At 35.3% G+C, this 110,091-nt stretch overlaps 3 protein-coding genes across 3 annotated transcripts; all 3 read left to right on the forward strand.

The window, feature by feature from the left end:
* The first annotated feature begins 2,333 nt into the window (after positions 1 to 2,333).
* LOC138697177 (uncharacterized) lies at positions 2,334 to 26,836 on the forward strand. Its single transcript, XM_069822745.1, has 9 exons — positions 2,334 to 2,418; positions 7,704 to 7,852; positions 15,322 to 15,403; positions 16,971 to 17,005; positions 18,983 to 19,018; positions 19,122 to 19,245; positions 19,593 to 19,660; positions 25,331 to 25,358; positions 26,642 to 26,836. Exons 1-9 carry the CDS (start codon positions 2,340 to 2,342, stop codon positions 26,659 to 26,661), a joined length of 621 nt encoding a protein of 206 aa, XP_069678846.1. The 5' UTR covers positions 2,334 to 2,339; the 3' UTR covers positions 26,662 to 26,836.
* Positions 26,837 to 38,311: 11,475 nt separating this feature from the next.
* Positions 38,312 to 65,095, forward strand: LOC138696969 (uncharacterized). The gene is made up of 9 exons (XM_069822510.1): positions 38,312 to 38,502; positions 43,475 to 43,626; positions 46,416 to 46,497; positions 49,938 to 49,963; positions 52,612 to 52,647; positions 55,786 to 55,921; positions 60,457 to 60,542; positions 60,895 to 60,922; positions 63,747 to 65,095. Exons 1-9 carry the CDS (start codon positions 38,421 to 38,423, stop codon positions 63,806 to 63,808), a joined length of 690 nt encoding a protein of 229 aa, XP_069678611.1. The 5' UTR covers positions 38,312 to 38,420; the 3' UTR covers positions 63,809 to 65,095.
* Positions 65,096 to 75,014: 9,919 nt separating this feature from the next.
* Positions 75,015 to 106,225, forward strand: LOC138697178 (uncharacterized). Its single transcript, XM_069822746.1, has 9 exons — positions 75,015 to 75,138; positions 84,238 to 84,371; positions 90,335 to 90,416; positions 90,501 to 90,547; positions 92,521 to 92,556; positions 97,279 to 97,414; positions 101,022 to 101,104; positions 102,787 to 102,814; positions 106,076 to 106,225. The coding sequence occupies exons 1-9, from the start codon at positions 75,024 to 75,026 to the stop codon at positions 106,105 to 106,107; spliced, it is 693 nt and encodes a 230-aa protein (XP_069678847.1). The 5' UTR covers positions 75,015 to 75,023; the 3' UTR covers positions 106,108 to 106,225.
* Positions 106,226 to 110,091: the final 3,866 nt, after the last annotated feature.

Genomic DNA, 110,091 nt, shown 5'->3' on the forward strand with positions numbered 1-110,091 from the left:
ACCATACAGAACAACCGGTAACATAACTGTTTTATAAATTCTAACTTTCCGATTTTTTGACAGCAGACTAGGTGACAAAAGCTTCTCAACCGAATAATAAGAGGCATTCCCATATTTATTCTGCGTTTAATTTTCTCCCGAGTGTCATTTATATTTGTCACTGTTGCTCCAAGATATTTGAATTTTTGTCCACACCTATGGAGTAACGGTTAGCGCGTCTATCCGCGAAACCAGGTGGCCCGGGTTTGATTCCCGGTCGGGACAAGTTACCTGGTTCAGGTTTTTCCGGGGTTTTCCCTCAACCCAATATGAGCAAATGCTGGGTAACTTTCGGTGCTGGACTCCGGACTCACTTCACCGGCATTATCACCTTCATCTCATTGAGACGCTAAATAGCCTAAGATGTTGATAAAGATTCGTAAAATAACCTACTAAAATAAAATAAACATATTTGAATTTTTCCACCTTTTCGAAGGATACAACTCCAATTTTTATATTTCCATTTCGTACAATATTATGGTCACGAAATATAATCATATTTCCCTGTCAGTCGGAAATTCGTGGAATGATATTCCTCTTCACTCTTTTTTTCTATTCGAAGTACACAATAGTACACAACAATACGTCATTTTGAATCATATCACAATAAACTCAAATACCAGTAGAAATAAGCGCAATATTGCTAATTATAATCGTACAAGAAACCATACACACATTCCTCAGTGGACCTTGGGAGTCAGTGCCATCTGGCGGGAATTTCATATTTTCTCGATTACAGCTTTAACACAGGATCAAAATGAATTGTCAAGGCCGGTAAACGAGAAGCGAAGCGAGCACATCAAGTCGGCCGTGATTCAATAAAATTAGTTCTCAAAACTGACAACAGATGGATTTTGGAAAATAGGAAAATTATGTAGGAAAACTGACATTTCACTGAAAACTACTACTTTTCCGAAAAACTTTGGATGCCAGGCATGAAAATGAGGGGTCACTCATTAAAATCCGTTCAGCCGTTTTGCCGTAATTTCCATTACCAGTTCAAATTATTCAAATAAATATTACAAATGATTAAGGAGAAATTAGGCCTATTTGAATATTGTGCCATTCATTTAAGGTAACATTATTTTATTTCATTACCATACTATTTAACTATTTCAGGGAGTATCATAGGATTTTTATTCAGTAAATACGGATGACGTGAATATGTTAGGAGAAAATTCACAAACGATTAGGGAAAATACGGGAATTTTACTTGAAGGAAGTAAAGAAATAAGTTTGGAAGTAAATCCCGAAAAGACAAAGTATATGATTATGTCTCGTGACTAGAATATTGTACGAAATGTAAATATAAAAATTGAAAATTTATCCTTTGAGTGTTAGTTGGGAGGCCGGAGGGAAAAAGACCTTTGGGGAGGCCGAGATCTTCCAACTAACATTTTATATGCATTTCTGGATTCACCCATACGTTCTACATGCCCTGCCCATCTCAAACGTCTGGATTTAATGTTCCTAATTATGTCAGGTGAAGAATACAATGCGTGCAGTTCTGCGTTGTGTAACTTTCTCCGTTCTCCTGTAATTTCATCCCCCTCAGACCTAAATATTTTCCTAAGTACCTTATTCTCGAACGCCCTTAACGTCTGTTTCTTTCTGAAAATGAGCGTCCAAGTTTCACAATCATACAGAACAATCGGTAATATAACTGTTTTATAAAATATCTGTCCCTGAAATTCAGAATAAATGAATTTTGTCTGACGTTCAAGTCGTTAATGCAGACAAATTTTAATGATACGTTTTTGTAGGAACATTAGTGGAGTAAGAATAGTCTTTGCAATTCCATCACAACCTAAAGAAAGATTGAAACAAATCTAAATAAACAGCTCAAATTCTGATTCAAGAAACACGAATTATTAATAGGAATAATCTGACTTTATTTTGGGGCAAGGCAAACATCAGTGTTTCACCTGTACTTAAAGCAATTTATGAATTCACCACACAATGCGTTTCCTGGGTCTGAAATTTTTGCTAGTCCAAGGGCACTTATAGTACGCTCATTAGGCACACCGCTAGCGGAAGGTAATTTTGCAAGTAGTACACATTTTTGTAAAGTCTGCAATGATGTAATGCTCATTCACACGGCATGTATGAAGTCAATTGTGGTTTGAATTTGAATAGTGAATAAAAAGAAGCCAGATCACATGTTTTCATAGCTGACATGTCTTTCCATTCTAATGTCTTTCGCGTTTATGGCAGGCAGTAATGATTAATTGTGTATCATGTGACAGACAACTCTCTGCTATATAAAGGGCGGTTGTACGTAGTTCTGACCATCAGCAGCCATGGGTCCAATCGTCGCAGCCCTCCTCTCAGTCATCTGTGTGGCCGTCAGTGGATTCGCGGTGGACAACCCTCAAGAACGTAAGTATAATATCCGCGTTCAATTAATACCCAGCCGCTGTAAAAGCGGACGCTTTGCTTTGACGAGATAAGATAATACCACAGTCTACTATATACAGTCGCGAAGCTCAATATGTAGTAAAAATGCAAACATCGGTAGTTGCCCACCACTAGGATCGCTACTATCGCCTCATCACCGCAGATCTCTCTCCTAGTAGACGACAAAATATGTTAAACTTTCGTTGTGTTCTTTCGGAAGTATCAACACCTTCCTTCCATTATTGAAATATTAAATGCATAAAGTTAATTTATTATTTTAATGAAGTATATTAAATTCCACCAGAATACCTGCAAGAAATAGGTTGATATTAGTTTTGTTTGTGCAAAACGAACTGAAATTTACTATAATCGCTTCACTCGTTCAAGATTATAGCGATAATTAACTATGAAACCAATAAATATTAATTTGCATTTCCCTTTACAACAATAATAATGGAAATATGAATTAATGGCGTAACTTACGTGTATCGGTACTTGTAGTGTAGGCTTACGTAGTTAACAAAGTGGGATGAGGTTAAGCAATAATAATCACACCAGAATTGGAAATAAAACGTGATCAATAAATTTTATTGTAACAGACTTTTTCTACGTCTCTAGTAAAGTAACAAATAAAAATAACAACAAAATTAACAGCTATAACTAAAAACATATCCTTTGAAAAAAAAAGTAGGCCTAAGCAATAATAATCCCACCAGAATTGAAAATAAAACGTGATCAATAAATTTCATTAAAACAAACTTAATTTTTCTATGTCTCTAGTAAAATATTATTATTCCAATTATTGTATTTTAGCCATTAACATTTTCATTACAACCAATAACGAACATTTCACAAGCATCAATGTGAAATTTGCAACGAGCTAGCACTCGATGGAAATACGACACAGTCCAAAGTCGACCATGGACAGTCTATTGTTTCTAGTTGCTAATCGCTTGGAGCGCTTTACCACGAGATTTGCAAAAAATCACCTCAAACTTCGCGACTGTATACAGTAGACCGTGATAACACTTTGTTTATTGATTAGGGCTTTTCTGATGCCACTCCAATCACAAGAAGCAGTAACATATTATGTCTACCGATGATGCGTTAGCAATAGAAATGTCTTGCTTATGTCGATTCCACGTGGAGTTTAAAATAACATTGTCATACTTCGACTTTATTGTTGACAACAAAATTATTATATCTGGAAAAGAAAAGACATTATGAACCCTGCTTTCCTTATCTGGAAGAGAAATACCACATACCCGTTTGTCGCTGGGGAGTAATTGGCTTGCTCTTTGGTGCAAGGGGCACTATATCAAGATTTTGTATCAATTTCTTTCATCATTTCCATATCGATCTTTTGGAACTTCAAGATATAGCCATTAATTTTTAAGACATTCCTTGTTAATTGTAAATAACCATCTGTACAGCTCTATATATGAAAAAAAATTCATGTCGAGGATAGCTGCCCCCCAAAAATAAATTAAAATTAAATAAAAATAAAATTTAAATTTAAAATAGAATATTGTTGATCTACAATTAATTTAGGTGCTGTTACCTCTCGGTACCCCTTTTTCAAGGGCAGCGATCCTTTTTGGATTCTTCTCTCTATTTTAATTTCAATTTTAATTAAAAATCACCTTATAGTTTTAATTTGAAGATCATATTGAGGTTTGATTTCAGATAAGTTGGAATTGTATATAAAATACTGTGTTATGTAATTATTTCAATCTACAACTTATCGAACTTTATATAAATGCAGAATTAATTTTCTGTCATGTCATGTTACAATATTATTACCACGAATATTTTAGACTTTTACAAAGTCATCATCAGGTGGAAAGCACATTTATATATAGTATATAATGTATAATATATATTATATATAAAACAAATTGAACACAGATGATATACAATGCAAAAACGAGCATCTGTAGCATATATATATATATATATATATATATATATATATATATATATATATATATATATATTGTAAATTTATTTCCACTCAACAATAGAATTTTATTCTTCCAACAATAATTCCTTTCTACAATTCACCTTAAACGCTTTCGTCAACAATTGGATCTTCACTCAACACAGTATTCGTTATAGCACTCCACCGACGACAATGACAATTTACTTGGACTATTACGCACAACAATGAACTGTTAATCTTAACTAATATTTACAAAGCACTATTTACAAATCAGAACTACCAGTTCTCAGTTCACAGTTCTTCTATTTCAGTCACTCGAGTTCACAGTATCTCGAACCACAGACCTTCAGAGACAGTTCACTGTACTCGAACTCGGGTCCCTCCAACTGCGGTCCAATGCACTCGAACTCAGGTCCCTCCAACTGCGGTCCACTGCACTCGAACTCAGGCCTTCGGCTGCTGACGCAGTTGCGGACGCACACTCGAGTCGAACTCCGGTGCACAAGACTGGCTTCCTTGCTCTGGCTTTCTCACTGACTGAATAACTGAAAAACTCTCTCTAGTTCGCTGGCGCTTCTTCTTTTATAACAAAATCATAGTTGCGAGAAATTTCTACAGTTGTGTAGAGAATTATCTGGATATATCCACTTCGACGGACTTCTCGAAGAGTCGGGAAGGTCCGTTCCCCATTCACTGCGTACGCAGCAGTTGCGCGCGCACTCTCGCTCCACTCTCTCGCCGCGTTGGCCCTTTCCCCTCTCCGCCGCGCGCCATTCCTCCGTGCTCCGCGCGATCTGCTTTCTTGCGGGACGCTGGTCGTGAGTTCGAATCTCACGTCGCTGTCACAATATATATATACTGTATATATAATTTAAAAGATGTATAAAACCATTGTAGAGTTATTGTGAACTAGTGTAGTTCTGAGCCGTTTTTAACATGTAATAAAATAACATGTAATAAACTTGTGATGTAATAAAATAATCTTGTAATAGAATAACACACAATTAGTGCACTTCAATAGCAATATATAATTTCTATTTTTCGTAATCGGTGGTGCACAACTCTACTATTCCTTCCCATTATTTCATATGACTATTCAATGTTGAATACCTTGTCGAATCTCAAGAAGTCCATTTTCGTAGACATTTTTCACAGAAGAAAAACTATTAGGTCTCGGCACTGTATGCCAATATACTGCGTACTATTGGTTAGTATATCGTCATTTTGTTTGTTTCTTTGTTATTTATTTCTCTGAAACGATTACATTGAACATATTCGTACTTTTTTTATTATCCACTTTAATAAACCCTATTTCACCCTGAGGTATATTAGGGTTATAGTTGGCATCAAAATACATATTTTATAACCAATAAACAATAGTAAAATTATAATATAAAATAGTGGTCACAGTTACAATTCACATGAATTATGTAGAAGCATGCACCTTAATGAAAGAATGGATCCTGTTAAAGATTAATGAGATGTTTGAGGAATAATCAATTGAAAGGTATACAAGAATGTCTAACCGTTTCAGAGTAAATACACGACCTAAAAAGATAATCAATAGTATATTAATATTACAAATTTTGACTTCCACTTTCAAATTAATACTTAATTCATGAACAATGGAACAGTTAAGAGTAATAAAAGGATATTACAAGCAATGATTTACGGTTACAAGTTACATACGTGATTCAGGAACAAGTACAATAATTAAAATAATAAGACAAGTAATGACTTACAACTAACGAATAACGAAATTCTTGAAGGGCCATATATAATAGTAGGGGCAATACAAAAGATTTAAAAACAAATGTAAACAGTAAAGGAATAGTAGAAAAATTGACTTAAAATTACAAGTTAGACACATTCTTTTTAAAGCAATAGGTAACATACTCGTACTTACAACTGATTTACCTTCATATAATCGTTCTTCAATTTCACTATCTTTATCTATGTGTTATCCGATTCCATAATTTCTATGTCTAATTTTGATATAAACCAATGTAATCTATACTAATAATAAATCTGTAGCCGAAATTTTTCTGGTAATTTTCGATTTTCCAAAAATGATTGGTCCTAACATATATAATTGACCACCCTGAAACCGAAAATCGCTTTTTTGAAATTTTTGTTTGTATGTCTGTCTGTCTGTCTGTCTATATGTTTGTTACCTTTTCACGCGATAATGGCTGAACGGATATCGATGAAAAGTGGAATATGAATTAAGTTCGTTGTAACTTACATTTTAGGCTATATGGCATTCAAAATACTTTATTTAAAAGGGGGGTTATAAGGGGGCCTGAATTAAATAAATCGAAATATCTCGCTTATTATTGATTTTTGTGAAAAATGTTACATAACAAACGTTCCTTTAAAAATAATTTGCGATAAGTTTTATTCCTTGAAACATTTTGATAGGACTGATATTTAATGAGATAAATGAGTTTTAAAATTAAAATAACTGCCATCTAAGGCCGTGTAATGAATAAAAAACAAATGAATTCGTCTATAAGGGGCCTTGCACAGCAACAACTATGAAAGCTATGAAAGATAGCCTACAGATAGTGTTTCTGTGTTTGTATGAAGTAATAACGGATGTTAAATTAACCGACTTGTATAATTAATTGTTATTTCACCATTGGAAAGTGTAGTTTCTCTAGATGGACAAAATGCTATAATGTTATTACAGTAACTTGTGAGTGAATCGAGGACAGGTAAGATTAAAATAACTTCTTATACACAGAAAACTTAATAGGCTATTTTGTACATTCATTAAACTATGGTTGCATGTAATAACAAATAAGAAAGATAAAGGAATTGTCATTGCATCAAATGAGTGCTCTCTGGAAGAAAATGATCCCATTTTAATAATTTAAATACAATTTAAATTAAGTAACGTATTAAACAATTTATCCTTCTATTAAACACGAATATTCCCTGGATCAAACGTCCTATTTTAATTATGTAATTATTTTATATTTATTTCTAACGGGTGCAGCGGAGAGCACGGGTACGGCTAGTGAGTAATATTAGTGTTCAGTGTTTTAACATTAATTTCAACTTATACAACTGCATGATTTTGATATTAAATAAATAGTTAGCTGGTACGGTCCCTAACCTAAATTTTAGTTCTAGATCATATTCAACAAAGTACTTTAAATCCCGGTTATAAAAAGTAACATTTATGATGAGAAATATCTGCGTGGACATCACAATATTCTCCAGTTGTTCTACATAAATCGACAGCGAAACGGAAAGAATCACATTGCAACATGACGTGTCGTCTGACGATGTGGACCTTAGTTCAAGCCTCTGGTTTCAGTGCAAGCCATCATGTCAGCAATGAGCAACCACCAAGACGCGGGCCTGGAGGAAGAGATGGGTCTCACGCCTTCCCTCACAGAACAGCTGGACAGCTACTTGGACTCCTCTACTCTGTCCAGAGTGGCCAGGGGCGCTGGACATTTCAAGGTATGCCGTCTAAAAAACTGATTGTAGAAAGGAGACACATTCTTTTCACGTATTTCACAACAATCCATCTCCTTCATCAGATTGCTAATTATATTACTGCTCATAGATTCCCTAACTATTCAAAATAAATATTAGTTTCTGGAATGTAGGCTATATGAAATGCACATGTAGTACACGTTCACAGCACAATCTGTTGCTATCAATACCACGTCATCAGACATCTCTGTACTCAAGTTCTTTCTCAATAGCCATGGCCCGCTCATGGAATTCGCTGCCGCTGGAAATTAGGGGTAGTCTTAGTCCTCAGTTGTTTAAAATTAGGTTGTTTAGAAATATTTTAAATGCACAGAATTAGTTTTTTAGGTACAATTTTTATTTATTTATTTATTTATTTATTTATTATTATTATTATTATTATTATTATTATTATTATTATTATAAACGATTAGGGCAAACACGGAAATTTTACTTGAAGCAAGTAAAGTGATCGGTTTGGAAGTAAATCCCGAAAAGACAAAGTATATGATTATGTCTCGTGAACAGAATATTGTACGAAATGGAAATATAAAAATTGGAGATTTATCCTTCGAAGGGGTGGAAAAATTCAAATATCTTGGAGCAACAGTACCAAATATAAATGATACTCGGGAGGAAATTAAACACAGAATAAATATGGGAAATGCGTGTTATTATTCGGTTGAGAAGCTTTTATCATCTAGTCTGCTGTCAAAAAATCTGAAAGTTAGAATTTATAAAACAGTTATATTACCGGTTGTTCTGTATGGTTGTGAAACTTGGACTCTCACTCTGAGAGAGGAACATAGGTTAAGGGTGTTTGAGAATAAGGCGCTTAGGAAAAGATTTGGGGCTAAGAGGGATGAAGTTACAGGAGAATGGAGAAAGTTACACAACGCAGAACTGCATGCATTGTATTCTTCACCTGACATAATTAGGAACATTAAATCCAGACGTTTGCGATGGGCAGGACATGTAGCACGTATGGGGGAATCCAGGAATGCATATAGATTGTTGGTCGGGAGGCCGGAGGGAAAAAGACCTTTGGGGAGGCAGAGACGTAGATGGGAGAATAATATTAAAATGGATTTGAGGGATATGATGATAGGGGCTGGATTAATCTTGCACAGGATAGGGACCGATGGCGGGCTTATGTGAGGGCGGCAATGAACCTTCGGGTTCCTTAAAAGCCAATTGTAAGTAATTATTATTATTATTATTATTATTATTATTATTATTATTATTATTATTATTATTATTATTATTATTATATACTTACGTTATATTATGCTTTAGTAAGGTCTAAATTAGAATATGCATCTGTTGCGTGGAACTCTATTACTTCTACTGATTCAGCTAAACTAGAAAATATCCAAAGAAAATTCATTTCTCTTTGTGCATTCAGATTTGTACCCAACTCCTTTTCTTTAAATTATGAGCTATGTAGTAAATATTTTAACTGCACCAGTCTGTATTCGAGACGTCAGGATATTGATTACACTTTCTTTAATAATGCTATTAATGGTGTCATTGATTGTGATTCTTTTATACCCGTACACAACACCTACCTTAGAATTCCTGTGAAAGGTTTTCGTGGGCAAAGAATTTTCTTCACTAAATTATTTAAATCCCTTTCTCCAATAGTCAGGTGTATTAAAAGTGCTAATTGACAAGAACTGATTTGATTTTACTTATGCATGATATATCCTTACTTGTTATTTAAAATCTTTTATTATTTGTTAGATATTGCCATTTATTTTGCTGCATTTGGTGAATGGTTAATGTTGACCATTATATTGATTGTATTTCATCTCACTGCCATTTTCTGTCATTCATTCTCATCATCATTTGTTCTGTTTTGTTTTGTTTTTTATTTTGTGCTAAACTGTAATTGGCCTTGTGCTGTTGTTTTGCACATTAATATTCTAAATAAATAAAATAAATAAATTATTATTATTTTACACAGTCATTACTTTATTTTTCAATTAACACTATTATCTATGTAATTGTCATTGTCTCAATGTAACACGTGCTGTACTGATCATACTAATTGTCCTATTCCTTTAGTTGTGAGATTATATTCATATGTATTAATTCTTTTTTTAAAGTTAATAATTGTATATTAGAATGTATTTTCCTGTTTGTGATTATGTATTCAGTCTCTCTTTTTATTATATATTACTATTATTATTATTATTATTATTATTATTATTATTATTATTATTATTATTTTAAAGTTAATACTGATTGTGTATATATGTATTCAATCTCTCTTTTTTACTTTATTATGTTTATTATTATTTTAAAGTTAATATTTGTATACCGGTATGTATTTTTCTATATGTGATTTGATCCTCATTGAGTGGAAGAGAAGGCCTGATGGCCTTAACTCTGCCAGGGGAAATAAAACTATTATTATTACGAAAGACAATGTCTACACTCAAAAATTAAGACATTTCACTTCATTTATAAATTGTACATTTCAATCAGATACATGTAATTACTATTTCACAGTTTTATATGGAACATTTCTGTGGTAGACACAGATTTTACTAAAAAAAAAGTTTTATTTTTCCAGATAAATCGGTCCAGAAAATATGCATCTTTCATATCCCTCTTCTTCATGCTGGCCCTTACTCCATCAGACCTTGTAGATTTTGATCTTCTTCCAGGTGGCTTCCTTTACTTACTTCAGCGTGTTCATGCCATTCGAACTACAGTTCTTGTGTTCCTTGAAGTTAATATATTGTAACTCATTTTTTCTCACCTGATAATATTTATCACTTTATGCCTTATCGAAATTCTTGTAGAATGTCTTAGAAAGCCCATCTCAATGATACCCTACTTTTGTGTTTTCGTTTCAGTGAACATGCATCGGCACCAAAATTTATTTTTTATATAGCGTTGTGTAATAAAATTTTTATCTTTTGCTCCATAAAACACAATTAAGCTAAGTAAACTAATAGCTTCATTTATCTGAATGATTCTTCCTTCCACACGTAAATCACTGTCACTTTCTTTCAATAAGTGATGCAACACAATTAAAAATAATCTTCTATGTTTGAACTGTTTTTCCAATAATCTGCAAGCCATCCGTTCTCATATAGCCTACTTCCTTTTATAGTTAATTTGAAGTTTATATTTTGTATACGAATGGGATTAAAACTGAGAAATAATAATAATAATAATAATAATAATAATAATAATAATAATAATAATAATAATAATAATAATTACATAACATATTCTTCGCTCTCTATTACATACTGTCTTTAACCAGATTGTATAACATACTGTCTCTGACCAGAGATTATAACATACTCGTATTCTCTGCATCATATCATTTATCGTTGAAATCTTACGTAAGCCACTCAATCGAGTTTGAGTAAATTGCAATTTTGTGTTCATTATTTAAATGTATAAGAATTGTTTATAAATTATGAGGAGCAAACTTTCAAAACCTAACATACTCATTTTCAGAAAACACTACAAACATGTGTCTCTGTAATAAACGAAAATTGTTTTATTGTGAAATTTTACATGAATCTATAGTAAAAAAAATTCTCTTTAATACTTCACCACAGAAAATATTTTGTTCATTGCAGATATATACCTTTTTGCATCTGAATGTAGTTCTGAAAATGAACATGTCAAAATTTCAAAGTTTGCTCATCATATTCAATATACAACTCTCGCCAGAGAACTTATTTGTTTGCACTGGTTATGACTAAAGTTTGTTAAAGAGTTTAGAAGAAATTAACAGAGGACATGGCAAAAACAGCTCTATCGAAATCAGTAATGATGGAACCTCGTACTTCGGCGAAAATTTCAGAATATATTTACATTTGTAGCATTACAGCAATATCTCTTTGTACTTCCTGTAATAATAAATACTAACCCATACATAACTGCTTAATATATGTATCACTTTCGAAAGAAATATCAAGGTGTGTGTACAGGCAGGACGACACTGATATTGAACTTTCTTATCCTCGATATTGAGAGTCGATGTTACATTCCAGCAAACTTTGGTAAAGAGGAAAATATGTTATGGGAAATTCTGTGGATGCAAGTTCCGTTCTTAAATGTGAGAACGTCTTATGTCCCTAGAAAAGGAGATATATAAATTATAATCAGCCTATAAAATTCCATAAGGGCAAAGACATCCTGCATTTTTGTAGGGTGAGTTCTATCAATACTCACTGTGTGAACTAATCTTAGTAAAGCTGTTAGTGCTATCAAGTGATCCTACTCTGCAGGAGGTGCTAAAGTGAAATATGAACTGCAAACGCTTTAATGTCAGACTTCACTGCCATATAATTGCGCTCGTAGAGTCATAATGTTTTCGGTATACACTTAATCTTGAATTTTTTAATACTACAAGTTTTGATTTATATATGTAAAATTTATATACATACACACTGTATTAACCTAAAATAATTCATAATTTGCATATTGGAAACCTTAGATTTGTTCTGAAGAAATATATATATTTTAATTTTCTTTGAATATTCTCTAACTTAGGATATAATTCATTTGCAAATGTACACAAAATTTGTCAAAATAACCGAGATACGACGATTTTCCCACTTAAATATTTCAAAGCGTGTTTACCTTCATAAAGGTGATATAAAAGTTACAACCAAATTAATAATGCGTTTGCGGATACAAAAACGCTCCCAAAAATAATATACACTTATGAAAAAAAAAATTATTTGATTAACAATATTTTCACCGTTACAATTACACATATATGAAAACTAAATATAAACATTTACATAGAGATAATAAATTTTACAGGAGAAAAAGTTCGTCCAAAGGGCTGGACTCTGGAAGAGTACCCAAAACGCTCATTGCATTTCCGCGTTGAATAGCAATACTTAAGCGTTGACGCAAATAAGTAGTGCAACGGCGATCACCAGTAATGGAGATCAACATTTGGCCGATTTGAGATACCAAACTTTAGCGTCATGACTCCAAGGACTAGTATATGAGTTTAAAACTGTGAGTCTTATCCAGTCAGTTCTCTTTCAAAACTCAAACTAGAATATTATGATCTATGTGACTGGTTCTCAGTCAATAAATTGGTATTAAATTGCAACAAAACCAACATAATTCAATTTAAATCCTGTGAAAATTCAACCTCGCAAATTTCTAGCGCAATCATTAACAACAGATCCCTATTAGAAACAACGACAACCAAATTTCTTGCCTTGAAAATCGATAATGTGTTAAATTGGAAAAATCATATTAAAGAAATTACTCCCAAACTAAATTCAGCTTGTTTTGCTATTAGATCTATGCAAAAGATAGTAAATATCAATACCTTAAAAAAATATACTTTGCATACTTCCACTCGGTAATGAGTTCTGGAATAATATTCTGGGGAAATTCCACAGATAGTAACAATATATTTCTATTACAAAAAAAGAGTAATTAGAATAATAGTAGGTGCCAAATCTAGGGAATCTTGTAGGACTATTTTCAAAAAACTACAAATAATGCCCATGACTTGTCAGTACATCTTTTCATTAATAATCTTCCTCGTATGTAATCGTGAAAACTTTGTAACTAATTCAACAGTTCATAGCATAAATACACGTCAAAAAATGACTTTCATACTCCATCGGCAAGTCTATCGTGCTATCAAAAAGGAGTGCGTTATATGGCAGTAAAATTTTTAATAGCCTCCCTATCGATATAAAAAATGAAACTCAAAACATAAGATTATTTAGGGCCAAATTAAAGAAGTACCTAATTTCTCACGCCTTCTATTCTGTGGGTGAATTCATGACATTCAATAACACTTCATGAAATTGATACTAAAACTTTGTGTTGTACTAGTAGACTGGATTGTAAATCTCGTCTGTATATATATTTCATCTAGACTGTGACTATAAATTAAGACTTTATAATAGTATTAAGTTTTTTGACTTGTTCCATATTCTAGCTGTAAAGCAATGTATGAATACCATGGAATGTTAATAAATACAATACAATACAATACAATTCAATATCGATCCCTCATTTAAAACAGGGGTTTTTTCCCTATTTAATTACAGCTAGTATATGCAATGTCATCATAAATTGAATAATAAACGTAATAAGTAAAATCTATTTAAACTCTGCTGTAACTCTAATGAACCTGAAAGTGTAAAAGTATAAGATAACTATCTATGTCTCCTCCATTCCACCCTGTTCTTTGAAATCGGTGATTCATAGTTCAAGACTCCAAGACGAAAAACATTCCAGCTTGAATGACTACACCCGCGAAAATTCTTCCTTTCGTCTAAAGGCTGGTTCACAATAAACCGGGAACGAGAACCAGAGTGAAAACGAGAAGCAGAGGACGTGAATATGAAAATTTTTGATTCACAATAAACCGAGAACGTAGACGACTATGCATATCGATATGCATGTCAATAACGATATGTAAAGTCGATATTACTCATTCTGATGTTATTTGTGTATAATCGACCAATGGCGTTCTCTCATGAGTACAAGGCAGCCAACATAAACACAGGTTAACCAACTTCAAAATTTTAACGGTACTATAAATATGCCCATGCATCTTTATTATCACAACCTATTTTAAGTCTACCATAACGTAAAATAATTAGAGAAGAAACATTTGTAATAGAACAAAAATTGACACAACAGTAGTTATTGAATTGAAGCGTGAATATGTAGTGTGTAATACAACCAATACAGTAACAAAATATGATTCACTTACGATCGGTGTTCAAAGATGCAGCTATTGAAAGCCATGTATTGTCCTTCATTTTCTCATCTTTATACGAGGCGCGCCGCTTATCGTAAACGTGAGGATTTTCCTCAACACTCAATATTAGAATCTCATCAAATAAAACTTGCTCCATGAGGCACAGCACAGAACAAATTAATGCATAGGTTATGTCACGGTCTTCTTGCTACAAAATATACGACGACAATAGATGGCAATAGAATGAATCTAGTGGGCTGTGATCGGAAACGTGAACGCCAAAGTTGAAACTTGGCCAACTCTCCGTTCCCGATCCCGGGCTCCGGCAAGCTTTTCGTTAATTGTGAATGCTCATGTTTAAATGTACACATTTTAACAATTTTACCGTTTTTGTTTTCGTTCCGATTCTCGTTTCCGGTTTATTGTGAACCAGCCTTTAGTCTTCTGTGGGCCATGAACCATCATCATCAAATGGTATGAATGGAAAAACACTCCAATTCTATTTATTTCGTTCCAAAACCTGCTACTGCACGACGTTAACAATATACACTGTAGACCATAGTAGCAGGCCGTGGACAGAAGTGCCACTTTTCTCAAATGTCTCTCGCATTACGCATTTGCTATACATTTGTTTGTTTGCAACATTGTCCTAATGTTATATCATAAATGATGAATTTCCCGCTGATTATTCACAGGAACTGCTAGTGTATTTCAACCTCTTTGTATTCCACAGCTCTGCTGTGGCACACTGAATGAAACAGTTTTGAAGATGGCTAAGGAACACATGGAGGCGTGCAAGCAAGAAATGAAAAAAAGTAAGTACCCAATTGTTTCACTCATCTCGTGTGTGTGTGTTGGTGCATAAGTGATTTCTTTAAAAAAAAATGTAGAACTGTACAATAGACAGCAAGTGAATCACTTCAACAGTTCCTGTCGTTCATTTGCCTACGTCGTATCCCGGTTTCCTCCACCAGCTTTTATTCGCCAGCTAGTGGCTGGGCTGTCTTAGCTCTTTTCTGAAAACATTAATTTCTGTTAGGAATTGGACGTTTACGTAATATTATACAACTGTTAAAAATAACTTAAACAAAAGGGCCTTGTTAAGTAATTAACTGTCACGTGATTTCCTCCCTTTCTACGACCCTACGACATAACCACTTGGACGGACAGTAAATAGTATGTCTGAGTAATTTTATCTTTTCGGATCGGGCAGAACTGAAGATTGAATTTACAGTACTTAAGGTACCCTTTTGTAGAGTAGGTACAGAATTATTTCAACACGAGTTACTAGTACGAAGGACGAAACTGGCAATTGAGATTACGTACAATAGTCTATAGTCAATTTAACTTCATTCTCTATATTGTACGCTAATGTCCTGTAGACAGTATAATATACACTGCACAATGAGTACGTCCACATGGACAGCTCAGTTCGTGAGTAAAAACACTCATTGTTAATACTGTACTGTATTTTGATTAAACAAAAACCTAATGAAAATGATCAAGCTCAAAAGCGCAATATTTCATAGTTTACGTAAATGGATGAACTACTTTTCTTCCCTCCTATACCTAGTGAAATGATTTGTTTGTATATTACGCCAGTATCATCGAACTCCAGTCGTGGAAGGGGGTAGCAAACGGCGTTGATCCAGAGGTATAGGCAAGTTAATATTAAAAATGTTAGTAAAAATAAAATAATGTCCCTGTAGAAGGTGAAATAAATGCCTTCGCATCCTCTCATCTTATATAAAATTTCGTTTAGTGATATCTTTAAAAAAATGTGGAACAGTACAATGAAGAGGGTTTCATCGATAAGTTTAATACTTTGTACCATAATATTCACAAAGTAAGCTGAATAGAAAGCCTCTTACCAATTTAACTCTTATTTCTAAAAATCTCCTTATAACAATACATACCGGTATCTTTATAAAAATGCCTTTCTTTGTTCCTCTAAATATCGCTATAGATAGATTTGACTGTATTGTTTCGTTTCAAATGAAGAAAGGATGCGGAACTTCTTTTCATATTTAGTACAGTAGGCCTATGCAATATTACCAAATTAAAAAAAAATTATAACACATGTGTTAAGAATTGAACGCACAATTGGGCCAAGCTAGAAAATTGGCATATTGAGCTTATCCTCATATTGTTCTCTTCAAATTTTAAATCGGTCTAATCTTCATTCCCAGTTTTTCCATGAGATTTCAGCACAGGTTTCGTTAGTGTATCGCATTTCGCGCACTGTTACAAACAGGTAAAGTGGAAATATGATTTTGAGAGTTGGGCCATTTGTGCGGTGAGCGCCTCAAATATGTAAATAGAACAATATTGTCTACGTAGAAGTAGAACTATTCGCTAAAGCTCTACGTTCTGATATTTCAGGCTCCAAGGAAGGCGGGAAAGAAGATAAAATATGCGTAAGTAAGCAATTAACCAACTCAAACAAAGTTAGCCCAGAATATTCAGCAAAAATCACACACAGAATGTTATGTATCAATAAGAATCTATATATATATATATATATATATATATATATATACATATATAAAATTTTAACTCGTAATGGAAATTACGGGAAAACGGCTGAACGGATTTTAATAAATGGCCCCTCATTTTGAAGCTTGGAACCCAAAGTTTTTCGGAAAAATAGTAGTTTTCAGTGAAATGTCAATTTTCCTACATAATTTTCCTAGTTTCCAAAATCCATCTGTCGTCAGTTTTGAGAACTAGCTAATTGCACTAAGGAGAAGCGAAGCGAGCATCAAGTCGGCCGTGTTGCATTTCAGAATAAAACAAAACACACACTACAGTAAACAATATTACACGAAGGCCATGATCTGCAAGAATGCTGACATATTTAGAGCTCAAATTAAATTGGTTATTAAAAACTTAACTTACTAAAAATAATTTACAGGTTCGATTCTGTGGTGTGTAATTTTCTGGGTACAGCTGTGTATTGGATATTAAAAACTACAAAACTTGAGGTGGTTTGATGTCATTATTACCATTAGAAATGAAATATTATTGTAGTTAATGCCATGATGTGACTATTTTTCATTAATTATACATATTAATGCTATATTGATGATATGAAAGTGAAACGTATGGGGTTATATTAGTAGATGTAGAGAATAACTTAAATTAGATTTTGATTTCTATATTTTACTGAGTGGCGGCTATATAGTAGGGGAGAGTCGGGTAGTATCGGACAGTGCGTTTCTTTCATCTACCACCATATGGAAGTACCTGAATGACATGGTTACGTTTCTCTATGCGACGTCACAAAAATGTAACCATATCAATCAGGTACTATTATCGTGTGGTAGATGAAAGAATCTCACTATCCGATATTACCCGATGTCCGATACTACCCGACTCTCCCCTATATATAGTATATGTTACTGAAAGCTATAATACTTACGTAAGATAATAATATTATTAAAAATAAAATATTTTTATAGTTATTAATCGAGTAGGGTTGGGTCTTTTTCATATATTTAATGGCGGTGTGGTGTAGATATTTATATGCGAGGTTCTCTTCAGTATTGGCTCGAGAGAGAGTATCTTTCATTACTATGGAAGCAAATACCTTTCAGAATGTCTGGTATTCTTCATTGAAAATAAATCTGAAAAATGTTTATTTGAACGTCTAATGAACTTAGTTTGCAGCATTTGCTGCACAAGCCACTAGTGGTATATAAATATGTGTATAAAGTACACCGAAATGTTATAGAATATAAATTAAAACTCATTTGTAACTAATGTGGCATACTTATATCATTCTCTAGCAAAAGTAATGACCAGGCCGTGTCTTCGTCCTCTAAGGCATTCTGCCTAGGACCCACACGAATGAATCCGCGCTGGTTCGAATTCCCATGCGGTAAGATATTTTCTAATGAAATTTCGGCCAGTGTAAGGGACCGGTACCCACCCAGCAACGTGAAGCACTTGGGCAAATTCGATTATGAAAATCAGCTACAACGGCTGGGGGATCATCATGCTAACCACACGATACCTCAATTCTAGTTGGATGATCGTCCACCTCTGCTTTGTCATGTGGGCTGAAGCCAGCAGCCGGCTGTGTCGGTCTGGGTCCTTAAAAGACGCAAGCGCCAGGGATTATTATAATCATCATGATTATTATCATTATCATTATCATCATTATAATAATAATAATAATAATAATTATTATTATTATTATTATTATCAATATTATTATTATTATTATCATAGTAAAAAAATATAGTTTTATAGAAGAATTTGCGAAAAAATAAGTTGTTAATGTTTAGGTTTTCATGAGAATGTTAATTTCTCGGATACCTGCAATTCACGTATTTTAAAAAATCACTAATTAAATGCAATCATTTTAATATTTCCTTTTTTCTTATTTTCAGGGCGGGATGCAATGTCTAGTAAAACAATCGGGACTGGTAAGTTTATATATTTACACTTACAAAGAATAAAATTGCATGAATACCTGAATGTAAATCAGTTTGCTAATTGTGTACTTACAATCACATAAATGAATTTTAGGCCGACGAAAAAGGCGAGGTGTCTGATGAAAAACTTGCCGAGTCCATGTCACAATGCTACAAAGAGAAAGAAGTGAGGGATTTGGTCAATGAATTGGCTAAAGACTGTTTTAAAAAAAGTGAGGGTAAGTACACCAACTATCAATACGATATAACACCACCCCGTCTTTTCTAAGGTACAAATTCACTGTTAGATGTTTGGAATGCGTAAGTTTGTACGTATAAAACGACTTCTTGGAATCTTATTTCTTATCACGAAATGCTTAAATTAAATTTCAATGCTAGTACATTAAGTTAGACATACAGCGAAAGGTCTTAAATTTTTCGGGAACTATCCCGAATTATGGATGTATTTATTTAGACTGTTTATTCAAAGTAACGTAATCTTTCATCACCTACCATTTCACAAATACATTTTGAATCACTGCACAGACTTACAATATTCATTTGTTAATGGTTTCATCTTTCACAGGATCAAGTGACTGCATGGGAAAGAGAATGTTTCTCTGTACGAAGAGTGTAATGGGGGAACTGAAGAAAGTAAGTTAAACAGTCATTACGTATTCAATGTCCACTTGTCATTGCTGAGGATTTTGATGTTAGGGACGAAAAATATATATTCAAACGGCTAATAGCTACGAGATTAGTCCCGAACAAGTTCATGTCATTTTGTAAAATTTTCAGAAGAAAAAAAAGTTTGTTCTTGTCACGTATCAGGCCTTGTGGCCTGTTACTGCATTGTTTCAACGGACGGCCCGAAGATCTTTATCCTAAAGGACGGTGGTTTATTATTTGGCGTGGTATTCTTGCAGGTGTGTATATAAGAAATGTAAGAAATGTATATAAGGAACGACCACTCATATAAATTGATGGAAAGAAGACAGGACGGACACTGGAAAGTTTTCTTTTCTCAATCGTACTATCAGGGACTGGAATGCTTTACCTGCAGACTTACTAAAGGCTTTACCAATAATCAAAAACGTATTTAAAAATAGGCTTAAGGACTTTACTAATAGACGGTAATTACACACAGTATTTAAAGGGTGTAAATGATATTTTGTTATTGAAGTGTTGTATCAGTGAAGAATTATATTGTGTCAGTGAAGGGTGTTGTGTCAGTGAAGTGTGTTGTGTCAGTGAAACATGTTCATGTCGGTGAAGCTTTATAGTTTATAGTGGCAGTGCAATGTATTTGAACAGTGAAATGTTTTTTGAAGTGTTAGTGAAATCAGGATAGAATCAGTGAAATGTGTCGTAGTTCAAGTGCAGTGAGTGAGTTGACAGAGAAATGAGTGTAGTGTTGAAAGGTACTTGTGCAGATATGAACAGATCATACTCGTGGGTTTTAGTTCGAACTTAGGGTTAAGATACAAATTAGATTTATTTTGAATGTTATTTTAAGTGATGGCGCTTCATTTAATTTAGGATATTCCCCTGTTATTATTATTATTATTATTATTATTATTATTATTATTATTATTATTATTAATTATTGTTAGTACGGTATTAATTATTAGTATTATTATTAATTGTATTTTTAATTAATAAGTTTATTATTGTCATTATTGAGTGTAATTAGTTAAAACTGCCACCGGGTATATACTCATTGCAGTATGTCTGTAATTTTGAATTTTCACTAGAACAGGATCCATTTTCAATTTTTCCAACATGTCTACGCGTGTGTTTTCTTCTTGTCTAACTTAGCATAGTCCCCTCTTCTTCTTGGAAATTCCTTTTCACAGGCAGTGATTCAGTGCTGGTCACACGCATTGTCCTAGCTTGACTTCCATACACGAGAACTGGTCTCGCCAATATTTTATAGGTTTTCAATCTTGTATGCTTTTGGGGAAGAGAAGGTTCGAAGATGTTATTAATTACATTCACTGTGTACTTTTAAAACAATTCAATTTTGTGGAAATAAATTTTTCCAGTTCATGATTATATAGCAAACCAAATATTTAAAATTTTACATCTGTTATACAGTTTATTATAAACGCAGATTATGTTGCGGATATTACTTTTTCCGTCGAAGCCAATTAGATTAGTATTATCAACTGAACTCTCCATCTCATATACCACAGAAATGAGTTGTGTTCGAAACACAGAACGTTGAAGGTCGTCTCCAGAAGCTGTCAATAATAGACTATCACATCATCTGCAAACAGTAGCATACTAAGTTTGGATAAAAAGTAATGGCAACAGTTCGATATTTCTGACATGGCTTTATTCACAGGGGTATAACATTCACGTACCTTCTATATAGTTGCCCCCCCCCTTGTTTATTACCTTTTGCCAAATATTTGGAATGCGTCGTACACCATCAGCGCGTCCATCTTTGTTGATATTCCATATTGACCGCCCTAAAGCACGGATAAGTTCATCTCCGGTAGGTATTGTACTGGGTGGTTCTTTCACTTTGGTGAAAAGATCGTAATCGCATGGATCATATCGGTGAGTACGGTGGATGTTCCAGTAGTCCGCGTTTTCCGTCTGCCTTGGGGTACAGCGTGGTGCAGTATTACCCCATCAATGTCATACGCCATAATGAACATTACTTTCACAGCACTTTGTGTAGGGTGCACTTTCTTCGGACGAGAAGAACCTGGATGCTTCCATTCATTTGATTGATGTTTCAAGTTTGGTTGGTTCGTATGGGCGAGCCCAGGTTTCGTCCATAGCGGCGATTCGTCCAAGAAAGTCGTCATCTTTCCTTTGATACCGGTCCAACAAGGCCTGTGCGACTGCATAGCGGTGCCATTGTTAAACCTCGGTAACCCAGAATGTCTTGCAGAATGTGGAGCACAGTTTTGTGACATACTCAGACTTCCGCTGCTAACTCACGCGCAGTCCATCGGCGATCAGCATCCAACAGGGAAGCAAGGAGTTGAACTGTGTTGTCCTCCACGCGGGGTCGTCCTGTACGGAGATTGTCCTGAACGCCATCCCTGCCTTCCCGGAACGCTTTAACCCATCGTGCCACTGTGCGATATGGCAACGCTGCCTCGGCATATGCTTCATGAAGCCCCTGAAAACATTCTTGTGCACTACGACCTCGTGTCACTTCAATTTTGATCCAGGAACGTTGCTCTAGTTTTGTAAACGTGGTCTTAGGGCGCTCGCACTATCCCTATGAAAGTCAGCGTTCTACGCACTGCAGTAGATTGACAGAGTACTGTCGCCGCTGGCTGCACTAGCTCTTCTAACAGTCCTTGTTCATGTCCACACAGCTGGCAAATCTCGAACGCACCATCGTCACGTGAAAGCAGTGATGCCATTACTTTTTATCCAACCTATGCATCTAACTTTAAATTTTGCTTGATACTGAAAGTGTAATGTTCCGTTATTTTCCATTTACTTATCATATGATCCATTCGTCCGGAGTATTAAATAGTAATGAGGATAGACTATAGTTTCAGTGAACACATTAATTCATTTCCACTGATTTTGTTTCATTCACATGTTGAATTATATTTTTCACAGCATTAATTATCAAATATATTTATTATATTTAATCTATTTATTAATGATATTGATTTGGAACACCGATTTGTATTAGGATTTGAAATGATTTTCCTGACTATCACACTTTTACTACGTCAGACTACTTTTGACCAATAAAACGGTACGAAAGGACGTCTTTCAACCAATCATGGCTGCTTATCGCACAATTTTATCGCGTCCCTAGCATTTGTTTAATTTTATCGCGTCCCTAACATTTGTTTATTTTTATCACTACCCTAGCATTTGTTTCTTTGTTTGCCAACATTTCAAACTGCACTGGTCTGGACGTCAAACAACAGAAAATGACAAACCACTCCAGTCGATGCACATCACTTTCAAATATGACTCGCATTTTGGCATTCAAGAACAAGAATTAATAAAGATCACTGTCATATATGAAGAGCACCATTCGGAAATCCTGAATAAGTTGAGGGATACACCATGTACATCAACGAGTTCACTTCTTTTACGCACACGTCCAATATAACATCAACTGAACCACCAACCACTAAAACATTCGAATTTGAAAATTGTATTTTCAACAATTGTTTCTTTTAAAATTATTCATGTTTATTTTTTATGTCATGATCGTTAATTAAAACGTTTCTTGTTTATTTCATCATCTCTAATTAAAACTTTTCTAACACTTGATTATATTACTTAGGTTATGTTTGTTATAGCTTCTGCCTTATGATATTATGGATAGTCACGTATCAGAGATTGTTTAATACTAAGATTTATTGAAAATCATCTGTCTAGTGACGTTGATTACTGGGACCCGGATGATTGAAGTGGAATGCAAATGTTTTAATAAAAATGAAACCAAATCAACAAAGCCTTCTTGACTAGTAACCGACCACAGAGTTCAATGAAGATTCCATAGTTGGCACAACTGATAACAGGAATACAGCTAATCATAACACACTACTGCCATCTAGCGTAATGTTGAGATGATACAATAATACATTTGAAGACAGTTGTATTTTCGTAAGCCAATTAATATTTTATTGTATTGGAGTACTTCGTTACTTCTAATCTTTATATACTTTCTTCTCATCATATAATAGTCAATTAAATCCCACTCGAGTTTTGATTTTCTCTAGATAAATCAAAATCTCTAGTGAGATTACTCTTGATAACTTTGTCAAACGCCTTATCGAAATTGATAAACGCCAAATGTGTCTCTTTATTAAACTCTCTCTGTTTTTCTAACATAATTTTTTCAGTATAGTGTTCATGAGTACGTGATCTTCCTATGCGAAGTTCTTAACTGAAAGAAGAATGTTACTTTCTGAAATGTAATTTTCGGTCGTTCTTAGCAGTGCACATGTCTCCTAACATTATATAAACTGGATGTATATTATTGAAGCAGTCAACCACAACCCGTTGAGTCCGTAGACTGAACATGATTTTTCACAAATTTCTATGAATCATTGCTAACAGCTCTAAAATATTAATTATTGTACATACTACTGTATTTCTTGTACCGCGATCCGTGTCCATACAAACTGAACATAATATTGTAGTAAGTGAAAGTAAAGACAGTGGTCTTTCATATTAGATGACACAGCAATTATTCGAAATTCTCAAAATCTTCCTCGACATTCCCTTAAGCTTGTCACTTGAAATATGTCTATAAAAATCCTTTGATCCCATTTGCTTCTGTGCATTTATTGCTTTCTAAGAGACGGTCTATTATTGAAACAGAGCTTCCGGGCTAAGATGCCGTGGTCTACTGGTGCTGACGTTACCAGACGTTTCGTCTACTTCTACGGCAGACATCTTCAGTGGTTAGGTATCCTCGGTCGAAGTCTTCTGCTCGGGATACCTGTAGCAACTGTACAGGTATCCCGAGCAGAAGACTTCGACCGAGGATACCTAACCACTGAAGATGTCTGCCGTAGAAGTAGACGAAACGTCTGGTAACGTCAGCACCAGTAGACCACGGCATCTTAGCCCGGAAGCTCTGTTTCAACTAGACACCGGCCGTGAAAGCCTGCATGCTAAGGTCTATTATTCATTCAGTAATACATATTTATCTTTCTCCATGTCTTTATCACTCTTTTTGGAACTTAAGGGAGAAGTGTACACCTTTTAATGGTGGCCGGGTAGCTCAGCTGGCTACGGACTGGAAGGTCCGGGTTTCGATCCCGAGTGGTGACAGGATTTTTTCTCGTTGCCAAACTTTCAGAACGGCTCCGAGGTTCACTCATCCTCCTATAAAATTGAGTACCGGGTCTTTCCCGGGGGTAAAAGGCGGTCAGAGCGTGGTGCCGACCACACCACCTCATTCTAGTGCCGAGGTCACGGAAAGCATGGGGCTCTACCTCCATGTCCCCCAAGTGTCTTCATGGCATGTTACGGGGATACCTTTACCTTTTTTTTATTTTACCTTTTTACAACTTTTAATGGTACCATTTTACTATACTGTATTTCAAATTTTTCTTCTCAAAATTTGTAGGTAGGCCTACTGTGGAAATCAAAATGAGAAATTTTAATGTTATTTAAAGCCTAATAAGGTAGTTATTTTTTTAATTACGAAAATTTGTGAAGTACTTAGTTCAACAGGATAGCTTTTAAATGATATCCTCGGTTGCGAGTTACTTATGAAATTTCAAGTTCTTTTATATCCCCTTATTTTATATTATAATTTTTATATTAAAATATAATTACGAGTTTCGTACTGTACACATTTTTCTCTGATTTCAGAAATGTCCAGAACAATACCGTGTAAAAAGTAAGTATTAGAACGATTTATTTCAATATAAACCAATGAGAAGTTTTGTGTTCCTGCTTTTGTGCATTAAGTTAGTAATAGAGCGCTATTTAATATGTCTCGGAATACAGAGTGTTTATTAATTTTTGTTTCTAGAGTTATAGTCTTTTTCTGACTTCTATATCATCCCAATGAATTTCGTTTTCGAGTTTCTTTGCCCATGTTACCTTTTCCTTCCGTTCCTTCACCAGATGTTCATCGTATTAGTATTAGTATTAGTATTTATTTATTTAACCTGGTAGAGATAAGGCCGTCAGGCCTTCTCTGCCCCTCTACCAGGAGATTCCAACTACAATATCAACAATCAACTGTGTCGACTTCCTCTTTAATCGTATTCCCATCTCAGAATGATGTGTCGGTATTGGACCCACACCCCATTGCAGCCGTTCCAAAGTGCCATAGCCTAGTTCAGGCCCTGGTTCACGATTCATATGATTACGATGACATAAACGTTGATCTATTAAAGTTTTTGTAATTTCATGCTCTTCAAATTTAATACCAATCTGGTGATTGGCTCTGCGCGTGGACGTTCGGTACTTATAAAAACTTGCAAGCCAGCGATACTTGAAACAGTGATTTCCGTTAAAAAAATATCTTTCAATATCCTGGGAGGTGACAATATTCATGAAAGCAACAAAATTAATTCTAATTAGCATGGACCCTAAAATTAAGTTTTGTACGAAACAAGGGCTTTGAAACTGGTATTGTAAAAACAGCATATATTCTAATGTAAGCTCTTTGCTTGTTTCTTATTGGGTATAGAGTTTAATATCGGAAATACAGGAAAGAAAAAGGTAACAAGATGTGAGCCCCTAAGACGTAGGACGGAAGGACGGGTTACAATGAATGGAAAGCACTTTTAATATCACCTATGATATTGAGAAACATTAATTTTACGACCCGTGATTGTTATGACTTTTGTTTCTTGTTTTTTTATTAATAGGCCTACTATCATCTCAAAAAATATTGAATTAACAGTCTGTATATTTATTCGTTTATGTACAGGGCAAGGCTCAAATTATAATATGCAGTTAAAAATTATAGTTACTTGTGCGATAAAAAGGAAAAATGCTACAAAATCTTGAAAAAAAAAGGTAAATACAGATATAAGATGCAGATATGAATAGGCTCAATTTGTCTATGTCAATCCTCCAGAGTATTATAGTGTTGCTTTTAATGTACCTCCTGAGCTGAACATATTTTCCTACACAGTATTCACAAAGTAAATTTCCAATTACTTTCAGCTGAAGAATGTGCGGCCTAGAAGAAACAGCAGTGTAAATATGCCGACAGCTTTGAAATATGTCTACATACACAATTTTACAGAGGTTGAATGTGTATAGTCACATGAATGTAACAGTTGTTACAGCATATCTACACTTGAAGAATATGTTATCAAATGTAACAATACTGTACGTAATTAAATAGTATGTTATTGATATTGTGTATAATTCATTTCTGCACCTCTACCGTACTCATTCTGTAGTAATACGAAATCCCGAGGAGTACCATGAGTTTGCCATCCGATGTGAATACCTACAGTACACTGTCACGTGGCATGCGAGATAACCTTGTACACTCCATGGACTACGCCGGCTAAGTAAGCAGTACCTCATTAGGACTGGGGCTATTCAATCATCTATAATTTTTATATAAGCTGCAATTTTTCATTATTACAGTTAGTTCATTTCATTCATTTAGTGTTCTGCCCAAGGCCAGGTCTTTCACTGCAAACCCAGCTTCCTCCAGTCTTTCCTATTTTCTGTCTTCCTCTTTGTTTCCTCATATGATCCATATATCCTAATGTCGTCTATCATCTGATATCTTCTTCTGCCCCGAATTCTTTTCTCGTTCACCATTCCTTCCAGTGCATCTTTCAGTAGGCAGTTTCTTCTCAACCAGTCACCCAACCAATTCCTGTTCCTCTTCCTGGATCAATTTCAGTATCATTCTTTCTTCACCTACTCTTCTTCTGTCTGTCCACTTTACACGCTCCATTCTTCTCTATATCCATATTTCAAATGATTCTATTCGCTTCTCCTCACTTCGTCGTAATGTCCATGTTTCTGCACCATACAATGCCACACTTCATACAAAGCACTTCACTAGTCTCTTTCAGAGGTCCGCAGAAGATGCTCCTTTTTCTATTAAAAGCTTCCTTCGCATAAATTAGTATGGGTAAATATTTTTTTTGTATTGATCTAGTCTATATGTAAAGGGATCTGACAATGTTCGTAGTTTGAGGGGGGGAGGGGAATTCTATTCAACATGTCTTTCTATTACATCTATGCAAGAAATATAAATATTGTGACAGCGACGTGAGATTCGAACTCACGACCAGCGTCCCGCAAGAGAGAAGATCGCGCGGAGCACTTGGGATGGCGCGCGGCGGAGAGGGGAAAAGGGCCAACGCGGCGAGAGAGTGGAACGGGAGTGCGCGCGCATCTGGTGCTGGTAGAGAGGAGAGGGCTCGGGATTTTTCTGGAGTGCCATCTCTAGAGACGCGTGGAACCTTCGAGGCTACGTCGCTGTTGCTATAAATTACGGACGCGAAGGAACGACAGCAGTTTTCCAGTTTGCAGTTTTCAGTTATTAAGTCAGTGAGTAAGCCAGAGCAAGCAAGCCAGACTTGTGTGCCGGAGTTCGACTCGAGTGTGCGTCCGCATCTGCGCCAGCATCCGAAGGCCTGAGTTCGAGTGCAGTGGACCGCAGTTGGAGGGACCTGAGTTCGAGTGCAGTGGACCGCAGTTGGAGGGACCCGAGTTCGAGTACAGTGAACTGTATCTGAAGGTCTGTGGTTCGAGATACTGTGAACTCGAGTGACTGAGATAGAAGAACTGTGAACTGAGAACTGGTAGTTCTGATTTGTAAATAGTGCTTTGTAAATATTAGTTAAGATTAACAGTACATTGTTGTTACTAATAAAATTCACATTGGTGTCAGAACCGGGACATTATGGACAATGGAGAACCTACAGCAGATCCTGCAAGCCATCGCGGAAATGAAAGCAGAAATGAAAGACGAAATGAACAAGCACATCAGTGAGTTGAAGAACGATATAAGTGAAGTGAAAACGGAGATGAAAAGTGACATAAGTGAAGTGAAGGGCGACATAAGTGAAGTGAAAGGCGACATAAGTGAAGTGAAAACGGAGATGAAAAGTGACATAAGCGGAGTGAAAGGCGACATAAGCGGAGTGAAAGATGACGTCACTACGCAAATTGAAAGCGTTTCAGCCCACGTAGATGGAATTGTCGCCATCGTGAAAGACGAACTCAAAGCCGACCTTGACAACCTAAACAAGAATTTTACAACTATAAACGAGACAGTAACCGAATTGAGACAGGAGGTAGACCATTTCGACGGCAAAATCCGCGATCTCGAGCGTCGTCAAGAGCAGACGAGCGAGTTGCTGGACAAGACGAGTGAGGTGATGGAAAAACACGCCGAGGAAAACAAGCACATACTCACGTTGATGGACCGACATGCTGAAGAAAACAAGCACATCCTCGCGTTGGTGGATCGCCAGGCTAGAGAACAGAAACAGATAGTTGCCGAGGAGGTTCGACGTGCCATGCAAGAAACGGCCACAGAGTTGAGGACTCCATATAGTGGCCCTGCGGAATCATCGCCTTCAGCCAGACATCACAACGTCAAGACGCCGAAGTTCGACGGTACGACGTCTTGGGCGATATTCCGTCGCCAGTTCGAGGCCACCGCAGCACATAATGGGTGGACCCCAGCGGAGAAGACTACTCAGCTGCTGACCGCGCTTCAGGGACAGGCGTCGGAGATTCTTCACAGCGTTCCAGAAGATGGGACAGCCGCTGAGATAATGGCGGCCTTGGAGGGACGTTATGGTGACCATCAACTTGCTGCAGCATTCAGGACCCAACTAAAAACGAGGGTCCAACAGTCAGGCGAGTCCCTGCAAGAATTCGCGATGGCGGTGGAACAACTGGCCCATAAGGCGCTCAGGGGCCTACCTAATGACTTCATCGCTGGGGAGGCGGCCTACACCTTCGGCAGCGGAGTTCGAGACCCGGAAATAAAGCAACAGCTACTCTTGGCAGAGCATCGCACCATCAATGCAGCTCTGGCGGCGGCCCTCAGGATGGAGGCAGCCAAGTTGACGGCGAACGTCTCGGCATCGCACCGGATTAGGAGCGTCGCGGCGGCCGACGTCGAGGAACGTCAACCGAAATCACCCGAGCGACGAAGACGAGGAGTGCCCACCTGCTGGTCCTGCGGCGAGCCTGGACACCTGAGGAGGGACTGTGACCGATCTGGTCACAAACAGGAAAACTAAAAGGGGCCGATGCGATGAGGGGCACATCGGCGCCGTCATCACCATCCCCTCGGCTGATCTTGAAGACGGTTAACAGAAGATGCGACGATGGGCTGATTGCTGACGGATGGATAAGAGGCCGCCCATGCAGAGTACTGGTAGACACCGGGGCGTCGCTCACTATCGCCAGACCAGAAGTCGTGCGTGGACTACCTGGGAGGACACCGCTGCGCCGGTATGAGCTACGTACTGCCTCAGGCGAGAACCTGCCCATCCAAAAGGAGGTTTTCCTGGATCTGACATTGGGAAAGAGGAGACTGGAGATGTGGGTGTTCGTCGCCAACATCACTGAAGACGTCATCCTGGGACTCGACGCCATGCGGATTTTCGATGCAACGGTGGACGTCCGGCGCCGTATCCTGCGTTTTGGTCAGGATGAAGTGTTCCTGAGAGACGTCGAAGACCAACCCATGGCCAGCAGACTCACTTTGGAGAATCAAGTGACAATCCCAGCAGGCTGCGAGATGATGGTGACGGCAAGACTGGACGGAAAACCTAAGAGAAACCTGCTCCTCGATTCGCAAACAACTCCGATAGATGGGGTTTATGTGGCCAGATCCTTACTCCCGAATCAGAAGGTGGTACCGGTGAGGGTCCTGAATGTCACCAATCGGGACAAGGAGGTGCCTAGTGGAACTGTACTAGGTAACGTCGAGCCGGTGGTGTCTGTGACGTCTCTGGCAGAAAACGAGGAGTGTCACCGACCACGTCCAGATCTAGACCCATCACTGAAAGAGCTGGCTCGAGAATTGCCGGCGAATTTAAGCAAAAGAGAAAGAAGACAAGTCCACGATCTACTGACAGAATTTCAGGACGTGTTCAGTCTGTCTGAAAATGACTACGGGAGAACGGAGAAAGTTCAGCACCGCATCGACACCGGAAATGCTCGCCCAATCAGACAACCTCCTCGACGCGTCCCTCTAGCTAAACAGAGGGAGATTGACAACCAACTGGAGGACATGAAAGCAAGAGGGGTCATCGAGGAATCCGACAGCCCTTGGTCATCACCTGTGGTGCTGGTGAAGAAGAAGAATGGGGACCTGCGCTTCTGCGTGGACTACAGAAGACTGAATGACGTCACCAAGAAGGACTGCTTTCCCCTTCCACGAATTGACGACACCTTGGACACCCTGGCCGGAGGAGAGTGGTTCTCGACGTTGGATCTCAAGTCAGGATACTGGCAGGTGGCGCTACATCCGGAGGATAAGGAGAAAACGGCATTCTCTACAGGCCAGGGACTATGGCAGTTCACCGTTATGCCGTTCGGCCTCTGCAACGCCCCGGCTACATTCCAGAGACTAATGGAGTCCGTAATGAGAGGCCTGACATATAACACCTGTTTGCTGTACCTTGATGACGTCATCGTGGTGGGCAAGACTTTCGGCGAACAGCTGTTGAACCTGAGGAAAGTGTTCGAGAGACTGCGACAAGCCAGACTGAAGTTGAACCCGAAGAAATGTAATCTATTCCAGAAGAAGGTCAACTACTTGGGACACGTAGTAGGGACCAACGGAGTGGCCACGGACCCGGAGAAGCTACAAGCCGTCAGAGGATGGCCGAGACCGAGGGACAAGCAGGAGCTGCGCCGCTTTCTCGGCCTCTGCACTTATTACAGAAATTCGTAGCTGGGTACGCCAACATCGCTAAGCCTCTAACCCAGCTGACCGAGGAGAAACGACAATTCCAGTGGACAGACGAGGCGGAGTCATCCTTCCAGTCGCTGAAAGAGGCGCTCTGCACTGCTCCTGTACTGGGATATCCCATCCCTGGAAGGAAGTTCACGCTCGACACGGACGCTAGCAACGTAGGCATCGGCGGAGTACTCTCTCAGGAACAGGACGGGCAAGAGAGGGTGATTGCCTACTTCAGCCGAACACTATCCAAGGCTGAGAGAAACTACTGTGTGACGCGTAGAGAACTTCTTGCCATTGTGGAAGCCCTTAAGCACTTCCACAAATATTTGTATGGCCAGGAATTCCATCTAAGGACAGACCATTCTGCACTCACCTGGCTATTGGGCTTCAAGAATCTGGAGGGGCAGACCGCCCGTTGGGTTCAACGTCTGCAGGAGTACAACTTCACCTCTGAACACCGACAAGGGAAGAAACATTCCAACGCTGATGCCCTGTCACGACGTCCGTGCCCGGATGGCTGCAAACACTGCCTGAAAGTAGAAGAGCGGGATGGCACCCACGCAGTAAGAGCAATTGCCGCCCAGCCGAGCCCAGGATGGGATAACGCCGCCATAAGGAGGGAGCAGCTGGAGGACCCAAACATTGGACAGCTACTGCGTGATGTGGAGTCCGGCCAGAGACCAGTATGGGCCGATATCGCCAACCGTAGCACCACTTACAAGAGCTACTGGGCCCAGTGGGAATCCTTCACTGTCAAGGACGGTATCCTGAAGAGGATTTGGGAGTCGGCCGATGGAAGGACCCGCATAGAACAACTTGTCCTGCCCAGGAGCAAGGTGAAGGAAGTGCTGGAGGAGACTCATGCTGGAGTGACTGGAGGCCACCTGGGAGCCAACAGGACGCTGGACAAGTTAAGGCAGAGGTTCTATTGGTTGCATCAGAGAACCGACACGGAACAATGGTGCCGAAGATGCGACACCTGTGCAGCCAGTCGCGGACCAAGGACACGCAGCAGGGGAGCCATGCAGCAGTACAACGTGGGAGATCCTTTTGAGAGGATCGCCATCGACGTTGCTGGACCGTTCCCGGTCACGGATCGCGGGAACCGCTACCTGCTAGTCGCCATGGATTACTTCACAAAATGGCCAGAGGTGTACGCGATTCCCAACCAAGAGGCTTCGACGGTGGCCGACGCGCTGCTTGACAACTTCATCTGCCGATTAGGGGTGCCCCGGGAATTGCATAGCGATCAGGGGCGCAACTTCGAATCCAACCTGATGGGAGAATTGTTCGAGCGTCTGGGGGTGCATAAAACCAGGACCACTCCCCTCCACCCACAGTCCGATGGTATGGTGGAACGCTACATCAAAACCTTGGAAGAGCATCTGCGGAAGGTGGTGTCCAACCATCAACGAGACTGGGATGCCAGAGTCCCACTGTTCCTCTTGGCCTACAGAGCTTCGGTCCACGATACAACAGGGATGACACCGGCAAACATGGTCTTCGGGAGAGACCTGCGCCTGCCCTGTGATCTGCTGTTTGGCACGCCACCCAGCGCCGACCAGCCAGCAACTGACTATGTGGCAGAACTCACCGAGAAGTTGAATGGAGTTCACCAACTGGCCAGAGAGCACCTCAAGATGGCCAGCGACAGGATGAAGGTGCGCTACGACAGATTAGTCAACTCTGCAGGATTCCAGGAGGGCGACCTAGTGTGGCTGTATCGACCTACCAGGACCAAAGGGAAATCACCAAAGCTGCAGCGTGCCTGGAATGGACCATACCGCGTGGTGACCCGGATCAACGACGTGGTGTACCGCATCCAGCGACAACCTCGAGGGAAGATGATGGTGGTGCATCTGGACCGATTAGCAGCCTACCAAGGGACTGCCCGGGACGAGCAGTCCTAAGGAGGGAGCAATGTGACAGCGACGTGAGATTCGAACTCACGACCAGCGTCCCGCAAGAGAGAAGATCGCGCGGAGCACTTGGGATGGCGCGCGGCGGAGAGGGGAAAAGGGCCAACGCGGCGAGAGAGTGGAGCGGGAGTGCGCGCGCATCTGGTGCTGGTAGAGAGGAGAGGGCTCGGGATTTTTCTGGAGTGCCATCTCTAGAGACGCGTGGAGCCTTCGAGGCTACGTCGCTGTTGCTATAAATTACGGACGCGAAGGAACGACAGCAGTTTTCCAGTTTGCAGTTTTCAGTTATTAAGTCAGTGAGTAAGCCAGAGCAAGCAAGCCAGACTTGTGTGCCGGAGTTCGACTCGAGTGTGCGTCCGCATCTGCGCCAGCATCCGAAGGCCTGAGTTCGAGTGCAGTGGACCGCAGTTGGAGGGACCTGAGTTCGAGTGCAGTGGACCGCAGTTGGAGGGACCCGAGTTCGAGTACAGTGAACAGTATCTGAAGGTCTGTGGTTCGAGATACTGTGAACTCGAGTGACTGAGATAGAAGAACTGTGAACTGAGAACTGGTAGTTCTGATTTGTAAATAGTGCTTTGTAAATATTAGTTAAGATTAACAGTACAATGTTGTTACTAATAAAATTCACAATATCAATACCTTAAAAACAATATACTTTGCATACTTCCACTCAGTAATGAGTTTTGGAACTATATTCTGGGAAAATTCTACAGATAGTAACAGTATATTCCTACTACAAAAAGAGTAATTAGAATAATATTAGCTGCCAAATCTAGGGAATCGTGTAGATAATTTTCAAAAAACTACAAATAATGCCCATGGCTTGTCAGTATATTTTTTCATTAATAATCTTCCTCGTATGTAATCGTGAAAACTTTGTAACTAATTCAACAGTTCATAGCATAAATACGCGTCAAAAATGACTTTCATACTCCATCAGCAAGTCTATCGTGCTATCAAAAAGGAGTGCGTTATATGGCAGTAAAATGTTTAATAGCCTCCTTGTGGGTATAAAAAATCAAACTCAAAATATAAGATTATTTAGGGCCAAATTAAAGAAGTACCTAATTTCTCACGCCTTCTATTCTGTAGGTGAGTGTATGACATTCAACAACGCTTCATGAATATTTCTGTCTTGTATTAAGTATCGATACTAATTCCTTGTATTCTAAACCCTTCTGTATACATTCAACTAGACTGTGACTATAATTAAGAATTTATAGTATTATTAAGATTTTTTTGATATGTTACATATTCTAGCTTGAAGTGATGTACGAATACCATGGAATGTAAATAAATACAATTCAATACAGTGACCGCATTACATGAACACTTGCAGTATAGGACGGTCTCATCATGTGATCGAGAACCGAGAAATCCGGCCGTGGTCGAATTCAACGAGGTGAGGTAAAATGAAATGAATATACCGCGAACTAAGAGAAATGGAAGTCTGTGTATATAGCAAATAGAATTTATAGGTACTAAAAGGTAAGAATTATGACTATGACAGAAAACCAATAAATAAATAACGTGATTAGTAATGTAAGAACGAAAGAAAGTGAAAAGTCAGCCCGTGGACTAAATGACAGAAATATGAACACATCTAGCTTAAGACCGCCTCAACACGTCATCTCGGGGCATGGACGTATTCTACAAGCTGAGGTTTGGTTCCCAAAAAATGAAAAGAATATAGGCCTAGCAAGAGCTAAGAGGTATGGAAATCTAGTCATACGGGTCGGATAAATTTCATAACACGAATTCCTTCCTTTCCCTCTTACTTCAAAATTCCAGCCATGTGCACGCAAAAGTAAATTATTGGCACTGAAAAGTGCCTTTTCGTAAACATGATGATGCGCATTCGACAAACGCAGACAAATCTGCTCTTTTTAGTATTTTCAGATATAATTCTTGGTGAGGAATCCGTATACTGAAATTTTCCCAAAGGAATAAAACAATACTAATATTCATCGGGTCCAGAGAAGTGCAAATTAATGCAAACCGTTCTTCACCACTTTTCCGAAAACATTACTCCTAACATCTGTTTTTCTCAATTGTACTTTTCTTCCAATCCCTTTTTCCCGAAACTAACTTTCCGAAACGATTATTCCAAAAAGTAGCATTTTTCCAAAATAAGTTTTATATTTTTAATCACTATTTTCGGATGAGAATTCATGAATGTGAAACTCTAACAGTACTTTGCAATGTCAAGAGAACCGTCCCAGGTCATGGTGCTTGAATTTAATGAAAATTAATATTTAAGCTAATTTTCGTTCGTTAAGAAACATGCTGATAGTCATTTGTTCCTCTTTTTCCTCATTTACGAAATATACTGACTTGAAAATCGTTGCTATGTACTTCTACTCGGATCCTCAAGCTTCCGCGATACCTCAGAAGTAAGTGAATTGTGTCACACTGCTACAATGTTTTTCAATAAAATGTATTTTGTCTCCTCTTATGTCTATGTGGAACTCTTTACAAAACATGATATTTTTCTTCTTTTTCATAAATTATTCCTTACCAAATTTCTCTGTAATACTGCATGTGTAGAACGCTTTTCACTCCAGGTTTTTCGACATGATCGCTTGGTAAGCAGGAATTCCAATCGACAGGTTAATGTATGCACAACGTATTTAACAGATTGTAAAAAGAGATGTGTTTAGATACTACACGGCAGTCAGCAATACTACCAGGTAACGCTCCCCGACTAGGCCGGTTGTCCGCTTTGAGTCTCGTAAGGACAGCCAGAGGAGGTGGACTCCGAGAAGAAGAGCATTATGAGCCTACTACCAAGTATTGCAGAACCAAATACAAGCTAGAACAGGCCTACACAAACAGCGCTCATTGAGCTCGCCGGAAAGGTACGTCGGAATGACGTATGCCTGCTCTAGGTAGAGGATAGTCCACGCAGATATCTGGTGTAGTGTGTATTATCAGTAGCTATTTCACTTTGCTCTCTCTACGGCTACATAATGGAGGAATCTAAAAGACGGAAAAGTGACATCAGGCAAATTCTTTTAATATTACATGGGAGAATGCTTATTATTTCTCAGCAGCTGGAGTCAATACTTATCTGCCACAAGAGTTTGAAAGAAGAGGAAAACATAATATAATGCGTCATTACTAGTCCATACATAGAGATACAATGGTTTTGTTGGTGAAGATCGCAGTAAAAAGGTTCAGGAGTTGAAAGTTGCATTATTACATGAGGTAGGGTACGTTATAATTTATTAATCTTCAACAATTTATAAATATCTCTCTTCAGGGAAAAGGTCAGCTCATTGTTGATGTGTTGAATAAATTAAGGGATTTCAGTCGTAAACTTACACTTTTCGTAAGTCATTTTCGGGAAGGTAATATGGCTCACTTTCGAACGATAGAAACTGCTCGTGATGAAGCCATGTTAAACGATTGTGTGCAAATATTAATTGAAATTCAAAATGAATTTAATTCTAGGTTCAAAGATCTTGTCTTAAATTGGAAAGAAGTTTAAAGTTATAATAAATTCCTTCAAACAGTGTCATACATATCATTTAAGTGTACTTAAATGCGACAGGCTCAAAATTCCGGCACACTGAGGACGCTCATATAACCTCGGCAGTTGCGAGCGTCGTTAAATAAAACATAACATTTAACATTTAACGATTTACAGCTCGAACTTATTGATCTTCAATGTGACCTAAGGGCTAAAGATCGTTTGAATAATACTACTAGCCTGGTTGAGTTTTACAAGACTAAACATTAGCAATAATATCCACGACTACACAGGCTGGCTGTGAAAATGATTGCTATGTTTGGCTCAACATTTATATTTGTGAGCAACTGTTTTCTATAATCAACTTTAATAAAGGCAGACGTCGAACATCTGTAACTGATGTTTCATTACGATCAGTAGGCTACTGTTCCTTTCAGCTGCCAACAGCATAAAACCTCATTCTGATGTACTGATAAATAAAAACATAACAAAATGATATTGTACATTTAAGTAGCTACAGAATTTCTATTATTTCTGTAAAATAAAAATTTCTTTATTATTTAATAATAGTCCAAGACAGTTTTGTTTACACTGAACGGGAATTCATTTCATGAACACCTTGTGTATATTTTGTACGAGATCACCCCTTCTTCCAGTCCACCCTTATACAGAGCGCAGCTAATACCTGCATTCCGCTCAGGAGCTGTGAGCCGGCTCGGAGAGCGCAAACCTTGTGCAGGCCTGACCTAGACAATATAAACGTTGTTGGGTTAATGGCTGAGGCACAAAGAACTACTCCGTATACCCAAGTTTTGGTGAAGTTTTGGACTTCACAAGAACTACAAAAATCATATCTCTTAGATATTGCGATTGCTGAGCTTAAAGGGTCTATTTCCATGTTAAGAAATAATTTCTTTATCAGTAGTTACAAATTTTAATATTTTTGTGTGAAAGTAAATCATACTCTTTCATTAATGTTACTTTTTGTTGATTCTTTTATTAGAACTACAGTTGTTCCATTTTTATATTTCCATTTCGTATTATGTTCTGGTCATTAGACACAATCATATACTTTGTCTTTTCGGTATTTACTTCCAAACCTATCTCCTTAATTGCTTTAATTAAAATTCTCGTGTTCTTCCTAGTAGTTTGTGGATTTTCTCCTAACATATTCATGGCATCCGCATAGACAAGCAGCTGATGTAACCCGATTAATTCCAAACCTATTTTATCCTGACCCGATTAGCAGTAGCACTTCATTTATGTATCCGACCGAACTCAGATATTGCAAGTGTTCGTTTTAGTCACCGAAATGGAGTAATGCAGTTACTTCAGCATTACCCTACTCACACCTCCCGTACTGAACACAAAGGGATCACGCGGAATGCCAGAAAAGTGTCATGTAATGACCAACAGCCGATGGTTTGCCGGTCCGTTGATCTTGACGTAAACAGAATTCATGTAGTGGAACGCACGCAAATGTGATATGTGACAAAAAATACCCCTCTTGTCTGAAGTGCAGTCATTTTCATACCAGTTTAGTAACTGCTATCAGTCTTTGCAGTTGTGACAACAACTTAGGTGACACAGTGACATAAAGATAGTTTAGGAGGATATCTCTGATTACTGAACTCTAGCGGAGCATTAAATATGAATTCATGCAATTCATTTGTAATTCTTCTCGTGTTAATATTTGAACCACAGATTAAAGGACTTCAAGATCCATTTCTCTGTAAGTAAAGTATTTATAGAGTATTTCTAGTCAAATATATAAAAATTTACATGTTACTACTCATTTTAGACATTATCACATGCATGATAACAGGGTTCACGTAAGGAAGAATGTTTTGCGATGTGAATTCTTAGCTACTCAGTTCACAGCACTGTGTAGTTTACAACTCTTTTACAGTTAATCATTCGAAATAAATTTCCTAAACCTAATACTACTATATCTCTATGGGAATCTTACACCTGTTTAACTAACAAATGTTCTCTCTTTCTTGGTACTGTGGTAAAATAGACGAATAACCTACATCGCTTTTTTGGTTAATAACGAATAAAAATTCGCTACGGCGCCGGAGAACGAACCCAGGACCTCCCAGTGTTTTTTTCCTTTGTGACCTTACTCCACGTTCGTCATTATATTACGTCATCCTACAAGGAGCGCACTCATAGCCTACATGTAACTGACTTGTGCGACCGGGACCCTACAGTTAGACAAGTAATGGGTTCGATACCCGGCGCCGAAGCGAATTTTTCTCCGTTATTAATCAATAATAACCATAACAGATAATTCTGTAGGACGCAAAATTAATAATCTTTACATATATCGCTTTTCTTTAAATGGAGTTAGTTGCTAAGCTACGCGAAAGTGTGATTATATAATTACATTTTACTTTTCCATAGCTTGGGTACTAATGCTAACAAGTACAAGATTTTTTATTGTTTATTATATTCTATTTCTACTCTTAAATTGTGTCCTAGACGTTGTAAAACATTCCTGTAATTGTTGAAAGAAAATCACATAAACCTTAAAAGTACTAGACGGCATTTTGCCAAAAAGAGTAGGGTTCCTTTATATATTATGATCCTGGATAATATTTCAATATTTTAATAATTTATGTCATAATGAAATATAGTTCAGAATAGTTATAGTAGGCTATTTTTCAATAAACCTCGTAAGATAGCATTATTGTACATTTTGTAAGATATACTTATGAAATTTACAGGCTAACTCAAATAGACTGTTTGCAAAGTGTACTAAAAACTTGGGAAAATATAGGTTTCGAAAAAATAATTTAAAATTAAACTTATATTATGCTGTTGGTCATTATTGCCCTACGATTTGAATAAGCACATTTACTGAATATTCTCAGAAAATTATTATAGCGGGTGATTCACGAAAATTTACGGTCACTTACGGAGCTTATTTCCGAGTTACACTAATTTGAAATTGTTGTAAAATGCCATTTTTCTTTAGTTTTAAGGGGAAAAGAAAATTACAAATAGAGAATGAACTATTCAGAAGTATCATTACTTTAATTGGCTAGTGTTCTGAAGCTAAAAATGTGTTGGTAATTGCTTCTACAGATTTTGTTTTTGAAATTTTAACTAAAATTTACATCATTCTTACGCACTTATCATAAAAATTGTTACAAAACATACATATGACTTTAGGCACTTGATTCTTTACAGTTTAATTATGCATCCTAACGTACAGTCTTAAAGAATTTACAAGAGTGGCGTGATTTGTAACAAATGCGTAAGAAAATGTAATTTTGTAGTTTCTATATAAAGCAACTGTGGAATTCACAATATATTCATATCTTCAGAATATTAACTAATTAAAGAAATCATACTCCTGAATATTTCATTCTTTATCTGCAATATTCTTTTACCCTTAATACTCAAGAATAATGGGCGGCCGGGTAGCTCAGTTGGTAGAGCAGCTGGCTACGGACTGGAAGGTCCGGGGTTCGATCCCAGGTGGTGACAGGATTTTTTCTCGTTACCAAACTTTCAGAACGGCCCCGAGGTTCACTCAGCCTCCTATAAAATTGAGTACCGGGTCTTTCCCGGGGGTAAATGGCGGTCAGAGCGTGGTGCCGACCACACCACCTCATTCTAGTGCCGAGGTCGTGGAAAGCATGGGGCTCTACCTCCATGCCCCCCAAGTGCCTTCATGGCATGTTACGGGGATACCTTTACCTTTTACCTTTTTACTCAAGAATAATGGTATTCTACAAACAACTTCAAATTACTGTAATTCTGAAAATATTGAGATTATGAAAAATGTTTATATGACATTCTTTTGCTTAGAATGTCTTCGGAATTAAGCTCCGTAAGGGACTGTAAATCCTCGTGAATCACCCTGTATATTTTGTATAATTATTTACAAAAGAAAGCTATGTATTTATATAAACAAATAAAAAAGCATAAAATTGCAATATTACACTCTGTACATAACCACAGTGTCTTAATCTTGTAGGCTAAGTTGATATTCATATGTAAGATATAATAATAAGCTTATATTATGAAACAAATTTATAATGTTACACTTTATTGCACGACTTATAAATTGTTTAGGAAAGGAGCGAAGCAAAACTGTACGTATAGCATTACAAACGTGTTTCATATGTTATTTCTGTACGACAGCATTAATAATGAAATAACATCAGATTTGTGGTGATAGATAGTTTGATATCATGGTCTATGAAGAATGAGGTTTCTATGGCAACAATGATGTATTAAATACTATAGCACGGCAAATCGTTTCATAAAATTAACTCTATGGTACAAGTTATGCCGTCATGATAGAATACATGACATTTTAGTTGTCATGGTAATATTTTACGGCTCTGGTACACATTATGTAGTTTCACTAACGATATAAACTGTTTATGCTCGACCATGCTGAAATGTAGTAATTATACACCTGGTAGCAGCCCTTTAATGGACCTCATTAAATACACCTATTCATTAAAGTTCAGGAGTTCCACCAATCAGAAAATACCATTGTGGCAATATGCAAGCGGAAGTATCGATTATCCTCGGATATGCAATCGAAAGACAACTAGCGCGAGATTAGATTAATAATTAGCGTTAATTGTAAATAATATTCAAATAAATTCAATTTGTCATCTCGTTTTTCAAAGTCTAATAAAATTTCAATGTTATATCAAGATTAATGTTTACTTTACTCTCTAGATTATATCAAGGTCAATGTAGACATTTGTTTCTCGGAAAAAAATCAATACTTCCGCGTCTGCGCACTTCTCACAATTTACGAGGTATTGCACAATGTCAGTTCCGCTCCTCAGTCAGACAAGAATAACATGAATACTTATGAATAATTTCAAGTTAGAAATATGGTCGAGCATAAAAAGTCGTATGAAACTTGACTATAATGGTTATTAAGGCGCTCGTATGAAAATTATGAAACTCGCTTGCGCCTTAATTACTACCATTATAGGCTCGTTGCATAATGTACTATTATAATGCTGGAATACAAAAATGTATTGAACATTACACGCTTGTGACTTTATCTTGATATGCATGCTTTTCAGAAACTGAAGTTAGGTAGTCAATATATAAGCTGAAGTAAGTTCAGTGTTAAATCACTTAAAACTTGAACTGTTTTATCTTTTTATGCAGTTGCTATTCGTAAGTGTGAGAAAACTATTCTCCTGAGTTTAATATATCATCTGCGAGATAACATCCAGTCAGAAATAAAAACAAATCGGTGAAGTGGAGAGAGTGAATAAAAATATATTTGCGGCATATTCCACTTGTGTGAGACTACAGAATCGACATTTTCAAGCATCCATTATAGGCTAAGTGTGTTGTGGTTTAAATGCGCTATTATGGTGCTAATTATAGCTCAGAATAAGAGTGAATGTAGACATTTGTTACCTATGAAGACTGGCAAGTTACACCAACGAAAGACTTTTTTATCCTAGAATATAACATTTGGTCATATGTGAACAATAACAAAATTTAACATTGTGCTCATCAAGCATTGTTGGGTCCACACCTGTGGAGTAACGGTCAGCGCGTCTGGCCGCGAAACCAGGTGGCCCGGGTTCGAATCCAGGTCGGGGCAAGTTACCTGGTTGAGATTTTTTCCGGGGTTTTCCCTCAACCCAATAGGAGCAAATGCTGGGTAACTTTCGGTGCTGGACCCCGACTCATTTCACCGGCATTATCACCGTCATATCATTCAGACGCTAAATAACCTAGATGTTGATACAGCGTCGTAAAATAACCCAATAAAATAACAAAAAATAAAAGCATTGTTGGTTGTGTTTCCTTGCCAACTGGAATACATTTTGTGCTCAACATGGATTTCATCTTTCGCTGATGAAACTACAATGGTACCTTATCATCACATAGTGCCACTAAGATAATCTCGTATTTAAAAACGATTGTATCACGTTATAGAATTGCAGGTCTCTGCCTAACAGTTTGAAATAATCAACTCAAACACGTGACCCGTACATAACTTGAGGTGCATTAATTCCCTACGTTTTAAATTGTGGTTCGTTAAAAGACAGAAATAGTACATTGTACCTTACAAAACTAAAGAGATAAGCAAATGCCTATCTTGACAATGATAAATTATGTCTTACATAAGGAATTTTATCTCAAAAACAGTTGAAGGTAGACAGCTGATTATTTTACAGCTTATGGACACATAACGTGACTTTATGCTGAAACAGTAGGTTTCCTTTAATTTATTACCTTACTGAGAAATAATTGTTTCCCAATTTGTATATTTTATTAACGATTTTCAGTATATCACCTCTTGTAACACCTCCATAATTTAACACATTTAAAAACATTTTTTCTGTACATGTAAAACATTCAAATCGTGATAGTTTATTCAGCTTTCTAGAATGAATAGAAGATTATTTTGCATACAAAAACTAAAATTAGGAAAAATAAATATCAAATAAAACATACTGTATATATATGGGCATTTTTCTTCTAGAATATTGAACTTTCTCACTGCACACTCATTTAATTATAGAGTCATATATAATGCACCATTTTAAAGAGGAAAATCAAATAAAATATTGGACAAATAAAAAATAAATCAATACTTTCACTCATAACCCAACTCCGTTGCCCCTTAAAGGTGCGAGTTCCTGAACCCAGGACTATTTCATATTCTGGTAACATATTTAAACTTGAACGTGTTCTAGCTCTCTGGAGTCGAAGTCCAGTTAACGGAGACGGTGCAGATTCCTTTGTGCCACCTGGGTACGAAAACGGGAATGGTATTTTGGAGTCTCATCCCGAGGTCTCATCAGTGAGAGCTAAAAGAGACACTAGCGAAGCGAGACGAACTTCTGAGGTATGAAATACATTCAAGTGTAATGTCACATTATGCGTGTACCGGTATATGAATACATGAGACACAAATGCAGACAATTTCATATTCATAACAATTAAGTATAAAATATATTTTGAAGACAATTACTTACTTACTTACTTACAAATGGCTTTTAAGGAACCCGGAGGTTCATTGCCGCCCTCACATAAGCCCGCCATTGGTCCCTATCCTGAGCAAGATTAATCCATTCTCTATCATCATATCCCACCTCCCTCAAATCCATTTTAATATTATCTTCCCATCTACGTCTCGGCCTCCCTAAAGGTCTTTTTTTCCTTCCGGCCTCCCAACTAACACTCTATATGCATTTCTGGATTCGCCCATACGTGCTACATGCCCTGCCCATCTCAAACGTCTGGATTTAATGTTCCTAATTATGTCAGGTGAAGAATACAATGCGTGCAGTTCTGTATTGTGTAACTTTCTCCATTCTCCTGTAACTTCATCTCTCTTAGTCCCAAATATTTTCCTAAGCACCTTATTCTCAAACACCCTTAACCTATGTTCCTCTGTCAAAGTGAGAGTCCAAGTTTCACAACCATAAAGCACAACCAGTAATATAACTGTTTTATAAATTCTAACTTTCACATTTTTTGACAGCAGACTGGATGATAAAAGCTTCTCAACCAAATAATAACAGGCATTTCCCATATTTATTCTGTGTTTAATTTCCTACCGAGTGTCATTTATATTTGTTACTGTTGCTCCCAGGTATTTGAATTTTTCCACCTCTTCAAAAGATAAATTTCCAATTTTTATATTTCCATTTCGTACAATATTCTCGTCACGAGACATAATCATATACTTAGTCTTTTCGGGATTTACTTCCAAACCTATCACTTTACTTGTTTCAAGTAAAATTCCCGTGTTTTCCCTAATCGTTTGTGGATTATTATTTAATATAATTCACATAGAATTTGTTTACATTGAAAATTGTGCTTGAAGTTTCTAGGTTAAAGAAGTTAATTGTGTATGCAATAATACTTTTCTAAGACATCAAATTTTTGCAAAACATACTTTCCATGCCATGAGTTTATGTCATGTAAGTAAAACAGAATAACTTTGAAGGTGAATTTTCATATCTGTTACGTTTCTTAAACACAATCTCTTAATTATTTCGTATTTATCACCATATTTAATGGGCACAGTTATCGACGCGTGAACCGAGGATACGAAACATGAACAATCCGCTATACTAAAAAAATATAACTTATAGTACAGTGTGTGAATTACAGCGAAGAAGTGAAACATCTGTTAAATACATTAACCCAATAACTAGGGCTAGGATTTTGATGAAACTGCATCTTTTTTCTAGTAAGCCAGAAACATAGCTGCTATAGTATTTATATGTTATATGATAAACTGAGTGTTTTAAGACATATTTGTAAGGGCATTTTTTTTGCATTTTTTTGCCTGTATCAACATCTTTTGTTTTATTCGGTCATTTTTTAGCCATTTTCATTTAATTTTGGCCATAAATCCCCATTATTAATGTAAAATAATGTCTATTTCCTTTTATATTTTCTTTACATATTTTGTCCATTAATACCCATTATTTTGTATAATATTTTATGCTCGACCATACCGAAATGTAGTAATTATTCACCTGGTAGTAGCTCTTTAATGCACCTCATTAAAATACACCTATTCATTAAAGTTCAGGTGTTCAGCCAATGACAAGTCACCTTTGTACCGTTATAAAACAGCAAGTATCGATTATTCTCGGATATGCAATCGAAAGACAATTAGCGAAAAGTCACGGAGGCTGGAAATCCAATACTGTCGCAGAAGGTTATGTTCTGTTACTATAATAATTAGCGTTAATTGTAAATAATATTCAAATAAATTCAATTTGTCATCTCGTTTTTCAATTCTAAATCAATTTCCAGGTTATATCAGGCTAATGTTCATCTTATTCTCTATCAAGGTCAATGACATTCGGCCTCGGAAAAAATCAATACTTTCGCGTCTGCGCACATCTCACAATTCAGGTCAGTTCGCACATAACCATAACGTGACCTAATTTTGAATAATTTCAAGTTAGATATATGGTCGAGCATAAAAAATCATATGAAACTTGCCTATAATGGTAATTAAGACGCTCGTATGAAAATTATGAAAAGAGCGCAAGCGAGTTTCTTAAATAAACATACTTGCGTCTTAATTACTATCATTATAGGCTCGTTGCATAATGTACTATTAATCGTTTTTCTACACAAAAATATTGCCATTTTAACGTAGTACATCCCACCTAATGAATCAGTCCAACCGCCCCTTCAATATAGACTCCTCTATACCTGCTAATTCCGGATAAGAGTGGTCTTGTGGTAGACTACACAGAAACTAAAAGTAAAGTAAATCCATGGTGCTACAGCCCATGAAGGGCCAAGACCGATCAGCCGACTGCTGACCTCACGTCCACATGCCGACGCAGAGGTGAACGATCATACATGGAAACTACATCAAATAAAATAATTAAAGTGTACTACTTAGAAAAAATTATGTAAAATTTAATTTAATTACTAGTCTAAATATTAAGTAGTACAAAACCTCTTTTCCTACTAAGGCAATTATGTAAGACCAATTCTTAGGGCATTTTAAGGGCATTTTTTAAAGATTTTTAGGTCATAAATGCATTGCTTTTAGGACATTTTTTCATGATTTATAGGTCATCAAAATCATAGCCCTACTTATTACATTGAAATATATAGTGTAATGTTTTAGTAAGATCGACTCTTTCTCTTTAACAGCCATGCTGTGCAACTCATATGACGTCATTAACGGAGAAACAAAACAGAATTTTACAGGAATGTTACGAAGAGCATATACAAGGTAACACAAAACTGTCACATGCAATACAAGCTTGCTAAATGTCATTTCTGTTTATTCACCTTTTATAATTTTATTTTTACTTCAATTTTTATTGCACCTGAGTCTTTGGATGTACTTCACTCCCACTCCTTCTACTAATGAACTTCCAACTGTCCTCCACATTGAACCAAGGCTGCATATAGTAAACGGCACTGAGTTAGTGAGTATAGTACGTTCCAGAAATATGTTCGCGTTTTCCAGTGACAAAAGAGCTTTCAATATTGAATCATATTCTCGCACAGGTACTGTCCGTTTGCCTACGTCGCATCCCGATTTCCCCCACCTGCTTCTGCTCGTCCCTCTGTAAAAGCTGGGCTGTCTTAGCTCTTTTCTGAAAACATTAATTTCTGTTAGGAATTGGACGTTTACGTAATATTATGCAACTGTTTAAAATAACTTAAATAAAAGGACCTCGTTAAGTAATTAACTATCACGTGATTTCTCCCCTTTCTTCGATCCTGCGACATAACCACTTGGACGGACAGTAGATAGCATGTCTGAGTAATTTTATCTGTGCGGGTCGGGCAAAAATGAAGATTGAATTTACAGTACGTAAGGTACTCTTTTATAGAGTAGGTGCAGAATTATTTCAACATGAGTTACTAGTACGAAGGACGAAACTGGCAATTGGAATTAGATGCAATAGTCTATAGTGCGATAATATGCACAAAGAACTGAATCCTGTATCGAAATGAACGGCCATCATTTTCAAAAATTTGTTTAAATATCCATATTATGATTATTTTTCAATTTAACTTCATTCTCTATATTGTACGCTAATGTGCTGTAGACAGTATAATATACACTGCATAATGAATACGTCCACATGGACAGCTCAGTTCGTGAGTAAAAACACTTATTCTTAATATAGTACTGTATTTTGATTAAACAAAAACCTAATGAAAATTATCGAACTCAAAATCGCGATTTTCTTCCCTCCTATACCTAGTAAAGTGATTTCTTTGTGTTTTACGCCAGTATCATCGAACTCCAGTCGTGGAAGGGGGTAGCAAACTGTGTTTCTGGGTCTCTAAAGGTATATCCAGGTTAATATTAAAAATGTAAGTAAAAATAAAATGATCTCCCTGTACATATCATTATTATCAGCATCAATGACTGCATAGAATAATAAGTCCTGTTCAGACATCTGGAAATAGATCATTGCATGTATGAATTAGAGGCCTATTTAGGTACTGTCCTACTTCATATAGCTATCAGCTCTTCATCTATTCTTATCGACATTCTGGATTTCGATTTATTATGGTTCATTCCCATTAAATCCTAGAAGAATTGTTGGATCTAAGGTTATCATGTCGGTTTATATACCTACAGTATGATATTTTCTGTATTATTCTGCTTCCCTTCCATTGTTGATTACATTTAGTTAAAATAACAGGAATGTATTTGCAATTCATCAATTATGTTTTTAGAAATCATGTCGAAAGATGCGGTATGATGGCAAACCTGATGAATACGCTTCAAAGCATCAATCATAATAAAATGCCTTCAAACTTCCTAGTTCTACTGGCAAAATCACTGACAGTCAATTGATATTAAAAGGAACCACTCCCCATGTTAAAAGATTAAAGAACAAAATTATTTATTAAACTATGTTACACGATCTTACAGCTTTTCTTTCAACCAGCCATTTCATTAAATAACGCAGTACTGAAATATTTATTTATTTATTCTGGTGTAGTTAAGGCCATCAGGCCTTCTCTTCCACACCACCAGAAATACAAATACAATAACAGAAATAAAAAGGAAAAAAACACTATAAACAAAGTAAATTCACACAAAAATAATCTCTTCACACGCACGGAAAATAGCCGCATACTAGCCATACCAACACATAAGACTTCATCGTATTCATCATCATACACAATCTCGCTCTCGCGCTTGTGGAATACCCTACCCAGTGACATCAGAGACTGTCGGAATTTAGTAGCGTTCAAAAGCAAACTTCTTAAGCATTTTCTTACTGCGTAGAATAGGTTTAATTTTTATTTCGTTAATAAAAAAAATTTTCTCTCTTCTTAATTTTTACAATGACCTGTCTAGCTTTTATTAGTCTGTTAATTCTTTTAGTACTTTGATTTTTATTGTATTTGTAAATTCAATATTAATTGTAATTATAATTGCAATTGTATTCTTTATATTGTAGTTGTAATCCCCTGGTAGAGGGGAAGAGAAGGCCTGATGGCCTTATCTCTACCAGGTTAAATAAATAAATAAAATAAAAAATATACACAGGTTGCAGTCACACACACTTATCGATATGTTCAGAATTCAGTTTTGTTAAGTGTGAAGAGAATGTAAATTTCGTAATCAATGAACCTTGTCTTCCATACCTCAGTGAAAAATATGGCATTTCGCTTTACAACTGGGATGTTGCAGGCTTACTATTTGGAGCGAGGGGTTTTTTACGAAAATTTATATGTATAAACTTAAATCCTTTAAATTTCCCTTTTATGAGGTTCAGAAGATTGTAATGGAAATTCTGAAGGCCTCTCTTCAAATTTTACACTATCATCTATATGTTAGCACGTAAATTTTCGTTTTAATGTACAAATCGAATCAGTATTTGCTCGTTTCATTTCCTTTATCTTTTATGTTTGTTAATTCCGGATCCCAGTGGTCAACCTCACTTGAGGACGGATGATTTGAAATCTTAGTAGTTTGTTCGGTTTCTCCATCCTAACTGCGTATAGGAAAGGGTTCACCTACTTATATATGAGGAAATGCTCAGAAAGATTATCATCACTCTAATAACCTCTAATAAAAATACTTTTATTCTTTTTTTTTTTGTTTTATACAAAATTATCAACAATAATCTCACTAGAGATTTTGATTTTTCTAGAAAAAATCAAAACTTGAGTGGGATTTAATTGACTATTGCACAATTAGAAGAAAGTATATAAAGATTAGAAGAAATAAAGTGCTCTAATGCAATAAAATATTAATTGACTTACTAAACTTCTATTTCACTACTGTTGCCTTCACCAAAATGTTTGAATGGAGCCGCCAATTTCAGTCGACTATCAATGCGGAAAAAAATTACGATCGCAAAGCATGTTTTATATTACCATAAAGAATAAATTTGCATTTTGAAAAGTTGGCAAACAAAGAAACAAATGCTAAGGTAGTGATAAAAATAAACAAATGCTAGGGAAGCGATAAAATTAAACAAATGCTACGGAAGCTATAAAATTGTGCGATAACCAGCCATGATTGGTACCGTTTTATTGGTCAAAACTAGTATGACGTAGTAAAAGTGTAATAGTTAATTATAGATTGTGATTATTTTACAAACCCAGCACAGTTGTGACTATCTGTTTTACTGAATGTGGGTTTGCCTCTATTTTAATTTTAGTAAATCCTTCTTGCTATTCCTGTTTCAGATATGCACGATGAGAGTAGTGCTTTGGTGAGTAGACTATAATGAAATAAATACAAAATGAGCTTTAAAATTCATATAGTAAGTGAAAATAACATTTCTACACGTCCACATTGACTGAAATTACTATTTGTTTATTTACGTAACGTGTTTTTGTGTATAACGATACGTCAATAATAATAATAATAATAATAATAATAATAATAATAATAATAATAATAATAATAATAATAATAACAATAATAATAATAGTAGTAATAATAGTAGTAATAATAATAATAGTAATAATAATAATAGTAATAATAATAGTAGTAATAATAATAATAGTAATAATAATAATATAATGCGAAATTTATACCTTTCTTTGAATGCAAGTATTTCCCTCACATTATCCCATCCTTCCAAACTCTAAACTGGCTACGGCTTAACGAACGTAGAAATTTATATTCCCTTGTTCTCCTTTTCTAAGTCCTTCACACCTCTACACCTACCTACCTTGCCTCCCGTTTCAGTTACCTGTCATCATATCATAATCTCTTCACACGCACGCAAAATAGCCGCATACTAGCCATACCAACACATAAGACATCATCGTATTCATCATCATACACAATCTCGCTCTCGCGCTTGTGGAATACCCTACCCAGTGACATCAGAGACTGTCGGAATTTAGTAGCGTTCAAAAGCAAACTTATTAAGCATTTTCTTACTGCGTACAGTAGGTTTAATTTTTACTTAGTTAATAAAAAAACTCTCTCTTCTTAAATTTTACAATAAACTGTCTAGCTTTTATTAGTCAGTTAATCATTTAGTTTTTTGATTTTTATTATATTTGTAAATTTAATATTAATTGTAATTATAATCGTAATTTTATTCTTAATTTTGCAGTTGTAATCCCCTGGTAGAGGGGAAGAGAAGGCCTGATAGCCTTATCTCTACCAGGTTAAATAAATAAATAAATAAATAAATAAATAAATAAATAAATAAATAAATAAATAAATAAATAAATAAATAAATAAATAAATAAAATGAAATAAAAACATGAACTTTGTAGTACGAAAGTCAGTTGAAAATAAATAGGACCGGAAAGTGTTGGAGCAGATATGGACATTCTTTTCCAAAAAACTAGATACATAAAAAAACACCAAATATTAGTAAATCACGTGTTCTTACTTCAACTCGGTATTTTATTCCCCTCAAAAGGTATAACAGGAAACATCCAGTGCTGAGCTACTCTCGACAAAATGCCAGGTGTGCGATCACCGAACGAAACTCTATTAGTGACTTCTCCCGGGTTAATATTTGAAAACTTAGAATCTTTGAAGCTCTGAATGCTAGCCTCCTGTGAGCTACAATGACGTATAACAGCATAGTGTTTATCTTATACAATATTCCAGTGATGTCAAAGCAAGCACATTTTTCTGACCTTGACTTCGTGCGCCGGCATCAAGCGCTAAGTATGGAAAGAGGAAGGGTTGTGTATATGAATAAGCAACCTGTTGGATTAAGAAAACAGTGGTGCACAAACTTCAAACGGAACGTGAAATTTTATGTCTTTATTTTTATATGGCTTCTTTCTGTTTAATATTATCTATATTGTCTGTAAAACAAAAGTACTAACACTGATTTCTTAATATTGCACTTGTGTTTTAAATCTTAATAACATAATAGAGAGTTAAGAAGGAATATTCACTTAGATTCCATAGTAGTATAATATTATACTGTATTAAGTGGATGAAACACATCATTCATAAAGAAAGTGTTATTCCAAAGAAAGAGATTGAGTATGACATGATAAGTTGGAATTTATATTGATGGTATCTTTAGCCTTACAAAAGTAATCAATAAATAAATCAAAACAATATTACAGTACAAAGCAAAGTTACCTAGGTACTGTATCTATTTTAAGTGTAACTAATATTACATAACAAAACCCTTATCGCATTATGCTTTTAAGGTGATATTTGTGAGCAACTTCCTATCATCAGAATATTAAATTATTTTCTCGAAATGTGCTGAAGCTATAGAGCTGAAATTTTTACAACACATGGGCACGTATCTTTTGCTTATGATGTAACAGTAGTTGCTTTGTTAATTCATTTCCTTACAAACAATTCCCATACGGATATTTTCAAAATTTTCAATACACTATCTTCAGTAATACGTATATACGGTATATTAGATTTACGAAAACATTCTGTAAGGCTACTAAATAAACAGGCCTATATCTGAAAATTTCACTTTTCTATACGAAAGATCGAGAAAATATTTCTTTTGAATAAAAAAATCAAACTTGTGAAAAATGAGCATTAATATTTAAACTTACATTCTTATAATGCACTTATACTTCTCAGGCAAATCTAAGAAATTAACATGGATACAGTTTTAATAAGTTCTCTTCCCTTTATCTATTCAATCAGTGCTGGCCATCACTGAATATAGCTCGACCAAGCGGCATATACCACTTCTTTCGTCTGTCTCTTTCCTTTCCGCTGTAAAGCGCTCAGGCTCTCCTGGGCTCTAAAGCGCGCCCTTGCTCCTGTGGGCATCAATTGACATGCCTGCAGTATTCTAATAATCTTGTAATGGTGAGAATCTATACTACGATTAATTGATCACACAAGCTATCTGTTCAATACATGACGACGTACTAATTCATATATTTCTTCTTTTTTCAGTGTTCCCTTCAATGCTTGGGGGAGAAGGAGAACATGGTGAGATGATACAACGCTGTGTGAACACTTCCTTCCTTCTATGCTTATACCAATCCGAATCGGGCAAAACGTGTGCGTAAATAGAATTTTATTACTGCCTCAGGTGAAGGAAGGCGTCACGGAGACTCCAAAGAAATGTGATAATTTAGAGAGAACCACAAAACTGTAGTGAATTCTGCTAGGTCATCAAATATCAATCACAACTGTAGGTGAACTACTCACCATTTCTGGCTGCCTGGAGTTCACCTCCTGCTATCTGCACAGTAGGCCTACCGAAAGAAAAGACACCGTGATTGAGCGACAAGATTGTAGTATACCTTGATTTTATATTAACAGAATTATTTGAATTTTGTTGACAGAGAAGTGCTCTTTATTTTAAGGGGAGAGGAGGGTATTTTTTATTTTTTTTTCCCCATTTCTTGTAAAATATTAATATGTTTTACGTAGAGAGCTCATTTCTATAGAAACTCAACCAATATTTTGAAAAAAAAAGTATTTGGTGGCCACAGCTGAAAAAAAAAAGTCCCCATTGCAAGATTTTACTAACACCGATATATCTTAGCCATTCTTAAAGATAAATGGAAACAGTTTGTTACAATTTACTTGCAAAAGCATGCTCTACAAACTGGCTGTAACAGAATTTTGATATTAGTCCTTACATTTGTAAAATAAACAATTAAAATTTAATAACACTTTTTTATTTTCTTTCTTGCAAACAGACAGGCATATTTTTTAAGTGAATTCAATTAGGAAACTTCTGTTACAGAGAAAAGTTTCCTAAAGTCTAGAGAATGTGTGTTCTAAATTTTAATGCATGTATCTTTAATAGTTCAGAAATTATTCGATTTTTGTCTGGCAACGTAGCAAAAAAAAAATGAAGTTACTGGAAACCGATAAAAGCGGGCGTGTGATTTAAAAATTCATAGCGCAGGAAGTTTAAAAATGGCATCTCAACATCCGATAAGGGCACAAACACCCACAAAATGTTATAGAAGGTATTCCACACATATCATAGAGTATTTTGAAGAATTTATTTTTTTAAATTTACCCATTTTTCACCTAAAAATACCGTCCTCTCCCCTTAATGCCGACCTTAATTCAACAAAGTTTAAGAAATTTTAAACATGTCCTGAGCTTGTCCATGAGAAGATATACAAAATATTTACACTTAATCCAAAAATGCTGCTCTAATTGAACTTAATTTAATTGCGATAATATAGATTAATATTTGTACAAAAGAATTTTCAAATTATTTGTAATGTTGGTAACCATAATATTTAAAAAAAGAATCACCAAAATCGCACTACTGACACTTTTGGTAGGTCATCCTGTTCAAATACTTGCATATTTTCAAAAAGTGATTATTATTCAGTGGAGTAGGAAAACAAATAATACTTCATTATATCGATGGCTGAGGTCCAGACTGTTCTAAGTCCAACTTTTTGTAACAAAGAAATCTGTGTTTCGTTGTGTTCCAGTTCTTGTCTGCATATATGAATCGAACAAAATTGTAAATATTCCTCTCCATAAGGTTGCTGTGAAGCTATTCCAAATTGTTTCATGAAGCTTTGAATGTCAGGAGCTTAAAATAGCTCTGCTGAAAAAAAATAGTAAAATGGACTTGGAACAGTCTGGTTCGGAGCCATTGATATATTAATCTAGTTTACTATATTTAAGAGACATGGTGAGGACCCATAAGCTAATACATTGAATTAGGGATGAGCAGGGTCCGTCTATGCTTATCTACTTAACAATTATTAAATATTAAAATACTTGTCACATTGTATTAGCTTGAACGTTTTCGGCTTGAATAATCCATCTTCAGAAAATTATGCCTGAGAATACATATGATTGGTACATGCGTGTTATGTAGTACAATGTAAACAATGAGTTAATTTGAGCCTCTACCATAAACAGTTGTGGACTGAAATTAATTAAAATATGGTTAAAATTATATATATATATATATATATATATATATATATATATATATATATATATATATATATATATATATATAAGCTGTGGTCAATAAAATATTAAAATGTTAAAATAAGGTTTGTCACAGATGGTTCAGCAAATTGCAACTCATGACAACATTTTATATTTTAACATTTTAATTTTTTTTGATCACAGCTTATATAGCTTTTTGTTTTAACCATATTTTAATTAATTTCAGTCCACAAGTGTTTATGGTAGAGGCTCATAATTAACTCATTTTTCACGTTGTACTACATAACACGCATGTACCAATCATATGTATTCTCAGGCATAATTTTCTGAAGATGGCTTATTCAAGCCGAAAACGTTGAAACTAATAAAATGTGACAATTATTTTAATATTTAATAATTTTTAAGTAGATAAGCACATACGGACCCTGCTCATCCCAAATTCAATAGTTTACTATACATTTCCTGATTCAGGAACACCCTTAAGTGTTATCATATGACGAAATGAAATTATTTTCTTATATTTCCTAATAAATACAATGGGTAATATTATTTAAAAAATGTTTTGTTCGGAGGAAATGGCATAATCTAAAAAAACTGACCCTAATGATGTTGTCCAGCCACAACTTCCTCTTATTCTATTCATAACTGGAATATGAAAAACCAAATTACAAAGCCTCTGTTATGCTACCGCCATATTGCAACGTGCACCAGTGTTAAGCCTTGCGAGGGATGCGGTCTGGATAGAGCAATGAAAATGAAATTCTCTTTCTTTTCGTCTTCCTTTCTCTTTATATCTTCTTTCTTTCCTCCTTTCTGCATCCATATGTGTTTCATTATAACTCTGTAATCTTCTTCACTCACACACCTCGCTGACCATTTTACTCTTTACTTCATTATTATCATTTAATTTCTACCGTTACATTCGAGACTCAATTTTTCATTTAATTATAATGTAGGCTAGCCTCAAATAGGATTTTCTTGATTTTCGAAACAAAGAAGGATATTAAAAATTCATATATTTTTATTATTTAATAACAGTTGTTCAATTTATCTTTGAAAATGTATTACATTTATTTTCAAATGTGTTTTCAAGAATAAAATAACTAAGACGTAATATATTGACAGCAGGAAGATCTAGCAAATCTAAGTAATAACAATTAGCATTAATTTAATTAATCACTTCAGACTGACCGCGAGGGATACATTGTTGACGAGGGATTCATTCCTGGAGTTCAAGATTTATACCCCGAGCAGACTATCAAAGCCGCTGTTCAAACACTTGCACCGCCCTGCACGGGACGAGCTAATGAACTTGCAAAAGGTAAAAAAATTATTATAATTTTTATTATTATTATGAGGTGTATCACACAAGACAGAGACAGAGGTAAGACAGCTGGTGTGCAGTTCAATATCGCCTACGACTATAACATATCACTGAAAAGGAAACGGAAAAGAAGTGACAATCATTATAGTGTTCAACATGGAGACAGTGTTCACTGTTTACGGGGTAAACTGAGGAACATTTGTATGAAGAAATTAATAAATATATGAAGAAATATAGCATTCAGTAAAAAAAAAAAGAAATATTAATGGCTGAATAATTAATGATTCTAAGACTATTACTATACATTACAGAATGGTTGGTTGTTGAGTGATTGAATTACTGAATGGTTGGCTGTTGAATGATTGAATTACTGAATGGTTGGCTGTTGAGTGATTGAATTACTGAATGGTTGGCTGTTGAGTGACTTAATTGCTGAATGGTTGGCTGTTCAGCGATTGAAATACTGAATGGTTGGCTGTTGAGTGATTGAATTACTGAATGGTTGGCTGTTGAGTGATTGAATTACTGAATGGTTGGCTATTGAGTGATTGAATTGCTGAATGGTTGGCTGTTGAGTGATTGAATTGCTGAATGGTTGGCTGTTGAGTGATTGAATTACTGAATGGTTGGCTGTTGAGTGATTGAATTACTGAATGGTTGGCTGTTGAGTGATTGAATTACTGAATGGTTGGCTGTTGAGTGATTGAATTACTGAATGGAAGGCTGTCGAGTGATTGAATTACTGAATGGAAGGCTGTTGAGTGATTGAATTACTGAATGGTTGGCTGGTGAGTGATTGAATTACTGAATGGTTGGATGTTGAGTGATTGAATTACTGAATGGTTGGCTGTTGAGTGATTGAATTACTGAATGGTTGGCTGTTGAGTGATTGAATTACTGAATGGTTGGCTGTTCAGTGATTGAATTACTGAATGGAAGGCTGTTGAATGATAGAATTACTGAATGGAAGGCTGTTGAGTGATTGAATTACTGAATGGAAGGCTGTTGAGTGATTGAATTACTGAATGGAAGGCTGTAGAGTGATTGAATTACTGAATGGTTGGCTGTTGAGTGATTGAATTACTGAATGGTTGGCTGTTGAGTGATTGAATTACTGAATGGTTGGCTGGTCAGTGATTGAATTACTGAATGGTTGGCTGTTGACCGATTGAATTACTGAAGGGTTGGCTGGTCAGTGATTGAATTACTGAATGGTTGGCTGTTGACTGATTGAATTACTGAATGGTTGGCTGTTGAGTGATTGAATTACTGAATGGTTGGCTGTTGAATGATTTAATTACTGAATGGTTGGCTGTTGACTGATTGAATTACTGAATGGTTGGCTGTTGAGTGATTGAATTACTGAATGGTTAGCTTTTGAGTGATTGAATTACTGAATGGTTGGCTGTGGAGTGATTGAATTACTGAATGGTTGGCTGTTGAGTGATTGAATTACTAAATGGTTGGCTGGTCAGTGATTGAATTACTAAATGGTTGGCTGTTGAGTGATTGAATTACTGAATGGTTGGCTGGTCAGTGATTGAATTACTGAATGGTTGGCTGTTGAGTGATTGAATTACTGAATGGAAGGCTGTTGAGTGATTGAATTACTGAATGGCTGGCTGGTCAGTGATTAAATTACTGAATGATTGGCTGTTGAGTGATTGAATTACTGAATGGTTGGCTGTTGAGTGATTGAATTACTGAATGGTTGGCTGTTGACTGATTGAATTACTGAATGGTTGGCTGTTGAGTGATTGAATTACTGAATGGTTGGCTGTTGAATGATTTAATTACTGAATGGTTGGCTGTTGACTGATTGAATTACTGAATGGTTGGCTGTTGAGTGATTGAATTACTGAATGGTTAGCTTTTGAGTGATTGAATTACTGAATGGTTGGCTGTGGAGTGATTGAATTACTGAATGGTTGGCTGTTGAGTGATTGAATTACTAAATGGTTGGCTGGTCAGTGATTGAATTACTAAATGGTTGGCTGTTGAGTGATTGAATTACTGAATGGTTGGCTGGTCAGTGATTGAATTACTGAATGGTTGGCTGTTGAGTGATTGAATTACTGAATGGAAGGCTGTTGAGTGATTGAATTACTGAATGGCTGGCTGGTCAGTGATTAAATTACTGAATGATTGGCTGTTGAGTGATTGAATTACTGAATGGTTGGCTGTTGAGTGATTGAATTACTGAATGGTTGGCTGTTGAGTGGTTGAATTACTGAATGTTTGGCTGTTGAGTGATTGAATTACTGAATGGTTGGCTGTTGAGTGATGGAATTACTGAATGGTTGGCTGTTGAGTGATTGAATTACTGAATGGTTGGGTGTTGAGTGATTGAATTACTGAATTGTCGGCTGTTGAGTGATTGAATTACTGAATGGTTGGCTGTTGAGTGGTTGAATTAATGAATGGTTGGCTGTTGAGTGGTTGAATTACTGAATGGTTGGCTGTTGAGTAATTGAATTACTGAATGGTTGGCTGTTAAGTGATTGAATTACTGAATGGTTGGCTGTTGAGTGGTTGAATTAATGAATGGTTGGCTGTTGAGTGGTTGAATTAATGAATGGTTGGCTGTTGAGTGGTTGAATTACTGAATGGTTGGCTGTTGAGTGATTGAGTTACTGAATGGTTGGCTGTTGAGTGATTGAATTACTGAATGGATGGCTGTTGAGTGGTTGAATTAATGAATGGTCGGCTGTTGAGTGATTGAATTACTGAATGGTTGGCTGTTGAGTGGTAGAATTAATGAATGGTTGGCTGTTGAGTGGTTGAATTACTGAATGGTTGGCTGTTGAGTAATTGAATTACTGAATGGTTGGCTGTTAAGTGATTGAATTACTGAATGGTTGGCTGTTGAGTGGTTGAATTAGTGAATGGTTGGCTGTTGAGTGGTTGAATTAATGAATGGTTGGCTGTTGAGTGGTTGAATTAATGAATGGTTGGCTGTTGAGTGATTGGATTACTGAATGGTTGTCTGTTAAGTGATTGAATTACTGAATGGTTGGCTGTTGAGTGGTTGAATTAATGAATGATTGGCTGTTGAGTGGTTGAATTAATGAATGGTTGGCTGTTGAGTGGTTGAATTACTGAATGGTTGGCCGTTGAGTGATTGAATTACTGAATGGTTGGCTGTTGAGAGATTGAATTACTGAATGGATGGCTGTTGAGTGGTTGAATTAATGAATGGTCGGCTGTTGAGTGATTGAATTACTGAATGGTAGGCTGTTGAGTGGTTGAATTAATGAATGGTTGGCTGTTGAGTGGTTGAATTACTGAATGGTTGGCTGTTGAGTAATTGAATTACTGAATGGTTGGCTGTCAAGTGATTGAATTACTGAATGGTTGGCTGTTGAGTGGTTGAATTAATGAATGGTTGGCTGTTGAGTGGTTGAATTAATGAATGGTTGGCTGTTGAGTGGTTGAATTAATGAATGGTTGGCTGTTGAGTGATTGAATTACTGAATGGTTGGCTGTTAAGTGATTGGATTACTGAATGGTTGGCTGTTGAGTGGTTGAATTAATGAATGATTGGCTGTTGAGTGGTTGAATTAATGAATGGTTGGCTGTTGAGTGGTTGAATTACTGAATGGTTGGCTGTTGAGTGATTGAATTACTGAATGGTTGGCTGGTGAGTGACTGAATTACTGAATGGATGGCTGTTGAGTGGTTGAATTAATGAATAGTCGGCTGTTGAGTGATTGAATTACTGAATGGTTGGCTGTTGAGTAGTTGAATTAATGAATGGTTGGCTGTTGAGTGGTTGAATTACTGAATGGTTGGCTGTTGAGTAATTGAATTACTGAATGGTTGGCTGTTAAGTGATTGAATTACTGAATGGTTGGCTGTTGAGTGATTGAATTACTGAATGGTTGGCTGTTGAGTGATTGAATTACTGAATGGTTGGCTGTTGAGTGATTGAATTACTGAATGATTAGCTGTTGAGTGGTTGAATTAATGAATGGTTGGCTGTTGAGTGATTGAATTACTGAATGGTTGGCTGTGGAGTGATTGAATTACTGAATGGTTGGCTGTTGAGTGGTTGAATTACTAAATGGTTGGCTGGTCAGTGATTGAATTACTGAATGGAAGGCTGTTGAGTGATTGAATTACTGAATGGTTGGCTGTTGAGAGATTGAATTACTGAATGATTGGCTGTTGAGTGGTTGAATTAATGAATGGTTGGCTGTTGAGTGGTTGAATTACTGAATGGTTGGCTGTTGAGTGATTGAATTACTGAATGGTCGGCTGTTGAGTGATTGAATTACTGAATGGTTGGCTGTTGAGTGGTTGAATTAATGAATGGTTGGCTGTTGAGTGGTTGAATTACTTAATGGAAGGCTGTGGAGTGATTGAATTACTGAATGTTTGGCTGTTGAGTGATTTAATTACTGAATGGAAGGCTGTTCACTGAATTACATTGTAATTTTTTAACAGCTTTATTATCCAATTGTCCGTCTGTGATCTGCATCTTGAATAACACAGTTGTAGCATTATCATCACAACGTTTATATCTGATTTAGGTATGATGGCCAAAGACCCCGAGAAGTACAAGTGCAACCCTGCGCTCTATTATGCCATATTGTGCATTCTGGTGGACGTTGAGGAAGTAAGTAAATACATTATTTGAAACCTACAAGATGTGCAATATATAACTTTTGTAATATTTTTTATTTTTCGCAACGGATCAATTTCATGTTCTATGCTACATATTATAACATCATTTTCAATGATTCAGATGTACCAATATTAATACCAGATTTCATAATTTCACTAGAGAAATTAAGATCATTATTCCATTCGTAGTAGAGGATGAATAAAATCTATACTTAAAACAATCAGAAAATAAATCAATTTTCAATATCATTACAGTTAGAGAATTACATATATCTGACAACGTATTGTTTTCTACGACTGAATTTTCAAGAACGTGTTAACAGTAAACTATTTTTTTTTTTCAGAATTGTCCAAAAAGCTTAAGGCGTGAAAGTGAGTATCATTAAAGATGTAAGAAATAATTAATGTTGTTGCTATAAATATTATTAAAAGAGTATGCATTCTCTAAACCCATTCAGAAACTTTCTCCCGCCAGATTTAAAACAAATTCTAGTGCAAACCCTCGTACTACCACTGTTTGACTGTTGCGACGTAATACTTACAGACTTGACAACTGACCTTTCGAACAAGCTGCAGCGTGTGCACAATATGAGTGTCAGATTCATCAGCAATGCTCACAAATTTGACCACATTACACCCTCGTTCAAATCTTTATCCTGGCTGCAACTTAGTAACCGTAGAACACTTCATTCGCTCTCTCTTCTGTTTCGAGTTCACCACACTTCTACTCCAAATTATCTTCGTTCCCGGTTTAACTACTTATCCTCCAATCACAATCTAAACACCAGGTCACAGGAGAGTCAAATCCTAGCAATTCCTGCCCACAGAACATCGCATTATTCATCCTCTTTTACTGTCTCAATACCCCGTGAATGGAAGTCTCTACCTCAGAAGATTAGGGGCTGCCAGACAATAACCACTTTCAAGAAAAGACTAAACGTTTTCTTAAGGGCGCAGTCAAATTGAAGTTATAATTGTGATCAAGTTTAATAATTTAATTAAATTTAGGTATGATTATTATTATTATTGTTATTACTATTATTATTATTATTATTATTATTATTATTATTATTATTTCTTTGTACTTTTAGTGTAAATTATTGCTAATGTTTTTGTTATATTGTTTGTGCTGAACTGTAATTGGCCTCTGGCTGTTGTACAGCACATTAAATATAAGTAAATAAATAAATAAATAAATAAATAATTTTATTGTTATGAAGATAAAAAGAATTGTCATTGTATTATATTAATTATGTTTTATTATTGTATTGTGTTGCTTTGTATTGTATTGTATTCTTAAATTTATATATTTTCTCACCATTCGTGAGCTGCCACAAGGGACAAAAAGTAGGCCTACTAACAATAGAAATTTTTACAAGTTCATGAAAAACCATTAATTTTGTTTTAACTATGAAATTCTTACAAGTACATAGCTGCAAATAATTTTTTTTTGAGATTAGTGGAAATATATATATTCACAGCATTGTAGTAATTTCCTATAATACTGGTTGAGTGGAAGAGAAGGCCGAATGGCCTTAACTCTGCCAGTTAAAATAAACCATTATTATTATTATTATTATTATTATTATTATTATTATTATTATTACTATTATTTACTTACTTACTTACAAATGGCTTTTAAGGAACCCGAAGGTTTATTGCCGCCCTCAAATAAGCCCGCCATCGGTCCCTATCCTGAGCAAGATTAATCCAGTCTCTATCATCATATCCCACCTCCCTCAAATCCATTTTAATATTATCCTCCCATCTACGTCTCGGCATCCCCAAAGGTCTTTTTCCCTCCGGTCTCCCAACTAACACTCTATATGCATTTCTGGATTTGCCCATACGTGCTACATGCCCTGCCCATCTCAAACGTCTGGATTTAATGTTCCTAATTATGTCAGGTGAAGAATACAATGCGTGCAGTTCTACGTTGTGTAACTTTCTCCATTCTCCTGTAACTTCATCCCGCTTAGCCCCAAATATTTTCTTAAGAACCTTATTCTCAAACACCCTTAACCTATGTTCCTCTCTCAGAGTGAGAGTCCAAGTTTCACAACCATAAAGAACAACCGGTAATATAACTGTTTTATAAATTCTAACTTTCAGATTTTTTGACAGCAGACTATGATAAAAGCTTCTCAACCGAATAATAACACGCATTTCCCATATTTATTCTGCGTTTAATTCCCTCCCGAGTGTCATTTATATTTGTTACTGTTGCTCCAAGATATTTGAATTTTTCCACCTCTTCGAAGGATAAATCTCCAATTTTTATATTTCCATTTCGTACAATATTCTCGTCATGAGACATAATCATATACTTTGTCTTTGCGGGATTACTTCCAAACCGATCGCTTTACTTGCTTCCAGTAGAATTCCCGTGTTTTCCCTAATCGCTTGTGGATTTTCTCCTAACATATTCACGTCATCCGCATAGACAAGCAGCTGATGTAACCCGCCCAATTCCAAACCCTGCCTGTTATCCTGAACTTTCCTAATGGCATATTGTAAAGCGAAGTTAAAAAGTAAAGGTGATAGTGCATCTCCCTGCTTTACCCCGCAGTGAATTGGAAAAGCATCAGATAGAAACTGACCTATACGGACTCTGCTGTATGTTTCACTGAGACACATTTTAATTAATCGAACTAGTTTCTTGGGAATACCAAATTCAATAAGAATATCATATAATACTTCTCTTTTAACCGAGTCATATGCCTTTTTAAATTATTATTATTATTATTATTATTATTATTATTATTATTATTATTATTATTATTATTATTATTATTATTATTGTTGTTGTTATTGTTCTTATGAAGATGAAAAGAATTGTCATTGTATTATATTAATTATGTATTATATTGTATTGTAGTATTGTATTGCTTTGTATATTATTGTACTTATTACGTTATATTCATAGCAATGTAGTGATTTTCTATCATACTGGTTGAGTGGAAGAGAAGGCCGAATGGCCTTCACTCTGCCAGTTAAAATAAATCTTTATTATTATTATCATTATTATTATTATTATTATTATTATTATTATTATTATTATTATTAAATTCTTGTCTTCATTCTTGACAGAATCAGTGTTTTCTTATAGAATTTGTGATGTGTTTACGTACCTTCCGACGCGGTACTACTGTTATAGCATGTATCATTGCTCATTAATGTGTGTTTCTCTTCACAGGTGATTATTGCACAGAATATCGACGCAGAATGCTCAACATCAAACTAAACATGCAGCTGTGACCCTCACTTTTACAAGAATGAAGTGTTGAATTTTGCATTTATTTGTCTTGCCTGATGATACATCATTTACTTGAGCTTGATATAAACTGTCACGTCTTTCGTTGACTAATTTCACTGCATAGGAGCACTCCCTTCCTTTTACTGTCATGCTATACGGAATATAAAGAATATATTTTCTGAAGCTACAAGAAATACATTTCGGAATATTGACCAAATGTAGGGTTTCACTAGCGAATAGGGATTATAAAGAATGGACACTTCGCGTCGGTACCTTTGATGTAGCCGGACTGATTTCAATGACCTTCAAGCCAGCTAAAGCGTCAGATTCTGCTTTCTCCCTAGAGTTGGCGCTGACATCACACCAGCTAGCAGTTGACACAGCGGAAATATAGCACATACAATTACTACATCTAGGTACATTATGTACTCAAATAAAATAAATTGGATCCATAAAATAATAAATCCTTCATTAACTGTAATGTCTAGACTCTTGATTTCCTTTATAATGAGAGTTGAGACGTTGACCCCAACAACAATTAAAATATGTAATGATTTGATAGCACTGAAAATGGAAAAACAAAACTCTTATGAGAAGTAAAACCATATACCTATATTAAATGATATACAAATATTAAACGAATGCGATACTTAATTTTATAATGTATTATATTGTTTTATAATATAATTTATTATATCTGAAATATAAAATATTATTATTACAACTAGTTCGTCACTGAGAATTAAGGAAAAGCTGTTAACTTGAATTTATTTGAAGCAAAGCGTTACTGGATTATGCAACAAGGTAGGCGATGTTTGGATCCTGTGTCTCAACTGTATTCTCAATATTATTATCTCAGCGTATGCTCGATTACACTAACCTCTAGCGCTTGAAAGTGGAACTAAACGCTGGCGCACAGTGAAACAAAACACAGGAAAATTCGCTCAGTGTCCATTCTTTATAATCCGTATTCGCTGGTTTCACCGTGCCTAACAGCGCAAAAGTGATTCCATGCAATCTGCATCTCTTCATAACGACTTTTCTTAAACTATTGAATATATGTTATTCACATTTAGTATACTGATATGAGTCAATTATAGGGGAATGACACAATTTGAACATTATTAGAAGTGGTGATTTTTAACAATTTGAAATAAGAAATTTAGAATTTTGATTTTTACACTTAGCAATTTTGTGGCATTTATAGATTCGTCATTTAGTGTTTTCAAGGGAAAAAAATGACCCACCCTAGGAAAAGGGACGTCAATTCGGAATTCGTAATTATACAGGAGAACGAAAAAACGACCTGGGTGTAAATATTGATTTCTCGATCTTAGCGCCATCTGTTTGATCGAACTTTGAACTACGTGACGACTTCACTGCCATCGATGTGGAAGCAGTTTGCAATACAACGGAAATTTTATTTTTATAAAGGTCTGCACTTAACTTTAAAGTTATTTTTGCAGAACTAACAATTTCATAATATTACCTTGGAGTCAGAGGCTTCTGTTGAGACTTGAAAGCAATCATGAAACCTTCACACACAAGAATAGGCTTGTATAAAACCTTAGCACAGTCAGTATTAAGCTATGGTAGCGAAGCGTGGACTGTGAAGAATAAAGATGTCAGTAGAATAACAGCAAGTGAGATGAGGTTTATGAGACGAACAGCTGGATATACTCGCTGGGATCATAAAAAGAAATGGTCCACATCTGTGAAGTAACGGTCAGCGCGTCTGGCCGCGAAACCAGGTGGCCCGGGTTCGAATCCCGGTCGGGGCAAGTTACCTGGTTGAGGTTTTTTCAGGAGTTTTCCCTCAACCCAATACGAGCAAATGCTGGGTAACTTTCGGTGCTGGACCCCGGACTCATTTCACCGGCATTATCACCTTCATATCATTCAGACGCTAAAATAACCTAGATGTTGATACAGCGTCGTAAAATAACCCAATCTATTTAAAAAATGAGGACATAATGCAAGAACTTCAAGTAGAACCCATTATGCAGTTCATCAGCAAATATCAACTTCAGTGGAAGGGTCATCTCGAACGAATGAATCGATGCAGAATTCCGAAAGCACTGTTTCATTACCATCCGTATACCAAAAGATCTCTAGGCCGTCCAAAGAAGAGATGGACTGAAAATTCTAGTTTGAGACCGTAACAGGCTACCTGGCCTAATACATGTTAGGAAGACGACGACGACCTCGGAGTCAATATAAAATCTTGAAATTTTTACTTTCACCAAATTTTTTCTAAATGTTCCAAATTTAATTGTGAACTAGAATAAAACAAAAAAAGAAAAAAAAAATTTTTTTCCGAATTAAGGGTCCATTTCCTAGACACTGTCACATATATAGCAAGATATGAAAACAAAAATGTGGAGTTGTAATTAAACTTACATAGATATATTAATTACTGTTTTATTACAATGTTAACCATGTTCATGTACAAGTGACACCATTAAAAGGAATCATAAAACACACCTGTAAATTTTGTTCTGTCATTCTTCTCTCCTATCACAATTATTGTACCTACTGAGAAAATTTTAGTATCTATTCTGTTGGTAGGATCCCAAAGAAATTGCAGGGCTGTTTGGGCAAATTCTGCATATTTCGATGGTGTTTAGGTGAAGGGAGGTAAGTTAGAAAAATAAATGTTTGGGTGAGGGGTTTGGACTTTTTCCATTGCTGGTTGTCACAATCAAAAAATTAAGACACAACGTTTCGAAGGGTGGTTCTCCCTTCGTCTTCAGGTGGAAGGAAGGAGAGAAAGGAAAAAACATACTGTTGGGATCGTTACGTACAGCTATTCTGTATGACTGATGTTGTACGTAACGATCCCAACAGTAGGTTTTTTCCTTTCTCTCCTTCCTTCCACCTGAAGACGAAGGGAGAACCACCCTTCGAAACGTTGTCTTAATTTTTTTATTGTGACAACCAGCAATGGAAAAAGGCCAAACCCCTCACCCAAACATTAATGATCCGCCATTGCTTTCCAACCCCTCATTTAGAAAAATAAAGTTTGAGATAAGTGAAAACTGAACTTCGAACTACTTTTTTAAATAATTTTCTAAACAAATAAAACACATCAAATACTAGTATTCTTTTGTTTTTTACACACCCAGTTGTAGAATAAAACTTGTGTATTCTCCTGAAGAACAAAACTCAATTTGCACAAAAATGACAAATCATTTCGCCAGAATACCATCGATTTAAAAGCCAACAACATTTTCACGCAGCTCACATTTTTATTGTTCTCAATATTTTGACCAATTTAAGTACGAAACTATTCACGTCCCTCAACAAAGCCATGCATGTTAATATCCCGGGAAAATTTTATCATTGATTTGTTATGTTTTTTTTCATTGGGTTATTTTACGACGCTGTATCAACATCTAGGTTATTTAGCGTATATGAATGATATGAAGGTGGTAATGCCGGTGAAATGAGTCCGGGGTCCAACACCGAAAGTTACCCAGCATTTGCTCGTATTGGGTTGAAGGAAAACCCCGGAAAAAACCTCAACCAGGTAACTTGCCCCGACCGGGATTCGAACCCGGGCCACCTGGTTTCGCGGCCAGACGCGCTGACCGTTACTCCACAGGTGTGGACGATTTGTTCTCATAAAACCTTCCAAATTAACTAATAATACCTGGTTTGGTAAGAAAGTTTTATAATCTGTTAGGAAAAAAAATATATTTATGCAATTGCTTTCAACTCCAGCCTGTAAGATTCCAGAATCTTTTCGGTAATTCCTCGTGATTCACCCTGTGTGTGTGTGTGTGTGTGTGTATATATATATATATATATATATATATATATATATATATATATATATATCGTCGGTTTCTTGGTAAAAGTGACCAAGTGACATTCCAAGGCTTCCAAGCATTATGAAAATTTAAGACATAGGGGAGAGTCGGGTAGTATCGGACGTCGGGTAATATCGGACAGTGAGTTTCTTTCATCTACCACACGATGATAGTACCTGATTGACATGGTTACGTTTCTGTGATGTCGCATAGAGAAACGTAACCATGTCATTCAGGTACTACCATATGGTGGTAGATGAAAGAAACGCACTGTCCGATGTTACCCGATGTCCGATACTACCCGACTCTCCCCTAATTTTATATTAAAAACTAATAATATAGCACATTTACCTTCAAAATAACTTATTACTAACATCTAAAGAAGTACAGTTATCTTTGAATGGATCATTAAGCCTTTAAATGGCCCTTTTCCAACAATTTTGCATTTTGGACTTGGTCACTTTTACCAAGAAACCGACGATATATATATATATATATATATATATATATATATATATATATATATATATAGAGAGAGAGAGAGAGAGAGAGAGAGAGAGTAAATTGCGTTTACACTTGTTTCGTATTTTATCGCTCTCGCGAAAAATGACCTCCACTAAACATTATAGGCTACGTTTCAGTAAAATATTAATAGATCTTTAAGTCAAAAACGGAAAATGATACTCATCTGAAAAAAAAATGTTACATTATGTTCTCTGTGAATTTGTTATGTCTCATACTGCCCCATATTCTCTGAATTTCGTAATAAGACAATCCCTGATGGAATCATTACGATCCCTTCTGTTCACATTTTCTTAGGGGAGCTGTTCAAATTGTCCACTTCTCGTCTAAATATAGACCACAGTCTCATATATTAACAACAAAATTGTTACCATAGTAACCTAACCATAGTGCACCTATGCTCACCCTGATCCGAACATACATGGCCTTCACGATCACCAGACTTCAACCCACTGCACTTCTATCTGTGCTGACACTTAAAGTCGTTGGTGTATTACATTTATGTGAATAATGAAGGAACTCAATGTCAGTGTATTCTGTAAGACTGTCAGACAATAAGAATTATGCCAGGAACTTGGGAACATGTTGGGATCTCGATAAGACAATAAGCTGCGGCCTGTATTCAGGGAGGAGCTGGACATTTTGAACAGTTTATCTAAGGAAATGTAAACAGAATGCATCAGAACTATAGCAAACAAACAAACTTACAAGCCTACACAGAAGTCAAGTATTTCCGGACCCATGTTGATATAAACACTTTTTTTCTATGCACGCGAGGAATCCAAACATGAAGTTTTGCTCAAATTTTTCGTTACACCCTGTATAAAACCAACAATGGCATACGGTAACGAAGGTATATTAAGAGCTAACAAAACGAAATTTAAGAACTTGGAATGTACCCAAAAATAGCATCTTGAAACCCATAACAGCAACTGTCAAAATAACTTCAGGGACAGCTTTATAAATCTAACACAAAACAAACCTACAATAGAAGAAATCAAACAGCAGGTAAGATAAACCTTCTTCAAAATTAAATATATACCACAGCTAACGCGGGCAAAACACAAGTTAAACAAGAATAATTTAAAAATCTGAACATACCAACACATGTAGACTCTATTCTACAACAAATAACCGTATTAGGCTACTTTACTACACATACAATGTACCTGGATATAAAATTAATGCACAAAATAAAGGAGACGAATATATGCGAGAAAAAAATAATGGCATTCTAATAATAACAATTATTTATTTATTTAATTTGGCAGAGCTAAGGCCAGTGGGCCTTCACTTCCGCCCAGCCAGATTCTAATTCTAATTGAATACTATTGCTTACATAGTTATTACATTAATATCTAAACCATAAAACAACATGAAAGTAAATAATGAAAGTTGGATAAGTAGTGACAATAATAAACATTGGTAAGAAATAGTTATAATAATAATAATAATAATAATAATAATAATAATAATAATAATAATAATAATAATAATAATAAAAATAATAATGAGATAAATATCTAAATTATCTGTGATATCTATATACATTAAACATTGAGAAACCTGAAAGAGCTATTATTGTTAACAAGATTTGTTAGAAAAATATTTCGTTAGTCTATTCTTAAATTGGTTTGATGTCTGACAGTCCCTGACATTACTCGGTAGGGAATTCCAAAGTCGAGGAACAGCCACAGTGAAAGAAGATGAATATGAGGATGTTCGATGGTAGGGAATGGATAATATTGAGGAGTGTTGTGATCGTGTGTCTAGGTTATGATGGGTGGGTAAATTTTGAAAACGAGACGCAAGATAGACGGGAGTGGAGAAATGCAATATGTGAAAGAGAAGGTAAAGACAGTGGATTTTCCTACGATCTTCTAGACGGAACCAGGACAACATTTCGAGGGATTATAGATTCCTAGAGAATCTAGAGATGTTGATCTAGAGAATCCAAGAGAAATACCAAACTACTGAATGGCTTCACCGTAATGTCCATGTTTCTGCCCCATAGAATGCTACATTCCACACAAAGCACTTCACTAGTCTCTTCCTTAGTTCCTTCTCCACAGATCCGCAGAAGATGCTCCTTTTTCTATCAAAAGCTTCCTTTGCCATTGCTATCCTCCTTTTGATTTCCTGGCAGCAGCTCATGTTACTGCTTATAGTACACCTCAAGTATTTGAAGCTGTGCACTTGCTCTACTGCCTCATTTAGAATTCGCACGTTTACCTTCTTTACTTTTCTTCCTATGACCATGTCACCACACAGTATATCAAAATGCAAATAGTACAGAAAATGATTCTCAGCTTTCTTCTGCAATGCTCGACAGTCCTCTCCGAATCTCGCACTCTCTAATTAGTTACTTCCGTATACGCTTCCTGTTCTTACAGAATCTTACGGAGTTGTCTGCCAATAGAAATCGTTAGAAATATAATTGATTCCATTGACTTTGGAAGTAGTATGGTAACCTTGATAAACATGGGATATAATGACGGTGTGTTAAAAAACGTTTTGTATTCATAATTACTTCCGGTACTCAATATTAAGTTAAACTAAATATAATATCCATACGGCATATATATCGCTTTTTCTATTGCTTCAAATTATTGAAAATTACTTCCCAACAACACTAAGAGAAGCATGATTGTGTAATATGTAATTTATTACAGCAACTGTTAAAAAAGAAGCACCAGGCAATCATTCGTGGGCTCCGATCCCCATCGAGTTCTTGATGATGATGATGATGATGATGATGATGATTTCTTTAAGGATGATTAAAATTGTGTGAAACGTTAGGGAAATTGACAACACTGAACTCTGGTTTCAATTATTCTATTTTTAATATATATTAATGACTTATTAAAAATTGACTTACAACAATACAATGGTGTTCACTATTCTTATGCAGATGACACAGTTTTACATTTTGGTGGGAAAACTTGGTATGATGCATATAATAATTCAAATAATGGACTTAAATTAATAAAAAAAATGGTTTGAATAAATTATCTTTCTATCAACGAAAATAAAACCATAATTATTCCATTCTCATTATCTGAAAAATGTAACAAACCTCCTACATCTATTTTAAGTGTTAAATTACATAATTCTGATTGTTGTCTTATACAGTGTAAATGTCCGATTATTAAAGAGTCCTCTGAAGTTAAGTATTTAGGCATAATTTTCGATAATCATTTAAAATAGAACCAACACATTAATTACCTTTGTAATAAATTACGTAAAATAGTATATTATTTTGCTTTATTGAGGAATTGCTTATCAATAAGTTTATTACGCACAATATATTAATTAACTTTATTTCAATCGGTAATTATGTATGGAATTATAGGATGGGGTAGCTCATTTAAATCCAGTTTTAATCCACTTTATTTATTACAGAAGAAAATAATTAAAATGTCTTCATAAACCTATTGACTTTCCATCTCAAAGTTGTTTTTATACTTTAATGTACTTAATGTAAGACAAATTTATTATATTGTATTAATAAAATTCATACATAAAAATCGAAATAATTTTGAATTGTATTCTCATAGTTATGCAACAAAAGGTATGAATTCTTTAAGATTGTTTGAACCAAAATGCAACACTGTTACAGTATTTAATCATAGTAGTAATTTTGGCCCAAGAATATATAACAAATTTATATTTAAATATCCTAATCTTGCCAATTCTAATAGTTCTAGTATTACATTTAAAAAGTTATGTATGGATTTTATAAAAATTGAAAAATTGTGAATTTAAATTTATATACTATAATTCATAGTAGACATAATACAAATTGTATTGTATAATTATTAATTTCAATTCAGGAATCCGTCCCTGGGCACGAGTTCTCCTCTTTCAGGGCGACCCAAAGTTTTTTCTATACATATGTTATATTATAATTATTAGCAAAATAATAAATAAATAAATAAATAAATAAATAAATAAATAAATAAATAAATAAATAAATAAATAAAATAAATAAATTATGTGAATCAGTGACCCATAATTGTTTAAAATACATTCAAAAAATTAAATTTAGCTGGAATGAGATTTTAAACACACCAAATACAAAATAAAACTGAAATGAAATAAGAATTATCTCAATTAAAATAACAACAAACAAAGAACTATGCCCTGACACAGGGGTATGGTTGGTCGCTTAAATAAAACGCACACAAATTTTAAAATGCACTTGTGCCCACAAAGTGGCCAAAGAAACATGGATAATTACAGTCGATTTAAAATCGTCGGAGGTGCTAGTTGGGATATGCTACATTAATTTGCATCCTCCTTGCAAGGACAACGCTTATTCAATTGAGTGACATATAACAAATTCCTTAGATTCCTGTATTATAAAACATTCAAAGTACCTTGTCCACTGCACTCTCCTACTACATTATTCTGATCAATTTTTGGTTTGCTTATCCTCAATGACAAGAAAATCATTTACTTGATTATATATCGATGAAACTATTAATATTTATTCCGCTCAAATACTCAAATTGATTACTTTTATATTCCTCTAGTTAGAGCTAGAATAAATTTGTTATTTAATATCCAAGACAAGGGTATTTCATATATTAAGCAACTTCAATTCATTAAGTGAGGAAATTGATCTATTTTCCGGTAGATAAAAGTTATTCGTAAGCAAAATTTATCTTAAAATACTTACATAATTCTAGTTATAACATATTCAACTCTATTTTTATTGTTATAACTCAATTTTACTTGTTCTGGTTTTGCTAGAAATTAAGATATCCTACAATGTATTACCGAGTTACCAAATTTCTGATTTTTGTCGATACGTTTCTCGCTTACGTTTCCATTTTCTTTTACTCTATTGTTAACCCTTCAATTGGAAGAACTCTGTGTCCCATACTTCTTCAACCGCTACAGAAAACTAACGCACTGTTGTATAGTATTCTGTGATGTTTCTTAATATATTTTCCCACCAATTCATTTTATATTCTTTTATTAAAATGATAACATCAATTAAAATTTTGCATCTTGTAGGATACTCGTCAGTTTAGCTGTTAATCAGTGGCATATTTTTGCTTTATTCATGTAAATCATTATATTTATATGAATTGATGGACATCTAGCACGTGCAGTTTCCTATAAGTCTTAATGAATGAATGAGTTAATTAATCAATACATAAATATATAAGTATTAAATAAATGAATAAGTAGATGAAACAATATACAAATAAGTAATACAAGTAAATTAATTAATGAATAAATGAACGTTCGAACAAGTGAACAAGAGAATGAATGAATAAATGAACAAACGAAAGAATTAATGCATAAATAGATGCAAAAATAAATAAATAAATAAATAAATAAATGAACGACCGAGCGACTGAACAAGGGAATGAATGAATAAATGAATGAGTGAATGAATGAATAAATGAATGAGTGAATGAATGAAGGAACGAAAGAATTAATTAATGCATAAATAGATGCATGAATAAATATAAATAAGTAAATAAAAAATAAAAAACAAGTAAATGAATAAATAAATGAACGATCAAACCTATGAAATAAATAAATAAAGAATGAATGATAGATGAATTAATTAATTAAAGAAAGAATGAACGAACAAATGAACTAATTAATTAATTGACAAATAAATGAATGAATGAATCAATCAATCAATCAACCATCGAACGGATGAACGAATGAAATAAAGAAATTAAGAAATAATGAATGAATCAATGAATTAAAGAAAGAACGAATGAACGAACTAACTAATTAATTGATACACAGAATTAAATAATTAACTGAATGAATAAATAAATGATCCACCGAACGAATGAACGAACGAATGAACGAAAGAAATAAAAAAGGAAGAACGAATTGATGGATGAATGAATGAATGAGTGAATGAGCGGTTGAATTAAAGGAAGAATGAACAAACGAATGAATGGAAGAACGAACGAATTAATTATTTAATTGGTAAATAAATAAATAAATCAATAAATAAATAGATAAACCTACAAATGAATGAATGGGGAACGGAAAAACGAATTAATTAATTGATACATAACTAGATAAATAAATAAATATAAATATCTGAATAAATACATTTCTAATTAAGTAAGGAAATAAATAAGCGAGTGAATGAATGAATGAATGAATGAATGAATGAATGAATGAATGAATGAATGAATGAATGAATGAATGAATGAATGAATGAATGAATGAATGAATGAAGCATGAATGAATGAAAACCATAATTAAATAAATAAATAACTTGAAAAGTCACTTACCACACGTTAAGATTTGCATATGCCCAAAATTAGTTTTAGACTTATAAGGCAAAGAGTCACATACAGAAAACATATTGAATTTCTGCTAGAAACACTTACATAACGGAAAATTATGCAAAATTTTTGTAATATGACACGCAAATTATTATAAATTCGAAGACTCAAAAACTCTAGAACCAAATGAGCGGAAGCAAGGGGGTTCGACGTGACATTACCGGCTACACGTCAGAGTAAGGAACGTGGCGGAGGTCTCTATTTCGCAACCTGTACATCAATTTGTGTTTTTCAGGTAGTGGTGCCGTTTCTTCTATTCGCTGCAGCAAATGATATCTCATTTGGCTTGCAATTCGTGTTTTACATCTGCCATATAATACATTTCCGTCCAATTTTAATTCCATCAGACACTTCTTGCATCACATTATCGCTGCCATCATTCCTCTTCTTACGTAACATGTGTCCAATTCACATTCATGCAGTTCAAAAAGTACAAGAGAGTAATATTCCTATTGAAATCTTGTTCCATTAAATATCCCTTACCTAATATAATTTGAACGGCAATTTAGGTTTCGGTACACATGATATTGTGAAAGCCTTAGTTGTATAAAATGAGGGCCATTGAGCGCTTCTGGGCATTCAAGATGAAGGTCCTCCTTGTGGTCGTAAGCGTGTGCCTCTCGGCCTCCGGAGTGTTCGGCATCTCTGCTCATACCTCGCTGGGAGGTAAGTACGAAATGCAAAGAGTACTCTGCAAAATCTGCTATTTTGAAAAACCAAACGGGTATACTATATATTACACTGTTCTACAAGGGTCATTTTTCTAATATGAAAATATGTGTTTCCAAAGGATTTTCATATGGCAAATTCAAATCTGAAAACAGAAATTCGCTATCAGGCACAGTTTTTTAGTTATACGATAATATACGTCTCATTTAACTAACTTGAGTTTAACCTTGGAATTCTTGTTAGAGGAAGTGAGTATTGTTTGTTTACACGAAATATTGTTTCTGCATATGCACAATTCAACTCATGATGACATTCTGCAATGATGTTTGTGATCTAATGAATATTTAGAACTTCAAATACGAGCCACAGGAGTGGAGACCTTTTTTTTATAGATGCCTCAGAATACAGTCTAAAGGGAATTTTCCTCCACAATGGGAACATAATGCCTTCTGTCCCAGTTGCCTACGCAAGTATGACTAAAGAGTCATATGATATTTAAAAAAATATATGCTGAGATTAATCAAATATAATGAGCACAAGTGGAAAATATGTGGTGATTTGAAAATAGTTGCCATGATATTAGGTATGCAACAAGGCTACACCAAATATGGATGTTTTCTGTGTGAGTAGGATAGTCGCGATAGGAATTCCCATTATAAAAGAAAGATTTGGCCTGAACGTAAGTGGAAAGTTGGAGGGAAAATATACTGAATGAGAAATTGGTAGCCAGTGAAGATGTTCTGCTGCCCCCTCTTCACATCAAGCTAGGCCTTATTAAACAATTTGTTAAGGTCATGGACACTTCTGGAAGAGGGTTTATGTACCTTTCAAAAAAGTTTCCTCCTCTTTCTGCAGCAAAAATAAAAGAGGGCGTGTTTGTGAGTCCCAAAATTAGAAAACTTCATAAGGACTCAGATTTTGAACAATGCCTTGCACCAAAAGAAAGAAGAGCGTGGTCTTGTTTCAAGAATGTAACGCAAAATTTTCTGGGAAGAAAAAGAGCTAACGACTTCGAACAATTGATTCAACAAATGATAAATGCATATAGAGATCTAGGATGTCACATGTCTTTAAAAGTCCATTTCCTAGATTCACATCTACATTATTTTCCTGAGAGCTGCAGTGATGTCTCCGACGAACATGGTGAAAGGTTCCATAAAGATATAATGTCCATGGAAAAGCGGTATGAAGGGAAATGGATGCCTGCGATGCTTGCTGACTACTGCTGGAACATTATTAGAGACTGCAAAACTGAACACAAGAGAAAAAAATAGGACTTTTAAATTCTTTAGAAAAACTGTATTTTGTTCATATTTTCTAATCTTAAATAAGTTTTTCCATATAATATAATTATTATATTAAGGCTTGTATATATTTTTTGTTTGATAGTGTATACAATGTTTGTAAATAATTTTGTAAGTGACTAAAATATTAATATTTACATGTTTTACCTAAATAAATACATAGTGTGGAAACGAAAAATATTGAAAAAATGAAATTGCACATAACTTGAAAACTATGCGTGACACAGAGAAACTAATTACAGATTTGAATTCAGGAGGTAAATTTCCATGTTAATAAAAAATGTTATGCCCAGAAAAATGAATTTAATTTTTTTTGTAGAACAGTGTTACTAGTGGCTTGTGTAGCAAATGCTGCAAACGAAGTCCATTAGACGTTCAAATAAAAATTTTTCAGATTTATTTTCAATGAAGAATAGCAGACATTTTGAAAGTTTTCTACTTCCATAATAATTTAAAATACTCCCTCTGAATGTTTTTTTTATTACAGATACTTTTTCTTGAACTTATCCACCTTCAGTTTCTGAGTTTTAACGCGAAAACGCAAGTAACAATGTCAGGACGATCAGTGGGGTTTTCATGTGGAAGTAAAGCAATAGCTATTTCAGGTCATTGTGGATTGTAGGTGAAAGTTAAAAAAAGTCAGGTTTGCTATGCTTTCGAACAATAGACATAGCATCTTGGTATAGCTGCTGCATGTAGAGCTTGAAATGTAGAGGGTAAAAGCATTTTATCCTGCTAAGAGATCTTGCTGAAATGATCTGGAGACTACAAAATTTTGATGGCCTCTTATTTTATCAGTAAGTAATACCGTTTGGTCTTTCCTTAGGAACTGTAATTTTTGCGCTCTCTCGAGCCAATACTGAAGAGAATCACGCATATAAATATCTACACTACACTGCCATTAAGTATATGAAAAATACCCAACGCCACTTGATTAATAACTACAAAAATATTTAATTTTTAATAACAATATAATATTATCTTACGTAAATTTTGTAGTTTTATATATATACACTACATAGCCGCCACTCAGTAAATTACAGATATTGAAGATCTAATTTCAAATATTCTTTACATCTACTTATACAACCGCAAAACGTTTCACTTTCATATCATCAATGTAGCATCCCATTACTGCATAAAGTTATTAATGACTTGAAAAATGCGTTTTTGAGTTTAAGTTTGCTAGTTGGTGACTTAAGAATGCATTCTTACTATTTTCATCTTTATTTACTTTCTGGGATAAAAATTAAGGACCGTCCCATAAATAGGACGCTATGCATAGTGGTCAGTGATGCAGTAGTTGAATAGAATAACCCCTGTTTTAGTTCAAATAGTATTTATGTATTTATTATGTAGCAAATACATACACATATTAGAATCAGTGGTTCAACTGCCCTTCTCACACAAGCCTACGCATTGTATATCACTATTTTGTGTGGTAAGGGTAGAAACATTTAGGGTGGAGTCCAATTTGACACTTGCTGCAGATGAACTTTGCTTTCCCTGTACAATTAGCACACCTTCATTGAGTTTCATTTTCAACTGGCCAGTGGTGTTGACCATCAAATCTTATGTCTCCTGATGGAATTGGAACAATTTTTCCTTGGTGGGAACTCACCCCATGCCTTTTCAGTACTGTAAAAGCCAGGAGACGGCAAAAGTTGAGGAGCGGTTCTGAAGAGTTTTGAGGCTTCATTTTTCTGTGCAGAAACCAAGCATTTACTACGGCAACATCAAGAAAATAAGCGAAGATGGACCACCACTCTGTTGTTGCCGCTGTTGCTAACATTGGTACTGCCAACGCTGGTGCTGCTGTTTCTGTGCTAGAACTGGTACTGCTGTTGCTGCTAGTGATGGTGCTGCGATTGCTGCTGCTAGCGCTGGTGCTGATGGTGGTGATTGTAAAAAAAATCCGTAGCGGTACAGCCCATGAAGGGCCTAGACCGACCAGCTGGCTGCTGGTCTCACGTCCACATGCCGAAACAGATGTGGACAATCATCCAACCAGAATGGAGGTTTCGTGTGGTTAGCACAGTGATTCCCCCCCCCCCAGCCGTTATACCTGGTTTCCGAAACCGGATTTTCGCTACCACTTGTAGCTCCACAAGTGCATGATGATGCTGGGTTGGCATCGGTCCCATACACTGGCCGAAATTTCATGAGAAAATTTTTTCCCCCATGAGGAATCGAACCAGCGCGCATTCCGTAACGCGAGTCCAAGGCAGGATGCCTTAGACCACGATGCCACGGCGCGATACGTTGGTGGTTATAGTAGTAATAATAGTACTTGTAGTTGTAGTAGTACGATGGCCTTCTAGCCTGGAATTGCCTTCCCTATCTTGGAAATTTTCATATATTAGCTTCCTTCTTTTCGGACTGCAATAACTTGTGCGAGAAACCTCAGCTTCATTTTTGTCTAATGTACTTTCAAAATCATTTGTTGCAGCTTTTATGTTAGAAGACTCTGGCATACTTTCATCAAAAATGTCATGTTCATTATCATCATTACATATTTTTTTTGTAATTCCGCTTTACTAAGTGGCATTTTACCGCTAAGATTATTCAAATAAGCCTCATGCTCGTCGTCCGATTTATCACTGTATTTATTTGTAGCCTATCCTGGAAATCTTCTGGAGGGGTCACATATATTAGACTCTCATTATTATTATTATTTTGATTTTCCATTAACACCAGAATTTCACTCACGGTTAGACTGGAAATAAAACAATGTAATGGAAACCATATACATATTATAAAGAATACTACAGGGGTGCACAATGCATGGCGTCCTATTTTTAGGACAATTTTATTGTTGAATAATTTCGAGGGAAAAATTGTTCCGGGGCCGGGTATCGAACCCGGGACTTTTGGTTAAACGTACCAACGCTTTCCCAACTGAGCTACCCGGGAACTCTACCCGATACCGCTCCAATATTTCCCTCTATATCCACAGACCTCAAAGTGGGCTGACAACCGTCAAGCAACCAACATTGAGAGCACACTAATTCTGTGTGACTTAACTTGTGTCCAATTTTTCCCTCTGAGGTCTGTGGATATAGAGGGAAAAATTGGATCGGTGTCGGGTAGAGTTCCCGGGTAGCTCAGTTGGGAGAGCGTTGGTACGTTTAATCAAAGGTCCCGGGTTCGATACCCGGCCCCGGAACAATTTTTCCCTCGAAATTATTCAAATTAACTTTACAGGGAGTTACACCTGAAAGCTTGATTTGCAATTTTATTGTTGTTATATACCACATGAAAACTGAAGTATTCAACTCATTATATGGAAATAAAAATCAGATTTCTGTACCACCATTACAGAGTAACTAAGAATGAACTTACCCGCGGTGCGTCACAAAATACTGTTATCCTGCCATCTTGTAAAAAATTAACTGTTGTGAACAAATGTTCGCGCGGAATTCAAATACTGCAACACTATAATACAATGTAATAATTTACCATCTAAACGATGCCTCCAAATGCACTAAACAAGAAAAAGTTCCATAGAAATCAGTATTTTACGCAAGTCTCATTTTTAGGACGCTATGCAGTAATGGGTTAATATGTATAATAAAAAGTAGTCACATCATGACATTAACTGTAATATTTAATTTCTAATGGTAATAATGTCATCAAATCACCTCAACTTTTGTAGATTTTAATATCCAATACACAGCTGTACTCAGAAAATTATTCACCGCAGAATCAGAACTGTATATTATTTTTAACAAGTCTTGAAGTTTTTAATAACAAATTGAATTGAGCTCTAAATATGTCAGCAATCCTGCAGATCGTGGCCTCCGTGTAATAGCCTATTGTTTATTGTAGTGTGTGTTTTGTTTTATTTTTAAATGCAATTAGTTCTCAAAACTGACGAAAGATGGATTTTGGAAAATAGGAAAATTATGTAGGAAAGCTAACGCTTCACTGAAAGTTACTATTTTTTCTGAAAATTCTTGAATTCCAAGCTTCAAAATGACGGGTCATTCATTAAAATCCGTTCAGCCGTTTTCCCGTAATTTCCATTACCAGTTCAAATTATATATATAGATTTTCCATGTATGTCAAAAGTGGATTTCCTCAAGACGCGGATTCTTCTAATGAACTTTTATGCAGATTTTGTTCATATTTAGTATCTATGTGTAAAGCACAATAAATATGGAAAAATTCAAAGTTTCCGTCATACACATTCAATAACGATCTCATATTAAATCAAGAATATTTTATTTCAGTATTTTGCATTTATCGAAATTAACTCATAGCAGGCTTTCATTATAATATGTTTACATCTTGATTACACAACTTTTAACACTGTATCACTTCAGAATATATAAGATAAGAACTTTGTGTTAAATATTAACGTACCTTGTTAGCATGTTTCGATCTATTTTGGGTCATCTTCAGAACTGGTCGTTGTTGGTCTTGGCGCCTCTTGTTTCCTGTGTGGGTGCGTTCGTAGTGTAGAGTCAAAGAGTGTATGTGTTTTGAAATTGAGTTGTGTGTTGAGAATATCGTTGGGGTGTGTTTTCGTATGTCTGTATATTTCATATTGTTCTAGTGTGTTGAGTTTCTGGCTTTTTGGTTGGATGTGCCGTATTTCCAGGTCTCTGTTGATAGGTCGAAACATGTTAACAAGGTACGTTAAAATTTAACACAAGAAAGACTTATCATACATATTCCGAAGTGATACAGTGTTAAAAGTTGTGTAATCAAGATGTATTAAAATATAACGATAAAGATCTAAAAAAAATAATAATAAATATGTATAAATCTTAATAATGGCCAAATGGACTGAACCAATTTTGAGATCACATTCTTCAATTGCACCTTCTATTTATTCATCGGTTAAAAAGGAAAGGTGTAACATAACTGCTCAATGTTTTAAAATATTATATATTGTCACGTTGTACAGTCTTAGAAAAACGTTTTGTCGCACTGATACTTTATAAGTCCCAGAAAGGAGTCAGTGCGCATGATCAGAGGACGATGTTCTTCACAAGAGAAGGCCTAGTTGAGGTAATAAAATTAGTTTTGTTTCGTTGCCTGTCTGATCATGCGCACTACCTCCTTTATGAGACTTGTAAAGTTTCTGTGTGACAAAACTTATTTTCTAAACGATGAAAGAGTAATGGAACGGAGAAAAATTCTCTCCAGCGCCGGGATTTGAACCCGGGTTTTCAGCTCTACGTGCTGATGCTTTATCCACTAAGCCATGCCGGATACAACTCCGACGCCGGTTAGAATCGTCTCAGATTAAGCTCCAACTCTTGGGTTCCCTCTAGTGGCCGCCCTCTGCACTACGTCATAGATGTCTATGAACGCAGGACCGAAGTCCACACATGTGCTGAGGTGCACTCTAAAGCTGTACATAACTAAACACATATTAAAACTAACAATTTCAGTTCTATTAGATAATCACACAAAGAACTGACCTACCATTTGAAGACTTCAGTATCTGAAATTTTTATTAATTCAAACTATTCAAGCCGACTGATATCTAATTCCGATCAATGAACTTAATATCAAGTGACGGAATAAACCATATTTATTATAACACACACAAATATACTATAATACACAAAATGGGGTTTGACAATAAACTGGGATAAAACTGAATATTTGTGTATAGGGGGTATGAGTAAAAATCTGAATTTGAGTAATAATATAACAATAAAATCATGTAATGAATTCACATATTTAGGAGCAAAATTTGATAATACAGGAAAATATGACAATATGATAAATTCAAGAATAATTAACGCCTGGAAAGTTACAGGAACACTAAATTCTATTCTATGGCAGAAGAGCAAACAAAAATGATGATATATGAATCCATAGTTAAAAGCACATTACTCTATGGATGTGAAGTGTGGCAGATACCTGAGCGTATGAAAAATAAGCTTCTATCTACTGAAATGGATTTCCAGAGAAGATCAGCTAGGAAGTCAAGACTAGATAGGGTCAAGAAGGAGGATATTAGAAGACTTGTGCATAAAGAGAAAACAGTCATCGAAGAAATACAAAGAAGACAGTTAATTTGGTACGGACATGTTCAGCGGATGGAAAACTAAAGACTGCCGAAAACTATCTTGAAATGGGTTCCAAATGGGAGGAGGAGGAGGAGAAGAAGAAGAAGAGGAAGAAGAAGAGGAAGAAGAAGAAGAGGAAGAAGAAGAAGAGGAAGAAGAAGAGGAAGAAGAATAAGAAGAGGAAGAGGAAGAAGAGGAGGAAGAAGAAGAGGAAGAGGAAGAAGAGGAAGAAGAAGAAGAGGAGGAAGAAGAAGAAGAAGAGGAAGAGGAAGAAGAAGAAGAGGAAGAAGGAGAAGAAGGAGAGGAATGAGAAGAAGAGGAAGAAGAAGAAGAAGAAGAGGAAGAGGAAGAAGAGGAAGAAGAAGAAGAAGGGGAGGAGGAGGAGGAAGAGGAAGAAGAAGAAGAAGAAGAGGAAGAAGAAAAGAAGAGGAAGAAGAAGAAGAGGAAGAAGAAAAAGAAGAGGAAGAAGAAGAAGAAGAGGAAGAAGAAGAGGAAGAAGAAGAAGAAAAGGAAGAAAAAGAAGAGGGCGACCGCGAGATACATGGATTAAAGGAGTTAATAACGCTGTCACAGAGAGAGGTACAAGACGGTGATTGGGAGGACAGAAGAAGATGGCAACTAGGATCCGGAAGGCGACCTTCTCGCTGTGAAGCCGGACATATATATATATATATATATATATATATATATATATATATATATATATATATAATAACATGAGACATCTAACAAACTTGAAACAGGAGAAATAAAGGCAATTCTGTTGATGGTCTATCTCAGAATGTGTTTCACGCTATGAAATGTGAACGCAACACATTTTCCTAATGAAACGCGGTCGAGACCGGGCATGTTGGCAATTTCAATAGCCTAAATGCACATATATTGTGGCACTCTGTTCATATGTAATATATTTTGTGCGAGATCGTGCGTATTTCCTTGTTTTCCGCACAGAACCAATACGCGGTAAGTGTGAAATACCACATTCAGTATTCCCAACGTAACACACATAACAATTTCCCTCTTCTTACCGCTTAAGCGCGACATTCATTTTACTGCTTTAGGCTTTTAACATATTATTTTTAGAGACGTTTAACACAGTAATAATTATAAATTGGAAACTTACCACTGCAATTTCACCTAAATTCCAATGTTAATTATTGTTTTTAAATATTTGCAAAAATTAAGCAAAGTCTACTACTCCACGATACTTATTGCCTTCCTGATACAAGTAACATTAAGGAAGCCGTGAAAAAATCAACAAGATTGCAGATGCCGATGTTATTACTGCAATATGTTATATAAATAATATTGTTAAAATATTAAAATGAAAAATAAATCATTACATAATTACCGTTTGTTCTAAGTTCGCATTTATAGACTGGGGGACAAAAAAGACAGACGTATATCACGGCCTCCTGGAGTATAGTAAACACAGAAAATATTTTATAGCAACAATGTTGAAGAAAAATATTTTGGTGTTCCGAAGTTGCCGTCATTAAACAGAAACCAACATGGAGATTTGATTGCAACTAATTAGAAATTCGTCTTTCAGGTATGTAATAAACGATCTTCGCACAAAATAATGTACGATACACGAGCGGTATGTTTGTTTTCATGTTCTCGGAAATTAAAAAAGCCTCAACTACGTTTCGCTTTTTCAATCTTTTCCTCGACCATGAAAACGTCAACATACCGCTCTTGTAACGTATATTACTATAACACTTAATCTGTAAGGGAATTATAAAGATTATTCTGAATTGCAGAAAGTTCGTCGCCTTTTAAATTGGATCTGGCCGGAATCAAAGAGGCTCTCCTGTCGTCTGCGGCCGGACTCGAACCTTTCACCGCTGCTCACTTGTCACGAACGCGACGTGAAGCCGAAGCCCACGACCACCCGGTACGTTCTTCTTGAGACCTCGCTGCTTTATACACGTTTGTCGTGCTGTTAAAGGTTCCAATGTAATCAAGCTCACTAAGGTTGTTCTGAACCTTCTTGAGTTACTGAATTAAATAGAGTCGCTTTTCAATCTGTCACGCATAACACATGCTTCACAGTCACCTTGTGACACCACATCGCTTAATCTCGGCGAACCTGATTGTCTATATTGACAGCCGACAACGTAAAGGTAGAAGCCTTCTCTATGAACATGGAAATTACTTACAGAGGTGTGAAAATTATTAGAATAATCTTAATTTTAAAGGTTTTTTAATAGTTCCTTCACAAATATTCATTGAATTGATGAATATTGGTATATAATATTACTATACTGATGTAGGATATATTTACTACTAACAATGCCGGAAAGCATTGTTGTACATTGGTATTTTTCTTATTTTACAATTGTTATGGGAATTCAGAAATTATTATATTATGTTGGCGGAATTGGAAACATAAAAAATTAATTAAGAAATGCTTTAAACAAATTATTCTTTGCGTTTACATTGTTGTGAAGGTTCAAATGAACGTATACATCTGTTTTGTGCATATAATTTTTTATGTTTCCAATTCCGCCAACATAATATAATAATTTCTGAATTCCCATAACAATTGTAAAATAAGAAAAATACCAATGTACAACAATGCTTTCCAATATTCATCAATTCAATTAATATTTGTGAAGGAACTATTAAAAAACCTTTAAAATTAAGATTATTCTAATAATTTTCACACCTCTGTATTTGGTTTACTTATTCTTCGCCATAACATAACAATTTTCTTCTTCTTCTTCTTCTTCTTCTTCTTCTTCTTCACAGATTACACAATTCTGTTTGTTCCGTCTTCGGATTCTCTCCGTTATTCCTATCTTTTTCAGGGACGTCCGATATCTTTATTTCCATGAGGTTTATACAGGGATATCATTTTATTTGTACTTCAATTTTTATTGTACCTGAGTTTTTGAATCTACTTCACTCCCACCCCTTCTACTAATGAAGTTCAACCGTCCTCCACACAGAACCAAGGCCGCATATACAGTCATAGTAGCCTTACGGTCATAGTAAACAGTACGTTCCAAAAATTTGTTCGCGTTTCCCAGTGACGAAAAGGCTTTGAATATTGCATCATTTTCCATTTGTCTACGTTACATCCCGGTTTCCCCCACCTGCTTCTATTCGCCTCTCTGTAAATGCTAGTGGCTGGGCTGTCTTAGGTCTTTTCTGAGAACATTAATTTCTGTTAGGAATTTGACGTCTACGTAATATTATACCCATACAACTGTTTAAAATAACTTAAGTAATTAACTGTCACGTGATTTCCTACCTTTCTACAACGCTGCGACGTTACCACTTGGACGGACAGTAGATAGCATGTCTGAGTAATTTTGTCTTTTCGGATCGGGCAGAAGTGAAGTTTGAATTTACAGTACGTAAGGTCTCTTTTATAGAGTAGGTACAGAATTATTTCAACATGAGTTACTGATACGAAGTACGAACCTGGTAATTGGAATTACGTACAATAGTCTAAAGTGCGATAATATGCACATTAGAACTGAAGCCTGTATCGAAATACACGGCCACCATTTTCAAAAATGTGTTTAAAAATCCATGTTATGATTATTTTCAATTTTACTTCATTCTCTATATTGTATGCTAATGTGCTGTAGACAGTATAATATACACTGCATAATGAATACGTCCGAATGGATAGCTCAGTTCGTGAATAAAAACACTTCTTGTTAGTACTCTACTATATTTAGATTAAAAAACCTAATGAAAATTATCAAACTCAAAATCGCGATATTTCCTAGATTACGTAAATGGACGAACTACTTTTCTTCCCTCCTATTAGAGTGATTTGTTTTTATTTTACGCCAGTATCATCGAACTCCAGTCGTGGAAGGGGGTAGTAAATGGCGTTTCCGGTTCTCAACCGTTAAGCCAAAGGTTTACCCAGGTTAATACTAGAAATGTTAGTAAAAATAAAATGATGTCCCTGTACTTATCCACCAAGATTGCAATCTTTCCTTTATTCTCGCAGTTCATTTGCTCAGTCCAGTTGTGCTTATTTTCTGTACTTTTTCATAGTATTTATAAATATTTAGTTCTTATCGGATCTTTTCGTTTCTTACTAGGTCCTGTAAAAATTGCAAGGTAGCTAAATAAATAGTCGAGAAATAAATTCAACCTGGTTTCTCGTTCGTTTCCAAAGTTCTATGCTCTTTTAATTTACATTACCCGGTACAGGCCTCTGGTTACAAAGTGGGTACGTAGTAAGGGAGAAGAAACTACTCAATCTTTTGTGCAACTAATGTCGGAAATCAGAAATTATGGCTTCGCGAGAATCGCATTTATTCCTTTTCGCAGAAATACCAGCTAAGGGACACTATGGTGAAATAACAATGAAGTATTAAGAAAACTCCCAGAAATGCACGTAGAGTGTTAGTTTCGTTGGAATGCTTTGGGGAAAAATACCTTTGGGGAGGGCGAGACATAGATGGGGAATAATATTAAAATGTATTTGAGGAAGCTGGGATATGATGATAGAGACTAGATTAATCTTGCTCAATATAGGGACAGATGACGGGCTTTTTTTTTTTTTGAGGGCGGCAATGAATCTCTGGCTTCTCTAAAAGTCATCTGTAAGTAAGATTCGTAATGTGTTTTCATTTCCTATTTCAGAACTTTTATCAAATGTGAAGGAACAGGTGCAGGGTGGGTTGAGAAAAATGCTTCTTAATGCTTTTTTCTCGGCTTTTAAATTTCAGTTTCTGTAATAAAAACAACCTGCCAATCAGTTATTGTCAGACTGATCTGAAACGCCTCATAGATGTCAATGAAATATTGATAAATATCCATTTTGAATCTTGCGTACACTGCTTTTAACACTTGAATATAAGTAATTAACTAGCGGACTTACTCGTGTTAATTATGTAAGTTTGTGCGGCTTACAGCTGTTTCGGTGTTTCATCACACCATCCTCAGAGTCTACTAGATCTCGGTGTCATCTCGAACTTCTCTGCCTGTTACGTGGGTGTGTTTGATTTTTGAAAAGTGTTGAAAAGTGGAACGATTAGGGAAAACACGGAAATTTTACTTGAAGCAAGTAAAGCGATCGGTTTGGAAATAAATCCCGAAAAGACAAAGTATATGATTATGTCTCTTGACCAGAATATTGTACGAAATGGAAATATAAAAATTGGAGATTTATCCTTTTCGAAGGGGTGGAAAAATTCAAATATCTTGGAGCAACAGTAACAAATATAAATGACACTCGGGAGGAAATTAAACGCAGAATAAATATGGGAAATGCGTGTTATTATTCGGTTGAGAAACTTTTATCATCTAGTCTGCTGTCAAAAAATCTGAAAGTTAGAATTTATAAAACAGTTATATTACTGGTTGTTCTGTATGGTTGTGAAACTTGGACTCTCACTCTGAGAGAGGAACATAGGTTAAGGGTGTTTGAGAATAAGGTGCTTAGGAAAATATTTGGGGCTAAGCGGGATGAAGTTACAGGAGAATGGAGAAAGTTACACAACGCAGAACTGCACGCATTGTATTCTTCACCTAACATAATTAGGAAAAATTAAATCCAGACGTTTGAGATAGGCAGGGCATGTAGCACGTATGAGCGAATCCAGAAATGCATAGAGAGTGTTAGTTGGGAGGCCGGAGGGAAAAAGACCTTTGGGGAGGCTGAGACGTAGATGGGAAGATAATATTAAAATGGATTTTAGGAAGGTGGGATATGATAGAGAATGGATTAATCTTGCTCAGGATAGGGACCAATGGCGGGCTTATGTGAGGGCGGCAATGAACCTTCGGGTTCCTGAAAAGCCATTTGTAAGTAAGTAAGTAAGTTGAAAAGTGGAGTCAAATAGTGTGTGTGTACTAAATTGATCTGTGTGTTGAGAATTTGATCGGGGTGTGTTTTAGTTTATATACGCCTATCACATAACTGATGCTAACCATACATACAATAACATAAATGCAAACATGGAAATCCTACACATACAACCTAAGAACCAAAAACTCAACACACTAGAACAATACGAAATATACAAACACACTAAAACACACCCAGATCAAATTCTCAACACAGAGATCAATTTCAGTACACATACACTATTTGACTCCACTTTTCAACACCTTTCAACAATCAAACACATCCACTTAACAGGCAGAGAAGTTCGAGATGACGCCGGGATCTAGTAGACTCTGAGGATGGTGTGATGAAACACCGAAACAGCTGTAAGCCGCACAAACTTACATAATTAACACGAGTAAGTCCGATAGTTAATCAATTACTGATAAATATAATTTAATTAGCATTTGTATGAAATATTGATATGAAGTTACTTCAGGGTTTATTCATATTGTATTTAGAATAAAATTTACTGTAATATTAAAGCCCTAAAATTTAAAAATTTATTTTGAACCTCTGATTAGATGGAGTTCAAAAAGATGATTAAATGTTATACCCATGACAATTGTCAAGCTTTTGAGTATACAATGAACTAAAAATTAGAAACATTTGACGTAAGATTCTTTTATTGACCTTTATATAATGTTTATATAAATTTTAAAAATTTGATTTAAAAACTATTAGTCATAAAGGAACCATATTGTGTACAGACCATCATTTTATAAGCATGTTTTTTTAGATTAAATTTCATTAATTTTGGATGAAACTTGTAGACGTTTCAAAAATCACATATAAGGCACTCAGAAGCAAAGTGATACAAGTGACAATTTTAAAAAACGTGAGATAAGTGTATATTCTAAATCTTTAGTGTCACTTCTGTTCAGAGAAGAAGTAATATAAGTGGAGTTGCAGTCAGTGCTCCTCCATGTTGGCTTTACTCTTGTATTACAATGCATACAGAGTGTTGACTGAGAGGCAAACTAATACAAGGGCATTGTTTACATAGTGTTGTTGCATTTCTTCTGTTTATGACTAATTGATTTGCCATAATGGAGAGATAGGTAATATGTTACAGCGTTGACTTTTCGAAACATCTTCGTGGAAGGCCTGCACACATTGAGCTGGACCAACTATACATGATTCAATAAGGATAACTTTTGCTAAGTGGAGCAACTTGCAATAGCTAAAGAAATTCATCTCATCCATACACCACTCTTTCTTTGATGACCTGAAGCATGAGGATGGGCCTGTAATAACGAGTAACGACTGCAGGATGTGGACGGGGAAGAGGGCATGAAATAGGAAGTTCAAGGAATACTCGCTGTAGGAGTCCTACAGATGCACTTCATGACAGAAACACAGATCTCGCAGCAGTGAGAAATGTGACATCTTCAGATGAGGCTAGTGACGTAATGGACAGTGACTAAGGCTAAATTTCATTAAAAATTAAAACTTTTCTTAACCTTATTCTTTCGGTTATACAGACACATTTTGTGTTATAATATGATAATAAGAAAGCTCAAATGCTGTTAAGACAGGAATGTTTCAATGTTGTAAATAATGCTCTTGTTCTTGTTTTAAATAATTATTTAAAACATATTATTATAATACACAAATACTGAAAACCGTTGCACTTATATTACTTCTCCACAAAAATATTTCCGTGGCAAAATAATACAAGTGTCTTTAGGACCCTATTTTATCTAAATTGTTTTAGAACAGATAATTTCTATTTAGAAGGTAAAATATATAGATACCAACATATACAAATGTAAATTTATAGCAACATAGTCTTGTAACAGATTTTTAAATTTCCTTTTCTACTTAAAAGTCATTTATCTCAAAACTTACTAAACGTCACTTGTATCACTTTGCTTCTGAGTGCCTCATATGCCCCCTTAACTCCTCCTAGGTTATTTTTAAATCATACACTTTGGGATCTCCCAGCGATAACTGTGTGGTTGTTAATGGAATGTTTTGCATTTGTGTTTGTCTAGTCGTGTTGTGGGGACTACAACAAAGCCATTTTGAAGGAGGAAACGCAGCTTGCTAATGATTGTTTTCAAACGATAAAACACCGTAAGTAAGATGTTTTCGATGCCGTGAAAAGTAGTTTTATGGATGTCCAATGAACATGAAAGTAATATTACTTTATTATTACAGACAAATACCATAAAGATTCACGGAAGGGCATGGTGCAAATGTATTTGGCAAGTATTCTTTGTTTTATAATTTCTGTTAAAACAAATTCACTGAGAATCCAATTAGAACAGTCCTAATTTCAAAAAGTACCCACACTTGATACTTCTGTACAAATTCAGTGTTGCTACGTCAAGAAAACAGAAAAGTGTATCGAATATTAAAACAATAAAACACTCCTTCCTTAACAAAAACAAAACAAAGATATATTAAAATCATGATATTATTCAGTCAATCACTTATCAGTTATCAATGACAGAAAATTCTGTTACATTGAAAATTACAATAGGTAAAAGTTATCACGAATATTTTCGACCTGTCATCTTCAGGTGATATTTTTAGCATACAAGATTTAAAAACTAGGTGAGTTTTAATACATTTGAACACTTATAACCATGTTTTCTTGACATAAATTGGTGGGTAACATACATTGAATGACATATAGATTAAATCTTCCATAGATCATTTTGCAATACGAACATTAAAGTACATGCAATGTGTTTAAAACATAAATTCAATTGAATTTGTTTAAAAATGTGTTCAATGTTTTATAACTAAAACTGTTCAGTGTGATGTTGGAAGACTATGGGTTATTCTTCACCGTCTAAATTATGTGTTCAAATTGGTAGCCCTCAGCTGCTTTACAATGTGTCACTCAATCATAGAAACCATTGAAGGAATGATTTAACCAGGCTTTAGGAAAACTGAATTTCTACAGAAGTATCAAGTGTGGTACTTTTTGAAAAGCTCTTAATGAGCTTTATTCAAAAATAAAAAATATATTGGGTGCTCCATTTAAAATAAGAGAGTTGGAGTAGAAAAAACTCGGTAATCCATTATTGAGTTCTTAGTATATGATTATCCCCACATGCGAAGTTTCATGTCACTGAACTACATGCTTCAATAGTAATATGCGTTACAAGAGCGGTATGTTGAAGTTTTTATGTCCGAGGAAAAGTTTGAAAAAGCGAAACGTAGTTGAGCTTTTTTAATTTCCCAGAATTGAAAGAAAACATACCGCTCGTGTATCGTACAATATTTTGTGCGAAGATCGTTTATTACATACCTGAAAGAGACATTTCTAATTAGTTGCAATGAAATCTCCATCTTGGTTTCTGCTCAATGACGGAAAATTTGCAGAACAAAAATACCTATCTTCAACAATGTTGCTTTAAAATGTTTTCTGCGTTTATATACTCCAGCAGGCCGTGATATACGTCTGTCTTTTTTTTTTCCCAGTCTATAAATGCGAACTTAAAACAAACGGTAAGGTTATGTAATGATTTCTTTTTCATTGTAATATCTTAACAATATTATTTATATAACATATTGCAGTAATAACATCGGCATCTGGAATCTTGTTGATTTTTTCACGGCTTTCTTAATGTTACTTTCATCACGAATGCAGTAACTTTAGTGGAGTTGTAGAGTTTACTTAATTTTTGCAAATATTTAAAAACAATAATTAAGAGTGAAATTTAGGTGAAATTGCAGTGGTAAGTTTCCAATTTATAATTATTATTATATTGAACGTCTCTAAAAATAATATGTTAAAAGCCTAAAGCAGTAAAATCAATATGTCACTTAAGCGGTAAGAAGAGGGAAATTGTTATGTGTGTTAGGTTGGGAATACTGAATGTGGAATTTTAGACTTATCGCGGATTGGTATTGTGCGGAAACCAAGCAAATACGCACGATCTCGCACAAAAGTTATTTTGGTGGTGCGGGACTTTTAACTAATGTATATACACACATATAACTAATATATTCTGTGGTTTGAAAATTGGCTAACACTGGGCATTGTAACAAGAACTAGTATTTATATTATATTTAAGACAATTTACCCGAAACCAGAAACTATGTGGCAGCATGATTAAGAAAATTAGTCATATCGAAGTGATCACCATCTATGTCTAATTAACTAGGTAAATCATAATCATACCACAAAATGATAAATATTAACAGTTTAAAAATCATGTTTCAGTGTCTACACGAGTGCATGTGCAAGAAAGAGGGCATGGTGAGTACATAATGTCCTGTTGTTTCTCCAGTTATGGATTGAAAATAATATTCGACTTATCAGTATTTCGCTTTCCAAATAATTCATAATATATAAGCGCCCAATCTTTGTACAGTACCTTACCGCCATCGTATGGAGACTAGAACTTTCAGTGTATAATAATCCATTTCTCAATTTAATTTAATTACTAGGCCCTTACTAAAAGGCTAGGATTTTTTGCATTTTTGGGATCCAGTGTATAATCTCAAGTAGACAAATTTTAAAGCTGTATTACACGTTATGTTTATGTTTCGTAGAAGTGCAAATTTATTTGATATTTTTTTCTACTTATACAACCATAGGTAATCTCTGGTAATAGAGCCATAACATTTTGATAACTATGATATTGTTTTGTTTTGTCGTTTTGTATCGATTAAACATCTCCTTCTTCTTCTTCTTCACTTCAAGGATTAGGTTCATGTTGAACCTGTTCCGGCGCCCATTTCGCTCTTGGTCTTCCTACATCTCGTCTTCCTTTCGGTTTATATCCCATTGCTAAAGCTGGCAGTCTGTAGTTCGGCATCCTTTGTAGATGTTCACACCACCTTCTGTTATTTCTCTTTAATTTCTCCAGCAATGGTTCCACCTCTAATTTCTTCCGTATATCTATGTTCTTCTTTTTATCTTGTATTGTACATCCTAGTGTACTTCTCATAAATTTCATTTCTGCTACCTGGACTTTTGATTTATCTTTTTCTGTCATTATTCTGGCTTCACTTCCATAAGTTAGCATAGGTACTGCGATTGTATTGAAAAATTTTATCCGTGTATCTTGTCTTGTTTTGTTTTTTAAAGATCTATGGATTGTTCCACAGACATTTCGAAAGTTATTAAGTTTTTTATCCAGGTCTATATCTCTTTCATATGAAATGTAGCATCCTAGGTACTTAAAATATTTAACCTGTTCTATAATTATTTCATCGATTACTATTTTTGTCCTTATTGGGTATTTTCCTTTAAATGCCATTGTTTTGGTTTTTTGAGCTGCAATTTTAAAATTATATTCTTTTGTTATTTTATTTAAAACATAAATTGATTTCTGTAATTTATCCTCACTGTCTTGGATAATTACTTTATCATCAGCATATAAAAGGGAGTTCAAGAAAGTGTTGTTCTTTAAATATATTCCTGGAGTAACATAAGATTTCCATGTTCTAAACATGTCGTCAATGTAAATATTAAAAAGTGTCGGCGAGATACTACAGCCCTGTCTTACTCCTTTATTAGTGGGAATCGCTTCTGTCAAGTTTCCTCCTATCACTAAGCATATGCTGGTTTCTTAAACATCTCCAATATTATTTATTTCAATGATGTACAGTATGTTATTCAAAGTTTCCAAATCTTTCCACGCCGACCAAATACTATTTCGAGAATGATGAGCGAGACTCGAAAACAAGTCCAACGAAAACAGCGAGCGAGAGCGGCAGTTAGTTTTGTTCATCTCTAGTCTACACTTGCTTACGAATATAAAGACGTCGTGGAAAATAAGAAATCAAACGTCGTTTACAGCACAAAAATAGCAAAAATACTGATAGTCGTACATGAAAACTGACTTAGAATTTTAACCTCATGTTGATTAAAGTATAACTATTAATATACAGGGACATAATTTTATTTTTACTTCAATTTTTATTGTACCTGAGTTTTGAATGTACTTCACTCCCACCCCTTCTACTAATGAAGTCCAACCGTCCTCCACACAGATCCAAGACTTCATATACAGTCATAGTAAACAGTACGTTCCAAAAATATATTCGCGTTTTCCAGTGACGAAAGAGCTTTCAATATTGAATCATTTTCGCACAGGTACTGTCGTCCATTTGCCTACGTCGTATCCCAGTTTCCCCCACCAGCTTTTATTCGCCAGCTAGTGGCTGGGCTGTCTTAGCTCTTTTCTGAGAACATTAATTTCTGTTAGGAATTGGACGTCTACGTAATATTATACAAATGTTTAAAACAACTTAAATAAAAGGGCCCCGTTAAGTAATAAATTTTCACGTGATTTCCTCCCTTTCTACGACCCTACGACATAACCACTTGGACGGACAGTAGATAGTATGTCTAAGTAATTTTATCTTTTCGGATCGTGTAGAAGTGAAGATTGAATTTACAGTACGTAAGGTACTCTTTTATAGAGTAGGTACAAAATTATTTCAACATGAGTACGAAGGACGAAATTGGTAATTGGGATTAGGTACAATAGTATATAGTGCGATAATATGCAGATTAGAACAGAAGCCTGAATAGAAATGAACGGCCACCATTTTCAAAAATGTGTTTAAATATCCATATTATGATTATTTTTCAATTTAACTTCATTCTCTATATTGTACGCTAATGTGCTGTAGACAGTATAATAATTATATACTGCATAATGAATACGTCCACATGGACAGCTCAGTTCGTGAATAAAAACACTCATTGTTAATACTGTACTGTATTTTGATTAAACAAAAACCTAATGAAAATGATCAAACTCAAAAGCGCGATATTTCCTAGTTTACGTAAATGGATGAACTACCTTTCTTCCCTCCTATACCTATAGTCGCGACGCTGTTATTTCCTGCGTGACTCCTCCTCTTTGCTTACGTCCAGGAAGTGAAGGCTCTATAAAGTCTAGATAGGTAGTATCGTTCGCCATTTTTGTTCTTTCGTTGTCGAGCTACCATACGAGGAATCTATTTGCCACACCGTTAAACATTATCATGTCGTAGCTCCTATGATAATAAATAAAACGCACTGTAATTCAGCAAATAATTGAGCGGCAAATAACGTCTTCGTGTGCTTTCTGCGAACCCCAACGAAAGAGCCAAAATGGTGGGCGATTATATTATTTATCGAGCCTTAAGAAATGAATAACGTCTTCATAAGCGAATCACAAGACGCACACATTTAAATGTAGCCGGCCTGCAACGCGGAAATTAGAGCGACGGGACTATAACAAAGTGATTTGTTTGTATATTACGCAAGTATCATCGCACTCCAGTCGTGGAAGGGGTAGTAAACGGTGTTGATCCAAAGGTATAGCCACGTTAATATTAAAAATATTAGTAAAAATAAAATTATGTCCCTGTATAACTATTAATATATAATATACTGTTTATATATTTTTTTTATAAATATTTACAAGTGAACCAATTTTATAAAACATTAAATCTTCCTTCTTCATTGATTTTCAGACCAAAAAAAATTAATATACATAGGAGTGATGAGAAATTTACAAATATTTTATAGCTGCATAACTTCGAAATGGAGATAAGATTGTTTTTATGACTATACAGGCACTCCTTCAGAATAAAAACAATACGACACAAAAAGTATAATTCATGAATTCTTGGAAATTTCCAGCTTCCATGGTAACACTGTACTAAACACCAATTCATCTTCAACTGATATAAATCTAACAGGCCGATAGTTATATACATCGCTTTTACCAGGAGCAATATGTATCACTATTATCAGAGTTGTAATTTATTTTTTTTTATTTTATTGGGTTATTTTACGACGCTGTATCAACATCTAGGTTATTTAGCGTCTGAATGAAATGAAGGTGATAATGCCAGTGAAATGAATCCGGGGTCCAGCACCGAAAGCTACCCAGCATTTGCTCGTATTGGGTTAAGGGAAAACCCAGGAAAAAACCTCGACCGGGATTCGAACCCGGGCCACCTGGTTTCAAGGCCAGACGCGCTGACCTTTACTCCACAGGTGTGGACCAGAGTTGTTAAAGAGACTGAGTTGATATAATCAGTTGAAATCTTCTGGAACATGTAAATTGCGATAATTATATTCGTAGTTACCCGTCGTTAACTCTGTGATGATCCCTTCCAATCTATTCACCATGCTGCCGATTGGCCTAAAAATGCTTCATACAAGTAGTGCGTTCTAATTCATTAATAGTACATTATGTAACGAGCCTATAACGATAGTGATTAAGACGCAAATATGTTTGTTTATGAAACGAGCACAAGCGAGTTTCATAATTTTCATACGAGCGTCTTAATTACCATTATAGGAAAGTCTCATACGACTTTTTATGCTCGACCATATTTCTAACTTGAAATTATTCAGAAGTATTTATTTTATTTGTATCTGACAGAAGATCGGAAGTGACCTTGTTCATAGCTCGTGAATTGTGAGATGTGCGCAGATGCGAAAGTACTGATTTTTTCCGAGGAACAATAAAGTCATTGACCTTGATGTAATGCAGAGAATGTATAACCTGGAAATTGATTTACAATTGAAAACGAGATGACAAATTGAATTTATTTGAATATTATTTACAATTAACGCTAATTATTATAGTAACAGAACATAACCTTCTGCGACAGTATTGGATTTCCAGCGTCCGTGACGTTTCCCTCGTCTTTCGATTGCATATCTGAGAATAATCGAAAACCTGAACTTTAATGAATAGGTGTACTTTAATGATATGCATTAAAGGACTGCTACCAGGTGTATAATTACTACAGTTCTGCATGGTCGAGCATAAAAATACGATTGTAAAGTAAAAAGTGATTATATGTGCTCCGATACACTTTAGTGATGTCTAGCTATACAAGACAGACGTATGTTTATAATCAATAGCCGTACTATTAGGAGACTTAATATTAATTGACAACAGAAGGAGGACTAGAGGAGTATTAAAATACATTCTCTAAACTATATTTAATTTATTTTCAGTGTGACGACAAAGGAAATTTGAAACCGAAAGCTGCCCAGAAATATTGCACCGAATACTACGAACAGAAGGAATTAAATGATATGCTGGCAAAACAAAGCAATACCTTCATCTCTCAGGCCAATAGTCAACAACAAGGTTAGTTCAGAGACTCACATGGATGTCTTGTACACTTCATTACTGGTGTGCTGATCTGCCTACAGGTGTGTTCCACATAAAGTAGGAACACTTTTATACAGTAACTGCTCCGAAAATGGTCATTCTTCTCCTTGTCTGTAGCTCTCTCCAAACAGTAATCGACACATTATTTGGCAGTTGTACATTATATTTAAAGCAAATTAAATTACATACTTACTTATGACTTTTAAGGGGAGAGGAGGTATTTTTTTTAACTTTTTTCCTATTTGGTTTAAAATATTATTTTTTCTATGTAGACAGCTCATAGATGTGGCATTTCAACCAAATAAAAATAATTTGAAAAAAAATATATATATATTTGGGGGCCCATATTTAAAAATAATATACCCAATGCAGGATTGTACTAAAACCGATACATATGTATATCTAAACCGTTTTTAAAGATAGATTCAAACAGTTTTTTGCACTGTATTTGCAAACGCATGTTCTACAAACTCTCTGTAACAGAATTTTGATATTAGCCCCTACGTTTATAAAATAAACAATTAAAATTTAATAACAATTTTCTGATTTCCTTTCTTGCAAACAAACTGACGTATTTTTAAAATGAAATCAATTAACAAAATTCTGTTAAAGAGAAAAGTTTCCTAATAGTCTAAAGAATGTGTGTTCTAAATTTTATGCATGTATCTTCAATAGTTCATAAATTATATCCATTTTTGTCTGGCAATGTAGGAAAAAAAAATGAAGTTACTGGAAACCGATAAAAGAGGGCGTGTGATTTAAAAATCCATAGCGCAGGAAGTTTAAAAATGACGTCTCAACATCCGATAAGGGCACAAATACCCACAAAATGTTATGCAATGCATTCCACACATATCGAAGGGTATTTTAAAGACTTTTTTTTTTAATTTAATTTTCCGGAAACAACAATAAAAGTGGGTGAGATATTTAAAAATCCATAACGCAGGAAGTTTAAAAATGACGTCTCAACATCCGATCAGGGCACAAATACCCACAAAATGTTATGCTGTGCATTCCAAACATATCACAGAGTGTTTTAAAGAATTTTTTTTTTGAAAATTTACTCATTTTTCACCAAAAAAATACCATCCACTCCCCTTAAGGAACCCGGAATTTCATTCCCGCCCTCACATAAGCCCGCCATCGGTCCCTATCCTGAGAAAGATTAATCCAGTCTCTATCTTCATATTCCACCTCCCTCAAATCGATTTTAATATTATCTTCCCATCTACGTCTCGGCCTCTCCAAAAGTCTTTTACCCTCCGGCCTCCCAACTCACAATTTCTGGATTCATCCATACGTGCTACATGCCCTGCTTATCTCAAACACCTCGAGTTAATTTTTCTAACTAAGCCAGGTGAGGAATATAATACGTGCAATTCTGCGTTGTGTAACTTTCTCCATTCTCCTATAGCTTCATCCCTCATAGCTCCAAATATTTTCCTAGGGATCTTATTCTCAAACACCATTAGCCTCTGTTACCCTCTGAAAGTTAGTGTCCAAGTTTCACAACCAGACAGAACAACCAGTAATATAGCTGTTTTATAAATTCTAACTTTCACCTATTTTGAGAGTAGACTCGATGATCAAAGTTTCTCAACCGAATAATAGCAGGCATTTCCGATATTTATTCTGCGCTTAATTTACTCTCAACTATCATTTATATTTGTTACTGTTTCTCCAAGTTATTTGAATTTTCCCACCTGTTCAAACGATAAATTTCCAATTTTTATATTTCCATTTTGTAAAATGTTTTCGTCACGAGACATAATCATATACATACTTTGTATTATCCGAATTTACTTCCAAACCTATATCTTTACTTCCTTCAAGTAAAATTCCAGTGTTTTCTCTGATAGTTTGTGGTTTTTCTCCTAACATATTTCACGTCATCTGCATGAATAATTCCAAACCCTCCCTGTTATCCTCAACTGTACTAATGGCATATTCTAGAGCCATGTTGAAAAGTAAAAGTGATAGTGCATCTCCTTGTTCAATTTGAATGTCATCTTTATTTCTAATAAAATAAAACATCGGTCTTCATCTAAAATAGTCGCCACTTTTTCTCACAGTGGAAAGACCGCTAACTGGGAGTCTTAGCCCAGTCTCAAAGATATTCTGGAACTGTCTCAAGAGACCTAAGCCACTACTTCAATACAAGACGTCGGCCTCAATTGTTCTAATCCTAATTACATATTATAAATTCCTAGTGCATATTTTTACCATCCCTATACGAACTCTATAAGATTATCCTAAAACATTTCTTGTAATTCTAAAATGCTGCTAGATAAATTAGATTATTATGGAATTAAAGGTGTTGCACAACAATGGTTTCTCTCATATCTCATAGATAGGAAACAGAAAGTTGAAATCAATACAACTATGAAATCTGCATCGACATGGGGAAGTCTTAGTAATGGAATTCCTCAAGGATCAATATTAGGTCCCCTACTTTTTCTAGTGTTTATAAATGATCTTGCCCCCCTAATAAAAGATGTAGGTCATCCCATATTATTTGCAGATGGCACAGGTATAGTAATTACAGCCAATAACTCCAACACATTCCAATCTTCAACAGAGGAAATTCTCTTCAAAATATGTGACTGGTTCTCAGTCAATAAATTGGTATTAAATTGTAACAAAACTAACATAATTCAATTTAAATCCTGTCCAAATTCAATCTCGCAAATTTCTAGCGCAATAATTAACAATAGATCCCTATTAGAAACAACAACAACCAAATTTCTTGGCTTAAAAATCGATAATGTGTTACATTGGAAAAATCATATTAAAGAAATTACCACACAACTAAATACAGCATATTTTGCTATTAGATCTATGCAAAAGATAGTAAATATCAATACCTTAAAAAGAATATACTTTGCATACTTCCACTCGGTAATGACTTTTGGAATAATATTCTGGGGAAATTCCACAGATAGTAACAGTATATTTCTATTACAAAAAAGAGTAATTAGAATAATAGTAGGTGCCAAATCTAGGGAATCGTGTAGGACTATTTTCAAAAAACTACAAATAATGCCCATGGTTTGTCAGTATATCTTTTCATTAATAATCTTCCTCGTATGTAATCGTGAAAACTTTGTAACTAATGCAACAGTTCATAGCATAAATACACGTCAAAAAATGACTTTGATACTCCATCGGAAGGTCTATCGTGCTATCAAAAAGGAGTGCGTTATATGGCAGTAAAAATTTTTAATAGCCGCCCTATGGATATAAAAAATGAAACTGGAAACATAAAATTATTTAGGGCCAAATTAAAGAAGTACCTAATTTCTCACGCTTTCTATTCTGTAGGTGAATTCATGACATTCAATAACACTTCATGAAATTGATACTAAAACTTTGTGTTGTACTAGTAGACTATATTGTAAATCTCGTCTGTATATATTTCATCTAGACTGTGACTATAAATTCAGATTTTATAATAGTATTAAGTTTTTTGACTTGTTCCATATTCTAGCTGTAAGCAATGTATGAAAACCATGGAATGTTAATAAATACAATACAATAGAATAGAATAAAAAAAGATGGTACATCTCTGAACCTTCTTTTTCAGCTGTAGCCAAACACTTCGAAATGGATTTCTGTAACGCGGCTGCAGGCATATTTGACCATATGATAGACGACCACGTAGTCAAAGTGAGTATAACAACCTTCTTATCATGTAGACTACGCATTAATATTGTTCCAGTGCCACAGAAATCACAAAAACTGGCATGCCTTAAATCATTAACACCTCCTTTACATGCTCTGGTCTATGAATAATGACTCCACGAGTCCCGGTCTCTTTTCCAATTATTAAATTTTCCTAATGTTTCGTTTCATCGGGTTTTGAAACTGTTCCAAAAAAACAGTGCATATCTCTATAAAGAGATCAGGTGCACGCAGGGTTTTTTAATGAGTAGTGATACACAGTTTTTGCAGTAATAAAAATACAACAGAATACATTAAAGCAATAGTTTAATATTCAGGAAAGATCTCCACTACACAAGTTACTTGATACAGTCACAAAATACAAGGGTATTCTGAAAAGTAATGCCTATATTTTTTTGTCACCCAACCCAGTAACGAGGTACGTTAACAGGAAGCCACAATTTAAGTCACACAGAATTTGTGTGCACTCAAAGTTGGGTTCTGGCGTCTTGTCAGCCCATTTGAGTTGTGTGGATATAAAGAAAAATTGTGACGGTGTCGTGTATAGTTCCTGGGATAGCTCAGTCGGGAGAGCATTCGTGCGCTAAGCGAAGGGTCCCGGGATCGATACCCGACCCCGGAACAATTTTTCCTTGAAATTATTCAATAATAAAGTAGGTAATATCTACAAGCGCTAACGTTCCTCGGTCAACCAACAAAATTAGTAATGTCCAAGTCACTCATCCTAGAGCGCTCAACGAGCGCGCGCGCTCCTTCGGAGCGGGAGAGCGGTGTTTACGATTTACAGCTCGAATTTAATGATCTTCAATGTGCCCTAAGGGCTAAAGATCGTTGAATAATATTACCAGCCTGGTTGAGTTTTACAAGACTAAACATTAGCAATAATATCCACGACTACACAGGCTGGCTGTGAAAATGATTGCTATGTTTGGCTCAACATTTATATTTATGAGCAACTGTTTTCTATAATCAACTTTAATAAAGGCAGACATCGAATATCCGTAACTGATGTTCCATTACGATCAGTAGGCTACTGTTCCTTTCAGCTGCCAACAGCATAAAACCTCGTTTTGATGTACTGATAAATAAAAATAGCCTATAACAACATGATATTATACATTTAAGTAGGTATAAAATTTCTATTGTTTCTGTAAAATAAATATTTCTTTATTAATTAATAATAGTCCAAGATAGTTTTTCAACACTGAACGGGAATTCATTTCATAAGCACTCGTAATAGTACTTCCTTTTGTGTATATTTTGTACGAGATCACCCCTTCTTCCAGTCCACTCTTATACAGAGCGCAGCTAATATCTGCATTCCGCTCATGAGCTGTGAGCCGGCTCGGAGAGCGCAAACCATGTGCAGGCCTGTCCTAGAGTGTTTCAATCCTAACCATCTATTTAAATCTCCTAGAAACATGTACCGGTACAGCAATTTCGAGGATGTACCAATATATACTCATGTATATAATTTTAAAATGGGCAAATTGAACGACTGCATATTGTGTGAACAACTATTTTGACTTGTTTATGAAAACATTTCTACAGACATATTGAAACACAATCTAAAATGTATTCTTGAAAATCAGAGCATGTCTTAAGCTTTTATATGTAATTAAAATGTAACTTTGTAAAGTAATTCTCTTCTTTTTCCTCGTTTCCAGAACTGCCCTCAGAAGCATGTAAAGAAATGTGAGTATAATAAAACAATAGGCAAAGCAGTATCTGTTAGGTTTCTCTTACTACTACGAAAAACCAAAGGAGCGCCCTATCAGAAGCGTGAATGAGGGCATTTTCAATCCATTTATACTTTGTAATGCCATCTCGACCGATTATATGCCAATAAGCCTAATTCAGGTCAAAGTTATTTTACTTTTTTTTTTCCTGGCAATAGATGAGCCGGTCAGAGCAGAAGTGGTGTAAGTCAAAATTGGGTAATGAGGTTTAAAGTAAAAATTCTGTAAAATACAGCGCAAAGTAGCAATTAATATGTCCTTCTTGCTATCCACTGACTACTAATAGTTTAAATAAACTGAATATTAATTGCTACTTTGCGCTGTATTTTACAGAATGTTTACTTTAACCCTCATTAGACATTTTTGACTTACACCACTTCTGCTCTAAACGGCTCATATTCAATGTTATAAAAATCTGCCAGAGTGTTAGATCCGAATACCAACACTAAACACTTAACAACCAAGTAAGGGAACACTCCCCATATTTATTTATATTACATATGAAGAGTTCAGGCGTAAAACGTGATAAGTTACGCTTTACAGTTTTTATAGGAGAAAGTTAAAAGTTTCAAGACCCATTATATTGTACTGCCTTTTGGTCACCATCATTAAAATTTGTTTGGAATAATAAGTTTGTTATTCCGTGCAGTTATATAACGCAAATCTATACTACCTGAGCTAATAGATGACATCTAAAACGGTAAATCGAAATTTTGGACTTACTAAGTTTTTCCCCTGTGCTCTTTATATAGAATTATCAAATTGTCAAATTATCAAAGTGTCTTTTGCTTCCTGTGTTAAAAACCTTGGTGTTTACTTTGATAACCATTTAAACTGGAATAACCAAGTAACCCATACTACCAAAAAAGTGCTTTCCATACTACATTCCTTAAACAGCATTCGAAAATTCCTTCCGCTATCACTCAAGAAAATATTAGTGGAAACACTAGTAATGCCCCACTTCGATTATTGTGATTTTCTACTGACCGACCTCAATGTCAACCAGTCGCAAAGATTACAACGTGTTCATAATTCTTGTGTTCGCTTCGTCTGCGATGTCCGTCGCGCTGACCACATTACCCCATCCTTCCAAACTCTAAACTGGCTACGACTTAACGAACGTAAAAATGTTCATTCTCTTATTCTCCTTTTCCAAGTCCTTCACACCTCTACACCTACCTATCTTGCCTCCAGTTTCAGTTACCTGTCATCATATCATAATTTCTTCACACGCACGCAAAATAGCCGCATACTAGCCATACCAACACATAAGACATCATCGTATCCATCATCATACACAATCTCGCTCTCGCGCTTGTGGAATACCCTACCCAGTGACATCAGAGACTGTCGGAATTTAGTAGCGTTCAAATGCAAACTTATTAAGCATTTTCTTACTGCGTAGAGTAGGTTTAATTTTTACTTAATAAAACAAATGCTTCTCCCTTCTTAACTTTTATAATAAACTGTCTAGCTTTTATTAATCAGTTAATCTTATAGTACTTTGATTTTTATTGTATTTGTAAATTTCATATGAATTGTAATTATAATTATTGTAATTGTATTCTTAATATTGTAGTTGAATCCCCTGGTAGAGGGGAAGAGAAGGCCTGGTGGCCTTATCTCTACCAGGTTAAATAAATAATAAATAATAATAATAATAATAATAATAATAATAATAATAATAATAAATAAGGTAATTATTTATGTAAAAAAAGCATTTATTTTTACCATTTTAGCCAAAAATTCAGTTCTGGTGTCCCTTAAGGGTTAATTTCCTTCGTTATAAACAAAATAAAAAAATTAAAGATTTCCTTTAAAGGCTTTCTTTCATTTAGTTACCTATCTACCTTTTCGCTACCTATATCGCTTCGATTTTCAGAAATAAAATTACTTTCACATTTAATAAGAATAAATGTGAATAATATTTATATATTATTTACAATTAGTCAACATTTTTCTTGCAGTTTTTCAAGTGAGGAAGAGTATCAACAACAAAACAGAGTTAATTTATAGTACATTATGCAACGAGCCTATAATGATAGTAATTAAGACGCAAGTATGTTTGTTTATGAAACGAGCGCAAGCGAGTTTCATAATTTTCATACAAGCGTCTTAATTACCATTATAGGCAAGCTTCATACGGCTTTTTATGCTCGACCATATTTCTAACTTGAAATTATTCATAAGTATTCATGTTATGGTTATGTAAGTGAGGAGCGGAACTGACCTGAATTGTGAGATGTGCGCAGATGCGAAAGTATTGATTTTTTCCGAGGCACGAATGTCATTGACCTTGATATAATCTAGAGAATAACATGAAGATAACTTATTAAGCATTTTCTTACTGCGTAGAGTAGGTTTAATTTTTACTTAATCAATAAAAGAAATGCTTCTCTCTTCTTAACTTTTACAATAAACTGTTTAGCTTCTATTAATCAGTTAATCTTTTATTACTTTGATTTTTATTGTATTTGTAAATTTAATATTAATTGTAATCATAATTGTATTCGTAATATTGTAGTTGTAATCCCCTGGTAGAGGGGGAGAGAAGGCCTGATTTCTACCAGGTTAAATAAATAAATAAATACATAAATAAATAAATAAATAAATAAATAAATAAATAAATAAAAATTAGGCGCAAGTCATAAAAAAATATCTAGACCGGACTGGTTACTACGAAAAAATACTATAATGTAATATATAGCCCGAAATACATGAAAATAAGGGTATTATATATAGCAATAGCAATCAATATAGTATATAATAGACTATAAAACTCTTTCGAATGGACAGATTAATAGAACTTTATATAAATAACTAAATAATAATAAATATATATATATATACATATATACCGTATATAAGTATGTATATATTATACACAGTGAAAGGTGAAATTATCCTCCAGACCGAAAGGGACGATAGAGTACTATTATGTACTATAAATAATTAGGTTAATTAGAAAATTAAGTTTGAAGTTTCAACAGTCTAGCAACATCGTCGTTAACACACTCCTATTTCTTCTCGTAATATAGATGTAAGAGGTCAACAAACTCAGGTCTGTATCACCAGGTGAAGTAGCTCCCATCTCTCTCTCTCTCTCTCTCTCTCTCTCTCTCTCACTCTCTCTCTCTCTGGCCACAACGTTGCAAGCTTAGTTTACAATCGAGTGCAACTTGTGGACTAAATCATCTCTTTTTGTTCTATTTTTCAGCTAAAGAATGTGACGCACAAAGAAATGGTTAGCAGAAGTGAAGGAAATAACAACGCCTCCTGATTATTACGTAGGTGCTTATAACAGAAAGAAGATACTGTATGAAAAATTCATTGTATAAATGAAGGTGTAATAAATGATATCAGGAGATACTGATTTTCTGTAGCACTTTACATCAATCCCAAAAGTATTTCCTGTCATTTAATATAATCTAAAGCTTATGAATTTACCATAAAAATTGAAACCTGAATGACTTAAAATATTAATTATTTATGGCTAATTAATAATTCAGAATTAAACGCGAAGTTTCATTTAAGTATCTAGTCTCTTGAACTTATCCGAATTAAGAAAAGTAGTCATTAACGGATAGTGAGAACACCAAGTCATTCATCACCAAATAATATTCCTCTTCAAGGTTCTTGCTCTCTCACATCTTGTTTCGGTTTCCATGGTAACGTATATTTCGAGATGTAACAGGTAACAAAAGAAACGTATTCGATGTATTCCTATCGTATTATTTTCTTAGTTTCGTTCCCAGTAGACAACTATTTCCTCTGGTACATGAATTCTATTGCTGTTATAATCGTTGCACGATAACCTATGGAGGGCCAAGTTGTACCATCTGAGTTCTTCACGTCCACATGTCTCAGTAGACATGCACGATCTTCTAACCAATACAACAATAATGTGTGGTTAGCACGACGATCAGCCCTGCTGTTTTAGCTGGCTTTTGGAAATAGTAATATACGTTACAAGAGCGGTATGTTGATGTTTTCATGTTCGAGGAAAAGTTTGAAAAAGCGAAACGTAGTTGAGCTTTTTTAATTTCCGAGAACATGAAAACAAACATACCGCTCGTTTATCGTACATTATTTTGTGCGAAGATCGTTTATTACATACCTGAAAGACGAATTTCTAATTAGTTGCAATGAAATCTCCATCTTGATTTCTGTTCAATGACGGCAAATTTGCAAAACAAAAATATCTATCTTCAACATTGTTGCTTTAAAATGTTTTCTGCGTTTACTATATTCCAGCAGGCCGTGATATACGTCTGTCTTTTTTTTTCCCCCAGTCTATAAATGCGAACTTAAAACAAACGGTAAGGTTATGTAATGATTTATTTTTCATTTTAATATTTTAACAATATTATTTATATAACATATTGCATTAATAACATCGGCATCTGGAATCTTGTTGATTTTTTCACGGCTTCCTTAATGTTACTTGTATCAGGAATGCAATAAGTTTCGTGGAGTAGTAGACTTTACTTAATTTTTGCAAATATTTAAAAACAATAATTAACAGTGCAATTTAGGTGAAATTGCAGTGGTAAGTTTCCAATTTATAATTATTACTATGTTAAACGTCTCTAAAATTAATATGTTAAAAGCCTAAGGCAGTAAAATGAATGTCGCGCTTAAGCGGTAAGAAGAGGGAAATTGTTATGTGTGTTACGTTGGGAATACTGAATGTGGTATTTCACACTTACCGCGTATTGGTTTTGTGCGGAAAGCAAGCAAATACGCACGATCTCGCACAAACTCATTTATCTACTGACTGCAACTTTCCAAATTCATCACGACGCTGGGTAGGCAATGCTCTTAGACACTGGTCGAAATGTCATAGGAAATCCTGACAGGACTCAAACCAGTGAGCGTGCCGTAACGAGAATCCAAGACATGATGCTTTAGAAGACGGTTGACATTAATATTTAGTGTTACGCATTCAACAAATGGCTGCATACATGTACAACTAATGCAACTAACGACTGAACACAGGTAGCGTTATTACATAGAGGTGATTTTTATGCAGTTAGTTACGTAACATGCAAGGTAGAACTCAGTAATGTGTCAATGCATTGAATATAATGATTTGACAATGAATTGAATTGAAGTAGAAAATACAGAAATAAATTATTTCCCAACATAGTACATACGTTCACATGCATGATTTAGCAAAGAGATTTTGCAAGCCTTACTCGTATAAAAGTTGGCTCGTCGAGCCCTGCAGAGCATTCAGGATGAAGTCTCCCCTTGTGGTCGCTTTCACGTGCCTAGGAGTGCTTGGGTTCTCAGGTGAGTACGAAGGCTGGTATTCATAGTCGACACTTCATATCACCACTTTGCAAAGTGACACTTTTGACGAAAGTGGCTCTTTCATATTAGTGGTATTCATAGACGATTGAAGAAGTGCACTTCACAAAGTGTCACTTTACGCCAGCAAAGTGTAGAGTTACAATTTGGTTGGTAACAGAAGTCCCACAATGCCTTCCATAACAAGTGCACAAACAATAACAAATTAATGTGTCACCCACAGATTATAGTGCTTGTGATTTGATTTGGGAGCCTAATTTATCGCACGAAAAAGAAAATATATATTTAAAGTTCTTTTATTTCAGTTTCTAGTTTTCGCTGCCGATAGTTTAGATTATTTCAGCCAGTTCAGATATATAATATTTATTAAATAGGTAGTGATACTGCTGGTGAAATTAGGTTAGTTTTGTACAGCACATAGCTGATTCATTGATTTATATAGTTAGATTAGGTTTTGTACATATCTTTTTCATTGATTTACATCGTTGTCAGGTTTTGTATGTATCAGTTTCGCTGATTTATATAGTTAGGTTAGATTTTGTACATATATGCTATTGGTTTATGTAGTTAGGTTAAGTTGGACTGAGTAGGTTAAGTTTTGCGTGTGTATATATATATATATATATATATATATATATATATATATATATATATATATCGTTAGGTTAGTTTAAATATTAGGTTAGTTTTTTAAATTCTTGGGCGTTACATTTGATGATTGTTTGACTTGGAGACCCCATTGCACAAGTTTAATTTCTAAGCTCAATAGCATTTGTTATCAAATCAGAATTTTGAGGACGATAATAAATCACGATGTATTAATGTCTTATTATTTCGCACACGTCGAGTCTAGGCTTTCATATGGTATTTGTTTTTGGGGATCTGGAACCATGCTGAATGATATATTTATTGCTCAAAAGCGTATTGTCAGATGCATAGCGGGTGTTGACAGTAGGACCTCTTGTAGGGAACATTTTTTACAATATAATATTCTTACTGTTTATGGTTTATACATTCTTAATGTTTTACTACTAATTTATAAAAATCTGTCTGATTTTCATCAAAATTGTGATTTCCATACCTACGACACTCGTAACAAAAATAGTTTAACTATTCCAGTTCACCACGTTACAAACACTAGTAGAACATATATGGTCTTTGGTATTAAAATATACAACAGTTTGCCTGATGACATCAAATATACAAAAAATTCTCTGAAATTTAAGAATTATATAAAAACGAAATTAATAAAATTGTGTCCCTACAGTCTTGAGGATGCACGCATGGGCCGTTGAAATGACTAATGTTTTTTTTTTATATTTGACTTATTTTACATTAAATTGTAATTGTATATATTTGACTATGTCTATGCATACATTATGCCATCGACAATAAAGTTCTATCTATCTATCTGTCTGTCTGTCTGTCTGTCTGTCTGTCTGTCTGTCTGTCTGTCTGTCTGTCTGTCTGTCTGTCTGTCTGTCTGTCTGTCTGTCTGTCTGTCTGTCTGTCTGTCTGTCTGTCTGTCTGTCTGTCTGTCTGTCTGTCTGTCTGTCTGTCTGTCTGTCTGTCTGTCTGTCTGTCTATCTATCTATCTATCTATCTATCTATCTATCTATCTATCTATCTATCTATCTATACGTACCTGCTTCATTGATATATCGTTTTATTCCATTCATTTTCATTTTTGTCTTTTTCGTGAATAGTGAATAGAAGTCAAAAGAATGAAATAAACACATTAGGCCTCTTGCTGTTATTATTATTATTATTATTATTATTATTATTATTATTATTATTATTTTCTTTCTCTCTCTCGTTTCCATTATTGGCTGCTCTTCAGGAATATTTAATGCCAAATTTTTCTACAATGCTAAACAAAATAGGCCTAATAGTATGAGATCTCTTTTCATGGTAAGGTTA

The sequence above is a fragment of the Periplaneta americana genome, chromosome 3 (assembly GCF_040183065.1).
Source record: "Periplaneta americana isolate PAMFEO1 chromosome 3, P.americana_PAMFEO1_priV1, whole genome shotgun sequence".
Lineage (NCBI taxonomy): Eukaryota > Metazoa > Arthropoda > Insecta > Blattodea > Blattidae > Periplaneta > Periplaneta americana.

Bases quoted from the DNA above. Each gene is read 5' to 3' on its own strand.
- LOC138697177 (XM_069822745.1), top strand. From the start codon at position 2,340: ATGGGTCCAATCGTCGCAGCCCTCCTCTCAGTCATCTGTGTGGCCGTC. The intron at 17,006-18,982 runs GTAAGTAAGCAA...TCTTATTTTCAG, and splicing joins GGAAAGAAGATAAAATATGC to GGCGGGATGCAATGTCTAGT. The intron at 19,661-25,330 runs GTAAGTTAAACA...CTCTGATTTCAG, and splicing joins TAATGGGGGAACTGAAGAAA to AAATGTCCAGAACAATACCG.
- LOC138696969 (XM_069822510.1), top strand. From the start codon at position 38,421: ATGAATTCATGCAATTCATTTGTAATTCTTCTCGTGTTAATATTTGAA. The intron at 55,922-60,456 runs GTAAAAAAATTA...TATCTGATTTAG, and splicing joins AGCTAATGAACTTGCAAAAG to GTATGATGGCCAAAGACCCC. The intron at 60,923-63,746 runs GTGAGTATCATT...TTCTCTTCACAG, and splicing joins AAAAAGCTTAAGGCGTGAAA to GTGATTATTGCACAGAATAT.
- LOC138697178 (XM_069822746.1), top strand. From the start codon at position 75,024: ATGAGGGCCATTGAGCGCTTCTGGGCATTCAAGATGAAGGTCCTCCTT. The intron at 75,139-84,237 runs GTAAGTACGAAA...TCTGAATTGCAG, and splicing joins TGCTCATACCTCGCTGGGAG to AAAGTTCGTCGCCTTTTAAA. The intron at 101,105-102,786 runs GTGAGTATAACA...CCTCGTTTCCAG, and splicing joins TAGACGACCACGTAGTCAAA to AACTGCCCTCAGAAGCATGT.